The sequence below is a fragment of the Scardinius erythrophthalmus genome, assembly GCF_964197995.2.
Source record: "Scardinius erythrophthalmus genome assembly, chromosome: 15".
Classification (NCBI taxonomy): domain Eukaryota; kingdom Metazoa; phylum Chordata; class Actinopteri; order Cypriniformes; family Leuciscidae; genus Scardinius; species Scardinius erythrophthalmus.
In genome coordinates this window covers 32,228,229-32,357,529 of record NC_138235.1, presented here as the reverse complement: position 1 = coordinate 32,357,529, position 129,301 = coordinate 32,228,229, and the positions used below count along the sequence as shown (strand labels likewise).

The 129,301-nt window shown below is 37.8% G+C and overlaps 10 protein-coding genes across 17 annotated transcripts; 5 read left to right on the top strand and 5 right to left on the bottom strand.

The window, feature by feature from the left end:
- Window positions 1-12,859: 12,859 nt before the first annotated feature.
- nr1d4a (nuclear receptor subfamily 1, group D, member 4a) lies at window positions 12,860-28,233 on the top strand. Its single transcript, XM_081386155.1, has 8 exons — window positions 12,860-13,544; window positions 20,129-20,428; window positions 20,581-20,669; window positions 20,752-20,896; window positions 24,057-24,619; window positions 25,447-25,632; window positions 25,935-26,145; window positions 26,861-28,233. Exons 1-8 carry the CDS (start codon window positions 13,532-13,534, stop codon window positions 27,055-27,057), a joined length of 1,704 nt encoding a protein of 567 aa, XP_081242281.1. The 5' UTR covers window positions 12,860-13,531; the 3' UTR covers window positions 27,058-28,233.
- Window positions 28,234-29,287: 1,054 nt separating this feature from the next.
- On the top strand, window positions 29,288-31,727 carry mfsd5 (major facilitator superfamily domain containing 5). Of its 5 annotated transcripts, none has more exons than XM_081385963.1 (3): window positions 29,288-29,474; window positions 29,681-29,755; window positions 29,843-31,727. In XM_081385963.1, exon 3 carries the CDS (start codon window positions 29,941-29,943, stop codon window positions 31,384-31,386), a length of 1,446 nt encoding a protein of 481 aa, XP_081242089.1. In that variant the 5' UTR covers window positions 29,288-29,474; window positions 29,681-29,755; window positions 29,843-29,940; the 3' UTR covers window positions 31,387-31,727. The 5 variants fall into 5 exon arrangements, with proteins under 5 accessions (XP_081242089.1, XP_081242090.1, XP_081242087.1 ...); XM_081385964.1 differs by having other exon boundaries at window positions 29,296-29,469; window positions 29,684-29,755; window positions 29,843-31,721; XM_081385961.1 differs by having other exon boundaries at window positions 29,306-29,469.
- Window positions 31,728-34,628: 2,901 nt separating this feature from the next.
- Window positions 34,629-47,610, bottom strand: gdap1l1 (ganglioside induced differentiation associated protein 1-like 1). Its single transcript, XM_081385960.1, has 6 exons — window positions 47,428-47,610; window positions 41,202-41,394; window positions 38,112-38,285; window positions 36,332-36,426; window positions 36,117-36,231; window positions 34,629-35,110 (listed from the first exon to the last, which is right to left on the bottom strand). Exons 1-6 carry the CDS (start codon window positions 47,605-47,607, stop codon window positions 34,767-34,769), a joined length of 1,101 nt encoding a protein of 366 aa, XP_081242086.1. The 5' UTR covers window positions 47,608-47,610; the 3' UTR covers window positions 34,629-34,766.
- A 2,265-nt stretch (window positions 47,611-49,875) lies between these two features.
- On the top strand, window positions 49,876-70,428 carry jph2 (junctophilin 2). The gene is made up of 6 exons (XM_081386650.1): window positions 49,876-50,656; window positions 58,586-59,405; window positions 65,309-65,427; window positions 66,676-67,772; window positions 68,729-68,825; window positions 68,928-70,428. The coding sequence occupies exons 1-5, from the start codon at window positions 50,278-50,280 to the stop codon at window positions 68,807-68,809; spliced, it is 2,496 nt and encodes an 831-aa protein (XP_081242776.1). The 5' UTR covers window positions 49,876-50,277; the 3' UTR covers window positions 68,810-68,825; window positions 68,928-70,428.
- A 3,904-nt stretch (window positions 70,429-74,332) lies between these two features.
- Window positions 74,333-77,567, bottom strand: LOC308703416 (tubulin alpha chain-like). 2 transcript variants are annotated; one of them, XR_014031716.1, is made up of 5 exons: window positions 77,454-77,567; window positions 75,918-76,140; window positions 75,681-75,829; window positions 74,491-75,570; window positions 74,333-74,364 (listed from the first exon to the last, which is right to left on the bottom strand). XR_014031716.1 is itself a non-coding variant. In XM_081386866.1 (4 exons), the coding sequence occupies exons 1-4, from the start codon at window positions 77,454-77,456 to the stop codon at window positions 74,593-74,595; spliced, it is 1,353 nt and encodes a 450-aa protein (XP_081242992.1). In that variant the 5' UTR covers window positions 77,457-77,567; the 3' UTR covers window positions 74,454-74,592. The 2 variants fall into 2 exon arrangements, 1 of the variants encoding a protein (XP_081242992.1); XM_081386866.1 differs by lacking the exon at window positions 74,333-74,364 and having other exon boundaries at window positions 74,454-75,570.
- Window positions 77,568-79,834: 2,267 nt separating this feature from the next.
- LOC308703748 (tubulin alpha-1A chain-like) lies at window positions 79,835-82,769 on the bottom strand. Its single transcript, XM_081387618.1, has 4 exons — window positions 82,636-82,769; window positions 81,273-81,495; window positions 81,034-81,182; window positions 79,835-80,955 (listed from the first exon to the last, which is right to left on the bottom strand). Exons 1-4 carry the CDS (start codon window positions 82,636-82,638, stop codon window positions 79,975-79,977), a joined length of 1,356 nt encoding a protein of 451 aa, XP_081243744.1. The 5' UTR covers window positions 82,639-82,769; the 3' UTR covers window positions 79,835-79,974.
- A 7,584-nt stretch (window positions 82,770-90,353) lies between these two features.
- LOC308703415 (tubulin alpha chain-like) lies at window positions 90,354-93,900 on the top strand. Its single transcript, XM_081386865.1, has 4 exons — window positions 90,354-90,467; window positions 92,183-92,405; window positions 92,497-92,645; window positions 92,724-93,900. The coding sequence occupies exons 1-4, from the start codon at window positions 90,465-90,467 to the stop codon at window positions 93,702-93,704; spliced, it is 1,356 nt and encodes a 451-aa protein (XP_081242991.1). The 5' UTR covers window positions 90,354-90,464; the 3' UTR covers window positions 93,705-93,900.
- A 674-nt stretch (window positions 93,901-94,574) lies between these two features.
- On the bottom strand, window positions 94,575-101,809 carry pmelb (premelanosome protein b; the record flags this gene model as incomplete). Its single annotated transcript, XM_081386536.1, has 12 exons — window positions 94,575-94,710; window positions 94,909-95,002; window positions 95,127-95,332; window positions 95,414-95,519; window positions 95,599-95,688; window positions 95,804-95,998; window positions 98,919-99,284; window positions 99,370-99,531; window positions 99,609-99,749; window positions 99,881-100,027; window positions 100,821-100,934; window positions 101,755-101,809. 12 exons carry the CDS (start codon window positions 101,807-101,809, stop codon window positions 94,575-94,577), a joined length of 1,812 nt encoding a protein of 603 aa, XP_081242662.1.
- Window positions 101,810-103,661: 1,852 nt separating this feature from the next.
- On the bottom strand, window positions 103,662-113,403 carry ccnt1 (cyclin T1). 3 transcript variants are annotated; one of them, XM_081386648.1, is made up of 9 exons: window positions 113,133-113,403; window positions 111,964-112,045; window positions 111,729-111,857; window positions 110,000-110,060; window positions 109,168-109,230; window positions 109,008-109,053; window positions 108,470-108,633; window positions 108,049-108,119; window positions 103,662-107,692 (listed from the first exon to the last, which is right to left on the bottom strand). In XM_081386648.1, exons 1-9 carry the CDS (start codon window positions 113,300-113,302, stop codon window positions 106,427-106,429), a joined length of 2,052 nt encoding a protein of 683 aa, XP_081242774.1. In that variant the 5' UTR covers window positions 113,303-113,403; the 3' UTR covers window positions 103,662-106,426. The 3 variants fall into 3 exon arrangements, with proteins under 3 accessions (XP_081242774.1, XP_081242775.1, XP_081242773.1); XM_081386649.1 differs by having other exon boundaries at window positions 109,008-109,230; window positions 112,195-113,350; XM_081386647.1 differs by having other exon boundaries at window positions 109,008-109,230; window positions 113,133-113,333.
- Window positions 113,404-114,134: 731 nt separating this feature from the next.
- On the top strand, window positions 114,135-117,157 carry tmem18 (transmembrane protein 18). The gene is made up of 5 exons (XM_081386644.1): window positions 114,135-114,472; window positions 114,642-114,759; window positions 116,165-116,219; window positions 116,309-116,402; window positions 116,522-117,157. The coding sequence occupies exons 1-5, from the start codon at window positions 114,380-114,382 to the stop codon at window positions 116,618-116,620; spliced, it is 459 nt and encodes a 152-aa protein (XP_081242770.1). The 5' UTR covers window positions 114,135-114,379; the 3' UTR covers window positions 116,621-117,157.
- The last annotated feature ends 12,144 nt before the right edge of the window (window positions 117,158-129,301 follow it).

Sequence of the window (129,301 nt, the reverse complement as noted above, 5' to 3'; positions counted from 1 at the left end):
TCAAAATGCAATAACTGTGCACTGAAACACAACATAAAAGTGTGAAAACCCTAAATGGTGCCAAAGCTATACAGTGTGGATTACGAACACAAGGAATAGAATGAACAGTGTTAAATATAAAAAAAATGTAAAAATGTTAAACATAAAAATGTATTGGATGAGTTGAAAAGCATAAAACAGTTGACATCCATTGATGAATAATTTAATTGTCATGAATAATAATAATTCATTTGTTACAAAAGTCCACATGGCATGTAGTCCGTAAATGGGAAGTTCCAAACTTCATAGTGCCGATGGTGTGTCCGTATATATGGCGCTTTTTATGTGTTTTATATCAGTACAGTGTGCAGTTTGTGTGTTGTGTGGAACAGTTCTGCGCTGGCTTGTTTGTGGTTCTGGGCGTTTGCCTGGTTCTTCCTAAAGCTGCCATTCTGCACTGGCTTTGGTTAAAAGAAACCCCCACAAACCTCACTATGAAGACACACCTTAACTGGCTCCTCTTTGACGGTGCCATCTCAAGCTCAGGGAGGTGGTACATCAGGTTCAGCCTTGGGTCTGTCGGTAAGTTGAGAAAATAAATCAAACAGAACTCGCAATATACAATATATTTACATATGATCATATTCTGATGTGTTTTGACTGGACAGCTGCACATAAAACAACTTTGCTGTGTACAAAGGTTCCATTCAGGTTGTGCTGGACTAAATATGAACTTCCTGTCAAATACCAGTTAAAAACATTTTCAGCATTCAGAACTCAACAGATTTTTATTTGCTAAGATTAAACCGAGCTTAGCTAAAGTGTGTAAGTAGGACACTTTAGCAGGGCTGGCATAATAAGTCTCAATACATGTCAACAGGAAGTGGTTTGCCTTGCCACACAACTGTATAATACACAGCTTCATCTGCAGATCACTCTAACATAACTATCTGTCCAAAGCAAAATATGAGGTGATATACACTGTAAAAAGTGAACAGTTGGATCAACTTAAAAAAATTACTTCAATAGGTAACACCTAAAGAAATTAAGTTTTCTCAACTTAAATTATCACGTTTTATCGTGAAAAATGTGACAATTTAAGTTGAGAAAACTTCATTTCTTTAGGTGTTACCAATTGAAGTAATTTTTTTAAGTTGATCCAACTGTTCACTTTTTACAGTGTAATAGTTCATTCGGTCACACTTTATATTATAGGCTCCAATTCTCACTATTAACTAACAATTAACTAGCCTCAATAAACTCCTAATCACTGCTTATTAATAGTTAATAAGGTAGTTGTTAAGTTTAGGTATAGAAGTAAGGCATGTAGAATATGGTCATGCAGATTAAGGCATTAATATGTGTTTTTTAAGTCATATCCTAGTAATAGGCATGCTAATAAGCATTTAAAGTGAGAATTGTACCCTAAACTAAAGTGTTACCATTTCAAATAATATTACAGTATGTGCTGTCATTCTCCGCGTGTCTCTGAGTGAGTATGTGTCTGCGTGTCAGTAGCAGGAGAGGGGTCAGAGGTTAGCAGTGTTTGTGTTTCGTTGTCAGTGAAGTGTGCTGGAGGTTGAGATTTATGATCTCTGTGTTGGGAGACTGCAGAGTGGAGGATAATGAAGATAGATCAGACTGCTATCTCTCTCTTTCTTCCTCTCTTGCTCTCCTCCTTCTCACAGACTACCTATGTATCTCTCAGTCTTTCAGAAAGTCTTTGTCCTTCAGTCTTTCACATTACATTACACTTTCACCTGCTTTTATATGGAATTCTTTCATCTGTATATTCCTACTTAGTATGCAAAACTTAATGTGTCAAATGTGTTGTAATGTGCTCTAAGAAAAGTCAGTAAAATTAGGGCCCTGTTCTTCCCTATTGTGACGTATATAAGAGTGAAACGGCGTCTTGAACAAGAAAAAATGTTGGACGGGACTTGATTTTGTCCATCGGGAATTGATGGATTCGTTTTGGCTTACTGTTGCTGTATTCTCATGCGATTGACAGGTTGTGCCACCCTCACGCCAGCAAACACATCATCAGAAGAGATGTCATCAGGGGTGTCCAATTTAGTTGGGACGCTATAGGGACATGTCCCCAATACTCAGCAACTACTGAATTGTCTCTTGCAAAAATTTTGATCGTGTGAAATGTGAAAATGAATGAAGAATGTCTATAACAGCATTACATTTTGATCTGCTCAGGTTGCTACAAAGATTTCTTTTAACATGTTTTTTTTGTTTGTTTTGTTTTTGCAGCTGTTGAGCATTACAACCAATCACAGACGTGTCTGTTAAACACATGAATCCAATGGCCAATCAAAGGCATTTAAATTAGTAAACAGAAGAAATCTGCTGAAAACACTTGAGTTCAGCTCATGCTCACTGACACTCAGGACTCAGTTCTGTACATTCACGACTTCTCTCATCATAAACAAGTGCAGATGTACTGTATAGATTCATAGTGCAGTGTAGTCAGCTTTATTGATCATAACGGGAGTTTTTGCGAGACTGACTAAAGTCACTGTCCGTGCAGCGGGGAATGTTCTTTGCTCGCTTTCTGTACATCATTTATTTTCAATTTGAATAACCGTTTTGTTTTTCATTAAAACAGAAATAAACTAATTTATAAAGGGTTCTCAGCTTGTTTTGTCAGTGTATGGTGTGCTGTTTCCCCCCACACAATAATGTTTTTAATGTATTCCATCAATCCACATTAATAATCATCAGTACAATATCAAGGGCAATAATCTTCAAAAATGATTTTTGTCATTATCTTGAGCTAGACCTCTGTCCTAAGTTCTGATGCTCTTTGGTTCTGTGTAAATGAAAAGAGACATCAGAGATCCTTAAACCTTTTGTCAGGAGAGAGATTTTTCATAATTTATGTACTTTGTATTTAAAATTACATTATTCTCATAAAATTGTGCATACATTTTTGCTGCATTAAACAGTCTGTGTGTGTAAATATCAGATGTAGCTTCTGTTCCACCTCTCAAGGTAAAGATAGCTGCTTTGATCATTGCATTGGTAATAGCCTGCAGTATCTCATTATTCTGATTGTTTGAATTATTTGACTAAGTTGAAATATTTGGCATATAAGATAACACAGATATATTTAATATGGTCATTATAAAAATGCCCCTGGAATGTATAATTGTTTAGATATTCTTTCATGAAGTACAGAAAGCTGTAATGTAAAATTGTATACCGTAATAATTGCCTCAGGAACATAATAAATGGCATGAAAAGTTTCATTCATTCAAGTTGCATTCAAAAGTCTAACATTTAGAGTAACATTTACATGTGGTTTCAACAACCAGATGCAGTTTTATCAGGAATGTGGCCCAGGCCATCTCCTGAAGTGGTTTGAGTGATCAGATTCAAATCCGTCTCGAATGCGTTTCGGAGGGCGTTTACACCTGGTCTTTTTCACGATCGGATAGCCATCCGATTACAGAAAACGCATGAAGTGGCCAGGTGTAAACAGCCCCACAGAGGGCAGTATAGTCGTGACTCTGGCCAGCTACAGGACATCTCTGCCCTACAAAGCAAAAAGGCAGTAACTGCATTTTTGGTCAAAAATGAGTTATTATCATTTTCATGACATTCAAGGCATCCTTTGTTATGTGACAAAACATCTTATCTCAAATGTGTGTCGTTTTGGAGAAAAATGGTAGTCGTTTGTACAGTAACTGCAAAAAGCCCTCGTGAAACAAAGCATGAGTACAGTAACATCCATTACTGTGTTCTTGTTATGTTTTACCTAACAAAAAAATAACCGTGTTGCTGCGCAGTGAAGTTACTGTTGCCATGGTGAACACACACAGATGATTTCGCGGCATCTTCACGGGTAGTGTTGTCAAAAGTACCGGTACTTCGGTACTGAAATTTTTTAAATGTGACGATACCAGCATTTCTGTAATAGGAGCTGCAGTTGCTTCTATGTTTATCTAAGTGCATATTGACGTAACTTAGCCGGCATATACCACGATATAGTGTCTGTGTATAATATATTAAACCGCAAAAAGACAATTTAAACATTAACCCTGCATGTTCTGCTTGTCTCTGTGAATGAATGGCGCAGATGCGCGGTATTTACGGTACCTCTCTCTCTCTCTCTCTCTCTCTCTCACACACACACACACACACACACACACACACACACACACACACACACACAAGCATGAGTGACGCTCGCGCTGTTTTCAGTCTCTGCTGCCTCACGATATGATGGCATGATGAAATTCATATCCAGAGCCGCTCTGAGAGTCACTTCATGAGCATTTTACCGTTTAATTTGAGAAAAACTATCGTCATATCATACACACACAGAAACTCAAAGGTCTTCACGGCAACCCGTCAAAATAAAAGTTCGGTTTAACTTGAAGAAATTGACAGAAATAATTATATTAGGCTACTGTACAGTAGATTTAGCCACGTCTCCATGTATTAAAAATACTACTACTACTACTAAAAATAATGTGTGCATAGAGGGTTGCTTAATTTTCACTTGATTTTTTTATAAGCAATATTTACGTTTAAACAGCATGTAGCCTTCAATGCTTATGTATTATTTACTTATGATCACCGTCATAAATATTTTTTTTTCCCAAACAGTTAAATAAAATAGAAAAATTTCAACAGATTTTGCTGTGGTACCGAAATTGGTACCGAGAACCGTAAAATTTGAATGGTATCGGTACCGACTACTGGAATTTTGGTATCGAGACATAGGCCTACTCACGGGACGGTTTTAACATTTGCGATTTCACCCTTCTAACTTCACACAAATTAGAAACACGTAGGCAAAATGATTTTGTTTTGCTCCAAAGAAAAGTTGTTTTGCAGTGCTTTAACATTAATGTGATTTGTAGGTATAGCAGATACTACATTACAGATACAGAAACACCCCCAGACACACATTAATCTAATACTCACACATAATAATGTGGTCCTTTTTAAAATAAATGGTCCCCATTTGGACCTTGATACAGCTTAGCAATGTGCGACTTTAAGCAGCCGTTTCAGCACCAGAACAGCTTCCGGGTGGAAAATATTGACCTAAAATGGTCAAATTAGTTTGGGATTGGTATATCCATGTTCAGGAAAACAAATGGTTCCAATTAATTCAAATACAGTGTATCTAACACACCCAGAGCCCAAGTTGTGGCAAAATAGTTTTTGGAGAATCTGTAGTTACTGCTTTTTTCCTTGGTATGGTGCCACGTTTTTAGTAAGTAATACAAAGCAAGAATACAGTAACTGCAAAATAGGGGTAAAATATCAAATTAAATGTGAGGATTGATATGTACAAAGAATAAGCTAACATAAAGTAACAAAACAGCCACATGTCCAATAATCTACCTACAACTACTTAGGCTGGATGACAGGATAACTTTAAAGTCATTTTTCTCAGTTCTGCACTCTGCGTAGTTACTGCCTTTTTGCTTTGTAGGGCAGATCTGCTCTGAAGGCAAAAGAAGAAGAAAAGGTTGGTGTTTGGCTGCACCTTGCTGATTGGCGAATTTTGCTTCAATTAGTAATTGTGATTTGAGGTTATAATACACATTATGTTGCATCAAAGTGAAAATCACAATTGGCATTATAAAACAAATATAAACTCAAAATTTACACTTTTTTTGCCTATTCAGTTTAATAAAATGAAATGAAATAAAATAAAATACATTATTTAACTGAAATGAAATAAAATAAAATACATTATTTAATTAAATATATTATTATTAAAAATAAATTACAAATTTAATTAAATAAATTATTAAAAGTAAAATGCGCTAAATAACACAATGAATAATTTTTGTTGACTGGGCTGCGTTCCGACCAGGCATCGTAAGCCTAAATAGATTATAGAGCCATTGCCACCAATGGTCTCTTCGATCATCTTAGCTCACAATGCTTTTGAGAAGTGCAGCTCTGGGCAGTGGATCTGTAGTTCCCAGCATGATTTACAAGGGACTGCATTAGGAGAGTAATTTTAGGGATTAAGTGTCATTTTATGTGTTTTCAGTAAAGGGAAACATGTTGATAGTTTAATGTTCAGTAATGTTGGACATATAGAGTTGTTTCTGTTATTGAATTTTGTGGTTACCATTGTGCTGAAGAGTAGCGCTTGTGCTTAGAGTGTGGGTGGGCACTCGGATTAATTTTTAATATTGGCTTCTAAGTTAACTTATGTGACCCAACTATCCTGTTTTATTTTGAACAATTTAAATGAAATTGTGTGTGTGTATTAATCAATGTAATTAAGGGAAATAATTAATTTATGAGTATATTTACAGCAAGATGGAAAATGACTTCCATCATATATATATATATATATATATATATATATATATATATATATATATATATATATATATATATATATATATATATATATCAAGCTTATTAATTAATTTTACCTTGCTGGAGAAATAAGGTTATATCTACTGACAGTTATGCTTCAGAAAAAAAAAAAAAAAAGGTTGGTTGAATTTAGTTATCAGTAATCTTAAACAGGCTTGGGAGGGTTACTATTCCGTTACAGTTACAAATTACTTCATAAAAAAGTATTCAGTAACGTAATCCAAGTTCTATAATATGAAAGTAATGTAACTGATTACTTTTGGATTACTTCAAGGTCACGTATATAAAAAAAAGTCAAGCAAGAATAAATATTATACAAAAAAAAAAAAAAACCTTTATTTATTAAGAATTTGGCCTTAACACATTAACACAGGCCTGAATATATATTTATGTAAAGGGCTATACAGACATCTAGTGGCTAATGTATGGTATTACAGATTATTTTCTTTTTTTTTTAACTAATTTTTAACAAAACAAAAACAAAACAAAAAAAACATTTAATTTTTTTTTTTACACAATCTACATTAGTTTATTTTAAAATAGGCCTACATGTTGACTAAAGCCGTGATCTTTCTTAATTTGCCTGACTGAACTTGGGGCGTTGGCAGTGGGAGTTCCCCTACGTTACCTAGACAGCGAACATCCCGTTACGTGAGAAAAGATTAATTAAGAAAGGACATTTTGGGTAGCCTACTAAAAAAGCTACCCTCCAAATTTCTACAAAATAGCAGCGGAATTTCCATGAATTAAAAGCGATTTTACCCGCAGGCAGCATCGTTTCTACTAGCAGCAGTGATTCAATCTGCATCTGAGGAGATTGTAGACAGCTGTTATTTGCGCTTGCACCAGCCCGTGGCACACGTGAGTCATTACTGGCAACAGAACCAGGAACTACTGTATAATCAAGCAGCGCTTAATATAGTGTTATTATGCCAAAATAAATACTTATTTATTTAGTTTTAAATGAAACCATTGTAATCCTGAAAGTATTCCCCCTTTTTTCAAAATGTAACTATAATCTGATTACTACGTTTTTTGACGTAACTGTAACGGATTACCGTTACTGGATTTTTGTATCCTGATTACATAACGCCGTTACATGTATTCCGTTACTCCCCAACCCTGATCTTAAATCATTTATTTCATTTCAACAAAACCAGTTATTGTAGATGTTACCACATGAAGTAGATTTTCTAAGTAGAACTCACAAAAAAAAAAAAAAAAAAAAAAAATCAGTGGAGGGTTAAAAGAAATGTCTGTGAACGTAACAAATAATGTCCTGGCATTAAATTATACAGTCGTCTCAATACAGAATAACTGAATGACTCTTTCTTCGAACATGCATGAATAAGCAGTTCATCAAATGTAGTAGCAGTCATAAAATATTAGCTGAGATTTTGAAGTATGCTAATGGACACTATATAAAGTCCAAGTTTTGAGCCATCAGATTAAATAAACAACAACAACAAAAAAACAGAGAATTGTGAACCGCATGGCTTGTTTTAAGTTGTGAATGTTGTTCTTTGGGTTTAAATATTCCTTTTTTGAGACACCTTTAGTAAATTGCTAAATTGCAGTTTGTTATTAACACATAGGTCAAATAACACACGTCTCAATGCCAAAAAGGTGGATGTGGTAGTATGCACTCATCAACAATCAACAAGTATCTAGGCAGCCTCTCTGTCATTCACTCCACTTCTCCCTCTCTTTCCTCCTAATGGTTTCTTCTTCTTCACTCCTTGCTATGACATCATAACTCATCTTAAAGGCCTCTGATTCATTTTTTTCCCCTTCCTACTTCATTTTTTTTCGTCCATTAGCCACATTTCCCCTCTGATAATTGTCATAGCTCAGTGCAAATAAATAAACAACATTTCCACTAAGAAGTGTATTTATTTGTGCCAAGGACTAGTGGGTTTGGGTGGAAAGGGAAGGGAAGGGGGGGAACGAAAAAGGGAGGGGAGGATAGGGAGACAGAGAAAAAGAGAGGCTGGTGGCTACGGCAGGTTTTAATCAGGAACAATATGCCTGTAATGAGATCACTATTTCCTTGCATGCAGATTGATGTCATGTGAAGTTTTGTGCTGCAACGAGACATGCTGAGAGAGCGAGAGGCGGGCATGTGCGCGCGCACCCCTCGCGCGCAAATAAGCAAAACGTCCATTTACTAAAAGCACGCACACGTAAAGACATACATAAACACGAACACGGAAAGCAGTTTTCAATTTCAAAGTCAAACGCACGGCCATAAAAGGCCTCATTCATTCCGCCTGGCAAAATGTACACATTTAGACTCCAACAGACATGAAAAAAAAAAAACATACACAGGGGAAAAACAACACAGAGAGCTTTTGGAAAAAGATTTAAGGGGAAAAAAAGGGTCAGGCTGTGGATTATATTTTGCATTAAAGTTCATGTAAATGTATAAGCCACATGTCATATTTAATCTGCGGTTGCATGTGTGCGCATGCTTGCACTTATTTTTGTATGTTTGTGTGCGCGAGTCAAAAACGCGAGCGCGCTTCGGAGGTCCAAACAGATTTGTCGAAAAAACCCTAACAAACAAAGTGCCAATTCGCGCATGCAAATGAGCCTACCCTCCGACATATGTGTCCAATGAAAGGTGAATGGCCCTCCTGTCTATACTTTCCTCACATCAGCCATGATGTCACCATGAACCCTCTCTGAACCGACCTCTGTCAAAAAACATTTCGCTCTCTCCCTCTCCTTCGCTTCTCATTTTCCACCTTTCCCTATTGCACTCACCAGGCTGCCTCCCTCCAGTCCGAATTCTTTTGGTAAAACCACATTTTTTCTTTCTTCTTTCCCTTCATGCCCCCCCTCTAACTCTCTCTCCCTCTCCCTTTGGTTTTCTGGTCCACGCGCATTCTGTCCCTGGCTCTCTCGCGCTAATTGAATCAGCACACGTGAAGCGCACTGCCAAAAGTACCAGGATGTTCTGATTAAGACGGACTTTGTTTTAAAAGGTGGGCTTTTCAAAAACCGTTCGCGGGACTAAGGGAAAGAAAGCAAGGCGGGAAAAATAGGCTTTAGTAGCCTACGGCTAAAAAACAGATAGAAGTCGGGGAAGAAAGAGACATGGAGAGAGACCGAGGAGAAAGAAGGGAAAGAGCTAGAGAGGGGCTGGAGGGGGCAGCGGGAGAAACTGCCAGATCCACATATGGAAGCAATTCAGTAATTGAGGCAAATCTTTGTGCTCGAGAGGAAAGGTCCCCTTCTCAATGCCTTCTCCTTAGCAAATAAAACTGCCATTGTACACTGAAAAAAGAAAGACTTTGAATTAATGTTCACTCAGAAATGTCTAGTAAATTTCACAATAATTACTAAGAAATTGCATCTAACTGAATTAAACAAGGATTTTTGTAGTGTTTTCTTGTCAAATGTACTCTAATAGGCCTAAGCTTTTTTTATTTACAACTTCGAAAACTAAGGTAATTTTTTTTTAAAGAAATGTTGAACTGATTAGATCAGATAAGAGAATTCTGTCATAGGGGCAAGTTGTCACATCTGTTAAAAAAAAAGGTCATAAAACACAGGTTGCACCCTTTAAGGGTTACTTCACCCAAAATATTAATTAATTACTCAACCTCATGTTGTTCCAAGCCTGTAAGACTTTTATTCATCTCCGGAACACAAATGAAAATATTTTAAATGAAATCTGAGAGTTTTCTGTCCCTCTGTGTCGAAGTCTGTTCCCCTTTTGTTTCCAATAACCTAAACCTGCAACCTAACAGGAAACTGAGGGGAACAGATTTCAAAATAAGACCTCCATTGACAGTCTAACTGCCACTTTGTTGCTTATATTTTGTCATAAAGAGATCGTAAAACTAGGCTAATTCATATGCATTGACACGATCGCTTTATATGATGAACATTGAATTTAGGCTTTTATCACTTAAGAAAGCTCAAACGTGCTGCGTAACACAATGGTTCTTGCTGAAGCTCAAATAAACAGAGAATAAACCTCATTGGTTCTCGCACGTCAAGCGAACATGCTTGAGCTTCTGTTTATCATAACTAATGTGTGCTTTGATGAATATTTATATGTGTACAAAAGCCTAAAATCAATCTGTTCATCATATAAAGCGATCAAGTCTACTAAACCGCTCGATGTTTATCAATCTCTTTATGAACTTTTTGAAACGTCAAAGTCGTCTGTGGAGGGACAAAAATCTCTCAGATTTCATTCAAATATATGTTTTAAAGATGAACGCAAGTCTTATGGGTTTGGAACAACATGTGGGGTGAGTAAATGATGACAGAATTGTCATTTTTGGGGGAATATAAGCCTTTAAGAAGTTCTAAATCATGACAGGAGAGCCTCTAATCTGAAAGCATTTTGAATCTGAAAGCATTTTGTAAGTCGCATACACTTTCCTCTATTCCTCTTTACCACACTTGAGCTTGGTTTAAACTTGTTAAATTGCTCATCAGCCTCAGAGAATCTGGCATGACTTCACAAACAGATCTTTCAATAAAAGAGCGAAAGAGTTTGAGCAGGTAAGTGTTGGTGGGCAGGAGAGAGCAACAGAAAGATGACAGACACTGATAGCTGTCTGCCTAGCCCGAGGCACAAGGTGTTTCTACTGTGTGCATGTTGGCAGCAGCCCCTGTTCGATTCCCAAACACTGCCGCTCTCTCTGTAATTATCGGCGTGCCCTGCCATAACATGTTCCTCGGTGCACGAGTCGCCCACAGTCATGGGTTCATAGCTGTGGAACAGATCTCCAAATTTAACACAGCCAATTAACCCTGGCAACTGTCAAAACACCACAGAAACAGGGTTTACGTAAGGCGAGGCATTCTGTTCAGATTATTCCTATCTTGTGTGAAATGTACCATTTAAATCAAAGTGTCAAGCGCACAAGCTGTAAACGGGAGTTTTTATGGATTCAGAACAGCAAAAAGGTTCATGTCTGATTGGATTCTTCTCAATGTCTAAATAAAGTCCTTGAAAGGAGGTTCATTAGCCTATATGTTGAGGTGCACTGCTGGTTTAACAGTCTCTCCTGTTGCCTACCACAAACTATCTCAGATACTTAGTAGCCTACACATTTATAGGCATATTTTGTATACGCGAGTGGTTTCACGATAAAGATGTAATATATTAAGAACTGAGGAAGAAATTGTAAGGGAAGTTTGTGAGTGATCTCTTGGTGTGGCCTAATGCTAAATTAAGATATGCAGCGGTAGGGCCTTAAGAGCCAATTCTTGCATTACAGCTACACCTAGCGGTCAACATAGGAAGTACAACGTAAAGCCAAAAAATCGAGTAGGGGGAGGCTGCAGACCTGCGTGTTTCGGTGGATTATCTTGGTATTTTTTTACTAGGCCTATAACCTAAAATTTCGTAGGGTACAAGTAGCACAGCACTAGTTTAGAAAATATTAAAGTGTTGGCTATAAGACTTATTTCTACAATTTGCAAGGCTATGTAAGGATAAAGTGATTGGTCGAGTTTATATTAACTTTAATTCTAAAAAGCCTAATTTGGCTTGCAAGACAACAGGCATTCCTGTTTTACCTTTTCAACTATTTACAAAATACAGGCTATATGATTTTATATGGCCATATATCATGTATTTTTTATGCCAAGTAAAATATATATAATTATATTTTGCCAAATATTTGTTCAGAAACTACCACAACAGCATTTAGGCTAAAAAGGTTTTGATTAGGTGTAAAAACCAATAGCTTCATACTACTCGTAAAAACAGCACTGCGTGTTCATTGACCACAAGAGGCCGCTGTTTTGCCTTTGTTTAAGTTCAAACTCGATATTGTTTACAAATCATTATCCTCAAAACTCTGTTTCTAATAAAATGAGCACAGTGCTTTCGTTAAAGCAAATCCAACTACTGTACTGTACAGGATAAAAATCATTATGTCTATGGAAAGTCCCCATAAATCACGAAAACACAACGCGCGCGCGCGCGCGTGTGTGGAGGGGGGGGGGGGAGATCGGAGCTAGTTGTCACAGGGGGAAGTTGCTACAAGAGAGCTAAGCTATAGCTCAGTAATTGTACACATTTGAGTCCAAAGTTTTTGTTAAATCTCTAGCAGGGGTGTGTGTGTTGTTTCAAAGCCCCTTAAATTGGAATATATTCTTTGAATTCTGTCCTAAAACTCCTATATCATCATATTTTTGCTGTAACTATTGGGTAAACAAGTGAGCAACAAATCCCACACTAGCATAGATTCAGGCAAGAATCAACTATACAATACAATTAGATTGTTGACTTGTTTAGATCACATAAGAGCATCGGTAAAACAATGCTGCTATTGTGTATCTTCTTACTTTTTTTATAGCCGACATGACTATATCATATTACTGTATCTTATATACAATTCAAGTGTTTTTTATGCACTTGTTAATGACATGACTCCATGCATCATTCACATGACAGAAGAGATTTTAAAAGAAGCGCGCGGGAGCAGTCACGCAAAGCCTCGCCTGCAGTACATGTGCGTGCCTCTCATGTCGCCTGATCTCACGCTGTGTTTTGCACACACAAAAAAAAAATGTGTGTCAGTAGGACAGCGCTTTCCGCGGCACATGCGGAGGGCACATGCAGCGTGGCTTTACCAGCACGTAGCGCGCTCGAATAAGCATATCCAGCTCAGCTCGCCGCTTACACTCCCGCCAATGAACATGCACGCTAGGATCAAGAGGAAAAGAGAAAGCTAGGAGATCATGGGCACGTGAGATAAATCCCCGTCAAAGAAAACAACAGAGGTTGACGGTTTCCCTGAATCCAGTCACATTTGCCAGTCACCTGAAAACGTGATTTATGTGGGTGTGGAAGGGTGTGTGTTTGGCTAGGGTTGGAAGTGAAGTTTGACAGTCCCACAGAGATGCTGATGGCAATGAGACATCACCACTAGGCATCCCTACTGCGTCCCTCACACTAGCTCAGGAACAGAGGAACACAGGGCAGGTATAGCAGCGCGCGGTATCTGCACACCTGTGACTGTATTTTCGAACGACTGTTTGGCTCCGCTACCAATGCTCTGTGCGAGAGATACTTTGGGCTGCTCACTGTATGCACTGGCATTTCGTGACTTTTTTACTTGCTTTCACCAGACTTTAACATACTGACACAATCAGACTTTCCTGAAGACAACATTTCTGAAGACAGAGGATCTTGAAAAGCATATCAAGGATGGATAGTCCTGGTAAGTAATACATTTCTTCTTCTTCTTGCTGATATAGTCTATTATTATATTATTATTTTAAATTGGAAAAATGATAATACAAATAACATTGGTTGTATTTATGTTGGTAATTGTGCTTAATGCCACAAAATAATGATAATAATATTAAATAATAATTTCATGAAAATAATTCAGTGCATGCTTTGCTCTGATAAGGGTTATTATTATAAGGTAACACTTTAGTTTTGGGTACAATTCTCACTATTAACTGGTTGCTTATTAGCATGCATATAACATTGGCTGTTTATTAGTACTTATAAAGCACATTTAATGTCTTATTCTGCATGATCATATTCTACATGCTTTAATCCTACACAATACCTAAACTTAACAACTACCCAACTAACTATTAATAAGCAGTAATTAGGAGTTTATTGAGGCAAAAGTCATAGTTAATAGTTAGTTAATAGTGAGAATTGGACCCTAATGTGAAGTGTGACCTATATTATTATTATTTATATATTATTGGTGGCAATGGTTTTTGCCGATAGCTTCTTAACAAATTGAGTTATATTCATCATTACTGTAAATATTCTGGCAATTCATGCAAATGCGTAACTCATAATTAAGCATATTTTCATGCTGTGTGATTGATTGGTCTGATTAAACTGTTTAGATGCACAATGCAGTTAAAAGAGAAGGTTTTATGTTCTTTCATATGAACTATACTTACAGTGTTGTGATAAATTACATGATCCACATGGTTTGCAATAGATGATCTAAGCATGTGTCATGAAGGTTTTGGCTTGCTTTGATGATTGCGCTTGGCATACTCATCAGTGCACCATAAAGACTACAAAGTGCATCTATATATAGCATCAGTCTACTGTGTGAATCACATAAATAATGGAGATAAACATTACCATACTTAGAGTAACTGCTGTAACTGCTGTCATGAACTCTGTGATTGCTTTCAGGGAATCTGCTTAATAACACGCGCATGTGCTGACAACTTCCTGCTGTAGCATTGAAAACAAACTCACGTGTAGATGGTCCAAGCTGGAGATAAGAGCTGTTAAACTTGGCTCTGGCTTATGAACACACTTCACCAGTGTAAAGAGTATGGCCATTAATCATATGAGATATTCAAAACAAACTGTTTATGCAAATGTAATATAAATAGAAAAGCAAAAAAAAGTCAAAAGACATCCTTCACAGTCTCAGCACTCAGCTGAGTGGTTGGTGGGCTCTTGAGGAACATTGGAACTAATGCAGTATTTCATAAAGTTTATAATAATTTAACTTTACTTGAGCGTGCACTATAGCCTTCATCCAAGCAGGTTAACTGGTTAAGCTGATTTGGGTAGTGGTTCATTACCGAGGTTAGCCAAGGGCTAATTACATGCTGGCTCAGTCAACCAAGTCCACTTCAATGTTAATTTACGGCTGGTTCATTTACAAAAGCTGCAGTCACGTTCCGGAACAGGTGATGGAAACATTGTCTCATGCCTGCATGGCGCACCCTCTCAACTCGTGTGCGTTTGACAGAAATCCCTGAAAACAAATATGAGGCACAATAACATGGTGCATAAAGTGATTAAAGACAGGGAAATAATAACATCCGAACACATGACCTTTGAGTGGTAGACAACAGGAAACAAGGAAACTCAGAAGTAAATAAAGGGTGAGTTGCCTACACATCAACTCATACATGTGACTTTGAGTTTAGATCCAACCCACGTGGATTTTTATTAGGGATGCAAAAATATTGCAATTTTGACTGATAGATACTGATAATTTCCCATTACCAATATCATGTTTGTTACCTATACTATATACAACCGTTTAAAAAAAAAGACTGTTCACACTCACATGCTGCAAGTGTACAGTACAGAATATTTGAAACTTGAAATATGAAAAAAATAAATATCTAGCCTATAAGCAGATTCAGTCTGATACTGGTAAAAAAAAAAAAGAAGGTCGGTATAGTATAGCATCTCCATTTACATGGAGGGAGCGGAGCAATTCTAATGTAGTCTATACAGTAACAGTGTTTTCAGGTATCCTAACGTAACACAAAAATAAACTACTTTCATTCAGGTCAAAAATATTGACCTGACCATCAAAAGTCATTAAGGGGTTTAAATCATCTAAAAAAAAATCGACATTCATCTTCAAAATGACTACTGGAGCATGTACACCATTTTATTCCCCAACTTTTGGGGGTATGGTTTGGTTCACTAACCTACTGACTTCAGATGCTTTAGAAAATCGCTTATGAAACCTCTGCTGAAAATGTGATGTGAGTGTGAATATTTTCATTATATGGCTAGCTTTATTTTCATTCTTCGTGAAAAGCAACAATTGGGCAATATTAGGCTACGTTTCTGGCGCTCTGGAAAATGTTCGTGATTAAATGCACATCACACATTCAGCCTCTGCTAGGCTACTCAGTTAACACCAGTTCATACAAGGTGAATTAGAGGTTCCAGATGCGATTTACGCCGGATAACGGACCATCCACCCCCCACCATTCGATATAGCCGCTTGCTCTATTTTATAGAGCTTTTGGGTTATGAGAGAGGAGCGAGGCGCGCGCGCTTCTTCCCACCGAACGCATCCCTCGCGCCTACAATCGTCCTCACGTGCATGCGCTCTCTCAGCCGCGTGCGGCGCGTGATTTCCACGCCCCCGCCATCACCGCTTCGTTCTTTCAGTGATTCTTTGTTTTGGAGCAGATTGTAAGATAGAAAGGGGGAGGTTGGTCAGTGGGTCAGCGATTTCATGCAGTCAGTGTAGCGCCTCATCACGTTTTCCCGCCTCATGCAACTTTCTTTGGAGCGGTTCGCATAAACAGCTTCATGACAGCATGAGAACATTCTGTATTGTACGAAATGCCCTACCCAAACGTACATTTTGAGAGCTGGGGTGCGTTTCCCGAAAGCATCGTTGGCCAACTATGGTCGCAAGTTCATCGCAATGTCCATTGAACTCTATTGGTAACGACGGAACTTGCGACCATAGTTGGCCAACGATGCTTTCGGGAAACGCACCCCAGTTTAGGATTTTATAGTTAGGCTTTTAAACATTTGTATCGCATAGGACCTCTTTTTGTCTTTGATTATCTATCTAAAATCTAACAGGTGCTATATTATCATATATTAATAGTGTGTGCAAAATGCTCAGCATTGTAGACAACAATGAAGCCTGAACAGATTATGAAAATATTAAACATAATGGAAAATATTTATTTTGTATCAAGTATATTGTGTGTCCTTTTTCTACCCTATAAGATATATTTTTTAAATTCAATAATATAACTGCATGATAAATATTGTTTCAAAGCTGCTTCTATACCGACCATGTGAGCAAGCTATAACTCAAAACTTCAACGCAAATACAAACTATAGGGTACTTAATATACATTGCAAGGAGATATGAACATTAAGAAATAAAATATATTTGTCACAAAAATGCAATATTCTTACTCAGTATATTTAGTAAATATTTACTGAAGTTTGAAAACTCTGCCTTAAATGGTTCATATTCATGTTCTTTTGACCCACTTTAGAATGACAGCTCTGTCTGTATTAACCCAATTAATAAATAATATTATAAGTTAGCATATCTCCTTCAATAGCAAACAAACTGCATGCTTCTACTCTAAACAAAAAGTGAAGAAGAAAAAAAAAGGTGTGAAAGCTTGTGCTTTTTCTTAATAATAATTTTACATATACAATTGGATTATGCACAATGTCTTGCATCTTCAACCGACACATACTGTATCCAGATATGTTAAGATGTTGTGCATCAAGTAAAATGCGGTCATGCAAGGTAGAGCATTTCAGCTATTTTCCTCGTGGGAGGGAGACCATGCCAGTGTTTGAGGCAAGGGAGGAGGGGATTATTGTCCCTGCAAAGTCCTCACGTTTCTACGCTTGTCTCAGCTCACTAGCAGATTAGTGTTTGCATGGGTTGCCTAAGCTCACAAAGAGCTGCCAGAGACCTGCTGATTCTTCAATTAATGCTGGTGTTTCACTGACCTCAATTTATACAGACTTGCAATGACGTGTGCATGGCTCCTCGTGTAGCTTTTAGAAACTGCTGCACTGTCCCTCTCATTACGAGCTGGTAATTATTATAAAGGGCAAGACAAAGAAAAGAAAATTATATCGCACATACCCATTTCAGATTAAAGTTTTAGATTGTTTTGCAATCATATGAAATAAGTGCAGCTGCGCCTCACTATTTGTTTAAGGGGCATGTTCTGTTATCCTTAATGTCAATGTCGCTTTAAACTCTGTGGCCTTGTGTGTGTCAGGTGTGAGTATTTCTGTGTATGTAGGTGGGGTTACAAAGCATGGGCGGGGCTGAGTAGCATTGCTCAGGTAGGGCTCACTATCACAAAGCTGTAAAATCCAGCGCTTTAGTATGTCAATAATAAGTCCCGGCGCTGCACGTGCCTGTGGAGGGATCACGAAAACACTTGAGCATAAATAAATACTGAGTGCAGCATGAGAAAACACATACAAAGGAGGAGCAGGGCATATTTGATGGTAGTTTGAACTTGTTTACTGCATAAGGGTTCCAAATTCTTTGTATACCATAAAACACAGTTTGAAAGATAGTAAAAGGAAAATTGCTTAAGGAAATATTTACCCTATTGCCATTTCTCATTGTACACAGTACTAAAGGCACAGTTCACCTAAAAAAAAAAACTTTTTGTTATCATTTACTTTCATCCTCGTGTTGCTCATGTTGAGATATTTATCAATCAGGAGGAACATACAATAAAAGTGGATAGGAACCATTAACGTGCATTGCACAGGGAAAAACTAAAAAATAGATACTCATATGCATTTGCAACAACATGAGGTTGAGTAAATGTTCAGAGAATTTTTGGGTCAACTATCCCATTAAATGCACTCTAGGTTTGTGTCAGTGTGAATCAATGTATTCTAGTGGTGTGTGCTAGAGCATTTAAGGCTAGAGGTTATTCAAAACTATATAAGAACTGATTTATAATTGAGTACTTTATTAATGATACCTCAAACCATGCGGAATGCTGAGAACATGTCTGCCATTAGTGATCTTATGTAATCATGGTGCCAGTGATTCCCGAAACATTTTGAACAGTGCAGCTCTAAATCACATTCTCTTGGCCCAGAGACCAACTGTGTCCTCGGGTTGTTTAAACAGTTAATCAGAAAGCCACAGTGCACATTCTAACAAAACGTGACTCCTCGTTGCCCCTGCTCTCTCAGGCAATGCATCTGTGTGGGAACTGTAACATCATCGCAAAGCTGACACGGCATCCTCCGGTGCGCGCCCCCTGTGAATGCTTGTTTTGATGCTCGCGACTCGCGATTGTTGTAGCGGTTTACACGAGACTGCGGATTTAGTTTGGGCAGGAACGGTGTCAGGAATCCATGTGAGGCGGCGGTCAGGTGTTGTGGAGTTTGGTTGGGGCACTGTGCCAGGGCTATTATTGGAGAGGAGAGGCGGGAGAGCTTGTGAACACGTGAGACCGTGTCTCAGCTCATCCTGCGCGCATGACCGGAGAGGATGTGAATGTGATAGGATGCAGAAAACCAGAGGGAGAAAACCTGAAACCTGCGGGGAAATGAAAATAAAACAAGGCAACGGTTTTATTTAAAATACCCATGCCTATTAAAACCAAAACAGACAACACATCCTGGGTTATTTCATCAAACGGGAACGTTGCACTATGTTGCTGTGCAGCCGTCACTATTTTTAGCGCGTGAGATCGTTCTGACTGAGGGAAGTGGGAACCTCACTCACTCCCAGACCAGTCAGTTAGATTATTAGCCTACATCTCCTCCTTCTGAAAGGTGCTGTAAGCGTTTTTTGTATGAAATATCTTTAATATAATGACCCTATTTACCTGACAGACAGATTAAACAGGCACTCAATAGTGTTGTCAGTATTTGAACCAGAGATTTTCAGTCAATCGGTTGAGTCGATTTACAAACGACTCGGACTGAATCAAATTGGATTTGATTTGCAAATTAGCCAATGCAACAACCTGAATTGGGACACATGAAAAAACAAGTTCAGTCATGAAACTCTAGGCATAGGCTCATAAGTCCTTAACCCAATCTGCTTCCAATTAAATAATGATCTATTGGGCACTGCTGATTGGTTCCCGCTGAACTGGTAGCCAATGAGCTTGCTGCTCAACATTCTAATTCTTGCCTATTGTTTGCTGTAGAAGTTTGCTGCAGGCTTTCAGAAACTCTTCACCTCCCCAGCTCCACCTGTATAGATCTGCTATGGGGGTGATTCATGAATGCTCGTACAGCAGCAGCATGTCTTTCTTGCTCATAGAAGCATGTCATAGAAGTCCCGTACTTGTTCTGCAGCAGCTGTGTAACAGATCTATTCCACTGAGACCAAACACATTAACATTATTACCATGCCAAACTCTCTGTGAGTTGTCATAACAGAACAATTAACCCTAACTTTTGATTAGGGATTTAATATGTTTAAAGCCAAGGTGTTTTAAAGAATCAGTTTAAATGAATTTATAATTTAAACGGCCATTTTTAATAAACTGGGCTTTATATACTTTTGTGTTTCTACAGGGAGTGTGATACTCTACGCTTGTACCAATGGCAGTGCCTGTCCAAGCCCAGGAAGCCCCTCTAGTGGCTATCAAACCCAGTCTCCATCTTCCCACTCCCAGCCCTCTTCACCAGAGGAGGTCACCTTCACTGAGATTGGGGCCCTCAAGCAGCAAGGAAGTATTGGATCGCCAGCTTCTCCAAAACGGGTCTTTCAGTTCCCTGAAATCTACAATAACTCCACGGCAGGATCAAACCCGCACAGCTACTCCCACCCAGTCGCCGGTAAAAGGCCTTGTGGATTCACTGGCACGTTTACCAGTAAGTGTTTTCCCTTTTTAAAACCCGCAACACACTCAGTCAGCATCTTCTTTCACAAAAAAATAATGAGTCCCTATTATTTAGGACACCTTCTTTGTGTTCTTTTACATCCTGACCTCATTCTCTACATGGTTCTATTTTTATCTGAGCAGAAACAGGAGGCATGGTGCTCCTTTGTAAAGTATGTGGAGATATTGCATCAGGGTTCCACTATGGTGTCCATGCATGCGAAGGCTGCAAGGTAAGACATAATGAGCCTCTGATAAAATAAGTCTTTTCTAGCATTGTGGTTTATTCTAATGTTTGTCTTTCATTCTTTGCAGGGCTTTTTCCGCCGTAGCATTCAGCAGAACATAAACTACAAGATGTGCGTGAAGAACGAGAACTGCCTGATAATGCGCATGAACCGCAACCGCTGCCAACACTGCCGCTTCAAAAAATGCCTGTCTGTTGGCATGTCCCGCGACGGTAAGAATTTTAGGAGGTTATCAGGTCACTGACATACAGTATGACAAATAGCAGAAAGTCGTACTTTCATCTTATTCTTCAGCCCAGCACCACACCCCCCCCTTCAACCTACTTTCCTTTTTTAGACTTGCACCATTGGTAACTTTCAAGAGAGCAAGTTTCTTTTAGTTTGGCTGTGCACTCGTTTCCATCTCTAGCTTTGCCCTTTGTGGTCCCTCCTTTTTCTCGCTTCCTTCTCTTCATCGGTTTACCCTTCCCCCTCACACGTTCCCTAAGCTCTGCCTCCCAATCCCTCCTAGAGACAATGATTTATGAGGGATGGAGTCACGCAGTCCCTGAAGCTATCTGTCATCTGGAAAACTGCAGCAAATACAGGAATTATTTTGAGAAATTGGAACACGGGCGACTTGATTACCTCGCTCATGCCCTTATAACATCCTCAGCAATTAATGTTGTTCTGCAGCAAAAATTAAGCAAGGGATGCAGAAAAAGCCACACATCTGAACTCTTCTGAAGAATAATGCCTCATCCATTTGCCTTCGGCTGTAGTTTAACTTTAAAAACACTGGAATGAAAAATAAATATGATGAACATTTTAGGAAATATTATACTAGTACATTGTGACCTATTTAAGATGGGTTTGACTTCTGTCAGGTTCTCGGTGGCATTTCATGCAGTGTTTACCAGCGGATGTGCGTGACAGTGTAGGGTTGCCCGTTAACAAGGATTGCAATGGATGTTGTTCTAAGAGGGCACCAACAGAAATGAGTCCATTGGGTGCAAAGTGAGGGAGGTAAACAGTCATTTTTACCATGGTTCCTGAAAGTGCTAGAGCCCACAACCTAGAAACCTGTTTCTCTTACGGGTTCTCATGCATAAACAGGAAAACCTCATTTAACTGCCTCAAATGCCACAATAAAGCAGACGCCCTGATTTCACTTCACTTCACTTCAGTCAGTTGTTTAATTTTGGTTGTGTTATACAAACAGATGTTTGGTTTGACACGATGGGCTAGCATGGTTTCACTTCCGCTTTGATCTTGCCTTTGCGCAGTAATCAGTGCAGCTATATGTGTCACACATTGTTTTGCACAGGATGAACCTTTGTAGTTTTGATATCAGATTCATACCAACATTTTAAACCGAATTCTGGTTCATCAAGTTCAAGTAAAATTCAGATTTGGTGTGTTGGAATTTGAATTGGCCACACCCCACAGGAAGCTGAGTTGGAATTTTAATTGGAATGACAGGAATAGGAATTTACTGAATTGCAACTGAAAGAGATTCAACAGAGGCAATGCATTCTGGGAAATGAAGTGTTACTATAAACTAACTTTAAAGTAAGGCTTTGTCAAATCAACATTCAAAGTTTTAACTTTGCTCTTCTAGTTAAAATTAGTCATTTTAATTTGTTTGAATTTCAATTCATTGGATTTCTACTTCCTTGCATTCAGATTTGAAGTGCACATTTCTGTATCCTGTTTGCCACCCGAATTCTGATTGAGCTGAAATTCAGGAATTAAATAGCAATTTAACAGGCATTTTTAAAGGGATAGTTCACCCAAAAAATGAAAATTATGTCATCATTTACTCTCCCTAAAGTTGTTCCAAACCTGTATGACTTTCTTTCTTCTGCTAAACACAAAAGAAGATATTTTAAAGAAGGTTGGTAATTAAACAGTTGCTGGTCCCCATTGACATCCATAGTATTTTTTTTTTCCTACTATGGAAGTCAATGGGGTCCATCAGTTGTTTGGTTACCGACTTTCTTCAAAATATCTTCTTTTGTGTTCAGCAGAAGAAAGAAAGTCATACAGGTTTGGAACAACTTGAGGGAGAGTAAATGATGACAGAATTTTGATTTTTGGGTGAACTATGCCTTTAATTCAGTTCTGAATGGTGTATTTAACCATATCTATCAAGCTGAAGGGTAACACACACAACCAATGCATGTTTGTTGCAGAAATCTAAAAAGATGTTTCCCCCCATTCTTGGCTCATTTTCTCATTTACAGGTGTTGTGAGACTTATGTGATATATTGAGCATCCTTCTCACATCTGGAAAAACCAGTATATACCACAAACCCTTACGTCTACTGTCACCTCAATCTGCCAAATGACGTCTTCTCTTCTCTTCTCTTCTCTTCTCTTCTCTTCTCTTCTCTTCTCTTCTCTTCTCTTCTCTTCTCTTCTCTTCTCTTCTCTTCTCTTCTCTTCTCTTCTCTTCTCTTCTCTTCTCTTCTCTTCTCTTCTCTTCTCTTCATCACAATCATTAGTTTCTCTCCCAATTACCGTGGCATTGACATCAAGTTCTGCCTGACCCACTGCCCTACTTACGGCTTCAGAGAGGAGTGAGAGTAGCATAGGGATGAAGATAGGGAGGGGAGGTAGTGACGGAGGGAGAGATGAAGAGTGGGGGGAGTTAACACATTGTTGCAATGGTGCTATTTTTAGACTCAACAGCTGACAGATTCTCTTAGCGGAGGGGTGGTAAGGGAGAAATAAGTGAGGGGATTTTAAAAGATGCGAAAGCATAGAAAACAACACTGACACATTTAATGTTCCTCCATATTTGACACCACAATGACCAAAAATTCAGCATACCGTTGTCAGTACTGGATAGCGCGTTGTCTCTTTCACTGTGGCTGTGCAATTCAAAAACTTCCAAAGCAATTTTCAGACAATATTTCATTTATTTTTTTCACACTAGGTTATTTCTGATAGCAACATGCACTTTATTATAAAAGAAATGGGTCATGGACATTTTGATTACTGATCATCGGGATCTCTTAATGGCCTGGTTTATCAGTCATTTGCATCGTAAATGCAGTAGTTTCACATTTTTTATTTTTAACATCGCGTATGACTACTCGATTTCAGATGAATTGTCTTTAATACATCCCAGATATTTATATTGTCTTAAAAATAAAGACCCACAAATGAAAATTCTGTCATTACTTACTCAACCTGACTGTCTTTCGACTGTTAATTATGAAAGAAGATCTTTAAATTGCATTATTCAGAGGGGAAAAAAAGTTAAAGCATTATACTAAAACATTTTCTTTGAAATAACATGCACAGATGAACCAGGCACAATAATGGCAAATTAATTTATAAAGACTTCATGTCTTTAAACCTACTGTTTCTCTCTCTGACCCCTAGCTGTGCGTTTCGGCCGCATCCCCAAACGAGAGAAGCAGCGGCTTTTGGATGAGATGCAGAGCTACATGAACAGCCTCAACGAATCGTCCACGATGGGCATGGAAACCTCCCCACCACTTGAACCTCCTCCCAGCAACAGCGAGAACCAATCCAAAGAGGCTATTGGTGCCTTATCCCGAGCCTACCAGAACATCTTCACAAACACGCAGGACCACCTAAACAAGCGTGCGGGCAACAGCGGAACGAACACCTTTCAAAACAACCCTTCTCAGGACAGCAACTATCCTCAAGCAAACCCTCTCGCAGGGTACCACGCAACTACCCATGAAAGCTTCCCGGCACCGCCTAGCTGCCCGGTTGCTTCCAGCGACAGCAAATGCCCGGTCTCATTGGTGGACAACAGTCGGTACAGCTACGAGCCTTCATTCAGCCAAAATCACTCCCAGTCAAGAGTTAGCCTGCCCTCACAACCCACTCACGCCGAATACAACAGCTACGTGGCCGGCAAGTCCCAAAGCCAGGCCTCGTGTCCGTTTAAGTTGGCTGCTGGCTCCAAAGTGCTGGTGAGGAATGTTTTACAGTACTTGGTAGATTACTTACAAAATGTAGCCCATTACTGAATTCAGATTAGAAAATTGTAGTTAATAATGTAATCTATTACATTACACATTTTAGGTAATATAATTTGACTACTTTTATATTACTTTTGTTTAATACGTTTAGCTTAGTTTAATCTTGTACCATATTGATATAAAAATACAAAGAGGATTCATATTTATGCCATTCTTTGTTATCAACAACATAAAGTGCATTAAACGTTACATTATGTCAGGGTTTCCTGAACTGGGGTTTGTGAAGGAACTAAACTGGATTCATAAATTGATGGAAAGCTAATAATTAATTAAAGGGATAGTTCACCCAAAATTTTAAATTCTGTCATCATTTACTCACCCTCAAGTTGTTCCAACCCCCCAAAAAATATTTTTTGAAAACACACACACACACACACACACACACACACACACACACACACACACACACACACACACACACACACACACACACACACACACACACACACACACACACACACACACACACACACACACACACAAAAAAAGATTAAATATTGACTAGTGACTGGTCTGTGTGTGCAATTCCACAAAACATTTCGAACATAGATAAGCAATCATATTTTTTTGAATAGAAAATTAAATGGATAAAAAGAAGAATTGGGGAGAATCAATGAATTATGAATAATTTACTGCCATTTTCTGAATATTCAGTAATCATGTAAGCATTCATTATTGCAGAAATAGTATGTTTAAGTATAATTTAAGATCAAAATACAACAATAGACCAATAAATGTCTCTGCTGCCTCTCTCATAGGCCTGTCCACTGAACGCATGCCCCGTGTCAGCACCTGACGTCTCCAGTCAGCAGGTGTGGGAGTCTTTCTCACAGTGCTTCACGCCGGCTGTACGTGAAGTGGTCGAATTCGCAAAGGGCATTCCAGGCTTCCAGGAGCTCTGCCAGCATGATCAAGTCATGTTGCTCAAAGCAGGCACTTTCCAGGTACTGATTACATAACCCCTTTAATTCCCCTGACCTTATAGATCCCTTTTATTGCTATTAAAGAAACACTACCCAAACAGATTTCCCAATTCGTCCTAATTCAAACTCATGCCATTGGTTGAGCCAAAGGTTGGCCTGTCGAATCACTCAAAACAAACACAGCAATGTGTAGATAGTGGAGCAGTGTTAAGCCACTTAGGGACATCAACCTAAACGCTAACTTGTTGTCTTTTTTGAGAGTGAAAAATACAATCATCTGGGTCAATCTTTTCACTTCCATCTTATTTTGTTGCCTTTTACAGGTTCTAATGGTGAGGTTTTGCTCACTTTTCAACCATAAGGAACGATCACTGACTTTCCTGAATGGGCAAACGTACCCGCTGGGCACCCTTAGGGGTCTGGGTATGGGCTCCTTGCTGGAGGCCATGTTTGAGTTCAGTTCCAAGCTGAGCTGTCTGGGCCTGGAGTCAGATGAGTTGGCACTCTTCATGGCTGTGGTGCTGGTTTCTGCAGGTAAGAGCAACACTGGAATCAGAGTCATTAGTTAATTAGTGCTATTTACTATGGCATGAATCACAGGATATGCTTTCAGGGGGAAAGACAGTATATAATTAATGCTCATGCTTAGTGTTAGCGATTTGAACTGATTATTTATAATAGCGATGCATATTAAATGCAATATTAAGATTATTATTATTATTAATGTTCCAGCCTATAACCCAAAAATGTCAGAAAAATAGCCAAAGTTAATATTTTAAAATAACACTGTTATAACACATTTTTCATGTAGTTCCAAACCGATATAAATTTCTTTCTTCAACAGAACACAAAAGAAAATATTTTGGAGAATTTGTCAACAGTTTTTATCTATAAAAAAAAGTCAATGGGGTCCAAAACAACAGTGAATCCCAACAGACAAAAAATGAAATAAAAATTAAAAAACATTAAAAAAAAAAAAAAAAAAAAATCCCAATCAACCAAATATATGCATATACCGTATAATTAAATATACAATATTGAATACCGATAAATTAAAAAATCTTATTTATAGGTAACAGATATTGTGACTATATATATATATAAATATATATATATATATATATATATATATATATATATACTGTATATACACAAAATATATTTATAATCTTTTATAATTTATTTGAAATATTTATTTATAATTTTTCTGTTGGCTTTTGATAATAAATGGTTTTTCTTTTATGCACAGATTGCTCTGGCATTTTGGATTTTGTGGCTGTCGAACAGTTACAGGAAGGACTCCTCCGAGCGCTGCGCACCTTAGTCAACCGTCGCCGTCCTGACGACAACTCCCTCTTTCCCAAACTGCTCCTGCGTCTTCCAGACCTGCGCACCCTCAACAACCTTCACTCCGACAAGCTGCTGGCCTTCCGTATCGATCCCTGAGCTATCAGTCGCTGCAGCTGGAACTCAACCAAAGGCCACGACTGGCCAATCAGAGAACGCCTTTCCTGGTTAAGAGAAAAGACTGCTCATTTTAGGGGGAGACGTTGAGCGTGTTCCCATAGGAACCATTGGTTATGATGCTTGTTAATGAGGAACACAATGAACAGATGGTTCTCAGCAAGCTCTAAACAAGACTATATCTTCATTTAAGCTTTCACGGATCATTTTCATACATGCATTGCCCTTCTGTTCAGCTCGCCTGGAGAACAATGTTGATTATATTTATCCGAGGGGAAGTTTTGCCAGTCATATCATCATAAATAAGCTTACCACAGAACTTTTGAAGACCAAAAAAACGGGTCATTCCTCTTTACTGCCTGCAAAGTGAAATACACAGTCTTTAGTCAAGTAGACCATGTATACAGTAGAAAGGTAATTTTAGGGACCATTTAAAGCCAATTGTGTCAGTGTATGTGCCTGTGTGTTTGAGAAAGGGACAGAAATACCATGTACATAAGCCATAGATATCACTTATACAGTTACATCACAGTAAAACTTTAGTTTGAGACAATAAAGTATACATTTAATTACAGGAGATTTACTGTATCTGCTACAACCATTTAAGTTATTTAAAAAATAAAAGAAACTTTAACTTTTGAGATTAGATAAAACTCATAATTGTTTGTTTGCTTTTTTATTATCATCATCAAGCTGAATACAGTATGTCAAAGTATATTTCCACACATTCTCCTTTAAGAATATATCTAAATCTAAGGATACAAAACCAGCATTCTCTCCTATGCATGTTATATTTTGTTGTTTTCTTACTGAAAATCCTGCACAGTTACACTGATTGAACTGCCTGTTCAGAGAATGAGGGATTCGCAGTCGTGTGTTTGAATGAGACGGGTTGTCTGGTGCCTTGTAAGCAATGGACTGTTTATCTGTGTGTTGTGAGAACGAGCCCCTGAACTTCTGGCACCAGCACAGTATCTGTACAGCATTTACTGAGATCACAAAGCATGTCAAGAAGGCATTTTGGACTGCCATGTGGTTGATTTGATCAGTTAAGTTGATTTTTATTATGGCTGACAAAGTTGTGTTATTCAATGGAAATGTATATTTTGTAAATTGTTTTCTTCTGTAGAACCAATATAAATACAAGATTATCTATTCTGATGTTGTCTGTTTTGTTTTTTAAAGCTATACACACAATACCTGAGATTTTTTTTTTTTTTTATACAGTAAAACAGTAAAACCAGTCATTCTTTGGTGCAAAATGGTTATTATTGTTGAAAATAGTTTTTGCTGCTTACATTTTTTTTTTTTGGAAACCATTATACAATTTTTTTTCTCTCCAATAAACACCATTAATTAAAAAAATATTAATGTTTTGTAACATTATAAATGTCTTTAATGTCACTTTTTAATGCATCCCAAAATCTTACTTGCCTCAAACAATAATAAGAAATGTTTCTTGAAGAATGATTTCTGAAGGATCATGTGACACTGAAGAGTGGAATAATGATGCTGAAAATTCAGCTTTGCATCACAGAAATAAATGTATTTAAAAATATATTAAAATAGAAAACAGTTATTTTAAATTTCAATAATATACTATATTTTTGAAATATTTTTGATCAAATAAATGCAGCCTCGGTGAGCTTTGCCTGCTGTAACATATTGCAGCATCAATGCATGCTTTATTCTTTCTAAAGATAAATAAGTAGACAAACCATTAATGGTTGTCATGTTTTTCCTCAGTACACTTTTAGCTTTTTAGAGTGATGCAGAAATAATTTTAACTGGCCTGAAACTGTCAGTTACATTTTGGTTGTCAAATTTAGTTAATCCACTTTAATTCAGGACACTGGAAAATCATAGGCTATTTAGTCTCTATTTCTAAAAGAATCAGTTAAAACACATGCATGTAGCCAGATTATTTATTTATTTTTATTCTTATGCTTTAATAAACTTCTTTGTAGAAGCTATCATATTTTAGTGGTATTGTATTGTATTGTCTTCTTTAGTTAATCTGAGAGCCATTAGAGATATCATCCATGAAATTATTCAAGACATTGCTTTACATAGTAAACAGTGTTATAGTGACATCGTGTGGCCACCCGCAGTAGCGACCGGTTCTAACTTCTGCTTTGTAACCAATCAGAGAGCCCTACTGGGTTGAACGCCGTAATACGTCATTAATATTTATAAGCTACGCAAATACGTCATTCGTGTGTTTTGCGTTATTACGTTTGAGTAACCCGGAAACACACACGGATATTGTAGAGTAGAAAGGCAAATATTGCAGACATTTATGCTGTAAAATCATCTGAAATCATGGCATAGAAAAGGTATTTTATCTCCCAAAATCAGCGAAGACCTTGCAAACTCTTTTGGACAATGTTAAGAGTAAGGTATTTAAGGCTTTTAACCAAACATTTATGGATGTTTCAAGCTTAAGTCAAGTTGAATTTCTCTCTCTCTCTCTCTCTCTCTCTCTCTCTCTCTCTCTCTCTCTCTCTCTCTCTCTCTCTCTCTAGATAGATAGATAGATAGATAGATAGATAGATAGATAGATAGATAGATAATGTATTGATAGTAACCATGTGGCTCATTTCAGAAGTCAAGCTGACAGTCTGACATGATGATTTCTCCATTGGGTTCATCCAGAACATGATGAAGAATGTCATTTTTGGTAAGGATTATTTTGGTACTAAACCATTGTTATTAACATTTATAGTCAATATAATGCACTTCTTGCATCATTTTTCTCTTTCCTCAGATGAACTATAGATTTCACTGGACCAAGAGCTGCAGGAGGATGATGATGATCTAGGATTATTTAGGATTTCTCCAGTCACCTGAAAACTTTTGTCCATCATGTTTGTGACAGCATACCTGGCATTTATAGTTTTGGCCGGACTGTGCGTGGCTTTAGAGATTGCAGCCCGTCGTCTCACCTCATTCCAGGCCACACAGACGGCTGTCGCCAATCCGGCATTCCAGCGTTTTCAGAAGCTCTTTCTGAAGGCGTATCTCCTGGCCCTCTGGGCCGACTGGCTGCAGGGACCTTACCTTTATAAACTGTATCGACATTACAACTTCCTGGAGTCTCAGATCGCCATCCTATATGTATTCGGTCTGGCTTCTTGCGTGCTATTTGCCCCAGTGGCCGGCTGGCTACCCCAGTTTCTTGGGCGAAGACAGACGTGTCTCCTCTTCTGCCTGACCTACTCTATCTGCTGCTTTACCAAGCTGTCACAAGACTATTTTGTGCTCATACTAGGACGTGTTCTAGGAGGCCTGTCCACCTCTCTGCTAACCACCACTTTTGAGGCCTGGTATGTGCACGGTCACGTTGACGTCCATGATTTTCCCAAAGAATGGATTCCTGTTACCTTCGGTAAAGTCGCAAATTGGAATCACGGACTGGCAGTTGGCGCCGGGCTGGTGGCGAATTTGTTTGCCGAATGGCTCGGGCTGGGGCCGGTCGCGCCGTTTCTTTTGGCGATCCCAAGCCTTGCCGCCTGTGCCTGGTTTGTGCTGTCCGAATGGGGTCAGGAGGACAGACAGGAGGGCGCTCACGGAGACAAGAACGCCCCCCTTCTCAACCCTCTAAACGCCCCCAAGTTGCAAATGTCAACGCGGGCCCGTTTCTGGCGTGGCTGTGTGGACGGCCTGCGCTGCTTGCTGTCTGACCGCCGCGTTATGCTTTTGGGTGGCGTTCAGGCACTTTTTGAAAGCGTTCTCTATATATTTGTTTTTCTTTGGACTCCTGTACTGGACCCGCACGGCCCGCCGCTAGGAATCATTTTCTCCAGTCTGATGGCGGCCAGCTTGGCCGGCTCCACGCTTTTCCGACTGGCCACGTCGGCCCCGTATCGACTCCAACCCGGTCACCTGCTCTGCTTAGCCGTTCTACTCGCTTTCTTCTCCTTCTTCATGCTGACGTTCTCCACTGTGCCCGGCCAGCCCCGGCCGAGGGAATCTCTTCTCGCCTTCCTTCTGCTGGAACTGGCCTGCGGGCTTTATTTCCCGGCGGTGAGTTTTCTCCAGGGCCGTGTGGTTCCCATGGAACGCAGAGCTGCCGTGCTGGCTTGGTTTCGTTTGCCTCTTCACCTCCTGGCTTGCCTGGGGCTGCTGGCTCTTCACGGGGAGGTGTCGGGGGCCGGCGCGGGTGAGGCTGGCAGTGGCACCAGACACATGTTTGCAGGCTGTGCGGGGATGATGCTGGCCGCTCTGCTTGCTGTCGTCAGCCTTTTCACTGTGGGCAGGAATGATGCAGACCTCAGACTAGAGGGGACCAAATTAGAGGGAGAAATCTGAGTTGTAGAAAGACAGACACTGGATTTCAATATAAGGACTGGGGTTATTTTTTTGTATGCTTTGTTTTTTTTATGAATGTTGTCTTAGTTAAACAAATGTATTTATGGGTAAAACTAATCAGAAAGAACATGGCTTTATTTTTTCTTCTTCTAACTGCAATGTCAATACCAATAAACACCTTCAAATCTGATTATGTTTGTACTTAAAAAAAAAAAAAAAAAGCAATCCATCCAGAAAAGCAATACCAGATATGTTTGGGTATTTTACACTTCATTTGAATGTTGAATATGATCAGCAAATCAATCAAAAGTTATTTTGCAATAAAGACTCATTTTAAATTTACATTGCAATTATGCAGATTATTGTAAGCGATTTACATTGCATTAATGCATTCAAGGTAACGGTATAATTTTTTTTAGCAATTCATGCATTGGCATTGATAACGCTATGCTCTACACTATGTAGAGTCCAATGCATTTCTTATAAAAAAAAAATAATAGGCATTTGTTTCATTTATTGAACAGCTGTTTTTGTACTAAATTAGATACTTTCTATATCTAGCTTGTGCTGCACACAGACATACGAAAAGGTTAAGGTAAGCATTTTCATTTATTGAAATCGATGGCAACTGAACAAATTAAGGCTCATGAACAAACATCTTAGAAAGCACTGTAAATAAATGCATATTTTAAAAATATAAAAATAAAAATTACAAAATAAAATAATTTATTGTGAAGTCTAATGACCACAGATATCAATATATTTTTCATGTATTAATTTAACTTCCAGTCATTCCGTTTTAGCGTAGGGATCACCACTTATCTCAGTTTATATCCAACATTCCATTATAAGTGTATTTCTGTGTGAGATTCGAGGTGATGAGATATTAATCTCAGACGTTCTGTACAGTTATAGTATTGAAAATAACTAACAGCAGTACATAAAATGAAATAATAGAGTATTAATACATCTGCACAGTTGTATATGGCTTGTGTGTAAGGTGATATAGAACTTCATATAATATTCAGTTATATTCTTGAGTTTGCTGGCAAACATTTAATGGTCTCACAGTTTTTTGGCAAGTCAAATTAAGATGACTTAAGAAGAATGTACACAAACTCCTATTTTCTGAACATTACTGAAAACTTACAAAGAAAGAAAAAAACTGTCATTGTCTTTGGCTATAAACCCATTGCATCAAACAGTTGCATGCTTAAAAATGGATATGCAAGTTTAAATGGCCGGTAGATTTTTATTATAAGTCTAGTTTTGTAACTGAATATAATGGTGTGTTTGTTTTCACACCAAATGTCCCAGTATCTTTTACACTCAGAACTGGCACTTCACATTCACATTTCTACACCACCAACATTTCAAGAAAGAAACTTTACTCATTCTGTGGTTTAGTAGACTTTTGAGAAATTGTGCTAGTGATAACAAAAACTCAAATTAAAAAAATTACATAGGAAAGAAAATGCTTAGATTGGCAGTCTTGTATGAGGAAAACATTCTCTTTAGTGTTTTCTGTTTTTGCATTCTTGGTAAGATGTGTAATATTCGGAAGATTTAGGCCTGTGAAATGATTGCTAGGACTGAAAATTGCGCAGCGTTGGATTCTGCTAATGAACAGTTTTTCACACGTAAATGTGCACTAAAAAGTGAATGAATGCTGAAAAGTTTTGCAGAATAGTCTCATCATTTTGAGTCTTTTAAGTGCAAAGTGTTTGGAAACCCATCAATGGCTGATAATACAAAAAAAAGATGCTTAATTAAGAATTAAGGGTACTTTAAAGGTGCAGTAAGCTATTTCTGGAAAACGCTGTTGCCAATCAGCAGTAGGGGGCGTATACACTCATGATGGGGGAGGAAAGAGAGAGAGCCAGAGGGAGATTTGAAGAAAGACTGCAGAAAGAGTAGGGCTGGGTATCATCCAAAAATTTTTTTTGATATCGCTACCAATACCGATACCTTGACTTCGATACCAGTTCCTGAATGATACTTTTTTCGATACCACTTTTATGAAATCAGTTTTAACAAGATTACATTACATGACCTAATAAAACTTTTTACAGACTCAAAGACTCATATAGGCCACCGGGGGATGAAGTATATGCATCGCGCTCAAGCGCACGCATAAAGCTTGCCGCAAAAAAACAGGCAAAAGTAGCCTAATGATGTATGAATGAAGGGAGGGGTCTGTTTGTTCGGGTTGATATAAAATATCAACAATGTTTGGTAGGGGCTAGGTATCAATATCTCAATTTGATTCGATTCTCGATTCGATTCACTGAATTCAATGATTCATTTTCACTGACCCCACCACTAAGAAAGTAATAAATAAATAAAATAGTTATTGTTTTTGACCATGTATCATTTCTAGATAAGTCTGTGTAAATTGGACCGTTTAAGCGCAGGGAGAACTCATTTTTTTCACACTGTCTGAGACGTGCAGCTGTGTTCGCTACGGGTGTGTGCGCACACAAAACTTCTCACACAGCGTGCGTGAGTTCTCTTTTGCTTAAATGCTTAAATTGGCAAAGCTTGAAAACGTGCAAATCATAAACTTTCGAGACTATGCAGCACTGGCCTGATCGGGACACTGACAGTTCCTTCAACTGTCCGGAACATCTTTCACGCTGAGAGACGCACCTGTATCCGCCATGTTCAGCACTGAATGAATGACAGAGTCCCCGCTGTAACAATGTGCAAGGTAAATAAGAGGATGAAATCTAGTGGAGAAGATTATAAGATTAACATCAGTCAAATATTGTTAAAGCAACATTAAGGAACTTTTCCTCTTCGGTCGCCCTACAGGTTGGAAACGGAATTGTCCATTACCAGGCTCAGAAAATGTTTGCATCGAGGGGGCATATCGGCCGAAAAGACGGCGCTTGCGAGCACCCTTCTGAAACCTAAAATTACAAATGGGACACCCTACGGTCTTGTGGACTTAACAGAGACGCGCACTCGGAGGCCATTGTAAGACCGCAAGTGCATATGAAGTGTGCCATTTGGGACAGGGACTTTCTCAGAAATTGCTTACTGCACCTTTAACAAACATTATTTTGGGATTTAAGTTCATAATACACTTTGGCCATTGTGCTATACCTTATAATCGAATATAGGTGTCCTAAATGTCAGAATGTGTAGTGTTCTGACATTTAAATCATAAAAACAAAAAAATGAAGGCATCAATTACCAGAGAAGGTGCTGTTAAGAAGAATTCCTAGTCTTGGAATGTTCTCATTATATATTTATTTAAGTATTCACCCTAGTAAGTAATAGTGTTGACCTCTGTATATTGTCTTGATTTTCCTGTTACCGAAAAGTTCAACCATCGCACAGATACACAGACACAAAACACTACAAGAGCACATTCACTACATGTATTTCTTTTTTAAAAACCAATAGGCAAAATAGCCCATCCCCCCGAGAGAGCCCATTAAGAAGGACGCCCCAAAGAAGGACGGCGGCTTCTTTTTTACCATTCGGAATGCATTGGGTAGAACTGCCGAGAGCAGGGTCGTGTGGATGTCCCCCAACACCTTGCGGAAAGCGTAGCGCTTCTGAACCCGCTCAAAAAACGACTGCAGGTTCGGCCGGCTCCCGTCCTCCCAGTATTTCCTTGAGAGTCCCAAGAACTTGAGCCTGTGCAATGTGGCTCCAAGATAAATATCAGCTAGTGTAAAAGTAGGTCCACAAAGCCATAATTCACATTTTTGACCTGTGTAGACAGGAAAGACAACTTGTAGATGTTCTTGAAAAAGTAAGATCATAAAACAGCAGTTCTCAAAGCTTATGTTTCTAATGTAAACGAACACAGAATGACAAATGTGGATTCTTGTGATTTACATGAGATAAACAAGAATAACCTGACAAAATGCATGTTTAAAAATACTTCTTTTTTAATGATAAAATCCAATAAAATAACATTGTTTTAATTAAAGTAACCTTTGAAATATTTTAATTTCATTTTTATTAATGTTGTTTTGTCTTAATAAAATACAAAATACTTTTAAACATGATCGTAATGGTTGAAATATTAAAATAAGGTTATTAAATAAGGTGATTTTATTTTATTATGGTTATATATATATATTTTTTTTTTAATAATGCTATTTTTTAAAGGGATATTTCACCACTGGAAAGATGAATGTGTATTTAAATTGGGTCATTTATGAAGTAGAAAGTGAAATTATTTTAGAACTTGGTGCCTTCTAGACTGAGAAAAGACTTTTAGCAAAGCTCATGTGGATGAAAGACAGCAACTCCCAGAATGCAATGCTTCGCTGCCCTACGAGGCCACTCCCAAGCCACGCCTACCAGTTACAGAGGGCAGTGTCGGAAGAAATGATACAACTAGGCTACTAGTTGACTCGAAACTGAAAAGACGCAGTTTTATCGTGAGATCCCCCTATGGGCGGGTTGAAAACATGCGGAACTAGCGCCTACTACTGGCTGTAGTCTCTCGTCTCTGGCCAAAAAAGCCTCCGATGACACAAAATTTCGATTTTTGCGTCATCAGAGTTTTTTTTTTCCAGACACACAATACAGAAATCTCTGGTCTCAGGCGTACAAGAGGGAAGGAAGCATGGTCATTTGAAAATACTACCGGGTTTCTACTGATACAAAGCTTAATCCTAATTGGTGAAGTATCCCTTTAAAATAAAATCAATTAATTTGTTGAAATTAAGAAAAAAAGAAAAAAAAAACGTTAACAAAAAACATACCTTGATATTCCAGTTTTCTTTTCTCCAGCTCTGCCTCTACTTGGTCTAGCACCATTGCCAACTCTCCAAGAATTTTTTTCAGGTAGTTCACATTGTCGTGGTCTAAGATCTTAGCCTACCAAATGTAAGTATTTAAGATCATGACAAGCTATTATTTCATTCTCAGATTAAGATATGACTGCCCATAATATATGCATGTAAAACTGCTAGCTTACCATGAGCTTTTTCTGCTTGGAGAGGTATGGCTCTGTCAGTTGGGGTTCCTCATGGTCCAACTTCATCAGTTCAGATGCTGCATTGGCCAAATGTCCTGAGAGCAATCAGAGCAGAATGTCTATGTCAGTAAGAGAGCTTTCATCTGGTTACATATTTACATCATAAAAACCCAGAAATCTGTAAAGTTCCCCAGGTATTTTGGCCTTAGGAATTCCTTCATGATGAGTTATGTGTACAATAGTTAATACTGTAACTGTCGTGTGAACTGGCACTATTTTCTGCAAAGTTTTAATGTTCCTGACAAGCAATTAAGGGATTTAATAGGACTTTACACATAAAATCAAAGCAGTGACTGTGATAAACAACACCTATCAAATAGACTCCTTCCAAGTTGTAAACCATAAAAGAGATTTATTTGCAATTATGCTGGGTTTCCATAACAATTTATTATGCTGCAGTAGATTGGCTGGACCAACTCTTTGGCTTGATTTACATTACACTGGCACATTACGTAATAGGTGAGCATTGCGGGTTTACACTGGATTTAATATCGTTGAACTCAGGGCAACAGAGCATTAGAGCATTTTAGTGAGAGGATGTCACTTTACAGTCAGCATTTGAGACAGCAATTTGCTGCAAAACGTGAAATCTGAGAATTAAAAGGATTCCCAGACTAAGCAGGTTTTGCAAAGAAACTGAATTTGCTTTCTTCACACTTAAAAATAAAGATTCCAAAAAGGGGTTTGCTTAATTTATTTCAATGGTCCACTTTAGACATTCTGCTAACTATAAATAACTTTGCAACTGCATGTCGACTAACTCTCATTAGAGTATAAGCAGACTGTAGTAGACTGTTAGGTTAAGTGTTAGAGTTAGGGTAAGTAGAATAAATGAATATGTACTTGTAAAGTCACTTATAGTCCGTAGTAAGTGCACGTCTCAGAAACTGATTGTTTCTTTTTTGTAAGTGTGCAGAACATTTTAATTAGGGATGTGTCCGAAGATGAATACTGTGTTCGGAAAGGAAAGGAGGCATTCTACGAAGTCCCTAAAGGGACATGGGGATGGAAAAAATACGAGATGGGAGGAAAAAATATATATTCAGTGCTTTTGTGTTCTCTCAGGATTATACAGTTGGGTAATTTTATTGTATATACAGTAATTTGTGGGCATCAGGGAGCCACTATCAATATGCAAGGTTTTGAAATCGCTTTTGAATGAATGCTCGCTGTTTACTTTGACTTTTTAAAATTCGTGATCACACATACTCTGTGTATAGGGAGCATTAGATTCAGTACTGACCACACATTTTACAAGATAAGATATTTCTCAATGACGCTCAGGATCTGCTGCACATTAAATCCTCTGTCAGTCCTCTCTCCTTACTATCTTCAAGTGATAAGTGACATCTGATGTACTGTAATGTAAGCGACTACTGTAGCAAGCCTAACCATGTCCCTTTAGGGGCTCCGTAGAGTGCGTTACTCATTGTTCGTGCCTTTCCGAATTCGGAGTTAGGCTTCGGGCACATCCCTAATTTTAATCATCTAAAATCTAAAGATTTTAAATCTAATTTGAAAATTCCAAAGAACCTTTTGTCCAATGGAAAGGATCGATGGATGTTAAAGATCCTTTATGGAACCATAGATGTCAATAAATTGATGCCATAGATACCTTTATTTTTCAGAGTATACATATTCCACAAAATAAAAGACATTCATTGCAGTTTTGTACAGTATCTCTAGAATTAATGGTGCACTGAATTGTAGCATCACTTACTACGTATTTCAGCGGTGGCGTACTTTGGGATCATGGAGTCAATTGTGAGTTCAGGATGCAGGATGCATCCATGTGTGTAAGCATCCATGGGCAGTCCATCCAGCAGCTCACGGTACTGCTGTACCCTTTCATACATCAGAGTGCCTTCATCCGGAATCAGCTGGGCTACTGTGTCTGAAAGAACAAAGAACACACAAACGAAGTATTTTAATGTACATTAATATACCCACGACTATTCTGATCTGGCCATATATCCTGGCCGGAGAGGTGTGAATGTGTGCAGGGTTAGACAAAACATGAATGAAGAAATTCTGAGGCACATATGAACAAAAATATCAGATTTGGGCCACTTTTGCCTGCAGTGAAGAAAATAGAGAAAACAGACCAAATGGATGCTTAGAAGATGTGAATAAACATCAGTTAGCATTTTAGAGTCTTCTCTAAATAAAATCACATGGCATGGTCTTAAAAAATATTTACTAAAACACAGAGTTTTAGAAATGTCATATTCAAATGTGAAATAGAACATGATAAGACGCAAGGTGCGTTTAGTTTCTAAACAGCAACAAGGTCAATTTAGTTGTCATAGGTCAATTTTGTGCAATTTGATGGACTGTCATCTATTTTAGTTTGGATATGCCATTTTTTTTCTTTTTTTTTTCTTAAAAGGGGGTGCATGTTAACAGGTGCACTTTTCTAAATTGGTCAATGATTCACCTTTCATACAAAAACAAACATATAGTCAAAATCAAAGTTTGGCTGGTCAAATTTCATGCCCCTTTTGGTAGATACCTTTTTTTTTTTTTTTTTTGCAAGCCACTGATATTAAGATGAATGAAAAATGTTAACAAAAAGCTTTTTTAGATATTATAGACATCTCTGTCTCTTGGTGACCAATCTCTAGACTGAAGAAGTCAGTCAGATAGAGAATAAAAACAAAGGGGTATCCCATTTTACACCGCTCTGCACCTTCAGCATGCTGACCTGCAGCTCTCCAAGCTCACTGTGGAAGATCAATTAATCCGATAAAAACAGTATCAAAATATCTCTCTGTTTCTCTAGCACACAAACAGCTGAAATATGCCATATCACCAAGACAAACAACATGAAAATCTGCATTGTCACTAAGGGGCTGTTTACAGGACACCATTTTCAAATAAGACCGTTTTAATGCGTTTTGGCTGTTCATTTGGGGCTTCATTTGGGACCTGAAAACACACACTTATGAAAACAAGTTTCAAAGTGCAATTTTTGAAAACAATACCATTATTGTTTCTGTGTAAACTATAAAAACACAAATTTGTGAAAACGGTGACATCATGCACATGCGTATTACGCGTTCAGTCAATAGGTCCGTAGTGTTTCTTTACAAAGTGACATCGCCAACTACTGGCCTGGCATGAATAATACAGCGGTTTTAGTCATTTTGGCCGATCCGTGTAAACGGGGAACAGTAGCGTAATCTAGTATAACACGTGGTTCTTAAGAACATAAACGCATTAACACCATCCACAACAAAAGAAAAAGAGAATCATACTGTAAATATGTAAAGCAGGTTTTTACATGTCATGCAAAATGGTTTATGTACTATATTTATACATTCAGAGTATTAGGCTTTATTTTAGTGTCTGCAATGCACTAAATATTAAACTTTTGCATTTACTTTAGCCTGAAACATTTAACATATAGACTCAATTTGAATTTAGTTTTTTTAAACAATTTTCTTTTTTTACAAGTTTCAAGATGTATTTTTGGTCAAAGATCAAATGTGCAAATGTTAGTCAAATAGTCAGTGTTCAAAATGAAAATCAAGTTTCATGTAACAGATTTATGACTAAAATTATATTGGTAATACATTTGTGTTGAAAACACTCCCACACTCGAACTGTGAAGACATTCAAAATGACACATAGTCATACAACTGTGTGTGAGAGAAAATGGAATGCACTACAGCTTATAGTGATTTAGTGATTGCATTGCTTAGGCATATCTTTAACTTTCTACACACAAGAAGAAGAGTGCATATTAGACTAAAATTGAGGATGGGCTCTGCTTTTAACAGCAATTTTCAAGGAATAAATGATAATGAATACAATTTGAGATTGTAGAATTTCCAAAAATATACAAATATATACACGATTTAAGTTAGAGAAGAAATGTTTACTGCCCGTAAAAAATCCTACCTGTAATAGATACAAAGTTGCCATGCAGCTTTACTTATGTACAATTTAAATATTTTTTACTATTTTGTGTCAAAAAAAAAATGCATACCATAGAGCAGGGTTGTCCTGCTCCTGAAGGGCCACTGTCCTGCAGAGTTCAGCTCCAATCCCAATTAAACACACCTGAACCAGCTAATCAAGCTCTTACTAATTAGGGCTGTGTTAGTCGCCCCTCTACCCTTAAATAGAGCACTATTTAAGGGGACAGCCATTAGTAGCGGAGTCCGAAACCATAGTGGACGTTATCGAGTGTACTCATTCAATCCCACAATGCACTGCAGTAACGAGTGTCCAACAGATGTACGCTCAACGGCTAGAGAATACCCATAATGCACTGTCAGAGTCGCGCGCTAAATGAATCCCGCGTCTCGCCAGAAGATGGCGCCCACAGATGAATCATACATTTTCCAAACCACTGGTCCAATGTGGCTATGGCGTAATATCATACAGGTATACATTCCTTTTTAATTGATTATTATTATTTTTTATTAATGCTAGTTTCCACAACAGAGTTTAAGATTAATCTTATCATTACTACTGGAGCTGCTTCAGTTTCAATAATTATTAAACACAACTATGCAAAACGGTAGACACTCGGTGTCTGAGTTCGCTCACTCGTTTTCATTCACTCATCAAGTGGACTTTAGTGGACTAATGTAGGAAATGGTGAATGAGGGTAAATGCGATTTCGTACACAACCTGGGCATACTAGAAACTTCCAGGCAGGTGTGTTGAGGCAAGTTGGAGCTAAACAATGTATAGGACAGTGGCCCTCCAAGAGCAGAATTGGACACCCCTCCCATAGAGCGTAACAGTAACAAGCAAGGTATCTTTCTGCAGTCATGAGTAAGTGGTTTGTCAGCCATACCTCCGACAAAGTTGGTCTCTATATAATCAATGATTTGGTTGTAGTCACTGACGATAGTGTCTCCGTGGATGAAAACTGGCACTTCCTCCCCTAGGTTGAGCCTCATGAACCAAGGCTCCTTGTGCTCAGTGAGAGGCATACTGACATCCCGTTCTTCACACAGCAACCCTTTCTCATTGATCACCAGACGCACCTGCCAGAAAACACACACATGACATCATCATGACATCATGCTGCCTCAAGACGGAGGGTTTTAGAATTTTGAAAAAGAAAATGTCGTCATTAAAACTAAATATCAAACACTAGAAAATTCTTTGTTTTGCAGTTCAGCTTTACATTTTCAGTAGTATTATTTGCTGATAATATAATCTGAAATGAAGACAACTGTATTAAATAAAAGCATTCTCACAGTGGTCTGAGACATTTGGTCCCACTTCATGTCGGTTACGTACAACGCAAACCAGTTGAGAGATTTTCCACTGTATTTTTTTCAACGTTGTACAGACCCTTTCCAAAAAATTAGAATATCATGGAAAAGTTAATTATTACCATAATTCCATTCAAAACGTTAAACTTCCATAGATTATAGATTCAGGGTCCACAACTTAAACGATTTCAAGTATTTAGTTGTTTATTTGTACATAATTTGGGCTTCCAGCTCATAAAACCCACGAAAACAGGATTTCAAAAAATTTGAATATTACATGAAATCACACAGTAATTACACAGTGATACCGTGGTCATTGAACCAGGTTTTGGTTCTTTTGGCAGTGTGGGCAGGTGCAAATCCTGCTGGAAAATGAAGGAAGCATCTCCATAAAGCTTGTCTGCTGAAGGAAGCATGAAGTGCTCTGGAAATGCCCTGGTAGACGGCTGCGTTGAGTGGACAGCACAGTGGACCAACACCAGCCGATGACATGGCTCCCCAAACCAACACAGACTGTGGAAACTTCACACTGGACTTCAAGCATCTTGGATTGTGTGCCTCTCCATTCTTCCTCCAGACTCTGGGACCTTGGTTTCCAAATGAGATGCAAAATTTGCTCTCATCAGAAAAGAGGACTTTGGTCCACTGTGCTTTATTAAATCCAGAGTCAACGCAGCCGTCTACCAGGACATTGTCAGAGCATTTCATGCTTCCTTCATTTTCCAGCAGGATTTGCACCTGCCCACACTGCCAAAAGAACCAAAACCTGGTTCAATGACCATGGTATCACTGTGTGATTTCATGTAATATTCAAAAAATTTTAAATCCTGTTTTCGTGGGTTTTATGAGCTGGAAGCCCAAATTATGTACAAATAAACAACTAAATACTTGAAATCGTTTAAGTTGTGGACCCTGAATCTATAATCTATGGAAGTTTAACGTTTTGAATGGAATTATGGAAATAAATCAACTTTTCCATGATATTCTAATTTTTTGGAAAGGGTCTGTATATATTTGACAATCATTAAAAACAAAGTTTGGAAGGCATTCGGGTTTTAATTAAATGTCTGGCTGGCCAGCTGTAAGAAATTAGATTAATAAAACATCAGATTGCTTTTATCATCATGTTGTTGTTGTTGTTATTATTTGGCTCTAAAAATTGATAACCAATGTAACATCTTACTTTTTTCTCAAGTTTTAAACTGCCTGTTTGTATAAAAAAGTGACTCTCTACACTGGAAAAAAGTTTCAAAGGGCTTCTAGAACCCTCAATTTTAAAGAACCAGATATGCCAAAAAGGATAAATGTCTTAAACGATTGCATAACACTTTCATGTTCATTTTTCAAGTGATGAAGTATGTTTACAAGCTGCTAAATTCAAAACATTGAATTCAAATGAAAAATTAATTCAAACTAAAATGTTCCTATGATGGGAACCCCTAAAAGGTTCATGATCTAAAGCGCCTGACAGAATCCTTCAAGATTCTATAGCTATAGAACCTTTTCTTTTAAGCATTAAAGGTCTACTGCAGTAACTATAGCAACTATGCATATAGAAACTATATTAATAAAACATAACATGGGAATATGGGAAAAAAAGCCTTGCTGTCTGTTCAGAGATTTTGTATCCTGAGCCCTGACATTCTGGCATTAAGCTAAACAACACAATATGATTCAGATAGTTATTTAAAGAGACCATATAGGCTACTTGCTTAGTATACAATAGGCATCCGGTTTTCTTCTGGTTAGAAGAAGCATTAAAGATACAATCCTGTCTCATTCTACAAAATCAGATAAATCGATCGAGAAAAAACAAGGAGCGCTGACTGATGAGTGAAAAGCATCAGAAGCTTGAGCAATGCCAGGTTGTTTTCAGCTTTGACTGTCTGAGGCCTGGGAAGTGTTGAAAAGCCAATAGACACATCTGATAAAGCACTTCACAACAACTGTGCAATGTCTGGATTTGAACAGACACAAAGTAATCAACTGGGAAAGGCTCAGCCAGCATTAGCCTACAGTTTGCCATCTTGCTCACGCCACACGTATTCTCACAGAGTGAAAAAACATGCGACAATGCGCTGTCAATGGGTCACCTTCGATATGAAAGTCTCAGCATTAAAACTTTGTACATTTTATTATGAAATTCAAACAATAAATACCGTTTTGGCACTCTTAATGTCGCAGTAGAGCCTCAGTTCAAGCGAAGCGGTGAACCGATCTTCACTGATATCTACCTCAATACTACTAGTTACAGTAAAAAATAAACATGAATTAACATCAGAGGGTATGTTGAAAGAGCCAGTACAACTTACTGAAATGTATCATGTCTCATAGTCGCTCAATCAGTGTGTCAACCACCACGGATAAAACATTATAAACAATGAGTCAGGTAAGGTTACATTTACATCAAAAAAGCCATTTATTGACCATAAACTGTAGCCTAGTTAGCAAGAAAAATGTACACTTAATGTACACTTATTACATATTCATTATATTTTTACTCGAATACCATTACAATGTATTATCATAATGTTATTATAATAAAAAGAGCCTTATATGCAATTGTCTACAAATCAGTTATTAATTAAAGGAGAACTCCGGTCAATTTTAACATTGAGCTCATTTTTTTGTACATTTGGAGTGCTGTCAATACAGAGAACAACGACAAAAATCGGTGTTGCCTACACCGAGTTATTCTATTTTAAAAATTTGCACCCTGTTGACTTCAATGGGGCAAGTACTAAACCTGCTTTTAGCCTCTTAACATCCTTGATGTGTCATTACAAGTGCACAGGTCATGTGAGTGATTCCTTCTGAGTGAACGCGGGTGAATCTGACTGCAGTAGATGTAAAAGATATGTATAAAAATGATGTTATTTAAGCCAGCGCAAATACCTGTGTTTACATCCTGTTTTCGGTTGAAGTCCAAAGTAGTCGATTGCCGAGTTCACGCGCATAGGTTTAGTTACCTATGATCACACGCGTGAACTCGGCAATCGATTACTTTGGACTTCAACCGAAAACAGGATGTAAACACAGGTATTTGCGCTGGCTTAAATAACATCATTTTTATACATATCTTTCACATCTACTGCAGTCAGATTCACTCGTGTTCATTCAGAAGGAATCACTCACATGACCTGTGCACTTGTAATGACACATCAAGGATGTTAAGAGGCTAAAAGCAGGTTTAGTACTTGCCCCATTGAAGTCAACAGGGTGCAAATTTCATAAAGAGGATAACACGGTGTAGGCAACACCGATTTTTGTCGTTGTTCTCTGTATTGACAGCACTCCAAATGTACAAAAAAATGAGCTCAATGTTAAAATTGACCAGAGTTCTCCTTTAACCTTTAATAATAATGTACCAGCTGACAGTTCCCTGTGTAGTTTACAACATTAGATTTTTTTTTCCTTGAAGAAAATGTATAGCTTACTATATCCATGTATATCCATATGAATATTGAATCGACACTGAAATAGAATCGCAAGCTCATGATTTGAATCACTCACTCCAAGCTGAACTCAAAAGTTAGCAGCCCCGGCTTACCCTTTTACAGCTTAATCAAGAGGAAACATTGATTCAATGCCATTCATCACAAAACAAACTCACAACAAGGCAGCGATATTGGAAGGTCAGCAGCACTAATCTATTTTCAGAGATGACAGGGCTGTTTTGATGCTCATCTCCAGTAAATGTTCTCCAATTAATATTTCTATAAAAAGGGAGTCAAAAAGTAATTGGCATCAAGAGAAAAACACTCAGTGGTGTGAAGCTTTCCCATGTTTAACTGTATTTCTCAGTCTGCTGGTAAGTAAATAGGAGATGGATTTTGGCAGGTCATTGATTTTTTGCTGTCTGTAACTACTGTAATCAGCAAAATGAATCACTTCGCGATCTGAGCCTCACCAGCGTTTTGGTCAATTTAATATTGTTGTCAGGTGTCAGGTTTAGCTTAGGTAACACGTGACATTCATTCAAATCATGCAAACAGCAACAGCAGACTGACTGTGGAGAGAGGCATCTCTTGAACAACAAATAATAAGCCTCACACCTGGTGTTATTCCACCAAAAATGGGGCCTTTTCCATTCTTCCAGTGATTTTTTTAAATGGAAATCTTATTAGAATAAACAATTTATCAGACAAAGAATGTCTTTAAGTCTTAAGATTTTGCGTTGTGGTATCTCATGCTACGTTTAACATTTAATATATGTTGGAATTTGCAATGCCTTTAAAAAAGGGTTGACGGTCATATTTAGCCATTTAGCCTCATAGCCTCAAGGTCATGACACTACAAGGTGTTTACTAGAAAGACAAAACACAGTTTAACGCTTATACATACATATATAGGCCTATATATGTTTCTAGTCCATATATATATATATATATATATATATATATATATGTATATATACAGTGTATATATACAATGTACACACACACACAGTTTGATTGGAAAACATTCTATCATATTTCATATCCATATAATAGTGTGTTTGTGTAAATGTGTGAAATGAATATTGTATTTATTTATATCTATATATACATGAATGCATTTATTTCTAAAATATGTATTTATTTATAATTTAAAATATGCACAAATGTATAGAATACATATAAATATATATAGGCTAAACATTTAAAGCAATAATATATATGCGCAATTTGATTTGAAAAACTACTATATCATTTTGAATTAAATTGTGCATATATATAAATATATATACACCTAGGTGTGTATGTGTGCATGAATATATATATATATATATTTTTTTTTTGATCATTTATGATCATTTTTATCAAGCTTGTATATTTAAGTTCAATAATTTCACCTAAATGGCAATGCAAATTACCTATTAATTGTCATTTAAGTGAAATGACTTAACTTAAATATACAAGCTTTATAAAAATGATAATTCTAGAAGAAAATTTAAGATGGCACTTAGAGGCTTTTGCATCTGAACTCTTCATATATATATATATATATATATATATATATATATATATATATATATATATATATATATATATATATATATATTATAGTGTGTGTTTGTGTAAATGTCTCATATTTATTACATATATATTTGTCATATATATTTATTACATTAAAATGTGCATATATATATAAATATATATATATATATATATATATAAACATTTCAAAAATAAATTAAATAATTATAATATATAATACAGCAGGTAGAAGATGAAAACACTGGCCAAATAAGATAAATGTACTCTTTTTTTGTTTGTTGCTGATATGTTAATAAAAATGCCTATAATAACCCATTAAAAGTTGGTGCCAGTTTTATTTGTTAAAGTCATTGCATACACGTTCGTGAAGGACACATTAGACCCTGACTGAGATGTGCACGAAGCAATTGACAGCAGAATACGAAATCACCGTTTGTTTTTCACAAAGCTCCCTCATTTTAATGAATAATTTAGAGTTCCATCATCCTCCAGAGCAAAGCAACACGCAACTCTTCAACACTAGCTTTGTGCCCGTTATATACAGTTAAATCCGCTATTTATTTGCCCATAAATCAATCTGAGAGACAGTATGCATAGAACTGATCGATGATATTGGGATGCGGTTTACTTAGAGCCAGTCAAGTCTAAAGCTCCATCTTCAGCTGAGGTTTCGTAATGTCTTCACACAGGACGGAACAGACAGGTAGGCCAATAAAACACGCGTCCACCCAGAGAAAGCGCAATATTATCTGTCTGGCAATACTGGTCCCACTGCATAGTATAGGTTCACCCACCATTTTCATGCTGTGTTTTTCCTTACCTTTTGAGAGCTGAAGGACTGAGTCCAGTGATACAGAACGAGCCGGTCTTTGTTGTATGGCTTGTGTTCTATCGTGGGCTCTTGACTCTCCTCTCCGTCTGTGATTTTACCATCTTCGTCCATGGCTGATATGGGCCACCAGCTACAGTTGGTGGGAGTAACATTGTTGGAAGACGCCATGACAGAGGATTCTGTGCGTGTGAGAGAGGAGCAGAGAGAGAGAGAGAGAGAGAGAGAGAGAGAGAGAGAGAGAGAGAGAGAGAGAGAGAGAGAGGACGAGCGCCTGGAGGTTTCAGCACCACGAACAGGGGTATCATCCACACCATCGGCAGCCGCACTTTCGACCTGCTCATTTATTCTGTTTGTCCGCGATAAATGTATAGAAGCGTTCATGCAAATTAAGCATTTCAGAGATCTAGCTCAAAATGCACAAATGTCATATTTGTTTTCATGCTGGTTATTTTCCCTTACATCTTATTATTATAATATACACATTATTACAATAATACAATAAAAATAATAATAATTATTATTATATTTTAAAAAGTCACGACACAGTCATGAGGGTATGCAGGGGTCTTCTTTGTGATGTAATTGCATATTGGTTACACAACACTGATTTGAACAACATTGAAATATTTTTAAAAATTCAAAAAATTATATTTACAGTTTTTTTGTTGTTGTCTTTATTACAATATGATCCCTGAATGGTGAACCGTCTAAACATTATTTTACTTTAGATAATAACAAATAATGAAAAAAATGAAACATGCCTAGCATAGAAGAGGTGTGTTCAAGTAACTTTCTGTATGAATGGCATTTTAATGATTTTTTTTTTTTTTTTGTTAATAACTATACTAGCCTAATAATAGGATACAATACATGTTTTTAAAAATGCAAAATAAACTGACTGTGAAATATTGGTCTCAAACGATGTGGTGTGTTCAATAAAGATTGAGGCCTTTCTGGAGTGTACAACAGCTAAAGTGCATGGCGCCACCAGAAAGACAATACAATTTTGGTTGGACCTTACTGAGACTTTGAGATCCTATATTGTTTTGGTCAAAATTGTATTTTAAGTTCTTGTCATGTTTATGTGTGGTACTTATGGTTATGGGCGGATCGGGCTTTGTTGTAAATAGCTATACACACAAAATGTTTAATAAATAAAGAATCACAAAAAATGAAGATTGAGTAAGAATGAATATTGCTGTAATTACATCTGCCAACTGCAATACTAAATAGAAACCAGCAGAGGGCGCGGTTTCCCTCCACGCATGTTAAATCTATTCTGTGAAATCAAGTGGAGCTCATTCAGGTTTCTCTGTCAGCATTATCAGCATGGATAATGAGTGCAAGCTGGCCTCTGTTCAACAATCACTCGACTAAGACCAAGACTAATATATCATTTTACCGTAGAGAAAATATATATATTTTTAATCTTCAGCTTGAAACTATAGGCCTACTGTTAAACAATACCAGTGTAGACTTTTAGTTATTTATTTATAGAGTCAGTCAATTAAGCTTTCATTTAAACCATTTTTGTTAACATGGCTATAATATTTCTTAAGTATAAAAAAGTGTTAAGAAACAGACAAAATGAAAAAAGACACGGTTAAGTAAACAGAAGAAAATGAAAAGAAGAACAATGAGACTAAAATAAAAGGAAAAAATAAATAGTAAATATTATAAATAAATAAATCCTCCGTTTAAAATACTTTAAAAACAACATCAGTGTCTATAGACATTTGCTTATTTATTAATCGAATCAGAGTCAACAAAGCTTTAATTTACATGCTTGTTAACATGTATGTTAAGTACAAAACAAGTGCTAGAATTTTTTTAAAAGTTAAAAATGTAAGGTTAAGTAAACAAAGAAAATGAAAATAAACCAGAGGAGAATAAAATAAAGATCTTATAAATAAACAAACAAACAAATAAATAAATAATCATAATTCCAATATAAAATACAACAGAAATCATTTTAGATGCAATATAATATTTGTCATTTTTATTGCACTATTAGACTGATGTTACTCAGTCTATGTACACTCTGCAAAACACAACAGGTCAAATGTTGACCCAGTGACTGCTTAGGATGATCTGTTTACTGTATGAGGTGTACTCACTTTTCCACTTTTCCCTTTTATGTTTGCTTGATTACTCTAAAAAAGTGTGTAAGCAGTGTGCCCTGTATAGCAAAAAAAAAAAAAAGAAAAAGGATGCTACTGCATTAACAGTTTCTAGTATCTAACTTATAAACTAAAAAGTAAACACTTAAAATATCAGACACAGACTCCACCGACCCCTGATATGGACACTGAGCCCAAACCCTATTCTGCAAGTGATCTGGCAGCGCTTTTAAAAGTGCCTGGGTGCTGAGGGCCGATTGGCCTGTATTTTTGGAACTGTATTGGGATCTGGTAGCCTTGTTGGGACAGCAAACACATTTCCAGCAGCACCAAGTGCAAAGAGGGGAGGCAGGGAGAGGGGAGAGGGGTTGAAAGCCATGAAAGACCACTGGCTCTCAATTCGATTAAATAGATAAACTCAAACAATATCATGTAACAAAAATTTTGAAAACAAACAAATAAAACCAATCCTCCCTCTCCCAAGTCATTTCAACTTCAAGCTTTAGGACGTTTATTTTAAGGATATAGCCTACCTATCAACAAATGATGAGCCTATACGACGATTCTACAAGTTCAGCACCAGGAAAAGATCTTCTCTCCATTTTACGCATCCATGGAATTTGACAGATGGATTTAACAGCGCCTGATAGAGATTAAGTCGTTCGTTATTGTTATTATCTGAAAGTTTCAAAAGTTAGAAGTAATTGCATTGAGAGTGATGAGCGGAGGTCGCTTTGAGTTCGATGATGGCGGAGCTTATTGTGGAGGCTGGGAGGGAGGTAAAGCGCACGGGCACGGGATCTGTACCGGACCGAAAGGACAAGGAGAGTTCTCCGGTTCCTGGAATTACGGGTTCGAGGTGGTGGGAGTCTACACCTGGCCGAGTGGAAACACATTCGAGGGGTATTGGTCCCAGGGGAAGCGTCATGGTCTAGGTGTGGAGACTAAAGGACACTGGATCTACAAGGGAGAGTGGACGCACGGATTCAAAGGCAGATACGGGACGCGCATCAGTCAGGGCAGCGGTGCCAGATACGAGGGCACTTGGAATAACGGACTGCAGGATGGTTATGGCACGGAGACCTATGCGGATGGCGGTAAGGTCGGAGAATGTACTTTTGTGAGCGCAAACTGCATACTGTGAGCTGACATTTTAAGACCAGGGTTAGTATGTAACGCAATGCCTACACCGGGGGTGAGGAGTTCAAGAGTCGGTTTCCAATTCCGACTGAAATTGAGTTCTTAAATCGAGTACACTGTAAAACATGATATGATCAATAAGTTATGTTAACACATGTTTTTACATTGCTTTAACTTATCGAAATAAGTCAAAATATATAAGTTAGGCTATACAAGATGCATCTCGTTTTTTAAGTCAGTTTAATGAAATTTAAGTTGAGATGACTTAAACATCCAAGTTGATTGTTAAAGCAGCAACTTTTTTTTTTGCAGTTTACTTAAAATCCTTAAAGGGAAAAATGCGCTAATGTGCTAAATGCGTTTGTGCTAAATTAGAACAGAGGATAATTTCAGAATTTAGCAAAACACATCAGAAATAGGCTAAATGTTGGCTAATACAATAATTAGCCTGCTAACTATGAACAAAAATACTAAACTAACAGAAATGTGGTAATATAGGCTATTCCATTAAAATGAAATTAATTCAGTGGTTTTGATCCCCCCAAAAAGGAAGCGGCTCAGGTTCAAACCATTCGAGAATCAAATGAACCTGCTGGCGCTGAAGCCTATGGTTTTGATTCGCTAAAAACCGAATCATATGAATCGTTTGTTCCAGTACACTGGTCGCGATGTGTTGCCGCACGCTAAAAAGTAGCCTAGCTAGTGCACTAAATACAGTGACTATGTTTAGAATGGAATAGATGGAATAATACACAATTTAGTGAATTATCCTCCTGAGACCCTGTGTCCTCATATGAGGACATTACATTTTTGCCTCTTGACACAATGATAGTCAAATTTGTAAATCTTAGACATGTTGGCCACATTTAGGGACACTGCCCACACCATCTTGTGGTGATATAACAACATTACACCAATGTCAGTGAGAAGAAAATGGCTGGAAAATCAGCAAAATATCAGCAAAACACTTCCCGAAAGAAAAATGACCCAGGTAAAAAATCTATTCAAATTATATGAATGAAACAAATGTATTTATGTACAATACTGTCTCCATCATCATATGGGGATTAAAATTTGACATATTTTAGTAATAGTAGCACTCCAGGACATCAGTAAATGTGAAGTACTCGTTTGAGGACATTGGGACTATATTACGTTATTTATTCTACCATGTGGTTAGCTAAACTTGGGAATTTTTAGACGGATCGCAACAGCATTGAAAAAACAACATTTGTCTGTGTGTGTATGTGTGTGTGTGTGTGTGTGTGTGTGTGTGTGTGTAAGCATGAATTATTGAGTTAACATGGAAAAACTGGTTTGCTTTAGTGCAGAAAACTGGTAAAAATCAAGAATTTCAAAATGAAAGTGAGCCAATAAGTGGCCTTCTACTGCTCCCTGCTGGCCTTTACCAGTACTATTATAAAAATCAGATTTTGTCAAGTGTTTATCACTTCATTTGTACTGACACTTCACATAATTGCTAGTAAAATGGTAAATTATTGACCCACTGTCCTCACATGAGGACATCATATGGTAAAACATAGACCCACTGTCCTCGCATGAGGACATCATTTTCTGCAAAAACTACTTCCAGTACAAAAACAAATTTTAGTTATTATACTTATTAGGTCCAACTTATGCCAAATAGCAGGAACAATTATAAAATGCACACCAGGCAAGCTCTCGGGTCTCAGGAGGTTAAATCTGATTAAAATTAAAATCTGTAAACTCAAAACCTTAAAGCTGTTAAAACTACTTCAAACTTTCTGGTCTAGATTTCTCAAGTCAACTTCCAAGTTCGTTTATGAACTTTAGGCTACTCATCTAGTTTTTAAATAGTAGCTAACTTAAACTGTATTTTACGGTAAGTGTTTCACAGTAGTAGCCTTTGGTACACATAACTTCACTATGCTTGTCACGTTACCATGTTAGTTTACACGTTTAATTTAGCTTGAAACATCTAGAAGTCATCTTTGAAATGGTTATTTTGCATTTCAATCCAATTTTGTATAAAATGTCTTAACTTTTGATTCAAATAATGAATAAAAATAATATTTTAGAAAGATATTATCACTGTGTGAAGAAAATTCACATCCAGTATAGCCTATACAATACTGTAATTTCTATACAATACTTTTTTCAAGTAACTAGTAAAGTAACACATTACTTTTAAATTTACAAAAAAATATATATATCTGAGTTTCTTTTTTAAATGAGTAACACAAGATGCTTTGTTTTCATATTTATTGACTGACAGCTCTCCTGTCCCCATGTTGAGAGAAATCAGGAGTGCAGGTGTTGGTTACTGTAGTTATGAATGTGTAAATGTGAGCATGCATTTACTCATCTCACTTGCTAAAAAAAAAAAAAAAAAAAAACAACGTTTTTTTAGTATTCCTCAAAATGAATAAAAACAGGAAATGCAAACTCAGAATATTACACAAACCTGCAATAATGAAATATGCTAATTATCACAAATATAGGCCTACTTTATAAATTTAATCTCACTTTATTAACTGTGCATGTTTTGCTGCTGACCTTCGATGATCCAATTCAACCATACTAATAAGCAAAAATGACTTCAGATAAACATCACGTTTGTGTTTCTTTTTGTTGTTGTTGCTGTTGTTTTTATTGCTTAAGTAAGAGTGTCAAACTTTCTTCTACTTTGTCCTAATCTTCTGCAATCCAGAATTGCAGCACAGAGTAATGCAATATTGTAACGCATTGCTTTTAAAAGTAACTTTCCCCAACACTTATCCTTTTACATTGCTATAAGATTCATATGAATATACCTCTAAAAAAATTCAGATGAACAGTCATTTACTGAATACATGTTAGTAGTATAAACATGAGGCTTACACTGATGGAACCCTGGTGTTGCCACAGATGGCCTTTTGGGTAAATGCCTATTGCTAAGAAACATTTGCCAGTTGCAGAATGGAGGGTGGTTACAAATTAGTGTCACAAATCCTGTTCTTTCTAGACGTGTGGTGTGAGTACAAATAAAAAGGCTCATTCACCAGTGGCCAAGTTGTTTTTCTTTTGTTAAGCCACATTAGGCTGTTACGTCGACTGACTTTCCCTTCTTTTAAATCCTTTAAATTTTTAGTCTTATGTAAATTAAGTGTCAATTTTTGTGTCAATCAGTTTGGGGCTAATCAGCAGTTTTGACATTATAGATTTTAGCTTTGCATGTGCATATATAGTGGTGACTGTGAAAAGTATTTGGATGCTTAAACCACACTTAAGATTGTATGGATGTCACTGCATTAAATAGCAAAATATCAAACCAAGCAGCACATGGACATTTTTCAAATAAAACATTAAACACAATAACATTAGAATATATAATATAAGATTATACATTATTTATAACATAATATATTTTACAATATAGCAAAAATATGCTGTTCAACAATACATGTGAATGTTCATCAAACATTAGTGAAAATGTTTATAGTTACTGTAATGAAAAATACCTGTAGAAAACGGACTTGTCCACTAAAATTGAATTAAAATTCATAGATTTCAAAGTTCGGCTAAATGTCCATATACATTCTGCGGCCACTGTTTATTGGTTGAAAAGGATGCAATTACATAATTTTAAGAGTGTGTCTAGTGTAGGTGTTTTCCTATATACTGTATCTATTGACCTGGTAGCTGAGTCATCACTATTAGTAATGTTAAGTGCTAGTGCAGCACGGTTTGAATAAAGGCACAATAAATAGCCTTACCAATCCCTGTGGACTGATGGATCTCAGACATGTGTTGCATGACAGGACTAGACCCACAAGCCCCCATGACATAAATAACCACACGTGGTTTATTACCCCAGAGGTAGTTATGAAAGACACAGCACGCTAGCAGTTGTACCGCTCCAAATACCATTGTCTCTCATGCCTGAAGTGACAATGAGCTTACGGGTAGCCTGAATTTGAATACAATGCAGTGTTGTAACACAATCTGGAGTTTAGTTAAAGGGATGATAATTCTGTCACCATTTACTCACTTATGTCCTGTACGACTTTCTTAATTCTGTGGAACACAAAAGATTATGTATTGAAGAATGTCAGTGGAGTCCAAAACAACATTGGAGACCACTGACTTTAACTGCTACACAGGAAAAAAAAATAGTGTAGGATTTACTTTGAAACCGTTTTCACTCACAAATTGCTTGTAAATTTCCCAGATAATTAAAGAAACGGTAAAGGCCCGTTCTCACCAAAGACGATAGCTATAAGGCTAACTATAAAGTTTTAATGATCTTTCCAATTCCATGAGAATAGAGAAGTCCACACTGCAACTATAACGGCAAAGAAGAACAATATCATTGGAATCACTTTCAGAACGTTTTATTTTTTCAGATGATGAACAATAAAACTGTGACAGCCAATCAGAATCCACCTGACTTTAAAGAACACATAAATTAACATTATCGTCCCTTGGTGTGGATCTACTTTTTGTTATAGTGGCACCATTATGTTCAGTTTAGCTTTATTTTCATGGATTTTTAGTTTGTTTCTCCTCTGTTACCTGTTTCCTGTTCCTGCCAGTAATCAGTTGTCATGGGCTGAATCTGAAATCGTCCCCTATACCCTCAATAGGGGATTATTTGAGGGGACATCCATTTGTAGTGGTGTCCAAAACCATAGTGGACGTTATCGAGTGCACTCATTCAATCCCACATTGCACCGCAATAACGAGTGTACAGCCAAAATACACTCAACGACCGTCTGAATTCGCTCCCTCGTTTTCATTCAGTCCTTCAAGTAAACTGTATTAGTGGACTAATGTTGGGAATAGGGATTGAGTGTTTTGGGGCAATTTCGGATTCAGCCATGAACATTCATTTAACAAGCACACCTGTCTGTATTCAGTTCATTATCTCTGTGTATTTAAGTTCCTCCTTGCATTCAGTTTGTTGTCTGGTATTGTTTGTGCTTGCACGCTGTCTCACATCATTGTTTACTTTGTGTTTAAATAAAAATACTTCTATCTGAATCTTCTTCATCATCATTGGACTGTAACGTGACAGAATACCGAACCACCAAATTGAGAAGAAAATGGATTTTGCAGCGACACTCATCAACTTAGGCCCCGTCCACACTACTGCGTTTTAGTTTAGAAACGGAGAATTAAAACGAAAACGATCTCTGTCCACACCAGCGTTTTAGCTGCGTATTAGAATTGATCTCCGTCCACATTAAAACGACTGAAAACGCAGATCACGTGACCATTCTCCAACACTGGGCATGCGCGTGCCGGTGTAAACACAACATCATTGATAAAATGATCCCACCATGCGCTGGTTCTTCCCGGGTTAACCCAAAACAGACGCTCCATGTGCGGTCGGTTCCCGCCGCTGCACACGGGAATTGGCACAGATCGCTGGAATAATAGCTTGCCTCCAGCGCATATTGGCAGTTATAGCATTGTAAAATGCAGAATTTACTTGCACAACAGCTGCTGGCAAAGATATACGTCATGACTGATGACACCCAATCATAGAGCCGAGCGTGAGCCTCTACTACGTCATCGTTTCTAAAGTCCTCCGTTTTGACCCGTCCACACTAAAACGCGCTCCGGAGATTCAAAACGAAAAACGGGTCGGCAGCGTTTCTAAACTTCTCCGTTTTGGGTCTCCGTTTTTGCCGTTTTAGTGTGGGGGTGCAAACGTAGCAAAAGGTCTCCGTTTTTAAACGGAAACGCAGTAGTGTGGACGGGGCCCTAGCCAGTAAGAATCTCTCTTGGACTCTTACTCTTACTCTGCCTGCTTTAGTCAACTGACTGCAAGATCCAACTTAGATGACAAGACCATAAAGTCTCTTTATTGGATGGGGCGAACTTTTACAGCCCCCTTGACTTACCAGACATGGGAAAATGAACCTGGAAAGAAGCGATCCTCCGTTGTCTGCAGTGTGCATACCTGCAGCTGATGGATGTGTTGTCGACCACTGCAGAGCGCGAGCACTCTCCCACAAAAGGATAGGAGCCTGAGCCCACTGCAGAACTGGAGAACGTGCTGACGCCCACCACGGACCCTGAGCTAATGCCAGTGCCTGCAACAGAGCCAGAGCTTGAAGTTACGTCCTTCCCGGAGCCAGCCTTCCTCCGCTGATTCGGCCCAGTACAAAGCCTTCATCGCCGCTGGTCCTGTTCAGCTCTAAGACTGTTTCTCCACTGGTTCTGCCGAGCTCTAAAACTTCATCGCCGCTGGTCTTGCCCAGCTTAAAGACTTCATTGTTGTGGATAATACACCCACCCTGCCTCCCTCTCCCACTTGCCCAGGCTAGCTGGTCTCTTGGCCCCACCTTCACTGGCGCCCTCCAGTCCCTGAACTCCACCATTGCATTTACCCTTCAAGTTTTGCCTGTATTGGATCTGCTGGGCCACCATACCCATAACTCCACCTCGGCCCAACGACCTTTCGGCTCCACCTTGACTCCTCGCCCTCTTGGCTTCACCGAGCACCCTCGTCCCTCGGCTCCACCTCGGTCTGCCTGTGCGGACTTCCGGGACTCTTGTGCTTCATCCCTCCACCCCTTCGGCTCCATCAGGCTTTGCCTTCCCTCCGGATCCACGTTAGTCTTCGGTCGCACGGGAGTCGCCTCAGTCCACCGGCACCCTGGCTCCACCTCATTGGCTCTTCGCTGCTGCTCCGCCTGATCCTACGGTGTTGTCCGGTTCTGTCATCGCCTTGGCTTCACTCGTGTCTCCAGATCTCTCGGTCTGGTTCTTCGCCAGCCCCTCGTCCACCTCCAGAGCCCCCACCCTCCCTACCCCTCTGTCCATCTGTTGCGGCTCAAAGCCGCACCTTTCCGGTGGGGGGCGTTCTGTCACCATTATGTTCAGTTTACCTTTAGTTTCATTTTCATGGACTTTCTCTTCTGTTACCTGTTTCCTTTGTTTCAGTTTCCCGCCACTAATCAGTTGTCATGGACATTCATTTAACGAGCACACCTGTCTGTATTCAGTTCATTATCTCTGTGTATTTAAGTTCCTCCTTGCATTCAGTTCATTGTCTGGTATTGTTTGTGTGTTTGTGCTTGCACGCTGTCTTGCATCATTGTGGATTCCCTGAGTTTACTTTGTGTTAATAATGATACTTCTATTTGAATCTCCATCATCATTGGATTGAAATGTAACATATAGGCAGTGTTGGGTACTCTAAAAAGTAATTAATTAATAGCTACTAACAGTGTGATTAGATTTCTGTACTAATTACTCCCTCTAAAAAGTATTGGATTACTTATAACTAATTATTTCCTAAATCGCACATCAACCTCAACCAGTCGAACAATAAAAGGATAGATACGAAACTGCACTTTTAATTATTTCAAATAAACAATATACAATTGCATAAATTATTCTTGAATTGACCAAAGTGTGTAAAGGGAGAAGGTTACATTAAAAACATACACTTTAACAAAAGATATAAAATTTTTATGCTAAATCCACTATTGTTTTATAGAGATTTGTTCTATAGACTATATAGTATTTAATGCAATTACATAAGAAGTAACTGTAATTAAATTACATAAAAATGATTGTACACCCTTACTTTACGTTTTCAAAGGAAAAGTAATTAAATTACAGTTATATGATTATTAAGTAATTACACCCAACACTGGTTATAGGTGTGAACGCGTCTTAACACGTTAAATTAAGTGTGAAATTTTGAAGTAGAAAGACTAAAATAGTATTTCTTGTTAAATGTTCTCCAATAATCTTTTTATTTACAACTTTGAAATATCATTTTTATATGGACAAAAGAAAAACAGACAGTTTTCATATTCAAGTCATACAGGTTTGGAACAACATGAGAGTATTTTCATTGGGTGAATGTTTTTAACGTTTCCTGATTAATGTCTTTGGCAATACAGGTACCTTCCAGGGCCAGTTCACTGGTGGCATGCGGCACGGCTATGGGGTGCGTCAGAGCGTTCCCTACGGCATGGCAGCAGTGGTGCGTTCTCCTCTGCGGAACTCTCTGAGCTCCCTGCGCAGTGAACACAGCAATGGGACGCTCCTGCAGCAGGACGTCCCGGTCATCACCGCCACCAACGCATCCGGCCAGGAGACCATGGTCAACGCGCCCATGCCTCTGGGCCCATCTCGTGGCGGCTTCGCCCTCACCCTGCAAGTGGACCCAGATGCGGTCAAGCCCAAGAAGAGAAGCCTCTTCCGCCGTGGCTCACTTCTTGGCAAGTTGAAGAAGTCTGACTCCCGCACATCCCTCTCTAGCCAGAAGAGCAAGCTCAGCTTTTTGCGGAGTGAGTCAGCTCTTAGCTCCGCTGCCAGCGATGCCAACTCCACCATCAGCCTGGGTGAGAGCGAAGGGGAAGGTGAAGGTCAAGAGTTTCCCCCTGTTGAGTCGGACATTGACGCCACCACCACTGAAGTCTACATGGGAGAGTGGAAAAACGACAAGCGGTCAGGTTATGGGATCAGTGAACGTTCTAGTGGGCTTAAATATGAGGGCGAATGGCTGAACAACCAACGTCACGGTTATGGGTGCACCACTTTCGCTGAGGGTGGAAAAGAAGAAGGCAAGTATATTAACAACCTGCTGGTGAAGTCTGCTAAGAAGAAGGTGATTCAGCTGAAGGGCGCTAAGATTAAGCAGAAAGTGGAGCGAAGTGTGGAGGGAGCCCATAGGGCAGCTGCCATAGCAAAACAGAAGGCCGAAATCGCTAACTCAAGGTAAATCATTCAACGGTTGCGGTTTATGTTTGAGTGTATAATTGAAATTGAATGCATACAATATTGTTTTATACATATAATATATCCTCCTTGATACATATAATATATATATATATATATATATATATATATATAAGGGATAATGTACAGTGAATGATCAAGACAGTATAAAAATGAAATAATAGTAAAAATACAGAATTATTTTTGTAATATTATAAGTAATAGATTAATTTCTGAAGGATCACGCAACACTGAAGACTAGAGTAATGATGCTGAGAATTCAGGAATAAAATTCTATTTGAAAATATATTAAAATGAAAAGGTTTCATTTTCATTTTACAGTTCTTTTAAATTGTAATAATAAAAACAATAGTACTGTTTTATGTTTTTTTTTAACTGTATTTATGATCAAATGAATCATAAATAAAAAAAACTATAGCGAGCATTAAAAACTTCTTTCAAAAACATAAAAAAATGTATTATTCCAAACTTTTGACAGGCAGTATATATTATATAACTAATATATAATTATAAAAAACGAAATATATATTTTCCCCCAATGAATTGGTAGATAACAAATATGTCAACACTTACACAGAGTTGCCAGCCAGAGGATGTGCTTTGTGGGAGAACAAAAAACATCCTGATACCACCTTGGTGTTGGTTTCCAGACAGTCTGTCCAAATGCAGAAACAAACAGTCTCAAATCAGGCCACATGCTCCAAGCTTCTTTTCTATTCGTGGCGTCTTGGTGGCTAGGCCTAACTCCAGACATGATAAAGAGGAGTCTAAAGCACTGACACTAATAATACAGCTTCCCTCCAGGGTAAAATATTTAGATTTACACACAGTCCTGACAGCATCTGCAGTTTATCAGATGCTAACGGTTATAAACAGCAGGCCAAATTCAGGTGCAGCGGCTTTGATAAAATCTTCCCTCCTTGTAAGGAGATGCACAAACCAAAGACAAACAGCCCTAGGTTCTCAGTCATCAAATGCATGCTGTTTATGCTCATCCCATAAAAATGAATTCATGCATTATTAAAGATGACAACCTGACAGCAGACTTAAACCAGAATGCACACAATGACAAGAAAACAGTCAATCAAAGCCCACATTTTAGGAACAAAAAACAAGACTTCTTTGTTCTCATTGCTTATACATAAGCAAAACATTCATATCTGCCAGAATATATGAAGGTAAAATTATGCCAAAATGATTTGCATGCGCATGGGTAAGATTTGTGAAAGTGTACATAAGAATGCAAGTGTAAAGTAAATTTGCATGCCCAAGAGGCAAGAGGCTTTGTAAAGGTGTAAATCAACTTCAAGTGTTTGAAAAAAATTTTTGCAGCCTTTTACCTGTTTTTTTTTTTTTTTTTTTTTTTGGTAAGTGTAATTCATGTATTTTGAAACTGCAGCTTCATGTTAACGCAAAATAAATATGAGACGCCAAAATACGTACAAAAGCATTGCAAAAGCACCAAAAGCACAGGGATTTGCAAGCGAAAACAACAGTTTGAAAACCTTGTGTAAAAAAAAAAAAATGAACTATTGCAAATGTCTAAATGTACGTATAGGCAAAAAGTTCCTGAAATAACCCAATATATACTGTTCCGTCTTTCTTTTAGCTGCACTTACAGTTTTGGCACGATTCTCTCACTCATTGGAGTTTTGCAAGCGTGAGGGGGAAGGCGGGTCCATCGTCTTCAAGTAGCCAATCAAATAAGGTTCTCACTGACTCTTGATTTACTGATTTTATCTGATTGTTTTTTTTTTTTCTTACACTTGAAAGGGGATTTACAAAGCTTCTCTTATGCATGCAAATTTAATTTACGCCTTGCAATCTTGTCCACTTTCATAAATCTTACCCTGCGCATGCAAATCTTTTTGGCATCATTTTACCTTCATAGAATAACATTTAAGTAATGTTTAAGTAAAGATTATTCAAATAAGGAGCCTATTGTTAATAAACACCTCCATGCCACTTTTCATGTGTGCAGTCATACAATGCCAGATCATTCTTTATAGATCATTATTGGAAAGAGACAAACAGACTCCTTACACCAAACCAGACAAATCAGAGAGAACAACCAGAAATCAAAACCAACACATCTGTCTACAGTGAACTTTTCTGTTGTCATTCAGTAGGTCAAAGTGTGATAAGCAGAAACAGAAACACTTTTATTCTACTTCTGAATGGTGTATGGCATATAAAAAAAATCCCAATACCCTATAATTTACAGCGGTTCTCAACTAGGGGGCTGGGGCACTCTAGAGGACTTAAAATTGTATATATAAAACAAAACAAGCATACAAATAAGTTAAAACAACTAAAAATCGAGGTATTTCTTATTTGGTTATTTTTTATAATGAATCAGGCAACAATGGTATGCTAGGTGGGATCCTTCTTACTCAGGATTTATGGTCCAAAATAAAATAAAATAATAAAATAAAATAAAATAAAATAAAATAAAATAAAATAAAAAAAAAATAATAATAAAAAAAAAAATAAAAAAAATAAAAAAAAATAATAATTTTACCTTTTTTTAAAAACTATTTTAATCCCATATCTGCAACCCCATCTCCTATCTGTACCAGACTTGCTTGCCCTCTGCCAGTGTGGTGAGATCAGAAAGGAAAACTATTGGCCGTAGAGTTTGTTCAGTGGGGTCCAGGTGCCGGTTAGCCCTTTTGCTCTAACCATAGTGTATTTAGAACAGCAGAGGGAAGACGAGACTCCTCGGGAGGCCACGGCACTGGGTGTAAATGACGCACATGGGTCTGGTGTCAGAAAAGGAGGCCTGCCTAAAAAAGGACAGGCACTGTTGCTATATCACAATCATGGGGGAATGCAACAGCTGATAGCCTCTTCTATCCTCAGCTTCTTAGACACTCACACAGACGAACTTGATGTAATCTACCACCCTCACATTCCTCCAGAAATATATATAATTAACTAATATAGATAAAAATATTGTATATTATCTAATTATCTAATATATATCAATATGAATATACAATATACCCTGAAAGTCCTGTTTTCTTTTTTAGCTGATCTTGGAACCAGTACAAAGGAGCTCTTGATGGTATCACATAAAAAAATGCGTCAGCAATGGTGTCGGATCGTTTCATGGGATATAAATTTTGCCTATCCTGCAAATGAGTGAGAAGGCTGGCAGTATATAGATGTACAACACCCTGCTTAGATCCTGAACTCAGGCACTGCAGCTCATTTTATTGGTGATTATCAGAGTACATGATACCCGGATGCATAATTATAGACAATGATGCTTTACAGTGCTTTTTAAGCTTTTTCTGCATTTTTAAGTAAATATATTCTTATTTATGCAAATAAAATAAGGATGGCAAACATGATGGATCTAAAGAAAAACCAATTCAGAGATTAGAGAGAGTTTATGTCAGATAATACTTTGCTGCTACATATAGCTTACTATCATTCTTTACCAAGAGTGATTCTAACATCAGTCCTTGACAACACCATCACAAAAAACTTTTGATCTAAGTACAAAAGGTGATTAAAAACATATGCAAGGCAAAAATTAACTGGTTGTATTCTGATACATCATATATTTGGAATGCTGACCTGTAATGCGGTGTGACATGGTAAATTGCAAAGATAAATATACAGTGGAATAGTTCCCACATGAGAAGCATTACTAAAGTAGAACTTGATTTGCATGTTAATGAATTTACGGTCAATGGGTTTCATTATTAGCCTACTAACATCACACATTCTAATCTTTGCAGAAAATGGCATCTATCACAGATCTGTCAACAAGCCACTAACCTAGTAATGTAGAAGAAAACATTGCAATAGCTGAAAGCATGATTTTATAACATTATTTTAAATTTATCATGGTTTTTATATTGTACATGCATGGCAGCATTAAGCAATAGTTGGTTACAGTAGAGAATTTATGAAAGCAACTGCCTAGAATTTAATGCAGACATTACTGTAAATGTATATCTGTGACATATCAATGGGAGTGTCTGAACTTTTCTAAACGTTCCACTTACAGCCACCCTCAGTACAGTGTCTTTAAGTGGTAGGGCTATTTTGAACTCAGGATGAAATTACAGTATGGAAAATATCACAGAGTAAATACTACAAAGCAGTTTTTAATCAAAGTGACTAACAAAATGTTTAAGAGCGAAGGTTTGCCATCTTTACTGCATGCGTAAAGACAAAAGCACTTATACATTCTTTAAATGCAAACTTAGGCGTTGTTAAAAATAATAAATGTGTAAAACATTGTTTTTTCTGCATAACTGCTTGAAAAATTTTGTAAATATGAAGAAAAAAAAAGTCAAATCACGCTGTAACTAGTGTTTTGTGGCCTGCACTGTAATTGTGCAGTGCAGTAATTCTTAATGTGACCAACACCAATAAAACACATGAATAATTTATTTCAAGAATGTAATCAGTGCATGCGGTAAGGCATAAAATGGTGGTCTTCTCTAAAGCAACGTGTCCTATCACAGCAGTACTCATCTCTCACTGTGAGGAGCAGGGTGTTAAAAGAGTGATTTATTTTAGTTTCAGCTCAATGGGTGAAGAGGACACCCTCCTCTGCTATTAATAACCCCCCTGTCATACGACCCCCCAGCACACTTCTTCCTCTTGTATTCAAGTCAAACATACGGCGAGCAACCCAAACACTTGCAGCTCTTGGGTCAGTAGGGCGTTCTCTGGAACATTCTTCAGTATTATTGTTGTTCTAATGCACTGACTGGGATGGGTACTGCATGGGATTCTTAAGTGCTGAGGGGATGTTAATGTTACTTTTTATAGTGCAGACAACTGCTAACCCATCTCTCTAAATAAAGACGAGGCGGGATGTCTTAGGTTGCTCTAGTTCTACTAGCAAGATATGGTTGAAATTAGACAAATACACTAATATAGTCTAATATTATGGAAAAAGGTCACATGCCTTTCCTCTCATAACATAACAAATAGTCCAACTATATGAGAACTGAAGATGGTATCTTTGCCACATGAAAATATTAATCTAATGGCAGAAATTAATAAAAGTTTTCCTTTAATAGTGCACCTCTGAAACACTGCCACAAGATATTACATTTATACACTGTTGTAGACAGGTTTTAACATACAGTCCTAATAAATGTCTATTTTGGTTTTATTGAAGCCATAGAAATGCTCAGTCTTTATGGCTCGACTGGTAGCGCATGTTAACAACAGTACCAAGACTGTGGTTTTGGCTCAAAGGGAATAGAAGATTCAAAAACAAAAACATAAAAACTGCTTACAAAAAATGAATCTCAAATATACACTGCGAGTGGTTAAAAACATCTGCCAAATATGTAAGCAGGATGCGCACCATTCAGAATAGAATTGAGAATGCCTTTAATTGATATTCAAGTTGCTGCAATTTCTTACTAAAAGTTTGTCAATACAAATATACATAAACAAGTATACGTAAACATGATACATACAAGTAATTTAGTACATAAAATGAAAAATAGATATTTATTAAATTATAAATATCAACTTATATTCACTTAATTTTTTAATGATATTTAATAAACTATTGGAAAGCAGGGTGGAAGAACACTCCCCAGAATGCATTGAATTTCTATGAATTGCAATTCAGTTTCTTTCATTCCATTTCAACTTCCTGTGGGGTGTGGATAGGCCTAATTCAATTCAAATTCACACTCATGAAGTGAAAGGAACACAATTCTTCAATTATGAATTGTGCCCAACCCTGGTAAACACATTATATAACAAAATTTTAAAGGGCAAATATAAGTTTTCACACCATTTCCCCCCCACCAATCTCATTCTTGACCACAACATTAACTTGATTTTCCAGCTTTTGATTTAATACCAATGACTGAATGCTTTTTCCCTCTTCACAGAACGGCCCATGCCAAAAGCAAAGGTGACGCCGCAGAACAGTCAGCTATCGCTGCTAACAATGAGTCTAGTATAGCTCGTGTGGTTGCCAGAGAGCTCTCTCCCTCCTTCCATCAACCAGGTAGATAGAAGATTTCATTGTTTGCTAAATGTATATCAACCGAGGCCACAGGAGCGGAGGCTGGTAAAGATCCTCCCGATCCAATGACAGTGTGTTTGATTAACGGATGTGAGCTCAGAGAAGTAAATGTAGCATGCATGCTTGTTAATCCAGACAAAGTCAGATTCGCAGTACGGCAGCGTTCATTACAGAACAGTCTAGGTGCTGATAATGTTTTAAGTCCCTAAAGAACACATGCAAACATCTCTGAGTGTCTAAAACAGGATTAGATTGCTGGGACAAAAGCCCCTCATCAGCTCACCGTGTTTCTATCTGTCCATCTGAAGGGCACTGCTAAGCTCTTGATGGTTTTATTTTGGCACGGTCTGTCTCCAAAATCTTAGACAAAGCTGAAGAAGAGCGATCACATTTCATCTATCTTCTATTCTGTCCCTGAGTGGTTGCATTCTTGGCCTTTGTTAGCCTGAAACTGAACATGTTATTCAAGACCCTGGTCTTGTGTTTAGGTGTTTAAAATACAGTATAGGCCTCTTTTGCGTTTTTGTGAAAATGATTGAAAAGAAATGTGATAATGTGATACAGATTCAGAGATAGACAGACAGTGAGGCAGCACATGGACTCCAGTATACCCTCAAATACATTAGCATGCACTTCCAATTATCTCATAACTGCCAGCACTTGTAAGAATTTTAATCAAAACTAAAATAGTTATAATATGCAGTCTATTCTATCATCCACTCCTTTATGATACTATATTTTGAGCATGAATCTGAGACCAAGCAATTGCTAGGAATGGCAGAATGAAAGATTGAAAAAATGAAAAAATAAAGATAAAATTTATATCTCAAGAAATTAATTGTTCTTTTGACCATTTCTTTTTTCATTTTAATATAAATATCTGTAAATATCAACTGTAAAAGTGACTGTAAATGTACAGTGGTCATATCAGTGATTAGAAAAGGTATTTTGTTCTGCACAAGATGGGTATCACAGGTTAATAAACATAAACCTAAGATGAATTTACCTCAAACACCAACATTTTTCAGAGAAGATCAACTAATTGTATTGGTTGCTTGGGAACATAAATAAAAGCCTGGAAAACATAAGCATTTAATTAGTGCACCTTTAAAACTATCATTTAAAAATGATTGTATGTGTAAAAAAAAAGTTAAATTATAATCAGCCAGTATCAATATCATCTATTGAACCTATATTGTAATAATGCATGCATCACATGGTGTCCCTCAGGTCCTGAGTATCTGAAAAAACGAGCCCTGCAGGAGGTTGCTGAGAGTCATGAGAACACGGACATTGGGATGCACGAGCCCTTGTTGGGTGAGGATCCCCAACCAACACCCCCAGAGAGCCCCTTCATGCATGAGATGGAGAGTCCAAGACCAAGCTCCACCTCTGCACGCACCCCTTCACCCACTCCAGTCATCGTCACTCACACACCCAACAAGGAAGATCCAAATCTCTTGAGCCCTGGCAACTGGAATGGAGACAAGGTCAGTCGAGGCAGTGGTAGCAGAGGCAGCAGTCGAGCAGGTAGTAGGCCGAGCAGTAGACCCACCACCCCGTCGTCTACTTCTGCCGTTGCTCCCGCTCCAGCAGCCCCTCCTGAGGAGCATTCTGCTCCCAGCAGCAAGGCCCCATCCCGTACCCCTAGCCGCCAAAGTGCCAAAGCAGAGCAGGGTTCGGACCTGGAAATCAAAGCCCTGCAGAAAATGGACTCAGAGTCAAAAGCAGCAGAACCGGTCCCTGCTGCAATGCCAGTAAGAACCAGCCTCGTCCGCCCCACTGACGAAGAAGAACCACCTCACCCTGCTCATAAGCTGTCCTCCAAAGCAGTCACGCCAGAGCCAAAGGCAGCTGAAGTCAAACATAGAGCTGAAACAAGGGAGCCTGTAAATGAGCGCCCAGCTTCGATGACAGAAATCAAGCCTAGGTCTTGGACAGAAGTCAGGGAGGAGAAGAAATTAACCAACAAAGCTGAGCCTAAACCTTCACTGAAACGAGAACCAAGCCCTGCCCCAAAAGCTGCCCAAGAGCGCCCAGCTTCGATGACAGAAATCAAGCCTAGGTCTTGGACAGATGTCAGGGAGGAGAAGAAATTAACCAACAAGGCTGAGCCTAAACCTTCACCGAAACGAGAACCAAGCCCTGCCCCAAAAGCTGCACCAAAGCCTGAGCCCAAGTCAGTGCCTAAACCAGAACCTAAAGAACCTGTTGTCAAGCCGGTTGCTAAACCAGTTGCCAAGGTCGAGGCCAAAATTGAGGCGAGGCAGAGGTCTATTGTGAAAGCCTCTAGTGAAGCCACACAAGAGTCTCTGGAACTAGATGAGGTAAGGCTAACAAATCAAACCTTGATATTCTTTGTGATAACAAGTAAGGTCTCAATGGGTCTTTTCAATGAATATTTGAATCCAACTAGACATCCCAAAGATTGCAGACATACTTCCAGACTTGCATAGCATAACAAAAGCAAATTCAGCAAAATTGCTTTTTATAACCTTTGCCTGTTTTCTTGCATTAATCAATAAATCTCAATTTAGAGTACAGTGGCCCGCCTTATCTTAGTTTCAGATGTCCTCCCATTGAGCCATGGAATGAGAAGCTCATTCTTCTAAACAGCTTTTGACACACTGCTCTGAAACACAGACAGATTGTGTTCCTTTAAATCTGGCCCTGGCCCCAGTCCATTTTTCACAATCAGGCATATCTATTCAAGGCTGAACCCTCAAAATAACAAATTCTCACCTTCAGAAAACCCCTTGTGGTCTGTCAGAAACTCAGTATTGCATTGCATCACAGCAGCATCTTGTGGCTCACCGAGCATACGCCACACCGAGCTGCTCCTATAGAAAAAATGATTTGTAAGCAGAAGGACTTTTACCCATTGCATCTGAAAAATTTGCGATTTTATCCACATGTGGCAAAGTGTCCAATGCTGCTCCTGGAGGGCCAGTGTCCTTTATAGAGTTTAGCTCCAGCCTACCCCAACACACTTGCCCTACAGGAGCAGGATTGGACACTCCTGCTCTAAGACAGCGGTGTCCAATCTTGCTCCTGGACGGCCACCTTCTTGCAGAGTTTAGCTCCAACACACCTGCCTGGAAATTTCCAGCAACCCTGAAGGCTTGATTTACTAGTTCAGGTGTGTTTATTTAGAGTTGGAGCTAAACTGCTGTAAAGTGGCCTTTGAGCAATTCCACAAGTAAATGCCACCTGGATCACCATCATTTGGTTATTATACTTTACACAACAGACACTAATGGGTGTGAACTCTTTTTTTTCTTAGGGGCCAAACACGATTATGATCTGCATGGTTATATTCCTGAACATTGGTTTGGCAATTCTTTTTGTTCACATCTTGTCTTGAGATGACAAAGCCTAAGGTAAGCTGCTACATATCCTAACTCTACTCTGCATTTATTAAATGCAACTGTTTTTTTTTTTCCTTGTAAAAACACTGTGGGTATTATTACACCTTTTTCTAGCCAAAACCATCCAGGTGAAAGAAACTACCGTGAGGAGCTGTGAGGATGCACTGCGCTCCATTAACGGCTCTGTTGTTGCGTTATCCAGTTTCAGAGCAGCCCTCCTGAGCTACTCAGATGGTTGCCATCTGCAGTTGGACCGAGTGCTCGCAAATGATCGGTGTGTCCCAGTGCCTGAACATTATAAAATAAAGCATTTGCTTTGTTTGTGAAAGGTACTGCTGCATTGAACAGTTTTGTTGAAATCTAATGCAGCTGGAAGCGAATCATCTATAATAAGGGCTAATTTACATTGAGCACATTCACAATCATGTCACGTATCCTATAGAGCAGAATATGTCATTTAGCACGTAATATTCATCTTTGGAGAATAAACAAATAGTTATGACATTACGAAATGGGTCAGTACTGTTTTTCTTTTTTCTTTTAAATGGCTAGAACAAACATAAAATCTACCAGTGCAAGTGCACTTATGCTTTAACACCAGGTGGTGTCATGCATCACAATCTCAGATGCTGTATGCACATTCAATGTCTTAAAGTCTCCCCCGCATGACAAAGAATAACATGGCTGAAAAAAATATATATTTAATTGGTATATATATATACATCCCTATTGAGAGAGCCTCCAAAAGTTGCCATGAGAGATTTTAAAGAAGAATATTAAAATACCACTATTTATTGAATGGAACCAGAAAAGAAATGTTGTGGCTTACTAACTGTTGTACTGTGAATTTGTGATGGTTCTTCAGCATTTTTTCTGCCTGTATTAGACATAAAACAGTGTGCAAGAGATTTGAGAATGTCCAAAACCAGGTTGTGCAACAAAAGTGTCTTTTATGCATGTGTGGACATTTGAGTGTTTTTGTACATTTTTAAATTATGTACATTATCAGATAAATGCACATTTCATTATTATATCTAATGCAGTATTAAAAATTTTCAATTTACCCCTTGTATACTAGTAAATATTACCTCAAATTTGTAAAGGTCTTATTGGAAATACGGTGTTAACTGTCCAAAACGTTATTTATTGATTAAATAAAGGGGTGTTATAAATAGTCATATATAGAATAGTTTTATCTGACTCATTCACAAGTCCTAATTCAGAATTTACAAATTAGAGACTCAAAATACAGATTTTAACCCATTGTTTTAACCCTTTTGCCTTAAAATCACTACATTTAGTTTTTTTCACTGTTTGCAACCTTAAAAGTTTAAAGATGTATTTGTTTAGAATATATGCTGTATTCTCAAAGAGAATTGTAGCTCGAGCTGTACAAAATACAAGTTGCTCATCAGATGGTTTCTGTAACATGACTTGCATATGCATTACATTTAGCTAATAATTAAAGAAATAGTATTCAGCATGGTTATAATACCTTTCATTACTTGAGTTTTCTCTATTTGAAAGTTCCTGCAAATTCTTAGCGTCTTGTATTTCAGCACTTACAATAAAATAAAATTCACCACAAAATTCAAATAAATTTCCTTCAACTGCACATCTGTCAATCTCTTTACTTTTGAGAGTCAGCATTAGAACGTTCTGTTTCTAGAAGCATTGCCTTTTGTCAGCTCAATACCACAAAATGTCTATCGATGATAAGAGGCAAATAAGAACAAAGAATATATTATGCTGAATCTTCTCTTGTTGAAGAAGCGGCAAGTGGGAACAAAGAATATATATTTAAACTCCACCTGTCCACCAGCTTGACATATTCTCCCCTGACTGGGTCTGAATGCCAGGCCCAATTTTAGATTAGGGTGGTTGACAGGCCTCTTCTAACACCATTTACTCAGGAACATGAAAGAATATTTCACTCAGATAAAGTAGCAAGTCGTCAACACTTAAGCATTTGCAGAAGCAATAGAAAGCTTACAAGACAGATTGGTCAATTCACATTTAATTACTCTACTGCACTGTTCAACACATTAGAACTGCCATTTGTACAGCAATACTGCCCTCTGCCTTCAAAACAAAGCAAATAGATCATACTACACTGTAAAAACTAAAGGAGCCTCAAATATCCTGTCGGATACTCAAGGAACTTCAAAATGTAATTTTGGTGCCTCAAAGCTCTTTCTCCTATAGTAAGGTTACTGGAGGAGCATTGACAATCTTTGAGGTTCTTGCTGGAACTTATGGGATCCTTTAAGCACTTTGTATTTAGTTCAGAGGTTCTGGAGTCACCTTTTCATTACCATGAGACCTCGAAGTGCTTTGGGGGAAAATAGAGGAACTTGAATGCGATAAAAGGGTTATTGGAAGATCTTTTAACATTTAAGTGGTTCCTGGAAGATCTCTTATGTTAAAGCCAGCATCTGGAGGAACCCAATGGTTCAGTGAGGCCAGAATAAGATTATTATTATCCTATTATTATTATTATTATTAATATTATTATTATAGGCTATACTTAAGTTTGATTCACTATACATACCCAGGTGAAAAAAACATAGGCCTACTATTAAATGTATTAAAAATGTACTTGAGTGTGTTTTTAGTAGACCTACAATACAAATATACTTTAATGCATTTTTAATACATTTAACAGTAGCCTACGTCTTTTTCACTTGGGTAGCTTACATTTATTTAGTATAAGCCTATTTTATTGAGTAATTTAAACCTTAAACAACAACACTAAATAACAATATTAATAATATGAAGAAGAAGAACCAGGAGGAGAGAAGTTTTATTCTGTCATGAAACTGCTGCTATTCCTCTGCTGTCGTCACTTCAGTGCTGCTCGCGCGCAACAAAGCTCAGCTGATCGACGTCATCGAGTTTGAAAGTAACGGCTCCTCTCTCATCAACGCCTGCCGCAGCTTCCGCCGCTGTTCGGCTCTTCGTTACAAGGTTTGTAAACTCGCCAAATACATATAAATACAGAGTATACTCACTATATATTCAAACACACACATATATAAACTAAATGTATTATACATTACTACGTTTTTACAGTGTTTACCACTCGTTTTGCACAGTATCTGGTATGAAGGTTTTAGCCGCGATGTTAACTACGTTGATCTAACGTTAATGAACAAATGGAAATTACTGACTTATTGTCTTAGATTGATTTAGTCATTCAGTTCAACATATTCTGTAGCCTACAACTGTGTCTTCAAATTGCTGATATAGCCTAACTCATTTATTTCGTCATTGGCGTTTGTTATGAATAACAAAAGCAAGTTTGGTCTGTTTTTGTTTAACCTAACTTTAACTTACTTACTACATGTTCCCTCATTCTCTCAAATACCATTTTAAAGCCATTTACTGGTCAATAAATATTTTGCTTTGTTCTTTTGTTTCCCCAGAACAACCATTACATTTCTAAAATAATCTGAACATTTCAGTGGCAACATTGAATTACAGTAAGTTACCTGAACCACATGTAAGTACTATGAACTTTATCTGTGTGAAATTGTTTGACTGTGTACTTGTGTTTTTTAATCAGTTATTCTCTGAAAATCTTTTCTCATGCTCTCAAATCTCATTCATGTTACTCGGTAAATAATATCACAGGTTTGGTTCACAAATAATGCTATGCATTTTTTCTTATATCTTTATCATTTGCATTTGAACATAAGACATTTTAACTGAATTATAACTTCAAGTTTAGTCTTTTTTGACAAAAAAAAAAAGGAAAATGCTATTATATGGCCTCAGAAGACTTACAACACAACCCATAACACATGAGTTGTGAACTCATTGATTATTTTTAGGATCTTTTCTGGGACATTTTTGGAGCTTAACCATTTTTACATAAATTGTTTAATTGAATTGAACTAGACAAGTCTACATAAGAATGGTTTTTATGAATGATTTAAAAAAAAAAATTCTGCTTGTGTTTCATGCAGTGAAATTGAATGGTGACTGGGATTGCATTATGCCTGAGATCTGCTTTTGGGTTCCACAGACAGAAAGTCAAACAGGTTTGGAACGTCACAAGGCTGAGAAATTTATTTAAATTTCACAACTATCACTTTAATAACCTTACTAACAGTACATTTTGTACTTTGCAGGGATCTCGGTAAGCTGAAATACAAGTTTGATCAAGAATAAAAATCCTCCTGTAGAGCTGAAAATCACTGAAGTGCCTGGACCATCCACCAGAAAAGAGGAAAAACAAGCGGAAACGAATCTGCTGTACCTTTTCACTTTTCTAACTCTTTAAGTACCTCACACCAACTTGGTCCCATAGTGACATTTTTGACCACAAACGAAATTGCTGATCATGTGGATTCTTGTTGAAATGACTGGAATTCACCAGTAAACATTCACAGAACAACAGATAATTTTACTACACCTTAATACTGTTTCCAGGTTGAAGCCTCTACTTCCTCTATCTTGTTTCATGAGAATACTCAACAACCATTTATGAACACTGTTGATTCAAGTCACAAATTTAAGCTTTTCAAAAGTCATAGTGTACATTACAGTCTCCAATCTCACGGCATCCCAGACTTCAACATTTTATGATTCAAAATAGCTGAATAACTAACCATCTGAGATTTCGGTATAGAGATAAAGGTTAGGATAATAATTTTCAGGAATATTACAGCACAATGAGTGTATATTAGCACTGTTTGTTTGTTTTTGGCATCTGATAGAGCTTTTGGACTTGGAAACAGTGATGTCAGACTTACCATCGGACTGAAACACAAATTTTTTAAAGTTAAATTTAAGACATTTTTAATTAGTCAAAATGTATTTTTTTACATTGATTTATTTCGTGGAACATATGTGTTTCCATGCATTTTGTTGAGATGTCATTTCTTGTTTATCTATTGTATATACATGGTTGATTATTCATGTTGCTTATGTATTATACTATTTTTTTGTGTATTCATTGATATTAATCTATAGTTAGCTTTTTTTCCCATGTGCATGGAAGTGTATGTATAAAAATTAATATCAAATATGTAATAAACAATTCTTATTTTGTATTTGGTTCAATTTGTTTATTATAATAGAAGTCAAAGGTAACCATAGTAACAACATGAAATTAAATATAAAAAAAAATGAAATTTGGTTCCTGGAGGCACCCAAAGTGGTTCCACACAGTGCCTAATATAAGAGTTCCTCAGGAAACCTGTGTGGTTCCTCAGAGAACCGCCCCTTTTTAAAGGGTGCCTAGAGGATCTACAGATGGTTCCGCCGGTGTGGCAAAGTGAAGAACCCCAAAAGGTTCCTCCAGGCACCTTTTATTTTTACAGTGTACACTCAAAATTACAAATGACTATTAAAAAAAATACTGTAACTGTATGATGTTGTATTAATAGAAATCAACTCACTTAGCCTGTGGTGTTAAATTTACCTAAAATAAAATCAATGCAGCAAAGATGCATCCCCAAGATGGGTATAAAGTATAGGGGTCATTAGACCGTAATGAAAACAGGAGATCATGTAAATATTACAACCTTTTATTTGTAAAGATTGACTGTGACAAGCAGGGCGGGGTCGAGAGAGAACGAGACGGTACAATGCGCAGGTGTTGCTCATCATCAATCACACCACCGGCCTCGCGCCGTTCTCTTGTGGCCCTCGACCCCGCCCTGCTTGTCACATTGACCTTTTAGTCAGTTGACAGCTGGAAAGTGAAGAAAAAGGAAACATAAAAATGACAATGGACAAGAAACAGAACAGGCAGTGGAAGTGAAAAGCATTTCTAATATTCTTCTCCCTCCTCTTCTTCTCCGTCCACACTCTCAGCTCCGACCTCCTCGTAATCTTTCTCCAGGGCAGCCATGTCCTCTCTGGCCTCTGAGAACTCGCCCTCCTCCATACCCTCACCCACATACCAGTGCACAAAGGCACGCTTGGCGTACATCAGATCGAACTTATGATCCAGACGAGCCCAGGCCTCAGCAATAGCTGTTGTGTTGCTCAGCATGCACACGGCCCTCTGCACTTTAGCCAGATCACCTCCTGGAACCACAGTGGGAGGCTGGTAGTTGATGCCAACCTTGAAACCAGTGGGACACCAGTCCACAAACTGGATGGAGCGCTTGGTCTTGATGGTGGCGATTGCAGCGTTCACATCTTTGGGCACAACGTCACCACGGTACAGCAGGCAGCAAGCCATGTACTTGCCGTGACGTGGGTCACATTTCACCATCTGATTGGCCGGCTCGAAGCAAGCATTAGTGATCTCAGACACAGAGAGTTGCTCATGGTAAGCCTTCTCTGCGGAGATCACTGGGGCATAGGTAGCCAGAGGGAAGTGGATACGAGGATAAGGCACCAAGTTGGTCTGGAACTCGGTCAGATCGACATTGAGGGCACCATCAAACCTGAGGGAGGCTGTGATGGAGGACACGATTTGACTGATCAGCCTGTTGAGGTTAGTGTAAGTAGGACGCTCAATGTCGAGGTTCCTACGGCAGATATCATAAATGGCCTCATTGTCTACCATGAAGGCACAGTCAGAGTGCTCTAGGGTGGTGTGGGTGGTCAGGATGGCGTTGTAAGGCTCTACCACAGCGGTGGAGACCTGAGGAGCAGGGTAGATGGAGAACTCAAGCTTGGACTTCTTGCCATAGTCCACAGACAGACGCTCCATCAAGAGAGAGGTGAAGCCAGAACCGGTTCCACCACCAAAGCTGTGGAACACCAGGAAACCCTGGAGGCCTGTGCACTGGTCAGCCTGAAAGACATGATTCATGTTAAAAAGTGCAATCAAGCATTATTTTAATTAAACATAATTCAACACAATTAAATTTGAACAATGCCTTTGAAGTTAATTGAATGACTCACCAGTTTGCGAATTCTGTCCAAAACAAGATCAATGAGCTCTTTCCCAATAGTGTAGTGACCACGAGCGTAGTTATTGGCTGCATCCTCCTTTCCTGTGATGAGCTGCTCAGGGTGGAACAGCTGACGGTATGTCCCAGTGCGCACCTCATCTGGATAGATAGGTCATGAGTAAATATTTAGAGAACTAAACATAATGGTAGAAAATATTCTAAAAAAATTAATACATCCTCTTCTTACCAATGACAGTGGGCTCCAGGTCTACAAACACAGCCCTGGGGACGTGCTTTCCAGCTCCAGTCTCACTGAAGAAGGTGTTGAAGGAGTCATCGCCTCCTCCGATGGTCTTATCACTGGGCATCTGTCCATCCGGCTGGATGCCATGCTCAAGACAATAGAGTTCCCAGCAGGCATTGCCAATCTGGACTCCAGCTTGACCAACGTGAACAGAGATGCACTCGCGCTGTGAAGAGAGATAGATTTATAGACATTACACACCTTAAGTCAACATTCTTTAATTGCAAGTATTGTAATGATTTAACCATTCAGTTGCGCATCTTCACAAATTAAAAACACTTTTACTAGTTCGTAAAACAAAACAAAAGGCTCTTTAATGATGTGCAAGTTAACATATACAGGAATGGAATCTTTGGAGTATTGGAGTAATGGAGTATTGCATTGAAGAAGCACTGATAGAAAATGCCTCCGCTGCGAATCAGAAACTGCTATAGCTGCACAAACCCCTGACCACACAAACAGCTGATGTAACAGACCAGCCCTTGTTTCAAAGAAGGGGGGCAGGTTGGCTTTGTTTTATTATAGTGTAGCCTGCATTCCTTTAAAATTACATCATCAAATTTTAAAGTATATTAGAAGTACAAAAACATATTTTAAGGGTTTCATTAAACACTTTAAATGGAATTTAAAGCACACACAATGTAAAACAGCACTCAAACCAAGCTACAATGTTAATTTTAGTAATGGAAGGGCATTTGAGCCTTGTATATTGTATATAGTTTTAACTCAGACAAATCTAAATTGGGTTAAACACCTCTCTGTTTTAGGCTGGTCATGTGCATGAACCAGACGGCCACTAAGCATAACCATGAGGAACTTATTAAGGCTTAAACTTCTTGACACAAGAGCACTGGAGTTCATCAAGTTTCATTAGAACGCACGTGGTTCTCCTGACTCACTTCCTGTACCGGTACCACACTGCTAAAGAAGTGACTGTGCAGAATCATCAGAACAAAAGGAGGATGTTTCACTTTAACGTTACACGTCAGTAGGCTAAATCCTCTTACCTCTTTACAGCGACCTTGATAACGAGATTTGCGTTGTCATTTCAAGGTAGAAAACGGCAATTTTTTATTGAATTGTGCGCCAAATTATAGGCTACCAAGCTTCATGGACGTCATGTTTCTATCAAAGATATATTTTAACCGATTTCCTTGGCATTCAATCAGTTAAACATGTTAAACAACAACAACAACAACAACAACAAAACAATAATAATAATTATAAATTAATTAAACCGCGAGTCCAAATACCTAAATGAGATCAATATTATTTCGTAGGTTATGTTTGATGCTTAAAAAAATAAATAAAAATAAAATAAAAACCAAAGTATCACCTAAATGTTAAAATAATAATCCACCATTTTAAATGCACAGTTAAAGAACCGTTACACAGATGACGTAAGAACACCCAATCTCAAAGATAAATAACAATACCTCTTTTATAAATTACACAATTTAAAAACAGCTTTATACTCACCATTTTTAAAAATGAATATTTCGCTTTAAAAAAAATGAGGAGATAGAAAACCGTAGGTTTTTTTTCAGTTATTAACGCTCTCACAAGTGGACTTTTATGAGTCTGGTGAGAGAATGAAGTGTTTGGAAAATGCGGGGTGGGAATTTATACTTTTTCTGTCAGTCGTCACAAGGCGGAGCGAGCGCGAGGAGACGTTTCGCTTCCTGTCACATTCCCATTGGTTCAGTTGAGAATCAGTGACACCCCATTGGCTGATTCTAACAATTGAACAATAACGTTTGTTTTAGAAAATCTGTTAAAGCCAAGGCGGTACGAACCGGTGTGTAATGATGAATGTTGGTCATAAAAGGGACCTTTTAAAAAAAATTAAGAAAATTGACATTATTTTGTCTTTGATTGGTTTTTGTTTTGTTTAAAATAGGGTGTGTAGCACTAATTATGGGCATAGATGTCTCATGTATTTTTCATTAGCTTACCAGTTAAGCAAGTCTTTGACAATAAGTGCATTGATTATTATTTGCATACATAATTACCTGCCATTAAAAAAAAAGGCAGCGTTTATATCATTAATCATAGACTTGGCATGAGTAAACTGTCTCAGTAATTCGGATAATGGTTTTAATTTTCATGAGTAAAATACACCCATTTTTTCCCCCTTCATTTTATGATAATTATATGTATTCATCAGAATACCACACAATGATGGCATTTGCATGAAATGTAATGTTATATCTGCACTGCCCACATAGTTACACAGACTGAATTGTTCTCATGGACATGTTGCTGCAGAGAAGAGATCTGATCTGTTTTAAAACTGGATCATAAAGAATAAAAATAGTTACAATAGTCAAAAAAGTATTCCATTAAAATTATTGTAATTTACTGCAGTAATGTTCAGAATGTTATTGCCTAGGCTAATGCTGGTCTACATGTTGTGTTCATGCAGGGCTGCCAACTTTTGAGTTTAGCTTAGAGTGATAATTATGGAAAGTGGTGGATTGGGGGGATGTAAAAAAAAAAAAAAAAAAAACTTGCATCACAATAAGTGTATTGTGGTTGTCAAAACATTTGTAACTAAAACTGATTTTTATTATGTTTAGTGACAACATGTTAATGTTTACATGGTACACAATGACTGGGCTACTGTTATTATGGCTTGACACAAATTTCACGATTTCAGTTCAATTAATTCAATTCTTGTGATTTGGTTTCAGTCTTGATTAAATATCGATTCATTTGGATAATTATTAGCTACAGTAGATACATGTTATTTTTTCTCAAGAAAAAAAAATCACCAAATGCTGTTAACATACAGAGATCCCTGTCAGCTGGTATTATTATTAAAAGTTAAAAATAACAACTCAAATTAAATATAATGCATTTTTATTATAATAACAACAACGTTATAATATTTAATGATATAGCCTAAGTAAAAATATAATAAATATGTAATATAGGCTAGTGCACATATTTAGCAAAATGCTCCTCTCTATAGCTATTTTTCTAGCCAACTAACGTGCTATGGTCATTAAATGGCTTTCCTGAGGTAACTGTAACTATACTGTTCTCTAGCTGTTTTGACTTCTTTCCAAGGTTGAAAAACACTGATTGATCGATATTAGCCTACTGTATGTATGAGGCATATACATTTCGGTAAGTTGTACCATATCTTTTAACATACCTATTGTTCATTCGTGTTTATTTCGGCTACTATTAACTAAAGAGTAAGAGATGATCAGTTCACGAGCCGCTTGAACTGAGGCGCTATGCAATCTGTCATGTCACATTTACAAGCGCCAAAACGGTATTTAGGCCTATTGTTTGAAGTTCGTAATAAAATTGACAGAATCTGAGAGCTGAGAATTTGTTTAATATCAAAAGTAACCTGCTCTGTCTTGTCTGTCGGTGTAAGTTTCCTCTTTGCTTCGCTATTTTTCTCTGCGTAGGAAAATGGATGTGTGAGAGCATATAAAAGTGCGAAAAGCGTGAGTTGGCAGCCATAGATGTTACTTTTTGGATGGTAAGTTAGGAGAAATAGTTTGTTTATTCTTGAATTATGCCAAAAGTGTGTCTGATGTGTTCAGCGATTAGAATATAAAGCTTACAAAAGGTTTAATCATAAACTAGCACCAAGACCTAGACTCTACCCTACCTAAATTTATGGCCAGGAGCAGCTACTGATTAAATGTCATGTTGAAAAATGGTTGAACTTAAGCATGCTTTCCCACTTTTTTTTTAAAACGTTTTATACATTTTAATAATAGTTATACTTCACCTGTTTGATGGTTGATCTTTAAATCACTACCATTGCTATATCTGTTACACATTATTCATATAATTATACACAACAATTTAACACAAGACACCCTTTAATTAGTTTTAAAGAAGGTTTATTTCAGATGTCCAAAAGAACTGTAACAACAAGATTTTTATTGGTTGTGAGGTTTAATTTTCATTTAATCTTCATTTCATTAAATTTTTCCATTTCATGGTTCCTAGATGTCACACTTCTTTCTGTCATTTAATACTCCTCGCCCTCTTCCTCTCCTTCACCCTCGATGGAGTCGACACCGACCTCCTCGTAATCTTTCTCCAGGGCAGCCATGTCCTCTCTGGCCTCTGAGAACTCGCCCTCCTCCATACCCTCACCCACATACCAGTGCACAAAGGCACGCTTGGCGTACATCAGATCGAACTTATGATCCAGACGAGCCCAGGCCTCAGCAATAGCTGTTGTGTTGCTCAGCATGCACACGGCCCTCTGCACTTTAGCCAGATCACCTCCTGGAACCACAGTGGGAGGCTGGTAGTTGATGCCAACCTTGAAACCAGTGGGACACCAGTCCACAAACTGGATGGTGCGCTTGGTCTTGATGGTGGCGATTGCAGCGTTCACATCTTTGGGCACAACGTCACCACGGTACAGCAGGCAGCAAGCCATGTACTTGCCGTGACGTGGGTCACATTTCACCATCTGATTGGCCGGCTCGAAGCAAGCATTAGTGATCTCAGACACAGAGAGTTGCTCATGGTAAGCCTTCTCTGCGGAGATCACTGGGGCGTAGGTAGCCAGAGGGAAGTGGATACGAGGATAAGGCACCAAGTTGGTCTGGAACTCGGTCAGATCGACATTGAGGGCACCATCAAACCTGAGGGAGGCTGTGATGGAGGACACAATCTGCCCAATGAGCCTGTTGAGGTTAGTGTAAGTAGGACGCTCAATGTCGAGGTTCCTACGGCAGATATCATAAATGGCCTCATTGTCTACCATGAAGGCACAGTCAGAGTGCTCTAGGGTGGTGTGGGTGGTCAGGATGGCGTTGTAAGGCTCTACCACAGCGGTGGAGACCTGAGGAGCAGGGTAGATGGAGAACTCAAGCTTGGACTTCTTGCCATAGTCCACAGACAGACGCTCCATCAAGAGAGAGGTGAAGCCAGAACCGGTTCCACCACCAAAGCTGTGGAACACCAGGAAACCCTGGAGGCCTGTGCACTGGTCAGCCTGAGAAGAAAACCTGTTGGTCAGTAACCCAACATAATATATAATTCATTTTATGTTTGTTTATTTACAACTACCAACCAGTTTGCGAATCCTGTCCAGCACCAGGTCAATGATTTCTTTCCCAATAGTGTAGTGACCACGAGCGTAGTTATTGGCTGCATCTTCCTTTCCTGTGATGAGCTGCTCAGGGTGGAACAGCTGACGGTATGTCCCAGTGCGCACCTCATCTGGACAGATAGGTCATGAGTAAATGTTTAGTAAACTGTGTACTCTGGTAAACACAATATCACAGATAAAATGAAGTCCCATCCTCTTACCAATGACAGTGGGCTCCAGGTCTACAAACACAGCCCTGGGGACGTGCTTTCCAGCTCCAGTCTCACTGAAGAAGGTGTTAAAAGAGTCATCGCCTCCTCCGATGGTTTTATCACTGGGCATCTGTCCATCCGGCTGGATGCCATGCTCAAGACAATAGAGTTCCCAGCAGGCATTGCCAATCTGGACTCCAGCTTGACCAACGTGGATCGAGATGCACTCACGCTGTGAAGGAAAGTGCAAAGTTTAAAATCTAACTAAAGAAAAAAACATGTAAATATCACTCTCTTGTGAAGCAAAGCTTTATTTATTTCATCTCACAACTAAACTTCTAAGGCTACAGCCTGTATATCTTGTTTCTGTGCAGTCGTATCCCAGTGAGATATCATGTTAGATATCATGAGATCACATTACACCCTCAACTGCTGGTTTACGTCCATCAGCTGCATTAGTGATGCTGCCTACATCACCATGAATATTTAACAGCCTCACCAACAGCCCTGAAATGTGATACGATTTCTGAGAATAACTGAAGGCATAGTTCACCCAAAAATGAAAATTGTGTCATCATTTACTCACCCTCAAGATGTTCCAAACCTGTATGAATTTCTTTCTTCTGCTCAACACAAAAGAAGATATTTTGAAGAGTGTCGATAACCAAACAGTTGATGGACCCCATTGACTCGGAGGTCAATGGGGCCTATCAAATGTTTGGTTAAAAAATAAATTCGTACACCCAGGTTTGGAACAACTTGAGGGTGAGTATATGATGACATAATTTAAATTTTTGGGTGAACTGTCACTTTGCATTTAATCGCGCTATTCGTCCCTCGAATAAACTTTTTAAATTATATTCTTAATAGGACATATGATTCAAATAAATAACTGACCAACGACCATATCCTTTGGGAGGCGCTGCATCTCTTTTTTTGTCCATGATTCAAAATGACACCATACCGGACAGTATGGAGGAGACGGCTACACCCAGATCATTTATGCGGCTCTGTTCTCTTTGTTGTCTCGTTCTAGCGTGCATCACACCCCTAATAAAACCTCTCTTATTTTTCACATTCTTTCTTAGGTTATTAATGCATCATTGACTACAGGTAAATGCACACATTTAAATAACGTTACATACATTAGCTTAATAAAAAACAACATTTAAATACATTATTTACTAAATCGTTTTTTTTTTAGAATGTAGCCTACCGCTTTTTTGCAGAATACGTATAAAGGTGTATTTTCTTGTTCCATATTCTATTTTATGCCCGAAATATTATACGCATAATACACAGTAAATACATTGAATGAAAATTATTTTTTCTATAATAACAAGCAATATGAAGTATATGAAATTGTGCTCACCATTGTTTCTGGAAGTGTTGCTTGGCCGGGCGAGAAAGATTCAACGGAGAGATCTTACAGTTCGACAACGAGGGGTCGATGTAAGAATAATAACGTTATAACGGACTGACCTCACTTTATATACGTGTTGTCCTGGCGACTACGTTTCTCACATTTGATTGGTCAGACGCGATGAGTTCTGCCAAGTTCAGACGGCTAGACTAATTTCTATTGGTTGTCAGAAAGATTAGGCTTAGTGAAACACCTCCCAGAACCTCACCCAATACACATCTGAAATACTGAATAACGTTTTAATCCAAGACATGATTGTGCAGGAATCAACGATTTTGTTTCAATTCAACAATCACGCATCAGGAACGCTGCTATATTCAGCTGCTAGAAAGAAAAAAAAGGTGAAATTATGATATTAAAATTTGTATCAAGTTCAGTTGTTTATCCCTTACCCCTCCCATTATGCTTTTAATGACTCTAAAACACTTGTATCATATTACATTAGTAATCATTTTAGACGAACACCTTGTATACGTAAACCTTTATGTACAAGCAACTTTGTGTAACTTGATCAACCTATTCTCCATCTGTTCTCTTTGACACCTTCTGCCCCTTTTAAGAGATTAGCCTGGGGTAAATTTTGGAGTTAGTTATCACATATTCTTTTCCCATTCTTTAAATTGTGCTTAGAAAATGAACTAAAATAGGGATTTTTGTATATATCATATCCAAGGTGCAATTTAGCAAATTAAAAGAAGAAATGGGCTGAAATTAGGCTATATGATAAGCTGGAGTGAAAAGGGAAGTTGTAAGGCTTTGTGTGAAAATATAAAGGATTTACAGGATGTAGCAAACACACATAACTCAAGAAATAATAGTTTATAGTTTATGAAAATCAGCAGCCTTTACTCAGCATCTCCTTCACTATTCCTCCTCAGAAAGGAATACAAATGCATTTGAATATTTTCTTAAAAATGTTGAGTCATAAATAGCTATGGGATGAAATGACCCAGCATAGACGTTAGGAATATAGGCCATGATGGGACTAGGACACCCAACCCCCCATGCCCTCCACCCATCCTCCAGCCGTTGCTAGGCGATGAATGACGGAGTTGCTTAGATACTGACTAGTATCCAACACACAAGCCTACATTAACGGCCATTATGTGTAGATCACATGACCCTGAATCTGAATAGCAGCACACAGGGGGAGGATGCAGCTGCCCCAGCAGGGAATGAGGGGATGGCCCATCCTTTTTAATACTCACTCTTCCATCTGGCCCTATTTAGTTACACCAATACCACATTCTGTCAACAGAGTGTATATATATACATATACACACTACTGGTCAAAAGTAATGATGCTGAATAATGAAAGTTTTATCACAGGAATAAATTAGTTAAAATATATTACAACAGAAACCAGTTCATTTAAATTGTAATACTATTTCACAGTATTACTTTCTTTACTGTATTTTTGATCAAATAAATGCAGCCTTGGTGAGATGAAGAGAATACTTTCAAAAACATTAAAAACCTTAATGTTTTTGATCTGTATGTATATATATATATATAGTGCTCATTACTGAATACAAATTATGACAAGTTAGTAATGTAATCCATTACATTACACATTTTTTAATAACTTGTACCACATTGATATAAAATACATAGATAAAGAAAATATGTCCCTGTCTTTGTTATCAACTATGAAGTTCATTAAACGCTACATTAGTGTTTCCTATAGGGTTCGTGATTGAAGTCCAGGGGGTTTGTGAGTTTAATGAAAAGCTAGAATTATGTAAATCATAGAAATGTAAAATTTAAATAAATCATTTAAAAATAATAATAAAAAAAATGTATTTGAAAGACAAAAGCCTTCCAAAGACATAACAATATTAAATGACTCATGGAGTGATAATTCTAATAATAGTTAATGTGTTCATCAGGAGTTGATTAGACGCAATGTTGAAAAAACCCTGAGAAAAAGTGAAATGATAAATGCTGTGTTGCCTCTTAATTATAGCCACTGGACTAATGGCTGGTCTGTGTGTGAAATTCCACAAAACTAGAAGACCTTCTGATATAAGTGGAGGCTATATAATTAGGGAGAATCAATAAATTATGAAAATTATGAAATGTATATTATCTTAAATACAAGTGGCCCAAAGTAATTATTTTCAGCTATTCTCTTCTCGACAAGCAGTCTAGGAGACACCGAAACACTGAAACTGAGAGTTATGTTAGTATAAACACAATGAAATGCAATATTATGAGGATAAAGGTACATTTCCTCTAGTATATTTCATGTAAGCCCCAAAAGATTATGTTTTCCAGTATCAATATATTTTATGAGCCATCAGATGTTTGTCTTCCGCCAAGGTTACTTGCATGCAAATTTTTTCTGCAGCCATTCTTCTGCAATGCACATAACCTCTGATTTGTCATTGATAAATGTAAAATTCTTACTTTAGCCTATGTCCTTTTTCTCCCTCTTCTCTCTCTTCCCTCTCTTTTTTTTATGCTCAGTGTTCACTGTTTATAGGCTGGTTGCTAACAACATTTGAGCAGTGAAAACAATAAGCCTACCGGTCTCACATAGCTCCTCGTACATGTTTAGAATACTAATGCTTTCCTACAGGCTAGGAATTCTCTGTAATTCTTAAATTTTTGCAGTATTTTATACACCTATTGGTATTCTTTTACTCATTATTAATGTGATTATGCTTGTAACCATTTGCATTATTGTGTATATATATATATATAGTGCTTTCATTTAGCTATTTTTATAGGCAAGATTTAATGCCATATCAATCAACTACTCTGAAACAGACTGCATCTCTCTGTTGCTTTTTCAGCATAATCTCTGATCCTGCTCACTGCAGTGCACAACCCATTAAGACAAGGACCAAAAATCAATATTGTCAATGACGCAGGCGTAAAAAAGGGCTACTGCTATCCTGCATGACCAAGGGGGTATAACAGGAAGATAAAACACTAATATGCAAATTGATATGCAAAACTGACGGACATGATACGATTATCTTTTCATATAGATTAAGAGCTTCTCTTTCACCTTATACTTCCAGATGTTAACTGCTATCACCGGAGGCATTTTGATATCAGAAGATGAACAATAGAGTTTAAATAAATATTAGACAGATTATTGATACTTAATTTATGTCACTTGATTTATGTTTAAACACTGAATAGGCTATCAGTGAACATACAGTATGCTCCTCTTAAGGTTTCTAAAGTTATTTATTGGAATTAATATCCTCCTAACATCTTGAAGTTAAAGACTGAGGGGAAAAAATGGAAGTTGCGATAGTCTTTTCCAGGCTATCCCTATGATGATCGCAACTCTTTTTCTTTTAATCAACAATTGCTCTCAAAATGATGGTTCACATTTCAAGTTCCGTGATAAAAAAGTGGGTAAAGTGGGCTAAAGGTAGGTAAAGTACAAGTAGGCTAAATTACACCCCCCTCCCGATTTTCACACAAGCCCCCCTGAGAATTGTAAAAGCCTGCCCAAGTCGTTTGTCCTGGCGCCGGGACTGGTCTTTTGTTCCCTATTGTGACATATATTCGAGTAACATGGCTTCTCGAACAAGAAAAAATGTAGGGCGGGACTTGATTTTGTCTATGGGAAATTGATTGGATGGTTGAGGTTTGGTTTGCTGTGATCTCATGTCAGGTTGTCCAGCCCTTACACCAGTAAACACGTCATTAGAGAAGAGAAGATGTTCCTGCAAAGGCTAGTTATTTTAGTTAAAGATTATGAGGGCACACAAATTATGCCTATCCATGCATGGATAAATAATTTGTTATAAATACTGCAATATTCCATAAAAAAACCCAAGAATGGCCAGTTTTGATTTTATGATGACTTTAAAAAGTATGGAGGCTTCTTACTAACAACAAAAGCAGTCTTTTAAAGGAGCACTACTGTATTCATGTGTAGAGAACTGCAAGCATTTAGCTGATGTAAAAAAGTCCATGACTCATATGGAGCGAAATATGTGCCATAATTTAACAAACAAATCCAGCATTTTGCAAACAAACTCAATCTACTTTGCAAAGGAAAACTCGACTCGCAAACAAACTCAATCTACTTCGCAAAGGAAAACTCGACTCGCAAACAAACTCGATCCGTTTTGCAAAGGAAATCTCGACTCGCAAACAAACAGAAAGCAATGTGCAAGCACAAAGGTCACAAATGCGTGCAGGCAGATTTTCTCACAAATGCGTCCTGGCAGATTTTCTCACAAATGCGTCCAGGCAGATTTTCTCACAAATGCAGTTGAGCAACTTCCTCCTCTAAAACAGTAGATGGCGCTAAACTATAGGCTAATTTAGCGCTAGTCTCCCAGGAGAAGCTCTGATTTGAAACTTGCCTTTGCCTACAGCTGAGGAAAATGACCGGTGAACGGGTGTGTTTCTGTCTTATTTGATCTATAATTAACCTTTTTGAGGTTTTCTCTTGCCAAACGTTTATTGCATATCTAGACAGAAATCCACATTAGCACCATAAATTAGTGATTATGTCTACACTTGAACGAATCTATTTCTTTCGTTCTCCATAAATGAATGAGAACATTTCATTTAATTGAGCGGCGGGTTTCATTTGTGTGTCCAAAATAATAATTTGGGCACTGCATAGGCTACGTCACAGGCAAGATAAGAAACAATTGTATATTGTTTTTTTTTTTTTTTTTTTTTTTTTGCATTAATTATTTTATTACATTAATTGTTAAGCTGACTGAATTCCAACAAGGCTAAATAAATAAATAAGTGGGAGCCTCCTTTCAATTAAATTAAATGTTCTCATTAATTTATGGAGAACGAAAGAAATAGATTCATTCAAGTGTAGACATAATCACTAATTTAGTAATTTCGCATGAGTCCGATGCAGAAAAAATGACAAAAAGCAACAAGATGGCAGAGCTTTCAGCTTATAGATTCCCCGATCCTAGAGAGTGAAGTGCTACTAAGTGCTAATGTGGATTTCTGTCTAGATATGCAATAAACGTTTGGCAAGAGAAAACCTCAAAAAGGTTAATTATAGATCAAATAAGACACACCCGTTCACCGGTCATTTTCCTCAGCTGTAGGCAAAGGCAAGTTTCAAATCAGAGCTTCTCCTGGGAGACTAGCGCTAAATTAGCCTATAGTTTAGCGCCATCTACTGTTTTAGAGGAGGAAGTTGCTCAACTGCATTTGTGAGAAAATCTGCCTGCACGCATTTGTGAGAAAATCTGCCTGGACGCATTTGTGAGAAAATCTGCCTGGACGCATTTGTGAGAAAATCTGCCTGGACGCATTTGTGAGAAAATCTGCCTGGACGCATTTGTGAGAAAATCTGCCTGGACGCATTTGTGACCTTTGTGCTTGCACATTGGTTTCTTTTTGTTTGCGAGTCGAGATTTCCTTTGCAAAGCGGATCGAGTTTGTTTGCGAGTCGAGTTTTCCTTTGCGAAGTAGATTGAGTTTGTTTGCAAAATGCTGGATTTGTTTGTTAAATTATGGCACATATTTCGCTCCATAGACTCAGAGTTACAGACTGACAACATAGCCAATGGCATAATGCCAAATAGGGTTTGTGGTTTATGTTTAAAGTTTGCTCACCACTGGCAACTGCACAGACCCGTCCCTCCCTTCCTATTCTCATAGTAGCAGGCAGCTGTGAGAGTTCACTGCAGTTTTACAGCCAATAGGGCTTCACTTTATGATGCTTGTTTTGAGATTTTTGTTATGTTGTAAGCACACTTGTGAATGGAGAAACAATATGTGATTTAAATGAAAGTTTGATATTAACTGATATAGTTGGTTATACCGTTATATGTATTTAAACATAAAGGAAATAAGACTGAGTTGGTTGTACTCAGACCCTGCAATTAGGAATGTGTTTAAATAGACACAAACAGGCTTCCAGTTTTTCAGAAACCCAGCAGATGTGAACAACTCACTGACATTGACAGCCCACGTGACGAATACAATGACATCATTTCAACAAAATCTAGGACACAGAGGGAGGAGAGACTGCAAGCAGGACAGTGAGAGGGTTCATCATGGTACCATGCAACACTAGGCCCAGTCTGATAGCATCTGTCTGACTGTTTCTACATTCAGAGATTTTATACTTTAAAGTGTAGCGTTCACAAACTCAACACTGTAAAAAAAAAAAAAAAAAAAAAAACAGTCAGGCAATACAAAATAAAAATTAGTTTAATATGTCCCTGCTGACAATAACAAATCCAATATGGTTTTCTGTATGGTCTTTGCTGTTTTGTGCTGGTCTCTTAACCTATTAAATTATTATTTTATTCAGTATTAGTCAAAAATAATATTTAATTGGTATCAACATGATGCAATATTTCCTCAAACAGTAGCCTAAAGCTGGGTGCACAATGTTGCTTGTCAGACTGTATGAACATGATCCCTGCTGTAAACCATCTCGCACTGTTGGATCTCAGTTCTCAATAATGCAATGTCAGACTGTACGGTAGATGCATTAAAGGGTTAGTTTACCCAAAAATGAAAATGATGTCATCATTTACTCATCCTCGTGTTGTCCCAAACCCATAAGCCTTTTGTTCATCTTCGGAACACAAATAAAGATATTTTTTTATTTTATTTAATTTAATTTCTGTCCCTCCATTGACAGCTACGCAACTACCACTTTGACGCTTCAAAAAGTTCATAAAGAGATTGTAAAACTAATCCATATGAATTAAGAGGTTTAGTCCACATTTTCTGAAAAGACAGTCACTTTATGATGAACAGATTGAATTTGCTGTAGGCTTTTATTCACATTAACTGATGGTAAAGAGAGATAGAGAGAGAGAGAGAGAGCGCACTTCTGTTGCTTTTGATTGCTGATCGCTCACTTAGCATGCGTCATTTGAACTAAAACTAAATCGGATGTGAAAGTGAAAACATGAACTATTGACTTATGTATAACGAGGGGTCCCCTACATTATTACAGGAAGGTGGTACAGTAAGTAAAACGTTTTCTGTACGTAAACATCTGGGTTTTCTGTACCCGGATCTGGGTCCCAAAGCTGCCTCTCAGTGCTTGAACGGACAAATTCACACAAAATTATGTCAACATGCCTGTATAAGTAAGTATCCATGTGAAACATAGTCGGTTATGTTATGTCTTAAGTGAATGTAAACAGTTGAAAAGATAACGTGTGTGTAACAGTATGTTGCATGTTAATCTACAAAAGTTTCTAATCTACAAAAGAAAATCACCTAAAGATAAAATATGGAGCAATATGTCGCCCAACCCTAAGTCAAAAGCTATGATATGCAATACAGTAGTAAATAGTAAATGGCATTTCTGTGTAGGCCTACATCAAATTAGATTTTACAGTAGCCTATAATTTACAATAGGATATCTAGAATGGCTACAAAAAAACCTCATGATGGTTTCATATCTTCATTTATAACAGGTTTAATAACACATTGAATAGATAATAAATGTATAAATGTGTCCTCACTGACATTTTTCATTCAGCAGATCTTAGGACCCAGATAGCAAGGTGACATTGATTCAATGTTGAAATACAAGGCTAATGTTAACAGGTTCATATTCCTGTATGAATATCAAAACTAGAAATGCACTAATCTGATGTGCATTACACTGATTTATATTGGACACTTGCTACATTTTAATCTCTCTTCCTCGTTCCGTCGTCATGCTCATTCAACTCCTCCCCTTCATCCTCAACTGACTGACTCAATCTTGGACAGTGTACTCACAGTATACTCCCCCCAAAAAGAAATTGGCTGCCTTGTGATATTCTCCTCATCGCTCCATCCCCTCCAGAACAATGGTGAGTATAATTATTTTTCTTTACCTTTCAAACATGGACGCGGCAAAGGTTTTCATCCCAAATGTGCTTGTCATTTAATGCTCGTCTGGTATTCTTCAAAGCGGCTCGAGCGGCTTTTCTTTGTCATTCAGCGCGCGCCCTTTCCTTAAAATGGAGGAAAAGCTCGCGACATTGCGACGACGTGTCGACGGCAAAGATTTATTTTTGCAAATAATCTTTAAGTGCTGTAATGCAAAGAATGCTACAGTTAAAATGTTATTCATCGTACTGACATTTAGTTTACAAATGCCTTTGCAAACGCCATCCCGATTACATTCACCCATTCATCAATCCATTCATTCATAACGGTGCCTTCAGAATATGCTCGAAATTACGCGATGATGGTCAAATGCCGTTATAAATAACATAATCAATTTTGGATGATGCAAAAAAAACCTTTTTGGTTATACATCATATTTAGGCTAGTAGTACACCTGTTTTGAGGGTGCATGTCGAAAAACCATCTGACATGATGAAGTGATTATTTTTAATTTTCTTGACGTAGCTTATGCATTGAATATGATTGTCAAAACAGTGTGCATTATCACTGTCTCAATCATTATACATTATATACGATATAATGATCTAATATATTCTTTTATAGCAATTGCTGTATAATTTAAATCACCATGTATTTTAATTGATAAATGTGACTTAAATGATGTCTTAACAAAAATGCACAAATAGATAGATTCCCCCCCCCCATCAGATATTAACATAGAATTTTCTTGAAATTTGCATCCACCCCTCCTCCCATCTGCATGAGGAGTAAACTGGGTGGGGACTGCAGCTGTCTGCAGAAGCTCATGCCAGGCCTGTGCAGCAGATGACTGGATTTCTATTCCTGTTCTATTCCACAGCTGTTATTATCTCCATTGAGATTTTACATTAAATGTGTTCATGCATTTTATTATTTTGCTGATATTGTTTTTACTGAATTTCTGGGAACTGCCTTAGTTTTTATCATGCTGTCTTCAGGGAAATTCAAAGATTCAACCAAATATTCAAGATTAGCATTGACCAAATATAAATATTCAAGAATTGATCATTAAAAAATCCATATTAATCAAATAATATTATGAATTCCCTTCAAATAGTGGACACAGCCCTTGAGAAAATACCATTCAGTTTCTGCATCTAAAAACCTACTATAACTAATGCTCCCAAAATTGAAATCCATACTCTTTCGTAGACCATTGAGATGACAGATAAATGGGAAAAGGTAGATTTCTGTCAACATTTTTATTGTTCTCTTTCAACGGCTAGTCAGACACGGTCTGGCAAGCCTTTTCTGTGTGGGTGGGGCATCCGCCTTGTTCCCATTCTGCAGCCTCATTCCCTTTGAATAAAGAGAACTGACTGCTTTCTTTGTTCTTCCTTTTTGGTAACCTACTAAGTCTTTACTATGCCAGTTCACCTGTTGTATGTCTGTCCTTAAGATAAATATTGTTAATATTGTTTTTTACAGCGCATTTATGGAAGTGTGTTTCTGATGCAATGTCAGTCAGATGTCCATTGTTGTACCTAAAACATTGAACACATTCAAATGACAACAGAACAAGCAAAAGAAAGTCTTTGAGAATGTCTTGAGAGCCAACGACCTTATAAAAAGATTGGTGCTTTTTGTTGTTAACTATAAAAACTATAAAAATTGATTTCCCCATTCCCTTCTACAGCGTGAGTGCATCTCCATCCACGTTGGTCAAGCTGGAGTCCAGATTGGCAATGCCTGCTGGGAACTCTATTGTCTTGAGCATGGCATCCAGCCGGATGGACAGATGCCCAGTGATAAGACCATCGGAGGAGGCGATGACTCCTTCAACACCTTCTTCAGTGAGACTGGAGCTGGAAAGCACGTCCCCAGGGCTGTGTTTGTAGACCTGGAGCCCACTGTCATTGGTAAGAGAATAATACTTCATTTTATCTGTGATATTGTGTGTGTCAAGAGTACTCAGTTTGCTAAAAATGTACTCATGACCTATCTATCCAGATGAGGTGCGCTCTGGGACATACCGTCAGCTGTTCCACCCTGAGCAGCTCATCACAGGAAAGGAAGATGCAGCCAATAACTACGCTCGTGGTCACTACACTATTGGGAAAGAAATCATTGACCTGGTGCTGGACAGGATTCGCAAACTGGTTGGTAGTTGCAAATAAACAAACATAAAATGAATTATATATTATGTTGGGTTACTGACCAACAGGTTTTCTTCTCAGGCTGACCAGTGCACAGGCCTCCAGGGTTTCCTGGTGTTCCACAGCTTTGGTGGTGGAACCGGTTCTGGCTTCACCTCTCTCTTGATGGAGCGTCTGTCTGTGGACTATGGCAAGAAGTCCAAGCTTGAGTTCTCCATCTACCCTGCTCCTCAGGTCTCCACCGCTGTGGTAGAGCCTTACAACTCCATCCTGACCACCCACACCACCCTAGAGCACTCTGACTGTGCCTTCATGGTAGACAATGAGGCCATTTATGATATCTGCCGTAGGAACCTCGACATTGAGCGTCCTACTTACACTAACCTCAACAGGCTGATCAGTCAAATCGTGTCCTCCATCACAGCCTCCCTCAGGTTTGATGGTGCCCTCAATGTCGATCTCACCGAGTTCCAGACCAACTTGGTGCCTTATCCTCGTATCCACTTCCCTCTGGCTACCTACGCCCCAGTGATCTCTGCAGAGAAGGCTTACCATGAGCAACTCTCTGTGTCTGAGATCACTAATGCTTGCTTCGAGCCAGCCAATCAGATGGTGAAATGTGACCCACGTCACGGCAAGTACATGGCTTGCTGCCTGCTGTACCGTGGTGACGTTGTGCCCAAAGATGTGAACGCTGCAATCGCCACCATCAAGACCAAGCGCACCATCCAGTTTGTGGACTGGTGTCCCACTGGTTTCAAGGTTGGCATCAACTACCAGCCTCCCACTGTGGTTCCAGGAGGTGATCTGGCTAAAGTGCAGAGGGCCGTGTGCATGCTGAGCAACACAACAGCTATTGCTGAGGCCTGGGCTCGTCTGGATCATAAGTTCGATCTGATGTACGCCAAGCGTGCCTTTGTGCACTGGTATGTGGGTGAGGGTATGGAGGAGGGCGAGTTCTCAGAGGCCAGAGAGGACATGGCTGCCCTGGAGAAAGATTACGAGGAGGTCGGTGTCGACTCCATCGAGGGTGAAGGAGAGGAAGAGGGCGAGGAGTATTAAAATGGTTACTAAATGTCTAAGATTGAAAACAGTAGACCGTTAATTTACAAACGATATACATGAGGTATCAAGTGTAAAGTCTACTCCTAAATGTTAGAGACACATTCTTGATCAGTTGTTTTATTTATATGGCCAGTATGACTTTTATTTGTGGAATTTGCTTGCCAAATTTTGACTGAATAAATTGATGGTGATCAAAAATCTGTCTATGTGCAATGTTTTAAAAATCTTTTTTGTGGAAGTTAACATAGGCTTTTGGTTTTAAGACATTCTGGGCATTCAAGACAAGTAATCTGCTTACTAACCTTGTTTGGCTTCCAACAACTTGAGATGAAGGAAAAGTAGATTAGTAGTCACACAGCAGTCGGTATTAAGGCCATTCTAGATTTTTAGGGAGGTGCAAATGAGTTACAGCAGTGGTATGCTTGCATGAAAGAAGGAAAGCAGGTCATGGTATTAAAAGGTCTTATAGTGAAAAACCTTAATTAAATTGATTGTAGACACCAATGTCGAAGATAATGAGGCCAGAAAGTAATGGCAGCTTTTGTGATATTTTATTCAATTGCGTAAAAAAAACATGGATAGGGTTCCAGAGGTCATTTAAATGCCAACATGTTGTTAAATATGCTTTGTTGGCTCAAATGACAGTTGTTTCCTATTCAAGTTTAAAGTACAAAATTTAAGACAAATGCTGTAATTAAAAACAAGGTTTTGTAGAAAATGATTTGGGGTCAAATATGTGTATAAAAATCCAAACATTAAAGATTAAAAAAATTAAATGATAAAAAAGGTTGATGCTTTTACACTTCAAAATAGTGCTAACGTAACATTTCTTTTTCAGGTCAATTTTCATTGGCTTTAAAGTAAAATTCACACTACTCCTTTTTTCTGATCCACCGTCTGCTGGTTCACCATGCTCCAGAAGAGCGCTGGTACAGAGCTCACGCCAGCGTTGTTGGATTGGCATGCAGGGACCTCAGTCAGCCTTTGATACCCTTTAAGACGTCTAGAAAAGTGGAAAAATAAGGCCAGTTTATTGTCTTCCAACCAATTTTTACCAGTTAATGTTCACACCAATTTGATTACTGATTAAGCTTTAGTAAACCTAAAGGAACACTTTGAATAATTAATAATAATTCATGAATGATTCATGCCAGCTAAATAAATCAGTGCGTGGATATTACGCTGTGTTAAAATGACTCACTTATATGCAAATGCCACTGCACCCAATGCTGATGCAACAGTCAGGATGGCCAAAAACAGGGCAGCGACACCTGCAGATGTCAACCTAGAACCTGCTAAATTTGGCACCGAGATAGAGACATGCAAGATGATTCAATAGCACAATAACTCTGAGCATTTTGAAGAACTGTTCTCATTCTGGCGCACCATGCATGACATTTCAACAGTGAATAAACTCACCTATGTTAATATTAACCCTGGCATTTGTGACAGCCAGACTGACATCATTTGTCATAGACACATTGATGCAGAAGATCCCAGAGTCGTTGAAGAAGTGTCGAAGGATGAGTTGGCAGTCTGAGGAGGGGCTCACAGCATTGCAGATGGTCATAACTGGCATATGGCAGTCTGCATCCGACACTACAGTGCACACTTCAGTGGGTAGGCTAAAAAGGAGCAGGTAAGGTCATGAATTCTCCATCAGGCTATATTTTGTGGTTCCAACTTCATGCTTTGCCAGACCTCACCTTCCCTGGCAGGAAACAGTGAAATCAACAGCATTCTGCTCCATCTCTGTTAGCAGAAAACCATTAGCTACAGCCACCTGGACGATCTGCACACTCTCAATGCCCTCTGAGGATACAAACATACATTATTCTTCAATGAAGGTCTGTAATGCATCATTAAAATACAAGTGGTCAAAGAATCTCACCAATAATCTCAATATCTGTGGCAAAGGATCCATAACGGTAAATAACACAGTCACTTGTGTCTTCTTTCACAATCGCCTCCATGTCAGCAGCTGAAGTTTTGGAAAATCATATGTAAATTTAAATATATATTTACATCATTTATAATTAACTATAATTAAAAATCTCTGAATATAAAAAAAAGACAAAAAGAAAACTGCAACTCACTATTTGTCTTCAGTTTTGTCTTTGTCGCAGTATTCACTGTTTCGGACATCTTAGATCCAGATCTTAGGTTAAAGACCTTCTCAAGGCTGGATCTTGTTGGAACTTCATTTGTAGGTGCAGCAGGTGGAATGGTTTTCATTGTAGATGCAGGAGTGGATTTCAGAATGGGAGCTGAAGGCTGACTGGAAGCATCATCTGTAAATTCATAAAGTAAAAAGTAGGATAATTTTAGCACTTATGTTTTTATAGCCTATGTTATGCTCTCTAGTATTTCACACAGGCATATCTAAATAAACAGTGGTGGCCAGTAACAAACTTTATTAGGATATTTACATTTTTATTGATGTTTTTATTTAAATCGTTTATAACGCTCCTCGTTATTTCGAAACAAAGGAATCAAACCGCTCCGAAACCGAGATATTCGATTCACTTGAAATCGATTATTTTCGATGAACCCGTTGAAGTTGTTCACAAATCACAGGGAACGATTCATTAGCGAATTGGCTTGATCTGATTGCAGACAGTCGACAATTCACTGATTCAATGAATTGGTCGGAGCGAGTCTGACTCTGAATTTAGTCTTGTAACGACTCAACGAGCCAAGAAAAGTAATGTGATCCCCAGAGCTTGAGTTTTCTACTGTTTCCGCGAAAAGTAAGTCACTAACTATCTATCTATTAGTATGTAGTATTTTAGTATCTCCACACACACACGACACACACACACCAGGTATATCAGGTTAATGATATCTTCTATTGCCGAACTAACCCAAACCAGTGTGCATGCAGGGTATGCACGTGCAAATGGACCTGGGCCGATAGGGGGCCCGCCCATGGGGAACTTTTAATTAAAACGAAGGAATTCATTTTTCATTTGTCATGTGTAGTAATTTCTTGTTTCTCCATAATGTATAATTTCTCCATCATTTCTTGTAGCCTATGTGTTTATTATTTTTTGCACCCCGCGGTTGCCATAGAACTACGCAGTATTTTTTTTATATGACGCTGCATCGCCGCGCCAAATTAAAAAAAGAAAACACAGTGTGAGAGTCGAGAGGTTACTAACCGCTAGATAACTGAACATTAAAGGATGGAGAAATACAAACATAAAAGTGGGGCCTTAAAGAGAAAAGAGAAGATGGAGAAGTTTGTCGCGACACAAAAACTACCCAAAATAGACAGGTTTTTTTTTGCCAACCTAGTGCAAATGACAACGATGTCGAAGGTGAGAGAGAAGTTTTGTCAGCTAATATTAGCAGTTGCACGTCTATGGATGAGAACAACAATGCAGCTGACATTCTTTCCATCGAGAATGGACAAAGCCGTGAATTAAACACCAATGACATCGTGGATGAATTTTCCGAAAGAAAGGCCCGGAGAATGCAACTAAAATGAGTGAGTAGTTTAATGTTTTTACATTTTGGACCGCTGTGCCAAGGCTAGTTAATTATTGACATTGGCTGTGCCTTGTTTGTTTTACACTTGTTTTTGTTGCGTTCTGGTTGTGAAAAGTTGTTGGGTAGAGTGTATTTTTTTATGGTATTGTTTGGTATGGTATTTTCTCGATACACTATCTTCGATGTACTTGGGGGGCGGGGTTAGGGGGGGCCGTAAAATTTGTTTTGCATATGGGCCCGGGACTGACTTGCTACGCCACTTACCCAAACCAAACATAACCCTCATATTTAACCATCTATATATATAACCATATATATAACCATACATAACCATCACAGAAACATGTGAAAAACACTATTTTTAAATAGAAACATGTTTTGACCGATGTATAAGCCTTTTTTAACTGATGGCCATTAAAATGTCCTCATTAGGGGTTTGTCATAATATTTCACTATAAAAGTGAGGACATTTGACCCTCACAATTACAGGGCTCTCAAGTTTTACCAAAAGCTTGGAGTGAGATCACATGCGGTTAGGGGAGGAGCCCTAATGGAGCCCCGCCCCCATATGTCCCCGCCCCCCAATTTGACCCATTGTTCATAATTAACCAGCCCAAATTGAAATTATAACAATTGGTAAATCTGATAAATGACAGAGCAATTCATCACATCAAATATACTCTTTAATGTTATATTTCAAAATTACAAATAAGTTATACAAAAATATAACAAATTGCTCCAAACAGTTTGAAAAAACAAATCTTTTTGCATTTTGAATGTGTCTAGTCAAAATGGTATAATTATTTATTGTGTGGTGCATGGGACATTGTGAACAAATGACATATTAGAGTATTATTAAGGTGTGTGTGTGTGTGTGTGTGTGTGTGTGTGTGTGTGTGTGTGTGTGTGTGTGTGTGTACACAAGAGTACACACTCCAGCTTATGAAATGTGTTTTGTGTTTGAAAAATACAAATGCAATGGCAATGATTAATGTATGCTTTCACAGGATATAAAATATTACCCAGAGCACTCTGCTTTAATACATGTAGCCTTAATGTAACTAGAAAGACTATTAATACAGTATAATATATAATTTAAAATAAAATAAAATAAACTAATTTAAATGTATTTAAAATAAAATGAAGAAATACATCTTCATTCCTTCCCATACCCACTAACATTCCCTTAATTTAAGAAAACGTAAGCTAGTCAAACTGAGCCAAAGCTTCTGGCCTGGTTGCAGAGTAGTTGTAGAGTTTTTGACTGCAACAATAATAATGTATACGATGGGTTATATATTAAATGTTCTAGCCTAAAAATGTTAGACGAGCTTTCTTCCAACTTACCTTCTCCATCACGACGTGTGTTCACGCGATGTTGTTGGTTACCTAGTAACGAACGTACGGTGGCCGAGAATGTTCCGTCAACTTCCGTGTGTTCGCGCATCTGTGTTGCCTTGTAACAAACGCAATCTGGCCGAGATACGTGCTGGCGGCAGGAAACTTCACTTTGTGTGCCTGCGCCTCGTATACAACGTTATATATAAAGCTCGCAGGACAACTTGGTTGACATTGCCTTTTCAGCGTGAGAAATACACGGTGTGGCGTGTGAGCGTGTGAACTGGTTGAATTGCGTGTGTCTCACGCCCAATGCGTGAGACTTGAGAGCCCTGCAATTATAGCCAAACCTGTACACACACATAGAACAATGCTGGGCACCTGTAGTGATGTGTTCAGTTGAGGCAATGGGGCTCTCAGAGGTGAGGGTGTTGGTAGTGGTATGAGTCTCAGTCGGAAGGTTTGGTGGAGTTGCACAAGATGAATCCGGAATAGCTGCTTGTACGACAACTTGAGGCTTGAAGGCACCAGATGCCATGTAAGTGTGCGTGACGGTGAGTTCCCTGGAGATTACAGTGCCACTGCCATCCCCGAAATTCCAGTTAAAAGTCACGTCAGATTTGCTCAGGTATTGGCTGGGGTCGTGAAGGGTGATGCTGAAGGCCACCGCTCTGTTCTGGATAAATTTCCGATCGCCTTCATCTTTGTCATTTACCTGAGTCAGGGAAACCGCAAAGGGAATCTGGTCTAGAAACACAGAGATAAAATAGTTTCATTAGATCTGAAAACCAAACTAAACAAAAGATCGACATTCTGTTTACATTATGCTTACCTGTAATACTAAACTGTGTGGATGCATATCCAATAGGGATGAATTTATCTTTTTGCCTGTAGTGATAGATGACAACATCCATCATATAAGAGCCAAGAGGAACATCATCAGTGCCGATGGTCAACGATGAAGAAGGGCCATCGCGCACTTGCCAGTATTTACCTGTCAAACACAATAGCGGATTGTCAGGTAGGTGAGATAACTGCACATTACAGTAAAGTAAGTGTTTCTTTCCTTACCGCAGGTTTTCCATACAAACACATATGGAGGTTGCTTTTCCCCCTGTCTGGAAAGGAGAGGAGCATTAGGGAACACAGCGTTCCATGCATCTACAGAGTTCTCCTCAGGATAGACAGGCTCTCCTTCATGGAACTGTGTGCCTAAATTAGAAAGTTGACATTTTTGTGCATTATTATTAATACAACTAAACTTTTGTTGGTCATAGTACTGGCAGCAGAATATACATTTTCATCTTTGTAAATAGGGTGAGATAAAGATCATAGAAATATACCGTTGAAAGTGCCGTTTTTTGCCCAAACAACTTGTCCATCTGGCAGGACCTTCTGGTTGTGAGGGAACACAATGTCAATGGTGAAGGTGATTCTGGCACCGGTCAAGGTGGGTGCATCATTTCCCACTTCAAACTTCAATTTTCCACCTGTAGAAATGTACATTTATGCATTTGACAAAGGGGGGTTTCACAGCGATGCCATAGAAGAACCATTTTAGGTTCCTCAAACCTTTTTTTCTTAGTGTGAAGAGTATTTGAATAATCTAAAGAACCGTTTTGCACTATAAAGAACCTTGTGTGGAATGGAAAGGTTCCATGGATGTTAAAGGTTCTTCATGGAACCAAAGATGTCAATAAAGAACCTTTATTTCTGTCAGGACCACTATCATCAAATACGATTGACAGTTAGGATTGGCGGTATGGTTCTGTTCTGTACAAGAACTCCCCATCCATGCATGGATAAGAGCAGGGAGAGCAGCAAAAAAAAAACCCTTAGGGTAAACAGAACAGAACCAACATGTCTTGCAGATATCATTAATTAATTTAAATGTACAACATAATTAGAGAATTTTAGTCTGATTCAGGGGGAATCAGAATGCCAAATCCTGAGTGGACGAGAGGAGGGTAATTAGCTCCTGAGAAACGCGATAGCTGTTGATAATACTGAAGGAGCTTATATATGAATACAGTGATAGGCGTCGTATTCCATTCTGTAAGTAGATGTGGATCAGTTAGTTAATGTGAGCTTGACTAACGTTTTTAAGAGTGTAAATCACCTTGCATTGCATTCAAGATATAAGTTTTTATCAATTCACGCGAATCAAACCCATGACTTTGCAACATGCTCTACCATTTGAGCTACAGAACACTAATGAAACAATTTTTTTAACATGTTGATGTAATGATGTAGAAAATATATTTCTTGACTAAATTTTATTACCTGTCCAGCTGTTTTTGTTGAGCGGGTCTCCATCTTTCAACACTGGGAACTGTTTTGTATTCCATGTCTGATATTGATTGAATCTGGGTTTTGAGTTGCTTCTGTCAACTTGTCCTTATGCAGAAATGAAAAGTTGGGAAACTGCAATGAGATTATTTAGTGGAAACTGAAAATGATTTGAGAGAAAATGCTTTGAAAGCCCTTAAACTCTAAATGGGTGACTGACTCACTTATTAACTTTAAAGTCTGCAATTGGTTGAGAGAATGAGAGTCGGGGCATGTGACCGGATAAGATATTCAGCACACTTTCTGCAGTGTGACCCCAAATCCTGTGCATGTGATGGTCAGCTGTACATGTGAACATACTTTTGGTTTTACTGCATAAAGGACAGGCTTGCTCGCCGATCAAAGCGAATAGGCTAGCATAACTCAAAAATCTGAATGCAATACTAAAATTTTGAATGATTGAAACCAAGAAACAGCTGGTGCTGTGCCAATCAAAACCATTACATTATAGGTATAAAAGACTTGTCATATTACAGTAATGCTTCTGGGCCATTTTGTATTTTTACGTCCTAGGATACATTATTTCCTATTTGATCTGATTAGCTAATGCACATTGCATCTAATCTTGGAAAATTCCAAGACATACTTTTAATGAATATAACGGGGTCAAGGAGATAAGGACGTTGTCATGCAGCATTAAATACCCGTAAGGTTTAGGAATTGTAGTAGGGAAGGTTTTAACAGTCCAACAAAGACAAAATAATACCCTCCAGCAACATTCACTGAAATAGTTAACTATCAAGTTAATTTTCTTTCGGCTTTGCTGGTAAACACAATTCCAAGTATATGATATACAAGAACATGGTGCTGCGTCTAATTAATAAAACACACAATAAATATAAATAATATTGAAATAATGTTTACTTACTTGTTAAAGCCACAGACAAACAGGTCACTATCAGTATTCTTGAAAGTAGCTTCATTGTGTCACTTTGTTGTTGGCACTTTAATGACTTTCGGCTTCAGAAGCATCGCTCTTTATATAGCCACACCATACAACTGTGGCTGAATAGCCCCTCCCATAACTTAAGACCATCCACACACACACACACACACACACACACACACACCTACACACACACACACACACACACACACACACACACACACACACACACACACACACACACACACACACACACACACACACACAGTGTGTAGGTTACTTTCATCTTGACACCTCTAACCTTATTATTTATTCTCAGGTTAGGTAAAGTAATTAAAGTCTGGCCTAAATTATAAGCATTAAGAATGCTTAATATTTAGTCAGAAGACTGTGGTATGCTTTTGCTCAAGTCTTAAACGATAAAAATCATTTTTTTTTGTAATCAATTAAATCAATCAAATTTCTTTTAATTGGTTACTTTTCTTTTTATAGTAAACAAAAGTGTTAAGGCAAATAAAACTTAAAGTATAAAATATAATAATCACACTTTCAATCAAAGTTGTAGTCATCTCTGGGCTTCTTTGTCTTTAGCTTCGAGTTTGTCCTCATCTCTAAGCTTCTAGGTGTCGGGGATGCTGATACGACACACACACAGATAAATGTGCTGTATGTCCTAGTGATGCTGTGCAAGAGTTATCAGATTACAATTCCATTTAATATTACTTGCACTAATTGAATTCATTTATGAATTATGCTGATCAGTCACGCATGTGCACTTAAAAAAAATAAAGGTTCCACTTTGAAACTAAAGTATTTTATTATTAAAAATATAAGGGGAAACCAAAAAACAAAATATAGATTTGAAGAACTTGTAAGAAAACATCAATAACATCTACTTACCAAAAAAACATTTAAAATGTAAAAGAAAAAAAAAGTACAAATAGTTCCGAAGCGCTGCAAACAACCACTGAACAACCTTTTGTTTAAGAATGTAAAATACTTTATTTGACATAATGAGTCTTATTTTTTAAGAGTCACATTGAGATTACAAGCTCTTTTCCAAGCTGAGCTTCTTGTAATGAGGAACGAAGCTGGAGAATGCTTACATGTGATATAAGTGGAGCACTGCATGTGGCTGGAAATCTGACGCTTTTAAAGGCTTTCTTTCTTAATTGGGTCAGTGGCCATAAGCATCTTAAGGTTTTTTGATATTTTATTTTATTCTTTTTACATATCCTTACAAATGCAATAGAATGAGTTTTGGTAAGATAAGCTTGCAAGTGTTCATTTTGAGATGTGTATGAGAAACAATGCTTAATGCAAATGTTGGGGAAATTGTGTCAAACCTGCTGTAGGCGGCTGGTACAGTTTCAGAGTCATGCGAGATCAAGGATGGCTGACTCCAAGAACAATAGAGTCTGTTCGGGTCTGGGCACGCAAGGATCATCTACATTCTGTGAATACTAATGCACAGAGGTTAACAGGTTCAATTTAGCACTATATTTCACATCACATTTTTTTGCATTGCACTAATAAGGATGGGGAAAATGCACTTAATTGACAAAAATAACTACAAAATGCAACAAAAAAATCTTAATGGTACATTATAATAGAAATTGCATTTTTTTTTTTTTTTGATCTTGGGGTGAAATCTAAAATCGGAACTATGCCACTAATTCAGATAATGTTCAATAATAAGGCGTCAATAAAACAATAAGTTACACATTATGGCCAGACGACAATGCCTGGAATGGAAAGTTAATCGGGATTACAACAGCTCTTGTGACTTCTCGGTTAACCCAGATTTTCGGCTTTTCAGAATGGTTTCAGATTTTCAGAATTGTGTTCTAAATAGCCACATTTAACATTCCTGGTTTATTCTTGTATCTCTTTATTCCAGAACTGAATTCAAAGGCAAACCATAAAGGTGTTGTTGACATCAGGTGGAAGCAAAACTGGTCAAGTTGTCGTATAAAAATCGGAAAAGTGAATTTACGGCAAGAAGCTTGAGTAGAACGTCTGTCACATTATAACAATTTACACTGCAATCGGTAAGAAAAACACCCACAAGTATGTTTCTCATAAAACATTATTGTACATCAACCACATTTATAAAAAGGAACCGAGTTCACAAAAATGCAAACCTTAACTTCTGACAAGAAACACCCCAACAATTCAATTCAAAACCTGAGAGTTCATGTGGTACCACTAAAACACAGAAAACAGTATATACATTTGATAAAACGCTATATTCTTGAGAATGGAGGTACATAGAAAATACAGTGGTGACATGAATTGCATTAGACCCACACAACGCCGCCTCTTTAGTCTTACTGAAGCAGACTAGACACCAGCAAACACAAAACTAAAACATGTTAAACCTTCAAATTCTACTTAGAAATGATAAAACAGGGACAGGACATGAGGAGTGCATCATATAAGGAATATATGCCAAAACTGTGACAGATCTTTTATAGCTTATAGTGTTACATTTAATTTCACAATATTCCTGAAATGTTCCTCATCATCAACAGGCACAGTCAGGAAAAGGGTCAAAGTATGGAGGAATCCCTGCTAACATCTTAGTAAAAGAACGCAACATTTATTAAAGTAAAATTTACTCTGACAGTAGAAACTCAATTTCATGCTTCCATTTTTTTTTTGCCTGTAAATTGATCAATGAAAGTCATGCCATTTAATCAGAGGAAAGTTACATAGACTGATCCATATAGCAATCTGCATTATTGTGCTATTAACTGCATACAAAAACATGATCAAGCAAGATATGAATATGGAGACAATATTGTTAAAGGTACAAAACGATTGGCTCAAAACATTTAAATCCCTATCAGTTTTAATATGCACTGTATAGCATTCATGCAAGATTTCATGAATCAGGATTGGATGGCTTATCACTGGAAAACACCAAAATGACCTTGATACGGTTATAATGCAGCTTTCACGCCGTGTCGTAATTACCGTAGTCTCGAAATGACAACACGTGACGTTCTGTTCAGAGTCAGGTGGTACAAGAGCTCTCAGAAAGCTGTCATTTTGAGCTGAAATCTCGTAATTACAGTAATTACAACATGGCGTAAACGCACCTTAATGTTAAACAAAAATGGAGGTATTGCACAAATAAACATGAACGGTCAGCATGCTCGCCATTCAATCTATAAGTGCTGATTTGAGTGTTTAAACTGAGACAGATATTAATATAAACTTAACAGACCATAAAATGGACGCCATATTTAAAGAGGTAGTTCATCGATAGGTTGGGGATAAAAAAAAAAAAAAAAAAACAGTGGACCCTATTGACTTTATACAGACAACATATCTTCTTTTGTGTTCTACAGAAGAAAATCATAGCTTTGGCCGAGTAAATATTCGATTTTGGGGGGGGGGGGGGGGGTGAACTATCTCTTTAATATGATGTGAAAAAGGGTATGATGGACAAAAGTACCATCAGTTCAATGAGATTCAATGAGACATTGCATGGCAAACTAACATTGTTTCAACCAAAGCAGCTTAAAAAAAACATTAGTTCAAATGAAAATTGGTGGGAAGATATTTTTTTATCAGATTGTACTTTTGTCCATCACAGATTCATATTCACTCGTTCACTGTAAATCAGTTACATCATAGTATGACAAATAGCCTGTATCTAACACCATTTGGGTTTGTGTTATTAACAAACTGAAGTAAAAGATGAAACAAGTACAAGCTGGACATACTGTTGTGTATAGTGTATTATAAATGAGCATGATATTCTACAACCATTTAAAACAATGACTGCATCTGCCTCTGAATTGTAGGTTTACCAGACATACTTTCCCAAATTAGGCATATATCCTTGTTTTTGGGAAATATTTTTAAAAATAATTTGTGTCGATTTTCAGTCATTTACAGAATACAAATCTGAAAGTTACAAACAAAAAAAGACCACAAATACTTACCAAACAAAATCAAAATGTTACTTCAGTTACTACTCGTATATTAGAAACATACATTTTGATGCAAATATTGGGGATTCGTATGTTCATTCTCAAAACATACATGACGTATCAATCAAGTAAATACAGACTGGGAAGCAGGTTACAACGGTATAAAAATAAAATCCAGATATCACCTGATGCATTCAAGCAACGACTGCTAATAACTATGGTTTTAAAAGGCTAATAATAAATACCATAATCAATAAAAAAGACACATATATTGTTAGCAAGACTTAAATCCATACATAAACCAAAAACTTTTTCCTTTTTGCATTCAAGGTTACACTTTTTAAAGAGGACAATGGGTCCCTCTCATTCAGTAATACATACCCTTAATTCCATTATGTTTTTCTGTTAGCGCTGATATAAAACTGAGTGACATCAAAAATAGTATGTACAATTTTTTTTTCAATAAATAACATTTTTTGCAATATTTTGTTCTATTTTAACATTATTGCCACAGATGGGTGTTGTGAACACACTCGCTCGCACACAACCGCACAAAACGATACAGGTACATTTTTGCCTTACATTACTCTGCTGTCAAACTCAACATCACAGAAAGTTAGACGCACAAAAGGAACCCAGGACTCCCAAAGACGACTGATCTGATCAGTGTATGTGGACGGATGAATGGTGGGGAGGGGGGACGGAGGGGTTTATTTGGGCAAGGGTGGCAGAGGTGGAGGTGGTTCTGAGGGCAAAGGTGGCGGCTGGGTTCCTCCGCGAGCGCTACTGCTATACCGGTACTCTCCGTACTGAGAGCGATAGTCAAATATCTGAGGTTGCGCCGGCTGCACCCCTTGCGCGCTGAGCAGCGAGTTCAACATGTCAAATGTGTCCTGATACTCGTTGGACTGGCCGCCCGTATTGTGGCCGTTCGTGTCGGCTTTGTCCGCCTTGGAGTGCGAATAGTTTCCCTGATGGTGCGAGAGGCTCAGGATGTCAGACCCGTGACCCATCGCGTGGGACGGCACTCCGGAAAGCGTCGGCAACTGAAATGAGTTTCTGGACGATTTGCTGACTTTCGGGGGATGGGTGCCAGTGGAAGGATCTGGCAAGTGGGTCCTTTTTCGAGACGACGATGACGAAGAGCTCGTTCGCACAGAGTCACCAGGGACCTTTTTGCTACTTCCTGAGGTGCCGGCAGAACTTGAGTGTTTTTGTGCTGAGGATGAGGAAGACGATGCAGATAAAGAGCCGGTGGTGGAAGAGGAGGAGTGGTGGTGGTGATGGTGATGATGGTGGTGGTGGTTGGACCGATCTCTGTGCTTCTCGCGACTTTTCCCGTCTTCGCCGGACCCACTTCGCCTTTCTGGAACCCGAATCCGCACTTTAATGTCCTGCTCGGATCCACGACTGCTGCTACTGCTGCTGTGCCCCCCGCTGCTGTGCCCCCCGCCGTCTGATTGGCCCCGCACGGGGAAGCGCGTCTTTAAGGAACTGCGTTCTCGCTCATCCAGTGGGATCTTCAGGACGATAGGTGAGGGGTTGCTCAGATCTGAGGAACTGGAGCTCTGCTGCTGGTGGTGATGGTGCTTCTCTTTCCTCTGCTGGTTCATGAGGGCCTGTGCGGCAGTGGCGTATCCCTGTTTCACACTTGCCTCCATGTTCACCAAATTCCGCTTCTGCGCCGCCAGTTCATCCGCGTGCTTGGCCCGATACTCACTCAGAGAGACTTTAGCAGGCGCGTGGAGTTCATTAGCAGTGGGCTGCTCCTTGCCGGAAGGCTGCCAGTGTTGGGATGAGGCTGCAGCGCTGGGATCATCTGCTGAGGAGTCCAGGGAAGAACCGGAGGGAGGGGCGGAGAGGCTCATCAGTCCCGCCAACGTGCTGTCAGACGATGCCATGGAGATCATGTTCATAATGGCTTCAGACTGATCACCATCTTGCACCTTTGATTTCTTGGCAGTTTGACCTGCAGCCTGAAGCACAAGTTAAACAACAACAAAAAAAAGATTATGAGGATGCAATTTGGATGGTCAGAACACAGTACCATTCAAACGTTTGGGGTTAGTGAGAATGTTTTTTTTTAAAAAGAAATTAATACTTTCATTACGCAAGAATGCATCAAATCAATCAGTAAATTTGACATTTATGTTACAAAAGTTTTTCTATTTCAAATAAATGCTGTTCTTTTGAACTTTCTATTCATTAAAGAATTCATGTATAACTTTGATGAAAGGTTTTGATCCACTCCAAATGTTGACTACTGTACTTTGTGGGCACACAGTATTTGCAGTTATCCAGATATAATTAAAATGGAGGCAAACTGACTTACCTTCCAGTTTCTTATGCGTTTTAAGCGGCTGGGCGTCTTCTCCAAGATCTGCAGGAACTCATGAGTGAGCTCTGTGAAATCATTATCAAAAATCTTTAGGGCAACTTGGGGCAAAATCACACATTACTTGAGAAATTCTTTAAATGGCTATATAGTTTCTTGTCCCGGCTAAAGCCCCAAAATTTTGTCCAATGTTACACTGAAGGTCTTCCAATGGTTACTTCCTAAAAATCTTAGTAAAACTGCCTATAACTGTAAACTGAACTAAATAAACCACAATACATTCATTCATTAAACACTGAACAGATAAGTAATCACATACTTTTCCAGATCCCTAGAATTAAACTTTCTCTCTATTAAAAAGACAACCATTTCAAAAGAAAATCACTTGAAAAGACACACAACAGCTACATTTACATACCATCCAACAGCTCAAGGGTCACTGTGGGGTCAACATACTCCCACCAGTGTTTGCCGTCTGTGGAAACCGGAATCTCCCAGTTGGACCATTTACAGGCCAAATGAATACAAACACAAGCTACAATGGGCGGACTGTACTGAAGGCAGAATGTAGTCAAGTGGAGACTGCAGCAATGAGATCACCCAGAGATACCAAAAACACAGGAGAAGAAACAAATATTTGTTAGAAACCATTTATTGCTATTGTTCAACTATAGTAATGCATACATAAACTACCGTTCAAAAGTCTGGGGTCAGTACTATTTTTTTTTTAAAAGAAATTAATACATTTGTAATCAAGGACACATTAAATTAATCACAAGTGACATGTATATAATGCTACAAATTATTAGTATTTCAAATAAATCAATCAAATAAAAACTCAAGTTCCAGATTCATTCATCATACTTGGATTAAAGATTGATGTAACTGTAACCTCACATAGTTCTGGTAGTGTACACAGAGAAAACTTCTACATAAGTAATGCTATCTGAACATACCTGTTTGTTGCCATGAAATATGAGGTTTGAGCCAAATCCTTACTCGCTGGAACAAAAGGAAAGCTCGTGATCAGATGTGAAATCTGTGAGCTTGGTGGGCTAGAAGTACTCATTACCGAGCAATACGAAGGACAGTTTACAGTGAGCAGCTGGTTCTCACCTCGCACAAGCTGTGTACACTTGACAACATGTGTATGAGGATGATCAATGGTGATCTCAAAAGCTGAAGGGAAGAGAGGAGATGAGAGAGAGAGAGAGAGAGACAAACTTTTAGTTTTTCATTTGTACTGCAGTGAAGTGCTTTGACTCTTCATATAGGTGAAGTCCCCCACACACAATATACATGATGAGTGAGTGAATCACAAACATGGGGCTTCCTGTGCTTGACTGGTGAGATATCTTTGAGCCGAGCTCCTTGCAAGTGGCCTGTGGGGCGATTTGGTTATAGTCAAAGTTTTCAAAACAAATTACCATTATGGGCACAAGAACAGAATTTTCCAAAGCGGAGGACTGCAAAGCAGGACACAGACGACGGTTTACACCAGGGTTATCACGATAAACAAATGTCAGTAGTTGATACCATTACCAGTGAAATATCCTGATTTAATATGCTATAAAATGAATATGCTTTTGCACAAAACTTTTTCTAAAAATTCAAGAGGACTGAAGTTGGTACTGCAAAAAGATTGGTACATTTACATGTTTTTTTTATTTAGAACCAGTACTTTTGACATCCCTACTGTACTCCAGATTAAAATAGGCTCAGCATACAAAATCGATAGCATCGTAAACCACACACAGGAAGGGTGCATTGCCAGACTGACATGGAAATAGAAATGGAAAAGGTGAGAGTAGTAATGACTCTTAATCAGGAGATAGTGACAGTCCTGTTGTCCCCTGGGAATTAGCAGTGAATGAGAATAAATGTGGTTATTTGGTACATCTCTCTAGTATGGTGATTCACTGACCCATTCTTGCCCTTCCAAACTTACCCAGGGTCTGGAGTATAATGCTCTCAAGAATGACCAGGTCTTGGGCTTGTTGCAGGTATGTCTGAGATTGAGAGGACAGGCAGGTTACTCACATGTTCTCTTGGTCATGGACTACACGTTTACTCGCTCTCGTCAAATTAAGATGACCCTTTTTTTGCGTCAAGCCAATCAGCACCTTATTATACAAGCTATGCCCCTTCAATTCATCAACATATGACAGTGAGAGGCATATGAATAATACTAACACAACAGATAAAGACTGAAGAAAGAAGATTATTCATATCCAACCTAAGAGAAAAAATGTTTTAGATAATTTTGATTCAAAATGAAAATATAGAAATACGAAAACTGTGGCTTGCACAACCTGTTCAAAAGAAAAGCAATGTTATGTCTGATGCTGTGGTTCTGCGATTAAATTTCACATTCGATACTAGGGCTGGGTATTGACACAAATTTCACGATTCGTTTCGATTCACAAGCTTGCAATTCGATTCTGATTTCAATTCGATATCGATTAAGTATATTACTATAATATTAAAGGTTACAATTTCAATTTGTATAGGCTACTTATATTTACATTAGACAAAAGGAAGTTTTCATAATAATAATGTTATAATAATAATTTTTTAATGTTTCTACTCATTTTTTGAAATATAAAAATTTAAATGGTGGCTGTCATAAAAACATAACGGATTCAAATATCCATTAACAAAACATAACGGATATTCAAATATCCTGTACATATTGAACAGATAAGGTAAAAAATAGAATGAATATGCAATATAGTGCATATATTTAGCAAAATGCTGCTCTCTGGAGTACATTTTTCTAGAAGACTAATGAGTTAATGGACATTGAATGTTTTTCCGAGGTAAATGTAACATTACATGACATATTGTTTACAAGCTGTTTTAATGACGTATTTCTGCTGTTGAAACACTGATTAAGCGATTACATGAGACATGAAGCGGATTTTGGTAAGCTGTACTGTATCTTTCAGGCATACCTTCTGATGTTCATTCATGATTATTTGCTTTAACTAGTAGAAATGTGGAAGAAATGGTCAGATGAACTGAGCTGCACTATAGCGATCTGTGACACCACATTCATGAGCGGAAAAAAACATATTTATTGTTTGAATTTCATAATTAAATTGACATAATTTGAAGGCTGAGACTCTGTTTCATATCAAAGCTTATTGTGATTTATTGGATGCGAGGCACGCTACAAAGTTTTGTTCATTCATCAACTGAAAACTGTTAAAAGATTGATTCTTGGGATTTAAGAAGAACATCAGCTCATCAAAACGAGAATCACTTAAAATCGAGAAATCTATATTTTTAACCCAGCCCTATTTGATAAAAACGATCATTGATCTGATATGAGTTAAAAAGCTGGTAAAGAATTTTTGTCAAGCTAAATAGTTAGGGGGAAAAACATAGTTAATTTTACAAGAAAGATGGCTATAAAAAAAACAAAATCCACCATACATCAAGGACTCTGAAAAGTAGTATTTCACTCAAAAAATGGACAATTCCATCATTTTCATTTGGGTGAAATATTCCTTTAAAAAATGTTGCTGCAAAAGAAATTATTGTAGTGAAAATTTTTGCTGTAAAAGAACTTATTCGCTAATGAGTTACATTTAAACAAAGCAAGTACCGGTACATTGAACCAATGACTCACAGACAGTTTAAAGAAATCTGACATAAATTCTATCATTACTTACATCACTCCTGGTGTCTGGAGACGGGTCCTGAGGATTGAGACACGCATGGGTCACCTTAATCACATGCTCCAGCTTCCGGGGCTGTTCTTCCACCTTCGCAGCTAAAAAGAGAGCTGCAGGAGCAATCACCTGTGCAAAACATGACATTTACAAAGAGGTTAGATTCCTGTCCAATCCAGCCAGCAGTTTCATATGAACGTTTAGCAAAAAGCTTGTCGAAGGATAAGGCACACACATTTCGGTGGAAGCGGGTGAAGGACTGGATCATGTAGAACCGGTGCATATACACAATGGCAGTGTTAATTGTAAGTTGTGACCTGATCGTCCAAAGTTAAGGATGGCATTGACATTAAAAGCAATTAGTCACCATGAAATCAAAATTAAACATTATTATTTCATTATGGAATATTGCATTTATTGTAATTTATTTATTTGTGCACATTTTTTTTTAATTCATGTACCCTACCCTTGTAATGTTTCATCAAAATAGCTTCACCTCCCTCTTACAGCAAGATCTCTTCTCTGATGATGATTTTATTGGCGCGAGGGCGGGGCAACCTGTCACTCACATGATATCACAGCAATACCAAACCACAACCATCCAATCAAGTACCAATCTACATTTGTTCTTGTTCGAGAAGCTGTTTCACAAGGACAAGACTACTGTAACTTCAGTTTCATGTCGAAACTGCATTACTGTTCATATCAACAAACTCAGAATTTCAACAGGGTCATAACCACCATAGATATTAAGAATGACACGTCCGCCCCAAAGTGCTTGTCATTCACATTCAATTCTTGTATTTTAATTAATTAGAGCAACAATCACTTATATTTGTCAATATTCAAATGTAGAGAGTGAAAACACCCACTCCTGAAAACAGAATTTAACTGCTCTCCATTCATTTAAGCCACATAATTAACCTAAAAATAAATCTGGACAACTCATAATCTCTCCCCAATTACTATATGTTCTGTTACTGTTTCAGACAGGGCAAATCTCTCCCCGACAGGATATGTTTAATTGCAATACTAACAGACATACTTTGGAATGGCATAAACAACATTTAAGTCTATAACTGGAGTGTAAACAAATGGTATAATGAAGAAAATAGTGGAAACCGGAGGGTGGGAAAAGCAATGACACCGGCTGCGCTATTGTTCAGTAGGAGAGACACCTCAAGCTAGGCCCTGAGGCCTAAACTAAGCCCCAAAAAAACACAAAACTGGGACATAAATCGTTTATTCCAATAGCCTTAATTCACACGTTTCACAATACAAAAGGCGTGTTTACTGGTAGACCTGTTTCAGGCCATTATAACGTTGAAACTCAACGCTACACAAGCCGCCCAAACCGGCGTCAGCAGATGCCGAGAACGACGCCTCACAAACTGAAAAAGATACACGTTGAGCCGCTGTCCCATGTCCTGCAGCAGGTTAGCAGCTTGCTGTCGGTACGAGAGCTCTTTGTCGGGATCAAGTCCCGCTCGGCGAGATGGGCTGTTTTCGATTTGTTCGCGCGTGAAGTACCATTTATTGTTATTTAGCGAAGGCGAAGGGAACGTAGCCGCCATTACTGAGAAGGACAATGTTTTAAAATCTCTCTGCGTCACAGGAAGCGCGTCATCGCTGGCTGGAATGCGACAAACCTGAACCAAAAAAACGAAACCTATCCAAACTTTATTTATACCCTAAATTCAGGAATAAATGAAAATTAATACTACTACAACCAAATAATAAAATAGTTCATGACCCGTTTAGTAGGTATTTGCAATGGCCATTACAATAAACAGCTGAACCATCCAGATGTAAGGATATATTATTTCAAGAAAACTTAAATATAAATTATAGATTAATGCAAAATCATTTATTTAAGTTGATTTGAACAAATCAAGTGCTTTTCTTAAAATAATAATAATAAAAAAAATTCAACGCCAAGGGATAAAATTATTGCATATAATAAGAGAGTGCAAAAAGGTTTTTTTTAAACTAGATAAAAAAATTAAATAGGAAATAACGATAAACCAAACAACTTTAAAGAAAATATACAAAAGTCATAAATTAATTAAAAAAAAGGTTTTTATTATTAAATACTACAAGTGGGATACTTAAATCTATATTTGTGTATAAAATACTTCGCCAAATATTATTGAAAAAAGTAATAAAAAAAATCATAAATCAGTTGAGAATGAATCATTCTGTTTGACATTAAATTGTAACATCTGCAGTTTTTTTATACTTATGATAATCATATACATTCTTTCCGTTTGATATCTTATTTTATTGTTATAATATTTGTAAGTAGGCTTGACATGTCGCCCAGCTGTCTGCAAAATAAAGGTTTGCAGAGAACTTTTATTTTGACATATCCGTTCCTACATAGCTTCTTTTTCTTCATTTTAAATCGATGCGGGGATTTAAAGGCATTCTATGTTATTTCAATATAAAAATGTAGAAAACCCGTATTTGAAAATAAATATTAAATATTTAATGTTACTGTTTGTGAATAAACTGCTCTTAGTCTTAGCATCAACTACATGTTTAAGAAGCGTAATAGCGCCATCCATTGGTGAGCTTGAGGTTGAGAAAGAAAGTGACGAATGCGGAAGTGTTTACGTTGTATGTGGTTTAGTGGCGTGTAGTCAAACAAAATGACCGAGTCCAAAGCTAAAAATATCAGCGCCATTCCAATCGATGGATTCAGCAATGTTCGCGTCACATCATTATGGAGCTTTCTACAGTCTGTAAGTTTACAACAACATTTGATTCTTTTAGGCATAAAGCTAATCCAGATTTTTTATTTTGTCGCTATTTTTCAGTACATCCGAGGTCACGTGGTCCGAATTAAATAAAGAAAACGATTTATTACTAAAAGAACTAGTAATAATAATCATCATGTCAACTTTTTCCCAGGTTGACTGGACTGAGTCCTGGCTGATTTGTCTGTTGGCCTTCCATGTCTTCTGTTTTGCTTTCACCATCCTGTCCTGCAAATACTACCGCCTTCAGATCTGTCATTTTCTCTTGATGGGTGAGTTTCTGCAATAATTTAAATGTTAAAGGTAAGGGTAAATGTATTAAATTATAGTGAAATACATAATAAAATTTCCGAAAAATTATAAGACGACAAACTGCTCAGACAAGATGCGTTTTGTGAAAGTTGTGCGGTTAGATTGGGAAAGGACCCTAAACATAATTTGTATTTATTTAATTATATTAAATACATAATTATAAATTTATCTCACCATATATATATGTGCAGAAATGCTGTCAAATCTACATGTGTATCAGGGTTTTTCCTGGGTCAAAATTGGTCTTACCACTGGATTGAATAGCTTTGTAAGATAAAATCCTCATTTGCTAGACCTAATAATTATCTTGGTATATAATCATATCAATTACAAGAAGTAGAATAAAAAAGTAGCATTAAAAAGTTTATTTTAACTAATAGTCTAATTTTCTACCATATACAATTGAATACAATTAGCTAACAACAACTTGCTTTGCATTATTCTGGTTTCACCTTACCTCACTCCAGTCTAAACTAAAAAATCTTTTTGGTAATTGTTCTACACATTGTAATATAAATAACCTGAAAATACTGTAGTTTATTAAGGTTAAATCTTGCTAACCACTCTTACTAAAAAAAATGGGGTAAGCACACTTACATTCTCATTTTAAGAGGTGTTCTGAGTAAAAGTGTTTTTTTTTTTTTTTTTTTTTTTTTTAATAACATTAGTTAATGTTTTAGCACTAACTAACATGGACCATGAGCAATACATTTGTTACTGTATTTATTAATCTTTGTTAATCTTAATTAATAAAAATACAGAATTCATTGTTTGTTCATGTTACTTCACAGTGCATTAGGCTAATGTTAAAAAATACACTTTTGCACAACTTTTGATTTCAATAATGTAGGCTACTAGTAAATGGTGAAATTAGCATTAATAAATGCTGTAGAAGTGCAGTTTATTAATAGTTAATGTTAACTAGAGTTTAATAAACTGAACTTTATTGTAAAGTGTTACCGATTTGTTATACACCGATTCAGACGTCTCGTGAGTTCAGTGTTGGACAGATCAGTTTTTTGTTTATTGAAAGTGTTTTTAATGTCAGCTGAATGTGCGGAACGCTTTTCAGAGAAGACAAGGCAACGTTTCTTTTTAGCACAATTCACACCCAGTGGAAATTCAGGAAAAAATCTCAGAATGGTCCACGTGAAACTTCGGTCGTCTGATCTTTCAGCATCGTGTCAATTCTCAATTGATTTTTGCCCTGTCACAAGCGCAGCAATCATCTACTTCTCTCACCGATCAAATAAGGCTTTGGTGGGACAAAAACTGTATATATATAATATTATATATATATATTAATATTAGGCAATTTAGATTGTGTTGTGATCAACAGATAACATAGTAGTTCATGTTTTGCAGTCTCAATGGTTTACAGTGCAGAATATCTGAATGAGTTGGCAGCGATGAATTGGAGGTAGGTAATTATACACCCACCACAACCCACCGACATAATGTTATGTATTTTGTTCTTATATACTGAATGTGTCTGCATTTTGTTTTTAGGTCTTTTTCAAAGTTCCAATACTTTGATTCAAAAGGAATGTTCATATCACTAGTATACTCTGTCCCGCTCTTGCTCAACACAGTTATTATTGTGGTAATGTTTTCCTTTAAGAATATTCTTCTTCATATATAATACTACAATATGCATCTCATCTAATTATGTTTACAAAGTATGTTTAAGATGTTGATTTAAACTCAGTCTCTGTGTTTTAGGCTGTGTGGGTATGGAGGACCTTCTCAACCATGACAGAATTGAAGATTCTGCAGTTAAAGAGAAAAGCTGCCAGAGAGAACCACAAGAAAACCCAATAAAAGACATGAACAGGACGTGCACCATTTCCTAATGTTGTAATGTCCAGAGGTGGAGGGCACACATGGTGTTAGTATGAGGGGAAAACGAAAAGTTGCGGTGAAGGTTATTAAGTGTTTATTTCAGATTACTGATGGATGATTACTCCACCTACTAGCAAACGTTCCATGGCACGTGTTCTGATCCAAAACCTATTGGACAAAGCCATCAACTGTATTATGCAACTGCTTTGTGTACATAAAAAATAGACCATTCCAGAGTTTGGTTTTGCTTATTTGTTTATTGTTACCATTGAATGGTTTCTATAAAACTCCCTGTTATCGAGTGCCGGACATGTAAATTGTGTATTTATGGGAATAAACTGAATGTTTTTTTTTTATAGATATCATTGTGTTTGTTTTTGGATGTTACCACTACATCAGATGCACAAATCCAAAAGTCTAAGACCACATTGAAAATTCTCGAAATAAAGTTTTAGAATTTATATTATGCATAATATATGTAAAAACATGAACACTTATATTTTTAATGTTCATACTTTTACATTCAAATAACCTAGTTAACTTTCACTTAAACTATTATGCTAATTATATGATTTGCAATTTTAAAAGGTATTAAATTAGTAAATATGAAAAAATAATTTTTTATAAATGGTCTCAGTAAAGTATCTTCCTTTAACCAGTAGAGGGGGCAGTAAACCAATTCCCCAGGGCAAGTGTGGTATCTGCAGGTTGGAGTAATAGGTGTGACGAAAGATGGGCTGTTACTAAAATCTGTTACATTTTTCAAATCCTGCATAAATCATGTATCATTAATACCATATATATACTTAATGCTGACTGGTGGATCAGGGATGTCAGCATGAAACAGATGTTGCAATAGAATAATGTGATGTACTGTATATCCCAGTAATGTGGCTTCTTGTAAAAGAAAAATGTAGGACGGGACTTGATTTTGTCCATGGGGAATTGATTGGTTTGCTATTGGTCCCGCCCTCGCTCCAGTAAACATGTCATCAGAGACGAGGAGATGTCACTGGAGGAGGGAGGGGAAGTTATTTTGATTAAATATTGGGGGCACATCAATTTTTTAAAAAGGTAACCCTTTATTTTGATGGTCCCCTTTGGATAATCTGTTGACTACATGTTGTGGGGTAGGGTTTAGGAAGTTTCTGATGTGGCATTACACCTTTCAGCACACCCATTATTCCGACCCTCCTTGTTTTGTGTATAGCTTGTTGAAGTGCACTCTATATGGTCAGAGGCATGTGTGCATAATTGGTCTATTATAAGCATCTTTGGGTTAGGGTTAGGGTTTGATGTGCAACACTGGTGATTTTGATGCTTCACTTATATGCAGCCTTGAGACCAACAGTGGCAAAACTTCAAAGTTACTACCTTCCTCCTGAGGCTACATGAAGTCATACTTCACAGGATTATTTACTTTTCATTCTCCATCAATCACAACCCTCTCTCTCTCTCTCTATGGGAAAGTGAATGCACCGGAGGAGCTGAAATCTAGCACTGGATTCCAAAATGTGCTCTGTTTCATGTAGGTGTGTGAGGTTATATTATATTCTTTTCTGGAAAGTTGCAATACTGACAATACTCCTCAAGGGTCTTGAGATTAAAAGTTCATGTGTTTCAGAGTGAGTGAGCTGTAGTGAAGTTGGGCTTTGGTTCTGCATTTCTCTGCTGTGAGTTTTTATCTGATTTCAATGCCAATTCCATGGCCAAACCATGAGAGAAGTTACACAGGAACCATCTGAAACAGGTGCTTTCTGCTTTCCTGGAAAGCTTATGCTTCTTGGGGAGTGCTGAGATGTCAAATCCCTGTCCTCTTTGCACTTAAGAGGAAGATAAATGAGTTTCAGGACGTCAGAGGATTTGTGATGTTCTGACAGAATAAGTATCCAGTGCAACCTCCTGCTGCTTTGTTTAGAGCATTCTTTAATTTCACCACCTTCTTGGTGCAAAAGTGAGCCAAAACTAATAAATCAACAAGATCTTAGACTTCAAACATCATAGCAGAGCTAGGCTATGTTTATCAGAAAAAGAGAAAAAAAGTCTCATAAATGAGAAATGTCTGACAAACTTAAACAACTTAGGTGCATTATTGTTCTTAATCGTAAGCTCCATTCAAACATAGTAATGATATCAAACTATCTTTCGCAGCTGTGGATCACTTTGTTTTATAGGATCTCACAAGCAGCATCTGCAAACTATCCAACGACAAACTCCTGGCACTCAACATGGCCAAGAAAGCAAGTTACAAAGAAAGAATACAAATCCCCATCTTTCCTTCATCTTGACACTTTTTCTCATCCTCCACAGGGTGACAATGGATGGCTTTAATATTCGTAACTTTTTTCAAATCCTGGATAAATGATGTATCATAATTAATAGTGGAGCGGCTAAGTGATATAATCGTTCAGTTTATGATACAAGCGTGAAAATTGGCATGAGCATTAAATCCGACCTCTAGTTCATAAACGCCAGAGGAGAACTGGCCCCCGACTGAGCCCGGGTTCTCCCAAGGTTTTTTTTTCTCCATTAGGTCACCTGATGGAGTTTTTCGGTTCCTTGCCACTGTTGCCTTTGGCTTGCTCAGTTGGGGATATTTGGGGATATTTAATTGAATTAATCAATCAACGATACTATTGATCAGCATTACCAAACGTGGACGTTCCACTAGAAACAAACATTGATGTATTGTTCTAATTTATTACTGTGAAGCTGCTTTGATACAACCTGTGTTGTGAAAAGCGCTATATAAATAAACTTGACTTGACTTGACTTGACTTGACAAGAAAATTGTCCGAGCCACTTGAAATTTCAAGATTTTTAATTTTTCAAGATGGCCGACACCTTAGTGGAGCAGTTAATATAGTGATATAGTGGTTTATTTGGTGATACAAGCATGAAATTTGACATGAGCAGTCTCTGATGGTCACTAGACAATAAGCCACCCACAGCTACTTGAAATTAACTGCTCCACTAAGGTGTCGGCCATCTTGAAAAATGAAAAATCTTGAAATTTCAAGTGGCTCGGACAATTTTCTTGTCAAGTGACCCATGGAGACTGCTCATGCCAATTTTCACGCTTGTATCATAAACTGAACTATTCTGCCAAACATAAGCACTTAGCCGCTCCACTATAATACCACATATACTACTTGTGGCTGACTTGTGGATCAGCGACGTTTGAAGTCAGCATGAAAGGAAGTTGCGATAGTTTTTCCTGCTTTATTGTGATGTTGTACAGTATATCCCAGTGATGTGGCTTCTCGTACAAGAAAAATGTAGGACGGGACTTGATTTTGTCCATGGGGAATTGATTGGTTTGCGATTGGTCGATCTCAAATGAGTGACAGGTTGTCCCGCCCTCGCGCCAGTAAACACGTCATCAGAGAACAGATGTCACTGGAGGAGGGAGGGGAATTATACTGATTAAAGATTAAAGGGGCACGTGAAAGATGGTCCCCTTTAGACTATCTGTTGATTATGAGTCACGTTGCACCTACATGTCGACTAACTCTCGTTAGAGTAAGTGTCCAAACCCCTATAAAACCAGCCATCAGACCGGATTGGGAGACTAACTAAAACCAGCAAACCAGCTTAGACTGGTTTAAGATGGATTTTTCCAGTTGCTAATACCACTTGCCTCAGACTGGTATTAGCAAGTAGCAAATCATGGCTGTGATGTAAACGTGTCACATAAACTACACTCTACTCAGTGTTTAAAAGTTTATCATTGGCTACAATTCCTTTCTGGTGAGTTTCTAAAAATAAAATGTAGCACATGCAGTGAATTTGAACAATGTTCAAATGGTCAGATTCATGTAAATGTTTACAGAAAGAGCAAATCTTTCTTTGACAGTCTCAGTGTCACTGCTGTCTTTGTGCCTTCCATGGTTTACTGTAAACGTATCAGCGCTATCGATCTCTTGTGTGATGGCTTAGTTGAAGTCTATCAGCTCAGTAGGGCAGTGATGCTGCCTGTCTACGAGCTGCTAAGAACTAATCAGAGGTCTTTGCTTTCCCAGCATCCCTGACGTCGACTGCATCCCACTTCCGCCCAGTCACATGACCCAAACGCTACGTTTCCCATCATAGAGCAGAGTGTGTCAGTGCGATTCTTCCAGAGAAACCGGAGATGAACCGCACACACTTAGACGCACGTGCCGTCTAGACGTCAGAAAACCTCTATTAATGATTTCCTTGAAAGCATCACAAATGCTGTTGTTGCGTAATATTGGTTTGACTGGCAGAGTTTATGTCAAGGTTTTTGATGCCTGCAGAATATCTGGATAGATCTCCACTAATAATGCAGAAAGTACCATGGTGCTAACAGGAACTGCACCACAGCACTTATCGTAATGTAAGGGATATGTTCACTTAGAGGAAATGATGACAGTGATTACAAATACTCCCGGATCTTCCAGAAAGCAGGAATTTATTTTAATTCTGAGGCTGATGACAAAAATAAAATAAAAAATAAATAAAAATGGATTGATGGATGTGTGAATGTGGCTATATTTACATTACAGGCAACGGAGGTTAGCCAAGAGATATTAAAGATGAGGCAGAAAGTTGTTCTCAGCATGAATTATATTCAATTTCATTGTCAAGTGCATTGCAATGTCGTGACACCATCAAACAGATGCTGTCACTATCTAGAGCTTTTTCTGAAGAAAATGTGAATCGCTTGCTATAAAAGGCAATATCACAATGCTAGGGCGATGGTTGCTAAGGTGTTCTGAGAGGTTTTCAGCACGTTGATAGGGTGATACACAATGAATTTAGTTTGGTAACTGAAGCTTACATTTGCATATGGAAGGCACGTTTATCCAAAGCAACTTTGAATATACACTATACTGTTCAAAGAGTTGTTGTTTTTTGTGTGTGTTTTTGAAAGTCTCCTATAGGTTCACCAAGACTGCATTTATTTAATCAAAAATACAGTAATATTGTGAAATATGAATAAATTTTTAAATAAACGTGCTCTATTTGAATATATTTTAAAATGTAATTTATTCTTGTGATGCAAAGCTGAATTTTCAGCATCATTACTCCAGTCTTCAGTGTCACATGATCCTTCAGAAATCATTCTGATATGCTGATTTGCTGCTCAAGAAACATTTCTGATTATTATCAATGATGAAAACAGTTGTGCTGCTTAATATTTTTGTGGAAACCATTTCCCCCCCAGGATTCTTCGATGAATAGGAAGTTCAAAAGAACAGCATTTACAGTATTTGCTGAATAACAGTATAAATCTCTCTCTAAAAAGGCATCATTTATCCAAGCCTCTCTCTAGCCTTGGTGAGCATAAAATACTTCTTTCAAAAACATTAAAACATCTTTTTGACAAAAAAAGGGTCTTATGTCTCATTGTCCATTTATGCTTCTGAAGTTTAACCTTTATTTAGACTTTTCTTTTCTTTACTTTGGCAGAGGCTATATAAGGATTTATTTTCTTTCGGGGAGGAAGAAACAGAACATTCCAGAGCCAAACAGAAATCTACCACTTTGTTTTTCTCTGTTTTGGCTTCCCAAGCCAGCAAAGACAGTTACAAAGTTGTTTGGAGATGCAGGAAAACACCAAGAAAAATGCGGTTGACATGAGTGTGTGAAGCGTCCACTGTTTTCGAGCACATGGGAGGGAAGAAAGTGGGTGTGTCTTTCTTTTTCTTAGGATCTGGCCACCAGACGATGTACTGTTTGACCTTCTCTCAGACACCTCCCTACACCTAAACTTATTCTCTGCCCTGCATCATGTTAAAGGGCAGAGTGTCTTCCCTCCCCCAGAAAACATCATTAGTGTTCGCAGAGGAACCTCTCTGGCAGGATGGCATTGTGTGTAGGCTGACTGCGTATGTGATATCTTTGAGGAGAACACTTTAGTGGGTGTCTCCATTTGCACTTTAAAGGCTTAAGAAGGGACGCTAATGACACTGCTTCTGTGCAACAATACACATGGACGCACTTATTTTGTTCAAACAGGGATGACAACAAGATGGGTCTTTATTCAACCTGAAGAGCAAAGCATGCTGTCAACAATTATAACAGATTATCATCCCACGCTACAGAAGTATTTCTAAAAAAGGACACTATAAAAAAATGAGAGGAGAGAGAAAATGAGAGAAAGCAACAGGTGCCAATATGACAGCGTTAGTCGGTTATAAAGGGTAAAAAATAGCAAAGTGTTTATACATTTAACAATAATGAGTAGACAAAATGTACACTGTCATTTGATAGTTTTTTAATGATTGCAATTAAATATATTAAAGCCAGTTATTTCATTTATTTCTTTTTCAAATATATTTTACTTAAAGGGATAGTTCACCCAAAAATCATTTATCATTTAAAAATCATCTCTGTCACAACTGGTAAGACAAGACGAAGAGCAAGGGATCTATTTGCAGCAATAAAACTTTAGAACAAAGAACATAACCCATAGTGCAGGACCCGTGACAGCTTTCTAACACAAAGACAACACAGAGACTCAAACTGAGGGTTTAAACACGAGACATTTTGGGTCTGTTTACACCTGGCCACTTCATCTGTTTTCTGTGATCGGATAGCTATCCAATCGTGAAAAGAAGGTGTAAATGCTCTCAGAAACGCATTCGAGACGGATTTAAATCCGATTGCTCAAACCACTTCAGGATGTGTCTGGGCCGCATTCCTGACGAAACTGGACAAGTGTAAATGCATCTGGTTGTTGAAACCACATGTGTAAATTTTACTCCTCCAAACAATGCCAAAAAATAAACGTGTGAGAGCGTGTTATGCGAGCCAGATATGACGATGCTACTGCAACACGCATCGACGCGATGCTTAACACACAATCATCTTCATTAAAAGTGAAACAAAATGATCTTTCCAGGGCTGTTGCTGCTCTTTCCTATTGCGGTCTTTGATTTTGAAATTAGCTGATATCTGTTGCTTTCGGTGACATGAACTCCGTTAAATCTGCATATAGCGGGTGAATTGAAGATCGGATTTATATCCGTTTTGCAAAAACACAGGTGTAAATGGAATCGTTTTAATAAATCAGATAGCTATCTAATTATTATTATTATTATTATTATTATAAAAAGGCCCAATGAGAGCTAAAAAAAAAAAAGGTGGCGAACATAATCAGTAACCAAGGAAACAAATGAGAACATACTCAGAAACCAGGACAACCGAGGAAACAGGAACTAAATAGGGAAAGGGAAACTAGAAGAAACTGAACAAAATAAACTTCAGACTAAAGGCCCCGATATACTTGAAGCGAAATCGAAGAACAAACTGGTGTGATGTCATTACGAATAAAATCGGGCCAAAATGAAGTTCGTTTGGAATTTTTTGGGGGAGTTCGAAACAGCTTGCCAAAGCGAACTTGCTGGGAAAAGTTTGCTTCGACTGGTAAACCCTTTGTACAACCATTGGTCCGTGGCGATTAAGTAATAAGTAAGTGCGCTCTGAGGCTCCGCCTTCTTCTCCTGTTCATTTCCTCTGTTGAGTCCGTCAAGGTCAGACTTCCACGAGTGAAAACATAAACACTGGATAGTCGCTTTATAATAGAAATTGCAGTGTAATTCTAATTGAAATCAACATTGAAACTGTTTTTTCATGTTTAATACTGTAAAGCTGTTTGGTTTAAAGCAATCTCATTGTAAAAAGTGCTATATAAATAAACGTGACTTTACTGACTGGAGTGCCGAATTGCAGAACCTCGTGCAAAAATCCAAGTCGCTTTTCTCACTGCTGTCATTTTGTTGTGTGATTATTTTGTTATTGAGAGGAAAGTGCGCCGCACATACAGTGCTATGCATAAGTTTAGACACCCATGCTAAAGTTGACTAAAAAGAGGAATAAAAAATCATCTTTTGGAAATTGAAATGAATGCCTTAATTAAAAAAATTAGGAAAAATACAACCTTTCAGGACACCAATTTTCTTTGTGAATGAATAATGTATCGTAAATAAATAAATGTTCTTCCTTAAAATACAGGGTGCATAAGTCTGGACACCCCTAAGTTAAATTCCCATAGAGGCAGGCAGATTTTTATTTTTAAAGGCCAGTTACTTCATGGATCCAGGATACTATGCATCCTGATAAAGTTCCCTTGGCCTTTGGAATTAAAATAGCCCCACATCTTCACATAGCCTTCACCATACCTAGAGTTTGGCATGGTTTTATTTCAGTTAGCCTCATAGCTGGTTTGATTTGCATTGAGAGATGATCTTATGGAAAGTACTCCATGCCAATCTCTAGGTATGGTGAAGGCTATGTGATGATGTGGGGCTATTTTAATTCCAAAGGCCAAGGGAACTTTATCAGGATGCATAGTATCCTGGATCCATGAAGTAACTGGCCTTTAAAAATAAAAATCTGATAGGGGTGTCCAGACTTATGCACCCTGTATTTTAAGGAAGAACATTTATTTATTTACGATACATTATTCATTCACAAAGAAAATTGGTGTCCTTAAAGGTTGGATTTTTCCTAATTTTTTTAATTAAGGCATTAAGTTCAATTTCCAAAAGATGATTTTTTATTCCTCTTTTTAGTCAACTTTAGCATGGGTGTCTAAACTTATGCATAGCACTGTATTTGCATAATAATCAAGATGTTCGCCAACAGTATATCACTGCAAAGGTATTTTAAACTTCTTTTTTACCCCTAAACAAAGAGTGAAACAGAACTTCGCTGTGAGTATAACAGGTCATTAAGAGTCTCTAAACACAAAGAACCAAAACCGTGACACCCTCATCATGTTGTCCCAAACCTGTGGCTTTCAGTGGGGTTCAGTGTTAGTGTGGACTCCATTGACTTTCATTGGTTAAATCATTTCATATGGAAAAAAAACAGTTGAAACATTCTTTGAAGTGTCTGATTTAAATAAAAACAAGTAATAAAAACTCAGTGAGTGTTTTAGCGCAATTTTCTGACGTCATGGGATCACAACACTAAGAGATAGTCAATCTTTTTATGTTTTTTTTTTTTTTTTTTTGTGCGTTCCCGAGATTAACAAAATGCCGAAAACCCGAAGTCTCTAGGTGGTCTGGTTGAGGAGGAGATAGAAGTGCAAGATTGGTGCGCACATGTTAACAGAACAGAAATCATGAGTTAACAATCGCAATTTTGTCCGTTGGAAAATTGCGCTAAAAACAACTCACAATCTCTCTCACACACACACACACACACACACACACACACACACACACACACACACACACACACACACACACACACACACACACACACACACACACACACACACACACACACACACACACACACACACACACACACACACACACACACACACACACACACACACACACACACACACACACACACACACACACACACACTTGTTTATTTTATTTGGAATGACCAATACTGATTAAAACACAGCATCCAAATATTCACAAAGAGCCTGTTTCACCTGACAATACAAACACTGCTAATATTCACAACCACATGAATAAATAAATAAATGGCTATGCATGTTAAGGATAGAGGTGACATTCTATGGCCTTCTCCAAACATGCAGACTGCCTATGATTTCTGACACAGAACAGAACACACACACACACACACGCACACACACACACACACACCATCATCATCATCGTCACAAAGTTTTAAAAACCCCTGTTTTACAGTACTTGACAAACTTGACAAAAATCGTGTTTTCTTTATGTACATTGAATGTAATTCATCATTAAAATAAGCAATTCATTTGTTTGGAGGAAAACAGCCAATGACTTGAGCGTATGATATAGTGCGTGTTAAAAACCTACTGTGTGATTATTTAAGCTTTATCTGCTCATATTTCTTTAGGCTTGAGCCCTTTGCGGATAGATATACCTAAATCATTTTCGCTGTCAAGAAGTTATCAAGACCATATGAGGTAATAAAGCAAACACATGTTATTCAAACATTTACAGTAATATGGTCACAAATCCATATTTCTCTACGCTATCAAACCTAAAAAATATAAGCTGTTATTGTTTTCAGTAGCTCTCCATCTGATTGGTGAGGCAATTTGTACATTAATAATTGAAACTTTACCTAAAATGAATTATCACAGTGTCTGCACAACATTTTTGTCATGTTGAACTGTGCTTTTCTGGGATAGAGCCAGGATGAATGGCTGATCACATCACAGTTCATGACAGAAGCAAGGCTGCGTCGATGCAAAAATAAAACAAAATGTTTAATTAATGTGAAACCAGGGGTGAAAAATAAAACAATGGTTCAGGAAGTAGGGTAAATGTTATGAGAGCATTTATAATGTATTTAACATGAATGAAAAATGCATGACCTGATAAACACAACGTTTCCTCTTACTCCAAACATGTTCTTGACAGGACATGGCGCAGTGCACCGTGAGCTGCATAAACGACAGAGGAAATAATTGAAGAATCATTTGAAGAATGTATCAGATTACAATATTTTGTGTGTGTGGGTGTGTGTTTATATACATATATTAGCATTCAATTATTTCTTTTTAAATGTACAATTTTTCCACACAAATTTCAGGAAAAATAATACGCACTTAAAATTTTAATGTAATAATTTCAAATGTAATGCCAGTGAATAAGATAGTGCTAATTTTCTGATATTCATATGAACATGTATTATTTTTTATTTTAATTTATTTTATGCAAAAAAAAGTTTAATGATGTATTAGTGGGGACACTTACACATAAACAGCACCCTTTTGTATTTTGTTTTTGAGCCAGAAAGCACAAATGATTCATTAATAGTAGTGCTGTATAACATTATTACATTATTTAATTATTATAAGTTTAGTTAAAACATATTAAATCCTGACCAAAGCATCAGAATAAAAACTACTTTTCATGAATTTTATCACTGTCTTCAACTACACTGTAAATAAGTGCATAATGCCAGCTTCTCTCAAGCAAATTAGTTTGAATTGGCTTTCAGGTGCTTTACTCATTCATGGAAAACATATGGGTAACCTTTTTCTTTCAGTCAAACAACTTTCAAATAAATACAGTTTTCAAACTTAGGGTTATTTTTGCCACTAGAACTGAACCTCAACTGAACCACATCTCTGAGCGTAGTTTTGCTCCGTTCAGGATGTGGCGTCCCACTCGACCTTCTCCACACTCTATGCTTGTATATTGATAGTTTTATATTTTATTAATTGCCTTTCCTGTCTGTCTCGTCCCTCTCTGATGTATCAGCAACATGACAGATGTATGATGTGTATAAATAGTTTTGTTTGCCAAGTTTAGTCACAGAAGAAACATGCTGGGATGATGAATTATACAAACAAACAAACAAACGCTTGACATAAAGCAGCAAATCCATTCGTGCAAGCTTTATTTGTAGTATCTTTCTTTATTTGTAGTATCTACAGAGTTTTTTAGTTTGTATGTGCATTACATATGCATTATGTACTAGAAAATAACTTGCTTGTGGTATGACAGCATTTGATGTCATCAGTGTGTGTCATCACAGACCGTTCTTAATGACATCACACGTTCAGAGAGGTCAGTACATAAGAGCAGCGAGTGGTCAGCAGTAACTTTATACGATTAGTGAGTCACTGGCTAACAAATCAGATACATTTGCAAATATGAGACGGGACAAATCAATACGGCTCAACTGCAAGATCATTGCAACAGCTCAATGTCTTAAAGGGATAATTCACCCAAAAATGAAAATTCTGTGATCAGTCACTCACCATCATGTCATTCCAAACCCATAAGACTTTTGTTCATCTTCGAAAACACAAATGAATATATTTTTAATGAAAGATCAGAAGGAATCAGAATCAGAAAGATTTTGAGTTCATAAAGAGATCAAACAAATCCTTATGAATGAAGTGGTTTAATCCAAGTTTTCTGAAGACACACGATCACTTTGATATAAACATTTGACAACGAACATACATTCATACAACGAGCATTCAAATATGGTAAATGGAACCTGCTTGATGCGCAAAAACAAACATCATTGGTTCTTGCTGAAGCTCAAATGTGATGCGTAACACGAGAACGAACCTCATTGGTTCTTGCTGAAGCTCAAACGTGCTGCGTAACACGAGAACGAACCTCATTGGTTCTTGCTGAAGCTCAAACGTGCTGCGTAACACGAGAACGAACCTCATTGGTTCTTGCCGAAGCTCAAACGTGATGCGTAACACGAGAACGAACCTCATTGGTTCTTGCCGAAGCTCAAACGTGCTGCGTAACACGAGAACGAACCTCATTGGTTCTTGCCGAAGCTCAAACGTGATGCGTAACACGAGAACGAACCTCATTGGTTCTTGCTGAAGCTCAAACGTGCTGCGTAACACGAGAACGAACCTCATTGGTTCTTGCCGAAGCTCAAATGCGCTGCGTAACACGAGAACGAACCTCATTGGTTCTTGCCGAAGCTCAAACGTGATGCGTAACACGAGAACGAACCTCATTGGTTCTTGCTGAAGCTCAAACGTGCTGCGTAACACGAGAACGAACCTCATTGGTTCTTGCCGAAGCTCAAACGTGATGCGTAACACGAGAACAAACCTCATTGGTTCTTGCTGAAGCTCAAACATGCTGCGTAACACGAGAACGAACCTCATTGGTTCTTGCTGAAGCTCAAACGTGCTGCGTAACACGAGAACGAACCTCATTGGTTCTTGCTGAAGCTCAAACGTGC

What these genes read in the sequence shown, in the direction of transcription:
- LOC308703748 (XM_081387618.1), bottom strand. An exon ending in CCTGGAGCCCACTGTCATTG is followed by an intron (nt 81,183 to 81,272) that starts GTAAGAGGATGG and finishes CTATCTGTCCAG; the next exon opens with ATGAGGTGCGCACTGGGACA. An exon ending in TGGACAGGATTCGCAAACTG is followed by an intron (nt 80,956 to 81,033) that starts GTTGGTAGTTGT and finishes TTTTCTTCTCAG; the next exon opens with GCTGACCAGTGCACAGGCCT.
- ccnt1 (XM_081386647.1), bottom strand. Translation starts at nt 113,302, where the DNA reads ATGGCGGCTACGTTCCCTTCGCCTTCGCTAAATAACAATAAATGGTAC. An exon ending in CATTATACTCCAGACCCTGG is followed by an intron (nt 109,231 to 109,999) that starts GTAAGTTTGGAA and finishes TCTTCCCTTCAG; the next exon opens with CTTTTGAGATCACCATTGAT. An exon ending in GACCCTTGAGCTGTTGGATG is followed by an intron (nt 108,120 to 108,469) that starts GTATGTAAATGT and finishes ATGATTTCACAG; the next exon opens with AGCTCACTCATGAGTTCCTG.
- mfsd5 (XM_081385963.1), top strand. Translation starts at nt 29,941, where the DNA reads ATGTTTGTGACAGCATACCTGGCATTTATAGTTTTGGCCGGACTGTGC.
- nr1d4a (XM_081386155.1), top strand. An exon ending in ATTCACTGGCACGTTTACCA is followed by an intron (nt 20,429 to 20,580) that starts GTAAGTGTTTTC and finishes TTATCTGAGCAG; the next exon opens with AAACAGGAGGCATGGTGCTC. An exon ending in CTGCTGGCTCCAAAGTGCTG is followed by an intron (nt 24,620 to 25,446) that starts GTGAGGAATGTT and finishes CCTCTCTCATAG; the next exon opens with GCCTGTCCACTGAACGCATG.
- LOC308703415 (XM_081386865.1), top strand. An exon ending in CCTGGAGCCCACTGTCATTG is followed by an intron (nt 92,406 to 92,496) that starts GTAAGAGAATAA and finishes CTATCTATCCAG; the next exon opens with ATGAGGTGCGCTCTGGGACA. An exon ending in TGGACAGGATTCGCAAACTG is followed by an intron (nt 92,646 to 92,723) that starts GTTGGTAGTTGC and finishes TTTTCTTCTCAG; the next exon opens with GCTGACCAGTGCACAGGCCT.
- gdap1l1 (XM_081385960.1), bottom strand. Translation starts at nt 47,607, where the DNA reads ATGGCGTCTTCCAACAATGTTACTCCCACCAACTGTAGCTGGTGGCCC. An exon ending in AGTCCTTCAGCTCTCAAAAG is followed by an intron (nt 41,395 to 47,427) that starts GTAAGGAAAAAC and finishes GTTTTCTGGCAG; the next exon opens with GTGCGTCTGGTGATCAATGA. An exon ending in AGAGACCAACTTTGTCGGAG is followed by an intron (nt 38,286 to 41,201) that starts GTATGGCTGACA and finishes TTGTTCTTTCAG; the next exon opens with ACACAGTAGCCCAGCTGATT.
- tmem18 (XM_081386644.1), top strand. Translation starts at nt 114,380, where the DNA reads ATGACCGAGTCCAAAGCTAAAAATATCAGCGCCATTCCAATCGATGGA. An exon ending in TTGGCAGCGATGAATTGGAG is followed by an intron (nt 116,220 to 116,308) that starts GTAGGTAATTAT and finishes TTTTGTTTTTAG; the next exon opens with GTCTTTTTCAAAGTTCCAAT. An exon ending in TCAACACAGTTATTATTGTG is followed by an intron (nt 116,403 to 116,521) that starts GTAATGTTTTCC and finishes TCTGTGTTTTAG; the next exon opens with GCTGTGTGGGTATGGAGGAC.
- jph2 (XM_081386650.1), top strand. Translation starts at nt 50,278, where the DNA reads ATGAGCGGAGGTCGCTTTGAGTTCGATGATGGCGGAGCTTATTGTGGA. An exon ending in GCCGAAATCGCTAACTCAAG is followed by an intron (nt 59,406 to 65,308) that starts GTAAATCATTCA and finishes CCCTCTTCACAG; the next exon opens with AACGGCCCATGCCAAAAGCA. An exon ending in TCCCTCCTTCCATCAACCAG is followed by an intron (nt 65,428 to 66,675) that starts GTAGATAGAAGA and finishes GGTGTCCCTCAG; the next exon opens with GTCCTGAGTATCTGAAAAAA.
- LOC308703416 (XM_081386866.1), bottom strand. An exon ending in CCTGGAGCCCACTGTCATTG is followed by an intron (nt 75,830 to 75,917) that starts GTAAGAAGAGGA and finishes CTATCTATCCAG; the next exon opens with ATGAGGTGCGCACTGGGACA. An exon ending in TGGACAGAATTCGCAAACTG is followed by an intron (nt 75,571 to 75,680) that starts GTGAGTCATTCA and finishes CATGTCTTTCAG; the next exon opens with GCTGACCAGTGCACAGGCCT.